We start from the raw sequence: 117,544 nt of genomic DNA, 5'->3' as shown, positions 1-117,544 counted from the left end.
AACTGGGTATACATCAATGGATGGATATAGAAAAGGTGGTGTATATATATACACACAGTTGAGTCTAATTCAGCCAGAAAGAGGAAAAATTCATGTTATTTGCTGGAAAATGTATGAAAATGAAGATCACTGTATTGAACAAAGTAAGTCAGACTCAGAAAGGAAAATGTAGCCAGACATAGTAGTGAAAGTCTTGAATCCTACAATTAAGGAGGCTAAAGCAGTAGGATCAGGAGGTCTTCCTTACATAGTGAGTCCAAGACCAGCCGAGGCTGCCTGAAATCCTTTCCTTTTCACCCCTAAAACAAACATACAAGCAAACAGAAAACCCCCACAAATATAAGCCCAGAATGGTTTTTTATTTTCTAATTCCAGCACTCAGGAGGCTGAGGCATCTGGCTTACTTGTTGTGAGAGCTTGAGTTTGATAAAGTGAGTTCCACACCAGCCTGGGCTACAGAATGAGACTGTCACTTGGCAGTGGTGACACACACCTTTAATCCCACCTTTATGTGGGAGGCAGAGCAGGCAAATCTCTGAGTTCAAGGTCAGCCTAGTCTACAGATCCAGTTCTAGGACAGCCAGGGCTGTTTCACAGAGAAACACTGTCTGACAAAAACAACAAGAAAACAACAAAAGCAGAACATAGAATGAGATGGTCTCAAAACAAGACAAATACAGCATATGCAGAATTTAGATTTTAAAATTATAATTACATGCACACACATATATGACATGGAAATTGGAACTTTTGGGGAAGAGGAAAGGGTCTGGCACGAAGGAACAAGGGAACAAAAAAGGGTAATGGGAGAAGGAATATTCTCAAAGTACAGGATATGGTTGGGTGTGGTAACTCATGCCTGTAAATCCAGGACTATGAGAAGCTAAGGCAGGAAGATGGCCATGAGTTAAAGGCTAGCTCAGGTTACATAGTTCCAGGTTAGCTTGGGATATAATGCAAGGTCCTGTCTCAAAATCATACCCCACCCCAAAAGTATGTGCTAGACATATATGAAAACAGGATAGTGAAACTCATTATTTTATAGGATGAATATATGGCAAGCAAACAAAGAAATAGATGAACTGAAACCTGATTGTGGTAGCAAAATGAAGCCTATGGCCCCACGGCATCTGCACACGTGGCACTGGCCCACATGGTGACAACCTAGACATGAACTGTATCCAGAACTATAGGGCTATTTTCGTCCAGACATCCAATGTGGATAATTATGTGCACGGAGTATATGAGCAAGGTCTGAGAAGCTTTAAGTTATTTGTGCACTGGTGTGCTCACTGCATGTGCAAGACGCATGTCAACTCTGAGAAGAAATGTGATGGAGCTGGTGTACGTGTGTGCGCGCACGCGCACGCGTGCGCGCGACCTTGTATACTAAGACTAAGGATTTGTGCGCACACAATTTGTGTGAACATTATTGTGAACAGTGCACGTGCATGTCCCACACACTTCGTGTGAGCACAGTGGCGCATTTCACACCAGCAAGAGAGTCGATCTGTGGGTGAGAACCCACGAGCCCACTGCACGCGCAAGCCTTCACACGCGCGTGCACGCGCAGGCGCGCGGTGGCGGGCGGTTGGGGGTGGGGATGAGGAGTGACGCACATGCGGGTGCGCTAGGGTCCGCCGCGGCGAGCCCAGGCAGTGTGAGGACAGCGCGCAAGGTGGGAGGCCGCGTGCGCATGCGGACACGCGCGGAGCTGGTGCGGCGCGGCGGGACGGACAGTGCGCCTGTGCAGCCCGCGCATCCCGATGGAGCGCAGTGGTGGGAACGGAGCCGGAGCCCCCTCTGAAGGGCTTGGGAAGGGTTCCTCGCTGCTGCCCGGGAAGTCCACGGAAGCAAGCGCTGGGCGAGCTTCCCAGTCCACCCCTCGGCTGCCAGGTAAGGCCCTGGGAGAGCCTGGGCAGACCGGGGCTGAGGAACCCCGGGGGCGGGGTGGGCAACGACGAGCCTCTGGCCAGGATGCCCTTTCTGAGGCCTAGGTCAACCTGAGGAGGGGGGGCCTCAGGCCACGTCCATCTTTCGGCAGGTGGCGCGGTCCCTCGGGTGAGTGGGCGAGCTTGGGAAGGGAGGGGGTGGAGAGCGAGGAGCAAGTGTCTTTTCCCACAGTTGTTCCTGAGGTAAGGCTCGGGACCCCAGGGGGCTTCTGGGATGCCAGCCCTGCGGGCGCGGGGCCCTGCTGAGGTGTTGGGAGGGGAGGGCTTGGCTGGCCCTCTGACTAGCTAGCTCGCAGGCTCCCTCCCGACTGAAGCGCACAGACCGGGGAATCCAAGGCCAACCCACCAAGGTGGCCCAGCTTTGCGGATTTTTGCCTCAGGGTTGGGAAAACTGTCGTGTCGCACCAGGGCTGCGGCCTCTGCGACGACGACCCCCCTTCCCCCCCCCCGCCCCGAAATCGCTGAGGTAGTGGCTTCGCTACTAAGGCGTCTGGCCTGGTTGCGGCCCCCCATTATGTGGCAGCGTCGTGATTGAGTGTCCAAGCCCACAGGACTGCAGCTGAGAGCTGTAGCCTTGGGGGGGTGGGTGGGTGAGGGGATGCGGGTCCTCATCCTGTCTGCCCAAGAGGGACATCATAAGGACATGCAGAAGAATGTGATGAGCTGCTCTCCCATCTTCTGGTTCTTTCGCTAACCTTCTGTGTGCTTGCAGGTGGTGCGGAGGTATACGCAGCAAGGAAAAGGATCTAATTCTGATTGTCCTGGCGACATTTTTTTAAAGTTAATAATGCGAACTGATTGTCTTTTTCATCTTTCATTGCAAAAAAGAACACAAATCTTTGTATGGCTTAGGAATAATCACATCATGGAGAAACGTGAGGTGGAGGGGGAAGAGGAAAGATATCAAATGAAGTGGCTTTTGGGGTGTTTGTGTCTTTGTTTTGACACTGGGTCTTCCATGTAGTTTATGTTGGTCTAGACTTCAGAGACTCTCCAAGTCACCAGGCCCAGCCTGCAGATGGTCCCTCAGTCACTTGACATATGCTTTTCTTGGGATAGAGGGGAGTATCTTATTGGACTCTCTGTTGCCTCATTCATTGAAGGGAAAGGAAGGGTAAAATTTTTTAGTTTGTGTTATTATGCTTTTAATTAAACGAACAACTTAATAAAACATTATAGGATAGTGATAATAAGTGCCTTTTAAATGGATACTTATTTTTTCATTCTTTTTCTTGAGAAACTAAGGCCATATTTTGTAGAACCCAGGATGCTCACACCAGAGCCAGCTCTCTGGCAAAGGGGACCTCATTCAGTATGACATTAGAAAGGGGATGTTGTTTTGAGTTACATTTTTATTTGGTGGGGAGGTGAAATCGTAGATTATTTAGATGTTTCTTGTAGACAATGGGCTGTATGGTTGGATATCCAGTTTATCTGGGATTTTTACTTGAAGGAATTTAAGGGGACAGCCTCCCCACCCCCCAGTTTCTCTGTTACATTGTGGGCACTAGTTTATTTTGAAATTTCTAAAATAACTCTAGGTTTTAAATACATAGTTTACAATGAACATTTAGGGGTCATTTGTTTTGTTTTTCAATACAGGGTTTTTCTCTGTAAAGTCCTGGCTGTCCAGGAACTTGGTAGACCAGGCTGGCCTTGAACTCACTGAGATCCACCCACCTGCCTCTGCCTCCCAAGTGCTAGGATTGCAGGCCTGTGCCACCACCTGGACCTAGAGGTCATTCTTAATAGCCATGTGAAAGAGAACAAATAGAATTTTTTCACTTTATTTCAATCGGGATGGGATGGAGGGAGACACATGTGGGCAATGCAATATAACCCATGCTGGGGATGAATTCATGTTCCTGTTCCCAATCACCAACATTTCTGACTAAAGCTTGCTTTTTTTCTTTGTGTGTGTGTGTGTGTGTGTGTGTGTGTAAGAGAGAGAGACAGAGAGAGAGACAGAGAGAGAGACAGAGTTTTTGTGGATGTGGGTGTGTGTTTGTGGAGTCCACAGGTCCAACTTAAGTCTCATTCCTCAGGCACTTTCCTCTTATTTCTTTTGAAACTAAGTCTTTGGCCTGGAACTAGGCTGGCCCATCAGGGAGCCCCAAGGACCCACCTGTTTCTAGCTCCCCAATGCTGGACTTATAAGCACATTCTACCACATTGGACCTTTTTTCTGTAGGTTCTGGAGTTGAACTTAGGTCCTCATGCTTGCATGGCAGGTAATTTACTGACTAAACTTTCTCCCCACTTCCATTTAAATTTTTTCAACTTATATTTTTTAATGTACAAAGTAACAGATTCCATTATGGCATTTTCATATATTTCATTGTCTTTTGCTCATGTTCTCCATTACCCCTCCCTTATCACCCTTCTACCTCACTGGCCACCTTTCATTTATATATTCCCACTCTGTTTTCATGTCTTTTACATAGGTATTTTTGAATCTAGGTTCTACATTTGAAGGAAAACTTAATACTCTTCTTCCCCCTAAGGAGGGATTCTTCCCTTTCTGTTTCCCCTGTCCCCATCACCTTCCCTTTCCTTTTTCTTTCTGTATAGCCCAAATTGTCCTTGAACTTACTACATAGCCTAGGCTGGCCTCAGGTTGGTGGTGATAACTACTGCTTCAGTTCCCACAGAGTTAGGATTACAGGGAGGGCACTACACCCAACTTTGGGGGGGGATGATTCTCAATTATACTTATATAACCATTTAATGAATGCTACTGATACTAAAGTTAGTGTTAAGGCTGAGAATATAGCTTAGTAGATAGAGTGCTTACCTGGTATGCTTAAGGCTATTACTGAAAAGATAGAATTTTTAATTGCTGCTCTATTCACAATAGCTAGGATATGAATCATCTTAGATGTTCATTAATGGATTAATGTAGCTAGGCATGGTACATACTTGTAATCTTCATCTTTAAGAGGTAGAGGCAAGAGGTCAGTAGTTCAGGGACAGTCTTGCTGGGTGGTGGTGGCACATGCCTTTGGAAGGCAGAGGTAAGCATATCTCTGAGTTAGAGACCAGCCTGGTCTGCAAAGTGAGTTCCAGGACAGCCAGGGCTACACAGAGAAACCCTGTCTCAAACAAATATGCAAGCAAAGAAAAAAAACCAATAAAAAGATCTTATCTCAAAAAATGGGTCAAATAAGAGGACAAACCTTAGGTGAATAAAGAAAATGTGGTGTATATACACAGTTGCATATTTTTTAGCTGTAAAGAAAAAATGGGTGGGTCTAGAAAGCATTATATTAAGTGAAGTAACCTAAGCTCAGAAGGGCAAGTACCACATTTCTCTAAGATCTGACCTTACATTTAAATTTTTACGTATGTGAATATGGGTAGAGGTCATGAACCTAGGAAAGGGGACCATGAAAGGGGAAAAAAGCTTAGGAAGAGAAGGAACAACAAAGAGGGTAATATATGAGACATGAAAGCAGAATGGGAGCTAATGAGGGAGGGAGAGGAAGAGAACAGGAGGCAGGACCAGTAAAAACAATGTAGGAACTGGGGAGATGGTTCAGAAATTAGGGGCTCATACTGCTCTTGCAAAAGACTGGAGGGCAGCTTGAGTGGTACACAGTTACCTTTAACTCTTTCTCCAGGAGATTGGATACCCTCTTCCGGCCTTACTTGTTCAGAAATCCCTACATATACACATAACTAAATATGCAAATAAAATATTTTTAGCCCACCATTCCCCAAAACTTATGAAAATGCCATAATGAAACCCATTACTTTGTATGCTAATTAGAAAAATAAAATAAATATAAGGTTACCAAAAAGCTATGTTTATTCATTTACAGTGAAAAATAATAGATGTGTGAATTAAATAACTTTAAATGCATCAAGGTTGGTGTGCTAAATTAGAATGTTTGGTGTATGCTGCAGTTATAGGTGATACTAATCTTATTTTTTTATTTTTTATGTTTTGTTTTTTTCAAGACAGGGTTTCTCTGTATTGTTTTGGAGGCTGTCCTGGAACTCGCTCAGTAGACCAGGCTGGCCTCGAACTCACAGAGATCCGCCTGCCTCTGCCTCCCGAGTGCTGGGATTAAAGGCGTGCGCCACCAACGCCCGGCTTAATCTTTTTATTTTTGAGGCTGATGATGAGTCCATGTATTTAATCCTCACACCAGTCTTTAATCCTCACACCAGTCTTTTTTTTTTTGAGGCACCATCTCATGGTCTCATGCTGTTTTGGCTGGCCTCATACTCTCTATGTGTGTGTGTGTGGGGGGGGATTTTAAACATCTGATCTTCCTGCCTCCTTGTGCCAAGTAATGTAATTATAGACATGTGCCACCACACCTGGTTCATGCAGTGCTGGGGATCAAACCCAGAGCTTCAATCATGCTAGGCAAGCATCTTAGCCCCTTAGAAAAATCTTGATTTCTTTTTTGATTGTGGTGAGGATCAAATCTAGAACCTTATGCATGTTATGCCTGTGTTCTACACCAATTTAAATTCCCCACCCCAGATAACTCTTAATTCTTTTTTTTTCCCGAGACAGGATTTCTCTATGTAGTCCTGACTTGTCCTAGAATTCACTCTACACCGGGATGGCCTTGAACTCAGATCTGCCTGCCCCTCCTTCCCAAATGCTGGGATTAAAGTGTATGCCACCGCCACCTGGCTAAATCTTAATTTTTGAATTATAGTTTAAATCCATTATGGGTCTGGGGATATTGTTCAGTTGTTGAATAAGTTGCCTAGCATGCATGAAGCCTTAAGTTCAATACCCAGATTCTAAAATAATCAGATGATAATAATTTATCCTAGCTGCTAGTCTTTCTTGGGCACTCAAGGACTTCTTATGTGGGATCCATTCCTAATGAGGCATACATTGTATTTTTAGAGACCAGCTACTGTTCCTAAGTATTCTTGGAAGTCTGTGGGGACTACAAAGACAGAGTGGTTTGAGATCATTTGAACTGAGACCATATGTCACATTGGCATATTTGGGGGATGTGAATAGTTGAGTGTTTTTCCTGAAGGTATTGTAGGTTATGGCAAGGGAGTGCCTCTGGTTGTTCTCCAAGCAACAGGTTTTTCAACTGTTGAAATCCTGTTTTTACTTACCCACCAGTGATGCATTCTTTAATCATTTTAGTTCTGATAATGAAATTACTCAGTATGCTTTTCTTAATGCTTATGATGTCTACTTAGCGTAGTACCTGTGGTTTCAATCTGCTTAAATACCTTTAATGAGCACATAAATCACAAGCTACTGTCCACTGTCATTTTATGCTACATGATTGTCACATAGGTCCTGTGTTCCTTTCAGCTTAAAGTGCCTCCCTTTTCACTTCAGATACTAATTTCCTTTAGGCTTTTTTCACCCAGAATTAATGAACTTCATTCTTTTCTGAGACAGGTTTCTTTGTGTAGCCCTGGCTGTCCTGGGACTAGTTCTGTAGTCAGGCTGGTCTTGAACTCACAGAGATCTGCCTGCCTCTGCCTCCTGAGTGCTGGGATTAAAGTCATGTGCTATCACTGCGCTGCCTGAACTTAATTCTTTTTTTTTTTTTTTTTGGTTTTTCGAGACAGGGTTTCTCTGTATTGTTTGGAGGCTGTCCTGGAACTGGCTCGGTAGACCAGGCTGGCCTCGAACTCACAGAGATCCGCCTGCCTCTGCCTCCCGAGTGCTTGGATTAAAGGTATGTGCCACCACTGCCCGGCTGAACTTAATTCTTAAAGATTTGTGTGTGCTCAGTGAAAATGTGTGCACAGGTGGGTGCACCTGTATGTATGTCAGATGATAGGAGAAAGCACTGGGTACCGTTTTCTGTCTGCTTACTCCTTTGAGGAAGGGTTTTCCCCCTGAACCTGGGGCTTGTGTTTTTTCAGCAAGAGTAGAAGTCAGCAAGCCCCAATGATCCTCATGTCTCCAGCCCCTCAGAACTGGGTTTATGGTATACTTGGGAGACTCCTGGATTGTGATGTGGGTGTTGGGATCCAAACTATGGTCCTTATGTTGCATAAGAGTAAGTACTCTTAAAGACTGAGCATCTCTCAGTCCTGGATTTCCTTCTGTCTATGCCTCGGGTAATTCTGCCAGTGTTAGAGTGACTTTCCCATTCTCTAAGTCAGTATTGACTCCATGTCCACCGTTGTCAACAAACACAAGAAGATTGAGGTCTACACAATCTTGGGGTATATAATAGATCTCTCCCTCCTTATTCGTCACCTTGTATAAAGTATTCGATATTGCTAAACTTCAGTTTTCTCACTTTTTATTTCATTTGTCAGTAAGGAATAGGATCTTACATTGTAAGCCTAGGCTGGCCTGGAACTCCAAGCAGTTCTCCTGCCTCATCTTCCCAAGTGCTGGTATTACAGACAGCAGTAACAATGTCCATCTTACCTGTCTTTTTTTTTTTAAAAAAAAAACGTTTATTATGTATAGTGTTCCAACTGCTGTATGCATTCTGGCCAGAAGAGGGCACCAGATCTCACTACAGGTTGTTGGAGCCACCATGTAGTTTCTGGAAATTGAACTCAGGACCTCTGGAAGAGCAGCCAGTGCTCTTAACCCCTGAGCCATCTCTCCAGCCCCCTTTCTTACCTTTTTCGTTGTTGTTGCTGTTTGCTTTTGTTTTCTGAAAAACTCTCTTGTATAGGCCAGGCTGGCCTTTAACTCACTACATTAGCTAAAGCTGAACTTGAATTCCTGATCTTCCTGCCTTAACTTCCCAAGTGCTAGGATTACAGGCATAAGTCGTCATGCCTGGTTCTCAGCTTTTTGTTTGTTTTTAAGACTAGGTCTCATTCTGAAGTCCAAGTTCACCTCGAATTTGTGGCAGTCATCCTGTCTTAGCCTTGTGAGCACTGTTATTACCGGTATATGCCATCACCTCTGGTTTATTACCTCAAATTTTAAATATTTTATATGTATGAGAGTTTTGCCTATATGCATATCTGTACACCACATGCATACCTTGTGTTGTAGCCAGTAGAGGGAGTTGGAACTAGAGTTATAGACAGTTGTGATCTGTCTCTCCAGCCCTAGTTATCTCACCTTTGAAATAGACCCATGTGTTAAGAGAAGCTTTTTCTTTGAGAGAGAGAAGCCTTCCCGCCTGCCTGGTTCTAGAGCCACATGAGTCCCAAATAAACACACAGGAGGCTATATTAATTACGAAGCTGTTGGCCTTGCTTGTTTCTTACTGGCTACCTCTGACTTAAGTAATTACCCCATAATTGTTAATCTAAGTATTTCTCTTACTGGAGATTAGTTCCGGGCTTCCTACCCCCATGGCATACATCTTGACTCTCTTGTGTTTCTCCTTCCCAGAGTCCTCCTGGACTCCTAGTCCCTCCTATCTAGATTCCCTATAGGCCAGACAGTGCTTTATTGACAAATGCACAGGACTTCCCCAACACCTATGAACAAACATGAGAGGCAGAACACAATCTTCAGGATGATGCCGTCAATATTCAGAAAGTCCTTGAGGTGAATAGCCATTATTAACTGTGTACATCTTTCTACTAGGTCATTAGCTTAAGAACAAGTCTTGGTTCCTGGTTATAGGTGATTATCAGTGCCACCTAGTGTAGAAGATGGCTGGATGATTAACCTACCCTTCTTTAGGGTGTATGTGTATAGTAGGTCTGTAACTAACATTTGCCAGTTGTAGTAAACAAAAACCAGCTACATTAGGGTGAGTGCTCAGTGAATATTTATTGGATTATAGAAGTGTGTTGCTAGAGAAGTTTGAAATAATGAAACTACAAGTAATGTGGCCTGAAGTCTATTTTGTTTTTTCTGTATTCTCCAGGTAATTATTGTCTAACTAAATTAAATTATTTGTCCATTCTTGGAAAACCAAAACTTATGAAACCAAGTACTCTGAAATAAAAGGGTTTGTTGATCCATTACTAATGGTAACCAAAAAGAAAGGAGTCTCTGGGGCAAGTTCCCTTAAGCCATAAGCAGCAAGACTTGTAAGCAGTTGGGAAAGTGTCTGATAGATCTAAAAAAGCAGAGTAGACCTGGAGAGATTGCTCAACAGTTACAAGCACATGTTGCTCTTATAGAGGACGGTAATTCAGTTCCCAAAACCCATGTCAGGTGGTTCAGAACCACCTGTAACTCCAGCTCCAAGGGATCCAATGCCATCTTCTAGGCTCTGAGGTGTACTCACACAAAAAAGAAGAGAAGAAGGGTATTTTGCAAAGAAAACTTGGGAAAGATGCAAGCTTGAGTCTGTATTGATTGTTGCCTCTATATTGGCTGACACTATAAGCAAAACTGCTGTGACTAAATTTGAGTTAATGTTTTAACATGCATTTAATAATGTAAATTGTTTTTTTTCAGCCTCAGATTTGCAGTTTTGCTGAGGTTGGCTTCCACCTCTCCTGCTTCCACCTCTCAAATTCTGGGATTATGTGTTTTTGCCGTCATGCCTCGATGTAAATTTTTTTTTTATTTTTGACTACCCCATAATTCCTCCTTTATATCCATTGTCCCTTTTGTAATTACATTTAAGATATCTCAGTACTTGCCGGGCAGTGGTGGTGCATGTCTTTAATCCCAGCACTCGGAAGGCAGAGGCAGGTGGATCTCTCGGACCTCTGTGAGTTTGAGGCCAGCCTGGTCTACAGTGCCCAAAGCTACAGAGAAACCCTGTCTCTAAAACAAAACAAAAAGGTATCTCAGAACTTTACAATCTTTTGGGGGATGGGGCAGGGAGAGACTTGCTTATAGGTAAGATAGGGTTTGTTGATGTCTTCTCATCTGCATGTCTTCCATCTCCATCCCTAGAGTAGGAGACTATGGAGATACAAACTGGAAGTTCAGCAAATTCCCTAGGGAGTCTAATAGGATGTTGTTGGGCAGTAAAGGCTGAAAAGTCCACCCCCAAACCAGCCAATTATCTGTTTTTTAAATAGCTTCTAGATTTTTTAAAAATACATTATTTTCAATTATATGTCTCTATATGTAGGCACATGCATGTGAGTGTTGGTGCCCATGAAAGGCAGAGGCATCAGATCCCCCTGAAATTGGAGATACAGACAGTTTCAAGCTGCCTGATGTGAATGCTAGGACTAGAACTCAGGTCCTCTACAAGAGCCATAACCTCTCTTAAACCTCTGAGCCATCTCTCCAGCCCCTGCTCATCCTTTTTCAAAGTTGTATTTATCTGCTTATATTTATAATGTTCTGCAATGACCTCATGGCTTCATCCATGTTAGGCACGCACTGCACTGAGCTATGCTTCCAGGCTTCAAAGTTGCTTAAAACTCAAGGCACACATCTTTAATCCTAGCGCTTAAGAGGCAGAGGCAGATGGAGCTCTGTGAGTTCCAGGCCAACCAAGACCTTATATCAAAAAGAGTTACTTTTATGGTTTTTCTAGGCAAGGTTTCTCTGTGTAGCCCTGGCTGTCCTGGAACTCACTCTGTAGATCAGGCTGGCCCTGAACTTACAAAGATCCATTAGTTGGGTCATGAGGCTTGTGCAGCAAGCACAAACCATTGAGCAATCTCACCAGCCTCAGAATTAGTTTTTTGTTTACCCCTGATTCCACAGATCTAACATGCTCCTTTTTCAAAAGACCTGTGCTTCCCACACCTATATAGATCAGGTTCAGTACCATATAGCCACATCTTAAAAGGTGTCTTTCTCTTGTTTTTGCTTGACACAGAGTCTTATGTAGCCTAGGCTGGCCTTGAACTGTCTGTGTTGCTGAGGATGACTCTGAACTCCTCATCCTCCACAACTTGACCCATTAAGTGCTGGAATTACAGGTATGCACCACCATTGCTGGTTTCTTACAAAATTTTATGAGCCTTTTCATTAGTACAGAGATATTTTCCCCAATGGTGATGAGGATTTCATTTTTAGAATTCTAGAAAAAAATGTTATAATCAAAATGCTTAGAGTGAAAAAATTTCAATTTAATAGAATTTTATATTTTTCTGGGAATTAGCCTTTACCATCTGTATGAACATTTATTGTTGAGGATCTTTGAAGACAACCTTAATTAACTTTTTACCCTTAGAAAGTTTGGATTCTGTGTCACTGAGCATTGAGGCTCCTGCTGTGCCTCTGGGTCATCACTGTACTAGGCGCAAAGAAAATTCTCTGATACTAGTGTATCTCAAACTGACTGTAGTAAATATCTTAGGGTTTCTGTTGCTGTGACAAAACACCAGGACCAAAAAGCAAGTCGGGGAGGAGAGGGTTTATTTGGCTTGCACGTCCACATCTCTGTTCATCACTGAAGGAAGTAAGGGCCGGAACTTAAACTGGGCAGGAACCTGGGAGGGGCACTGCTTATTGGCATGGTCTTCGTGGCTTGCTCAGCCTGCTTTCTTACAGATCCCAGAACCACCAGCCTAGGGATGGCACCACCCATCATGAGCTGGGCCCTCCCCTATCAATCACTACTTGAAAAAATGCCTTACAGCTGGATCCCCTGGAGGTATTTCCTCAGCTGAGGCTCCTTCCTCTGATGACTCTAGCTTGTGTCAAGTTGACACAGAAAACCAGCCAGTACAGTAAAGAACAGTTTTAAAATTTTCTCCCTAATTTCCAATCAATTTTAAACCAGTTGTGTAGTAAAACACAGAAAGGAAGAGGTACTGGAGGAAAAAGGATGAAAACCACATGTTCCATAGTGAAATATTAAATACAAATATACCTGTGGATATGAAGTTACTTTCAGAATGCTGCAAATGTTTTGTAATGTGTGTTTTCTTTCCTTTTTCTTTGTTTGGCTTTTCAAGACAAGGTTTTTCTGTGGCTTTGGAGCCTGTCCTGGAACGTGCTCTGTAGACCAGGCTGGCCTCAGACTCACAGAGATCTGCCTGCTTCTGCCTCCTGATTGCTGGGATTAAAGGTGTGTGCCACCAGCACCTGGCTACAAGTTACGTTTTATTGTGGACCGATAATGAATGAAAAGTAGGGAGACTGGCATTGTTGAGAGGCCATATACCAAACTTTGGGCCAGCAGTTCATAAAAGGTAAGGTATGTAATAGAATTTTACATTCCATGCAGACATGGTTATATTTTCATTTTTGGGTTAATAGTTATGGCTTCTTTAGCTGTATTTTAAAAGTAAAAGTAGTATAACAGATTTATGTATTGTCAGAATGAATAAGAAGTGAAAACAAAAGTCAAAGAAAAGACTAAACAGCAGTGTAGGTCAGTGCCAGAAAATGCAAATAATGTACAGCCACATATGTAACCCTAAATTTTCTAGTAAGTATGTTAGAGACCAACTATATGTAAAATGTAAGTTCAGCATATAAAATTATTGAGACAGCTTATCATGTGACATTGTGTATTTTATGCTCCTGGCACATCTTCATTTGAACTGATCAGGCTTTGCGTGATCACTAGCCAACTGCTCCTATTAGCTACTGTCTTAGGCATCATCATGGCTCTAGACATCTTAGTCATAGCAAGTTAAGTGTTCTAAAATGAGCCTTCTGGGTTCTAAGTATACCATTCTATTGAGTGTGATTACTGTGCTGTTGAGTATTGTTTTTTTGTTTGTTTTTCAAGACAGGGTTTCTTCTGTATTGTTTTGGAGGCTGTCCTGGAACTCGATTTGTAGACCAGACTGGCCTTGAACTCACAGAGATCTGCATGTCTGCCTGCCTCTGCCTCCCAAGTGCTGGAATTAAAGGCGTGCGCCACTAAGACCTGGCTGCTGTTGGGTATTGTTAAAGCTGTAATAGTCCTGTTTGGAAGCCTCCTGCCAATTCTGACAAGCTTATTAGGACAGATGCTTCGAAGTTGGGGACTATACTCTTGACTAGTCCCATTTTGGGTTCTGCTGTCCTTGTTCTGTGACCTAATGGGAGAGTGTTGGCATTAGGCATAGAGGGTCTTAATGAAAAATGTCAGTAATCCAACATTTGTTTCAGAGCCTGTAGGACAAGTCTCTGCCTGACCAAGCTGTCCCAGGAGCAGTTGGTTGGTCTTTAGATCTAAGACTTTAGTGCTGGTTTAATTAACAAGTATGGTATGCCAATTTCAATGGTAGATATATTAACTTCCCGGCTCTGTTAATATGTTCCTAACCCCCTCCACTTCCCATGTTTACTACTGTAATTTATAATCAGCAACTTTAATCCCTTCTGAGAGGGGCTATATAGGAATACCTTAAATTAGTAAATACAGAACAGGAAATTCCCATGTAGCAAGAATCTTTCTTCAGGTACTTAGAGTCCTTTATTCAGCAGTACTTTATCCCTACTTTGAAACAGTATCTTTGAACTAACATTAGAACTTTAAACTAGGTAAAATAGAATACTCCTGCTGTGCTTATTTTTAAAACAATTTGCGCCCCAATGAGATTCCTGTATATTCTCTTCCTTCAGCACCTAGGTATGTGTTTTCAGTATCATACTGACTGGAAAGGGAAACAGCATTGTATTAGGGGTAGTATCTTCTTAAAGTAGTTTTGATGGATTTTGTTTTGTTTTTACCTCATTAATCGTATGTGTTTCAGTTTGCTTGAGCACCAGTCAGGGGTGACAGTTGGTAGTGAAATATTATGACAGACTTCTGTGGAAGTGTTCTTTGCATTTGTGTAATTCTCCACCATTGGAGTCATGTGCTGTGAACAAAATTTAGTGGTGTTCATTTCATTAGCTAGATAACCAACATCATTTAAAAGTTTTAATTCTGACTTCAGAAGGAAAGCAATTTTTAAAAAAGCTAATGCTAATTGTAGTTTTAATCTGCAAAATGTGTTCTTGTTCTTTTTTCCCCTCTTCACCCACTTAAATTTCCATTTCACTTGATTTTATTTTCATTAGCCAAAAGTTTTTTCTAAAGAGCAATTGCTACTTATTAATGGTTCATTGATTCTGCATATCCCTACATAATCTTTGGGTATGAGATTAACCCCTTTTATAGAACAAAGTGAAAGAAGTATACTCCTTCACATTAGTTTCTTAGTTGTCTTTCTGTTGAGGAGTAGTAAATATCCCTTGTGGTACCTAATTTTGTCTTGACTACTGAAAGTTAAAGAATTCTATCCTCTTTGTTAGATTAAAAATGAAGCCGGGCATTGGTGGTGCATGCCTTTAATCCCAGCACTCGGGAGGCAGAGGCAGGTGGATCTCTGAGTTCGAGGCCAGGCTGGACCGACAGCCTCCAAAACAGAGAAACCCTGTCTCGTAAAACCAAAAAAAAAATGATTTCAGAGTGAGTGCCCCCTTACCAGTCCAGCAGGTTAGACCTACAGGGTACAGTGTTTACCAATAGAATTATATATGAAGATGGAGATGTTCTAGATCTAACTGCTCCAAATGGTAGTTACCAACCTCATGTGGCTAATGAGCACGGAGGAACTGAATTTGTGATTGTACGTAACTAAGAAACACATTTCTGTAACTCTGTTTTAATGGTTTCCATATTGGACTGTGCCATAACGGAATGTTGATTCCCTTTGCCTGGTTAGGATCAGGCATGAAGAATGAATGGCATTCCAGATCTCAAACAAGTTGCCTTCAGACCCATCCAGATTTCTCCTGTACAAGCTCTTATTTTTGTTAACTGTCATTTCATCATTTTCAGGAATATAACTTATAATTTCTCTTGTTCATAATCAGGTCTATAAGGTGATGACAATGATAAAAGTAGTAGGTAAAACTTTTTGTCTCCTGATAGATCTGAGATACCAGTAGTCAGGCAGCACCTCTCTAAACTTGTCTCAGCTTATCAAGTTGACATCACTGAAGAGTAAAGACAAAAGCTAAAGTCTTTAAACAACTTGGCAGAGAAAACAATATGCTTAAAAGGTATTTCATAAAACCACTAGAGTTTTGGTGAACTGCGGGGAGAACTTCTCCAGAAAAAGGTTGGCAAGAATAGGTAGTGGGAACCTGGATCATGAGTATAGGTCAGTGAATCCCATGGCTGGACATGAAGTTGGTAAGGGCATTTGGAGCAGCTTAATTAGTTGTGCTCCGTGTTCTATAGGATGCTCATGGTAAAATATGTAAGTCTCAACTCTTGTTCCAGATTGCTTCTCATAAACTGGCCTCAGGGATTGGCCCATATAACTCAGTTTCTCACATGACAGTACTTCAGGCAGTCTTACTGGTGCTTTCCAGCTCTATGATCCTTCATGACCAGCTCTGTAGGCAGAGGGAAAGATGTACCTGATTTTTATTTTTGTTGATGGGCCTACTAGTCACAAAGGTTTGGAGGTCCCCCTCTCCCATAGTAGTCAAGCACACAGAAGTTCTTCTCCCTCATTCTTTATGGCCCCCATGTCTGTGGCCAGTGCCTTTGGTTAGACTTGTCCTTCAGGACCAGATGAGCATTAAACATTATGAGTCCTTGTATCCAAATAATCTTCTTTAAAATGACTCTATCATGTTACTTTCTGACTTTAACCCCCTTTAATGTCAGCTTAGCATTTCCTAGAGAGTACTGTTTAAACTGCTTGCGATAATTTCCAGGCTTGTTGAGACAGAGCTGCACCTACCCTGTAGCCCCTTTCTCTGACTGGTGACCACTAGCCCTTAGTATCAGTACACTTTACACCCATTTAAACGTTACTGACAATTGCATGCTCTTCCCTTTGTCTAGAATTATCTTCTTCTCTGTATCTGTTTTCTTTATTCTTGTCTATCTTGTCCATGTTTCAGTATTTGACTTGCACTTTACCTCCTCCCTAAAGCTTTCTATGACCATACATACTTTTGGTGGTTTCCTTTTTTCTTTGTTTTCCCCCATTTTCCAGTATAGTGTTGGTTATCCTAATATAGTTAAATAATTTGCAAACAAAATTGGGCTTAGCATTTGGAAGGTGAGCTTTATAATTCTTAAGTATATGGTCTAATGAATTTTTATGTGTACACTCATGTAACCAATGCCTAGATTAAGAAACTAAATATTTTCATTCCCCACAAGGCTTCCTACTGCCTCTTTCTTTTTTTGGTTTGGTTTTTCGAGACAGGGTTTGTCTATCTAGCTTTGGAGCCTGTACTGGAACTCGCTTTGTAGACCAGGCTGGCCTCAAACTCACAGAGATCCATCTGGCTCCACCTCCTGAGTGCTGGGACTAAAGGCATGCGCCACCACCACCCAGCCTATTGCTTCTTTCTAATCAGCAACCCACAAAGTTAACAGTGTTTTTACTTTTTCCTATAGATTGTTTTTAGACTTTCTTAAAAATAGTTTGATATAGTATGTATTATTTTTCAAATTACTTTATTGTAAAGAACTTGAAAATAATACATCATGCAGCTATGTTAACGTAGACACACAAAAACTTTCTTAGAACCAAAGTCTAAGCTTTCAGTGAAGTCTGTACAGTTAGAATAGCCACTCTGAAGCCATGGAACTTCATTTTGGACTTTACACAATGACTATGAATTACATTTTCATAATGATAAAACAAAACATCAAATTTCCTGTTTCAGCAAATGCAGTGACATATGCCTGTATAATACCAGCACTTTATAGGTAGAGACAGAAGGATCAGGAGTTTAAGGCCAGCCTGAGCTATAGAATGAATTCAAGGCCAGTCTGGGCTACATGAGACCCTGTTCTACACTCCCATCCCTAAGAAAAAACAAGAATTTTTGTCATTTCAACTATTTTAAGTAAATACTTCAGTAGCATTAAAAACATTTATATCACTGGGCAGTGGTAGCACATGCCTGTAATCCCAACATTTGGGAGGCAGAGACAGATGGATCTCTATGAGTTCAAGACCAGCCTGGTCTATAAGAGCTAGTTCTATGACAGGCTCCAAAGCTACTTAGAGAAACCTTGTGTCGAAAAACAAAAACAAACAAAAAAGACCCCCAAAAAACCATTTATATCTTTGTGTAGTTGTCACCACTATACATCTCCAGAAGGATATACTTTAGAGATTATCTCATTTTTCTTTATACTTAATATATGTGTCTAAGTTAAAGCGGTGCTACATAACTACCAGTGGCTCGTTTCTTTATATTTTTGAGTAGTACATCATGTAAATATAATTTGTTCTGTCCATTTTCTTACAGTTGAATTGATTTATTTATTCACTCCCAGAAGTCACTATGTAAACCAGTCTGTCCTCAACCTTGCAGCAGTCCTCCTGATTCTTCTGAGTGCTGAGATTAGAGGGACATAACACCATATATGAGTCTTTGGTTCTTTTCTTTTGGGTTTTTGGAAATAGGGTTTCTCTGTGACTTTGGAGACTGTCTTGGAACTAGCTCTTGTAGACCAGGCTGGTCTCAAACTCACAGAGATCTGCCTGCCTCTGCCTCCCAAGTGCTGGGATTAAAGGCATGTGCCACCACTGCCTGGCTCTTTGGTTCTTTTTATTTACTTATGTTTGAGTTTTTGAGACATAAGCTCATGTAATCCAGGGTAGCTGTGAACTGACTTTAGCTGAGGATGACGTTGTCTTCTGTTCTGCCTATCTCTGTCTCTTAAGTGCTGGGATTAGAGCTTTGTTTAAACCATAGTCACCTCTTCCTAGTTTCTTATGATTTTTTGAGATATAGCCCTGGCTATCCAGAGCTCTTTAAACTCTCTGTGTAGATCATGCCGACCTCAAACTCACAGAGATCCACTTACCTCACTTCCTGAGGGGTGACATTAAAGGCATGTACCACTACATCCATCCTTCTCATGGGTTTGACTAAAACTGCTATGGACATGATACTTGTATGTATATATTGATACTCATGCAAATATATTTCTATTGGTTATATACCCAGGAGTGAAATTGCTGGGTCATAAAATAGGCATATGTTCAATTTTAGCAGATATTGCCTACTATTTTACAGAGTAGCTTGTATTAATTTTCTTTGCTGCTATTACTATAGATGGTGATTTAAAGCACAGTAAGTTTATTATTTTTTAATTCCATAGGTCAGATGGTCTGAAATCAAGGTGGCAGTAGAGCTTTTCTGAGGGCTCTAGAGAAGAACCTGTTTCCTGTATTCCTTAGTTCCTGAACCCTTCCTCCATTTTCCAGGCCAGCAGCATAGCATCTGTGATTCTGTCTCCAATTTTTGCTGCTTTGCCACATCAGACCACTCTTGACTCCTAACATTCCTAGCTCCCTTGTGGTTAGTTACTTTGGGGCTTAGTTTAATCACATTTTTTGTGTGTTTGTATGTCTGTCTGTCTGTGTTTCTGTGTCTGTGGTTAGGTATTTATGTACTTGATAATGTATCCATGTGTACATTCAGGTTTGTATTCACATGTGTATTTACAAACCAACAAAAATAAAAAAGAACCTGCACATGTGGAGGTCAGAGGTTGATGGTGGCTGTCTTGATCACTCTGTATCTTTATTTTTTTGAAGCAAGTCTCTCAGTGAACCTAAAGTCCATTGATTCAGCAAAACTGGCTGGCCAGTGAGCTTTAGTGGTCCCCCATTGTTTAGGGGTCCCTATTATTTCAGGTGTTAGGGTTACAGGCACATGCCACTGTACCCAACTTTTTTTTCCCACATGGCTTCTTGGGATTCAAACACAGGTTCTCATGTTTGCTCAGCAGATATTTTACTGACTGAGACATCTCTACAGCCTCCTGGGGAGCTCTTCCATTACATAAGGTAACATTCACAGGTTCTGAGGCCTAGAATGTAGATACCAGATGAACAGCATTATTTTGCTAATGTGGCTGAACTGTTCTGTATTCCAATGAGAGTTCTAATTTTTCCACACCTCTGTCAATACAGATGTTCAGTCTTTTTAATTGTAAGCATTCTGGTTGAGATAGAACACATCCAGTGATAGCTTTACTGTAATTTATCTGTGTTGCCTTATGAATATTTGTGTACTTACTTATATCTTTGCCAAATTGAGGCAGCGTATATGCTAGCTGATTTAATAAATGCCCCTCAGATTCCAAAAGCTTGCTCAGAATAGTTTTCAGCAGAGCAGAGAAACAGAGATGAAGATGTAAGGGAAAACCCATACTTACAGTCCTATCTGCCTCAGATCCTGGATCTAAAGTAGGTGGGGTTTCTCCCAAAAATAAAAATAGGGCTAGATCAAAGAGACTTGCCTCTTGTTTTTGCATAGTTAATCTATAAGTGAGTAATGCCCTAGAATGCCTTAACATCCAGGGGCGTTGGTTCGAAATGACTTTACTGTGCATGTAAATGAGAGGAAAATGCAATTCCTGCAAGCTTCTGGGGAACCTCCTGATTTTGGATCCTTTGCAGAGATACAAGTTTTCCTTTTTCTTTTTTTATCATTTAAATTTTTTTGGGTTTGATTCTTTTTTTACCCCTTTTTAAATTTAAGTTAGAAACAAGCTTGTTAAGTTTTTCTTTTTCTAGGACTCCACTCATGTTGAAACATACTCAGTCTCACTTGCTGAGGAAAGATTTGTAGGTAAGTAGTATTTTCTAGATCTGGAGAAATGTTATATGTGCAGATTTAAAACCTGTCTTGGAAACTTGAAGCTGAAATGTTTGAGGAAGTTGAAGCCACAATGGAAATGATTATAGATGTCCCTGGACTCAAGATAGTGGTGGGTGCAATGTCTTGACATTAGAGAAACCTTGAGTTGGAATCAGTAGAAGAAAAAATACTGGCAGGATTGTGGTTTCCTTTGGGAGCATTCTGATGCAAGTAACCACTTTTCTGTTTTACTTCCTAGTCTACTTTGCTGGGTATACACATGGTTTCACAAGAGCTAAAAGGTTGTAGGGCCTTAGTGTTATCTTGCCATGTTGCAAGTGCTGCTTCATTTTGTTGTTACTTTGACCTCTGGGGTGGAGTGTGTGTGTGTGTGTGTGTGTGTGTGTGTGTGTGTGTGTGTGTGTGTGTGTGTCTGTCTGTCTGTCTGTCTGTCTGTCTGTCTGTCTGTCTGTGTAGGACTTCCTTATCCTTCACAGGTAACTAATTTCTACCAAAACATGGCTGTTTTATATTTGGAGCAAAAGGAAGTTGATCTTTGGAGGCAAGTATTATCTCAGACTGTGACAGGCCTGTGCCAGACTTAAAGGTTTCTGTACCACCAGCTTTTGTGATTTAAATTGCATGTGTGATTCACAGACCAATCTGAAGCAAGCCAGTCATGCCAAAATGAAGGTATGCTGTAGCCAGTTGTATGGCCAATATACTTATCAGAAGGACACAGACAGGCAGAACAGGTATGGCCATGTGTTTATGGAGCCTAGGTGACTTCTTATATGTTTATTCTTTGTGCTTTATCTGAGTTATAGAGGTCAAGTAACTGCATTTATGCTCAGAACTCTAGGATTTGAGACAACTCTCTCTTTCCTCTCTATCATCTTGAACCAGAGAATCTGAGACTGGTTTCCCTCTGTGAACTCAGGTCTACAATCACTCTTGAAGGAATGTAGGATGAGTTGTCCTTTTAATCAATTATGAGTTTTTGCCCCTTTCTAGGATAGATAATAGATCTCATATCCTGGGTCAGGAAGTTCTTTATATTACTGCAATTTTCTCCTTGTTTGGTATGACCTTTGGAGACAGAAACAAGCAGTTGACATTATTTTTGATAAACTTCTAGTTTCCACAAACACAACAACTAAGACAGACTCCCCCTTTTTGGATTTTCGAGATAGGGTTTCTCTGTGTAGCTTTGGAGCTTGTCCTGAAACTCACTCTGTAGACCAGGATGGCCTTGAACTCACAGAGATCTGCCTGGCTCTGCCTCCCTAGTGCTGGGATTAAAGGTGTGCACCACCAATGCCCGGCTAATTAGGGTTTCTATTGCTATGTTGAGAGACCATGACCAAAAGCAAGTTAGGAAGGAAAGGATTTATTTGGCTTTCACTCCACATTCCTTCCATCACTGAAGGAAGTCAGGACAGGAACTCAAGCAGGGCTGGAATGTGGAGTCAGGAGCTGATGCAGAGGCCTTGAGAGGATGCTGCTTACTGGCTTCTGGCTTGCTCAGTTTAATTCCTTTCTTTCTTTCTTTCTTTCTTCCTTTCTTTCTTTCTTTCTTTCTTCCTTTCTTTCTTTCTTTCTTTCTTTTTTTTGGTTTTTCGAGACAGGGTTTCTCTGTATTGTTTTGGAGGATGTCCTGGAACTCTCTCTGTAGACCAGGCTGGCCTCGAACTCACAGAGATCTGCCTGCATCTGCCTCCCGAGTGCTGGGATTAAAGGCATGTGCCACTAACGCCTGGCTTCAGTTTGCTTTCTTACAGAACCCAGGACCACTAGCTCAGGGATGCCACCATTCACAATGGGCTGAGCCCTATCCCATCAATCACTAATTAAGAAAATGCTTTCCAGAACAGTCTTGTTGAAGCATTTTTCAACTCAGGTTCTCTCCTTTTAGATAACTGTAGCTTGTGTCAAGTTGACATAAAACTAGCCAGAACAATTGATGACTTGTTAGTTTGATACACAAACGCACCACTATTAGGTCATAACCTTTCTGTTCTTATTCTTATCCAAGGTTATATTAATATCAGCAATGAAATATAAACATTCAAAAATTTAAAGGAATTTTCTTTTACAAAAGGACAGGTTTCCACTTATTTCTGTCTGTGGTTCCTTTAAGTAATCCCTTTAAAATAAGCCAGAGAAGCTAGGTGTGTTGGTGCGTACCTGTAATCCTAGTGCTCAGGAGGTTGAGCACTAAGACCAGTTGATTCCAAGATCAGTGTAGGCTGCATAGTTAGTTAGAGACCAAGTTGTAATACAGGGTGAGAGCTTGCCTTAGAAGCATAATAAACCAAGGGCTAGGGACATGGCATAGTTAAGAGCACTCACTTCTCTTTCAGAAAACTCAGGTTGTTTCTCAGTACTCACATGGTGGCTTAAGAAGTATGTAACTCCAATTCCAGGGGACCCCATGCTCTCTTCTGGCCTCTGTGGGCACCAGGCACTCACATAATACATACATATATCTAGGCAAACACTCATATAGGTAATAAATAAATGCCAAAGAACTCTTTGGGGCTCGCATATTCTGAGATCACACAATATCAAGTGTGGCTTCTTAAAGCTAAGAATCCTAATTTTAAATTGCTTTTTACCATAATAATATAAACTACCATTTTTTCTACATAAGGGTACAGTTCAGTGGTGTTAAGTATATCATCATGTTGTTTAACCAGAACATTTTCAACATTGCCAATAGAAGCTCCATAATCATTATATTCAGCATTAGCACCCCATTTCCCTTCTCTCTGGCCCTTTATAGCCGTTGTTCTATCTTCTGTCTCTCTGTGTTTGCCTATTCTATATACCTCATATCAATGGAGTTAAACCAAAATTTACCCTTTGGTGACTGATTTCTCTCAGCATACCGTCTTCATTATTTAACTATGTCATAGCATGCATTGGAATTTCACTCCTGCATTGGAATTTCACTCCTTTTTAAGCCTGAATAATTCATTGTCTGTTTACCCAGTTTTCAATGGACTCTTGAGTTGCTTTCCCCTTTCTGCTAGCATGAAAAATGATCCTTTGAACATAGGAATGAAAATATCTACTGTGATTTCCTGCTTTCAATTCATCTGATAATATACCAAAGAGTAAAATTCCTGGGTCATATGGTAATTCTGTATAGTTTAGTCCTAAGTATTGAATAGCTACAAATTATTTTATTCATTACTCAGTGATTTATAGCTTTTTAGGAACGCAAAGCAAGAAGAGAATCTTTTCCTTTTTTTCTTCTCTTTTTTTCTTTCGTAAGAAGAGAATCTTGATGGTGGCCTGGGTATCAGAAGGGGAGCATTCAGGATTAGTACAAAAACTCTTTTACAAAAAAGCTATTTGTACCAAAATTTTCGAAATCCATACAATCTCTAGTAAGAATACACTGTCTACCATGAAGCTTTTAGACTTAAAGTTTAGAATGGCTCCCTTGCTACCTGACATATTTTCAGCCACTCTTGAGACTTCCTTTTATGGAACAGGCTGTTGCAAAGAACCTCACAAATGGGTCATAGTCCTTAGCAGTGCTCTGGAGGCCTGGCATAGACTCTCCTTCATATGGTGTTTGCTTTGTCCCATGACTTTATTTGCCCCACCTCTCTCTCTGTGTGCATGCGTGTATATTGCTGTGTTGTACTCTGCCTGCTACTAAGTCATATTCAAACTGCCCCCCACCCCTTCTTGGTTCTGATCCCAAATTCTACAGCTACTTGTATTTTCTGGGTTTTTTTGTTTGCTTTTTCGAGGCAGGGTTTCTCTGTAGGTTTGGAAACTATCCTGGAACTCACTTTGAAGACCAGGGTGGCCTCAACCTCACAGATATCTGCCTGCCTTTGCCTCTAGAGTGCTGGGATTAAAGGCGTGCACCACCACCACCTGTTGCTACTTGTATTTTCAAACATAAAACGGGTTGTTGAAAATAAATGTCTTAAATATTTGATTTTCAAATTCAGTGTTCTGCATTGGAGCAAAGAATAAACCTTGTTTTGTTAAATCTTTCATACAGAAAGAGTACTTTTATTTCTCTATCTTATAGTTCTGGTTTTAATATTTTATGTCTTGATCATTGTTTTATTGTGCTTTTGGTCATTTGTTCTTTTATTTCTTTTTTCATGGTGGGGTAGTGTTGAGATATAGAGTCTTGCTGTGAAGGGTAGCTTGGAACTTGCTGTGTAGACCATGCCAGCTTCAGACGTGTAGCAGTCTTCCTTTTTTTGTCTCCTGAGTGTTGGGATTACATATGTGAGTCCCCATACCTAGATTCGATCTTTTGTTTATGCTGGAGATAGACCCCAGGGCCTTGCACAATTTAGGCAAGCATTCTACCACTGAGTTATATAATACACGTGTCCTCTCTATTTTTTTTTAAAGACACTGCAAAATAACCCATTTAAAGTATAGAATGGTTTTTAGCATATTCAAAGTTCTATAAATACTGTCATAATAAATTCTACAACATTTTATGACCCTCAGAAGAAACTCTGCACTCATCAAGTTTACTTCCCTATCTCCCCTCAGTCTTCAACCCTAGACAGCCTACCACCAGCCTACCCTGTCTTGTTATATTTTTTACCTCCCTGCCTTTCCTGTTTCCTTTCTTCCTTCATTCTCACCTGGCATTATCTGGTTGTCTAAGTCCTTCTTAAATAATTCCTAAATTGGATGAATTAGTGTAGTGTAGCTACAAAAATTCATCCCACCCACACACAGCCCTCCCCCCAGCATGGGGACACCTTTAATCCCAGCACTAGGGAGGCAGAGACAGAACACTGAGTTTGAGGCCAACTTGGTTTAAATGGAGAGTTGCAGGCCAACTAGTGTTACATGTTAAGACCCTGTCTACACAGGGAGGGAGGTAGGGAGGGAAGTAGGAAGGGAGGGAGTGAGAGAGAGAGGGAGAAAGAAAGAAAGAATGAATTCAGTCCCCCAAAATAATGATGAACAACATAGCACAGTTGAACCCTGCTGTCCTTGTAAGTCACCTGCTTTCATTTTGTCACTATGGAGCTGGCTTTTCACTGCCTGGTCTAAAGGGATTACCAGATAGGTCAGTGAAAGTGGAGCCAAAAGTTGTTCTAGGATTGTTCTATGATACGGTCTCATGTAAGTGAGAAAGTGAGCGAGTGAGTTCTGGGACAGAGATTCCCTTTCTTCCAAAAGTAACATCTCCTGGTGTGTAAATTTTGGCACTTTATTCCCATAATAGAACCAATATATAGTAGCAACTACTATATATTAAAAAATCTGCAAATATTAATCTCTAAATAGAGTACTGTTATTGACTGATAAAATATTGTTTCACTATAGCTTTTTGCTTGCTTTTGTAACCAAATTTACTTGGTTTAGGTCCTATTTTTTTCTTTTTTTCTATTTATGTAATCTTGACCCAAATTGCTTCATCTCTATAGAAACTTCTTGTGTCCCTATATGGATGCAAGGAGTAATTAAACTCTGTGAGGTTCTTTTAAGACGTAAATAAGATGATACATGATAAGCACTTAACACAGCACCTGACACAGAGTTAAGTACTCAGTGAATTTTATGTCATTAAAAGGCTGTTGCATTACTTTTCCTGAGGAAATAAACAGAAGAAGCTCCACCCCAGATAGAACAATGACAGAACAAAGAAATGATTCCATCTCTATCCATCTTTGTAGACCAGTTTTATTGGGGTTCTTGCAGGAACATGGGTGACTGGGGAGCTACAGCTTAAAAATTCCCACCCCAGAATGAATTACTGCTCAGAAAGTTTTATGGAGGTGTTAGTTACCTGCAGACTTCATAGGCAGTGCCTGAAAGGGTTTCTTCTCTCCCAGCAATTGTTTACTGCTTATGTACTCCCTAGGAGGGTACCTCCTGATTCTTGCTTCTTATGAGTTTCCTGCTCCTTCCAGGAGGGAATTTTTCAGTCTGTCATTCAGAGTGGGGGTAGGGAGAGAATGGGGGAGAGGGGGAGGGAGAGAGAGAAGGAAGGAGGGAGGAGAGGCATACCTCCTCCAACAAAGCCACACCCAATCCTTCCCAAATAGTTCGACCAACTGGGGACCAATTATTCAAACATATGATCTTGTGGAGAACATTCTTACTGAAACTACCACAAGCACTGACATTTTGCTTGTCTCTTTAGGACTAAATTTTTTGAGCCAGTTGTGACTAGTACACACCTGTAATCCCTGCACTTGGGCACACTTGTAATTTCAGCATTTAGGGGGTACAAGGAGGAGGATCAGAAGTGCAAGGTTAGTCTCAGCTATATAGGGAGTTTGAGGTTATCATGGGCTACATAAGACCCTATCTCAGAAAGCAGAAAAAGAAAAAAGGCAAAAAAAGAAAAATTAAAAAGCTATAAGTGTGTTAAATACTGATATTTAAAACTTCCACAAATGCCAAGCTGATTGTAAATATCAACATGGGAAAGATTTGGTTATGCTCAGGTTCTTATTGAGAATTTTGGCTAGGTAATTTCTTGTGGATAAAAGAAAACATTTTGTCCTTTTTTTGGCGGTGTGTGTGTGTGGCAGGTGTTGTTTTTTGAGACAGGGTTTCTCTGTGTAGTTTTGGAGCCTGTCCTAGAACTCATTCTGTAGGCCAGGCTGGCCTCAAACTCACCAACATCCAAGAGATCTGCCTGCCTCTGCCTCCTGAGTGCCAGTATTAAAGGCATGAGCCACCACCACCCAGCCATTTTGTGATTTGTTATCACTGGTAGCTATCAATCAAGGCAAACCATTTTGCAGAAAAAATGATCTTGAAAAAAGAAGATTGTTATGGTCCTAGTAATGAGTCTTCTAATTGTTTAGTGTTAAAAAAACAGCAGTGTATCTTCCTGATTGATACATCCACATATATACATGTACATGCACACACAGACACACACATACACATGCCTGCACATCTTCCATTGTAATTCCTTACTGATGGGAATACAACAAATACAAACAGGTTCTTGCTGTAGAATTTTCAGAGCAACGTGAGAAAAACAGTGTGCTCTTAAAGCAAGATCCATCCTGCCTTTTTGTGGTTAAGTGAAATAGACTAAGTTGTGTGTGTGTGTGTGTTTTGTATGCAAGTTTCTATACTTGTATGTGTGTGGCTGTACAAACATAACATGTATGTTTAGAGGTAAGAGAGTCACTGTATCACTAGAAGCTCACTCCACTAATTTGGAGTTCACTGATTCTTCTAGACAAGACAACAAGCCCCCAGAATCCTGTCTGTCCCTCAAGTGCTGGAATTACATACAAAAAATTCTCAGTGTTTAAAATGATACATGCATGTATGCGTATGTGTGAATGTGGAGGCCTAAGGACAACTTCAGGTGCCATCTTTAGGAAAGCTGTCAACCTCCTTTTAAACAGGATCTCTTATTGACCTGAAACTTACCAATTAGACTAGACTTTGTGGTCAGCCAGTACTGGGAATCTTCCTTTCTCCACTTCCTGAGCTCTAGGATTACAAGCACATGCCAACATGCCTGACATTTTAACATTAGTACTATGGCTCAAACTCATTTTCTTATACTTGTAAAGGAAGTGCTTTACTGACTGAGCAACCCACCCCCAGCTTTTCATGATTAAAAAAAACTACTTTATTTGAATGATAAACAGTAAATATTTTTAAATTGATTTTATTTTATGTATATTAGTGTTTTGCCTGAAGTTATATAAGTGTACTCTATATGTGTGCCTAGTGCCCATGGAGGCCGGAAAAGGGCACCAGATCCTTCCATAAATAGAGTTACTGTTAGTTGTGAGCTGCCACATAAGTACTGATAATTGAGCTGAGGTTCTCTGGAAGAGCAGAACATATTCTTAATCACTGATCATTTTATTTTATGTGTATAGTATTTGCCTGCATATATCTGTGTACCATGTGCATGCAGTGCCTGCAGAGGCCAGAAGAGGACATCAGATCCTCTAGGCCAGTGGTTCTCAACCTTCCTAATGCTACAACCTTTTAATACAGTTCCTCATGAAATAAATTACTTCATTGCTACTTCATAACTGTAATTTTGTTACTGTTATGAACCATAATGTAAATATCTGATAATGGAACCCCTGTGGGGCTTGCATCTCACAGGTTGAGAACCACTGCCCTAGGTTGATTGTTAGCTGCCTTACAGGTGGTGGGAATCAAACTGGCATATCTACTCCTCTTCCCCTTTTCAGCTTCCCACAGACACCCCAACATATGCCCTCCTACCTTAATGTTTTCTGTTCTTAAAATAATATATAACCAGAAAAGCATTTAAAGGTAGATTCTTGGACATCTGTATATGTGAATATTTTTCTTCTTCCCACACCTCTCTGTCTCTTTGTCTCTCTTTTGATGAGACAGGGTCTTGATATATTGCACTGGCTGGCCTACTGCTTTCAAACTTGTGCCACAGCCTTCCCAGTGCTGGCATTATAGGTATGTGTCCTTATGTCCTTGTTTACATTTTTATGGTGTCTTTAAAAATATATATTTGTGTTTATGTATGTGTGCGTATATGCACCCATGTGTATTGATGTGCATGCCTTTGTGTGTGCTCAAAGGTCAGCGCAGGGAGTTGTGTTTTCTGTCACTCCATCTCTTCCTTTGAGGCTGCGTCTTTTCCTGAACCTGAGACTCTCATTTTCTTGGTTAGGCTGAAAATCATCAATTCCTTGAGATACTTGTGTTTCTGCTTCCCTTCAAGCTGAAGTTGCAGACATCAGGGTGACACACAGTTTGTTACATAGATGATGGAATCTGAACTGTGGTCTTCATGTTTGTTCAGCAAGTACTCTTAACCACAGAGCCAACTTTTCCAGCTCCTATTAGTATCTTTAGAAGAGCAGACAATATTTTGAGGAGGTCTGGGGAGATGACTCAGTGGTTAGGAGTGCTTGCTGCTCTTCCAGAGGGCTCCTGATTGGTTCCCAGAACCAGTGTTGAGCAGTTCACAAAAACCTGTAACAGTTCTGGGGGATCTGATTCACTCTTCTGGCTTCCATGAGCAATCACCCACAGGTACATATACATGTATACTTGAATAATATTTTTAAAAATCTTAGAAAGAAATTTTGATTAATTGTGACTAATGTTTTTATAGAAGTTTGAGCTTTCTATGTTTTTTGTGTGTTTGTTTGGTTTTTGGTTTTTCCAGACAGAGTTTGTATTGTTTTGGAGGCTGTCCTGCAACTTGCTCCGTAGACCAAGCTGGCCTCGAACTCACAGAGATCTGCCTGCCTCTGCCTCCCGAGTGCTGGGATTGAAGGTGTGTGTCACCAACGCCGAGCTGAGCTTTCTATGTTTTAAGACATCCTTGGATATAAGCACAAAAATATTTTCTTCATTTTTTTTTACTTTTGTTTTTCTAGAAGTTTTAGAATTTTATGTTTTACATTAAGGTCCATTTTCAGTTAAATTTTATACATTACAAAAGGTTTGAGTCAAGTTCCATTTTTTGTATCTTTAATTTAAAATTTTATTCTTTGAAAAATTCACACACACACATATACATTGTATTTTGATCATATGTGCTCTTTATTCCTCCTGGATCCCACCCCCTAGAACCCTCCCAATTTTATGTCCCTTTCTTTCTTTTTTTCTGTTTTTTACAACCCCTTGAGTCCAGTTAGCACTGCCCCCACATACAAGGGTGTAGGGCCATCACTGGAACATGACAAACTACCAGGGGGTCACACTGTGAAGAAACTGACTGTCCTAACCCACCACCATCAACTGCCAGTAGTTCCTCAGTTAGGGGTGGGGCCTAGTGACCCCCTTTTCCTCTATGGTGGGCAGTTGATTGGCTTGCTGTTGTACAGGCAGCTATAGCCAGTTGATGGGAGTTCATAGGTATAACTGCTCTGTCTTATCCAGATGATACTATTTTGCAGTAGTCTTTCCTGTCCTCTGACTCATACAGTTTTGCTTTCTGTTTTAAAGATTTATTCATTTTTATTTTTGTAAATAAAGGTATTTTGCCTGCATGTATGTCTACATTCCAAGTGTGTATCTGTTGCCAGCAAAGGCCAAAAGAGACTGTTGGATCCCCTGAGACTAGAGTTACAGACTTGTGAGGCACCATCTAGGTACTAGCAATTGAATCTGGGTCCTCTGGAAAGGTAGTCAGTGCTCTTAATCTCTTAGTCATACTTTCCATCCCCTCTTACAATCTTTCTGCTGCCTCTTCTGCAGTGCTCTCCTAGGCCTTGGGTGAGTATGATACAGATGTCTCATTTAGGGCTGAGCACTCCACAGTCACTTATTTTCTGCACTTTGACCAGTTTTAAGTCTCTGTGGGTGTGGGGAACTAAAATCGGGTCTGTTGCAAGAGAACCAAGAGCTCTTAACCTCTCTTGCCACCATATTAAAGATTTAATTGGAGGTACCCTAAACAGTGGATAAGGACTCTTCCAGAAGCCATAGTTTATTTAAAAAAAAAGCCTCAGTACCAGAAGTGGGATAAACCTTTCTTGGAGTTGAAGATTCATTCTTTTACATATGTCTGTTCAGTTTGTTAAAACAATATCTGCTGAAAAAGAAAATATGTTGTTTTTATATTGAATCCTTAATGTTGTTACCAAGTATCCAATTTCTCATATTTGCATGTGTTTATTTCTGGATTCTCCATCTTGTTCTTTGGATCTACTTATTATTATGTCAGGACCATAGTGTCTTAATTATAGGAATACATTTGCATCTGTACATAATGGTGCTAGGGATAGAGCCCAGAGCCAGGCAAGAGTTGTACTATTGAGTTAAACTCCTAGAACTTAAATTGTTTTTGGTTTTGCAGTTCAGGGCATTGTACTCAGGACTTTTCACACACTATGCAAATGCTTTATCACTGAGCTAAATCCTCAGCTCTCTTTTCATTATTTTGTCTTCATTATTATTTTCTAAAAACAATCTTATTTCATGTACCAATCCCAGTTCCCTCTCCTGCCTGATCTCCTGCTTCCCCCACCTTCTCCTCACCCAACATTCCCTCCACTCCTCAGAGGGGGTAAGCCTTCCCATGGGGAATGAACAAAGCCTGTCACATCATTTTAGTGGGACCAAGGCCCTCCTGCCTGTATGTAAGCTGAGCAAGGTATGCCTCCAAAGAGAATGGGGATCCAAAAAGTCAGTTCTTGCACTAGGGATAAATACTGATTCACTTTCTCTCTTCACTGTTCATTTTGAGACAGGTTCTCCTTAATTTGCTCAGGCTGTTCTTGGACTCACTCTGTACCCAAGGCAGGCTTTGAATTGGTAATTCTACCTCAGCCTCCCAAGTAGCTGAGCTGAATACCAGCACCATCAGACCCAGCTTGGCCTTGTATTTTTTTTTTTGGTTTTTCGAGACAGGGTTTCTCTGTATTGTCTTGGAAGCTGTCCTGGAACTCGCTTTGTAGACCAGGCTGGCCTCGAACTCACGGAGATCCACCCGTCTCTGCCTCCGGAGTGCTGGGATTAAAGGCGTGCGCCACCAACACCCAGCATGGCCTTGTATTTTTAAAAATAAGTATTTATAAAGTTTCTCATGGTCATACCCTTTTAGGAAACAGTGAATTAGATTTTTTTCTGAGAAATTTTCCAACAGTGCCAATCTTTTGTTTGTTTGTTTGTTTTGAGACGTGGTTTCTGTGTAGCTCTGGCTCTCCTGAAACTCACCAACTCACAGAGATCAGCCTGCTTCTGCCTCCAAAATCCTGGGATTAAAGGCATGTGTCACCATGCCCAGCTTCAACAATGCCAATCTTAAGTGTATATTCTCAAGAGCTTAACTTAAATTTGTGCCCTAGTTCCTTTTCATAATAAGATTCCCCTGTAACAGGATTATTATCATTACTTGGAGAATTGTTGAAAGATTCGGACTCTCAGAATCTTTCTCTAACCCACTGAATAGATTGCGCATCATTCATGATAAGATTCCTAGGAGATTCTCATCACGTTTGTAAATCATTGCCTTTCATTCATCTAAAGCATGAACTCTCCAATTCTTTGGATCATTAATTTATTTCTCAACAATTAGAAATAATATTACAATGTATATACCTGCATAGCTGAAACAGGTTTACATTGTTTTGTTTTCTTTTTAGTTTTGTGTGGGGGTGTTTTGTGTGTTTATCTGTGTACCACATGTGTTTAGTGCCTGCAGGGGCTAGAAGAGGGCATAAGATCCCCTGGAATTACAGGTGGTTATAGCCTACCATGTGGGTGCTGGGAACCAAATACTTGTCCTTTGGAAAGGCAGTCAGTGCCCTTAACCCCTGAGCCATCTCTTTAGCTTCTGAAACAGGCTTTTATAAAATTGTACCTAGCTTCCCTGTCTCTGTACTTGCTTTTGTATTCATTTTTCTTTCTAGTCTCCTCATTCTTGCCTTTCTCCCTTTCTTGAGGTGTAATTTATGTACTTTTGTTTATTCAGTTTCAGTGAACACTCTGACACTTTATGCAGTCACACAGTTGTTACTTCTGTGGTCAAGTTTTAGAACATTTCCATCATTGTAGAAGAAAACATTCCCTTTGTCCTGTTAGTGTAAATCTCCACCATTTACAGCACTGGGGATAACCTACTGTTTGCATAGTCTCAGATGGAACTGGCCATAGAAATGCTCATACTCTGCTAAAAGCAACTCCTTTGTTAGGCCAATATCCTATTTGATACAAGTTATTATGATATTTCATATAACAGTATTATGTACTTACAGAAGCTTTAACATGTAGAAATTCATTGTTGAATTTGTAAGTTAAAAGAATCTTCATCTTAAACTCTCAAGTTGATTGAATTTTTTAGTTGAAAAGGCTTTTTTCCCATTGTAATACTGTGATACCACTGTCAAATAATTGTTCATGTGTGTGTTTGTGTGTTTGTTTCTGGACTCTCCATTCTGTTCTTTGGATGTATTCTTATTCCACAACATGGTGTCTTGATTACAGAAACACATATGCATGCATGTAAATACACACACACACACACATACACACACACTGCTGTGTTCTTTCGTTAAGACTTAAATTATGACATTTCAGAGAAATAATTATTTTGATTATTTTTGTTCACTGATAGCTACATGTATATGAAATAATGCAGTTTGAGAATATGTTGTGGATTTTTGTAAATATGGAATTCATTTATCTTTTCAACCCATGGTACTAAAGTAAGACCTTAACTTTCATCTCTAGGCAGTTTCTCTCTCCCAGTCTGTTATTCTGGAGTCAGGCTGCCTGAACTTAAATCTTAACAATTGCCATTTATGAGTTACATGTACTCAGAAAAATTTCCCCACCCAAGAAATAGGGACAAAGATAGCACTTGCTTAGGTCGTAGATTTGTTGGTAAAAATAAAATGAATTTAAAGATGCAAATAATTTAGGATGAATATTGGCACAGTAGTTGTTAGTTGTCATCATTATTATCTGAATTGGTTATTCGTAAGGTCTCCCATTAAGCTGTTTTCGAAGCTTCTCAAACTCCTTAACAAATAAATCTAACTCATCACCCTCTCTCAGTGTCTCCTGAGGCTACTTCTTGTTTCCACAAGGCCAGATGTAAAACCTCAGCTGGCCTTTGACACTCTGTTCCCTCCTCCATTCAGTCACCTATTTGTGTAGCACCTACCTCTCCATGCTAGCATTCATCCTTTCCTTCACATTCATACAAACTATTGATTATTGAAACCCTGTGTTGCCGAGTCCTCTGGCAGGTAGAGTGGGGGAAAGGCTGGTCCAGTCCAACCGGTCTCTTTCCAGGATTGAGCACTGGTTGGTGAGTGTTGACAGCTCAGACCCTCCCCCCATTAGTTATGGGGGGGATACATACTGAGTCAGGAGTCTGTCAAAACAGGATCTTGATTTATTCCAACAGGCAGGAACTTATATAGGACTGAGGTAGGGGATTGGAATCCTAGGATGGGGTAAAAGTAAGGGCCAATAATATTCCACCAAGCTGGCAGGTAGCTAGGCAGGGGGCAGTCTTACATCAGGTCTGGCTGAGTCACCCCCACGTGGAGGTTACAGGTCAGAGACAGGTCACAAAACTCTAGCCAGGCTCAGGAGGTTACACTGGGCCTCACATGCGAGCCCTAAACTCAAGTCAGGCTCAGGAGCTTACACTGGGCCTCGCATCCAAGCCTTTCTTAGGCCCAACATCTCCCCCTTTTGTTTTTGTAAGAACAGCAGAAATCATGGCCTCTGTCTTAGGTGGTACCCCATTGGGAACTTTACCCATCATTATTACCATGTATCCAGATCGTTGAAAGACCACTCCATGACCTGTCTTAGGACATCCCAGCCTGCCTGAGAAGTTGCCTGTCACTGGTCAGGTGGAAGGTGCTGGTGGGAGGAGATGCTCATATGAGGACTGATAAGGAGCCTGACTCCTGAGTATGGAGCCTATAATAATGAACTTTGACCTGATGAGGTTTTACTGCCTCTAGCTGTTGGCGAATAAATTGCATGACCTTATTAATGATGCAGGGCCCAATAGTGTGGAGAAGGAGGAGGAGGAAGAGAGGCCCAAGCAGGGGGAGGAGACAGGGTAAGAAGCCATTTAAGCCAGTCCACAGCAGGTTGCCCTGGAGGTCCTGCTGTCTCCTCTCCAAGTCCTCCTGAAGCCTTTTGATCTTGTCCTGAATGATTCCTGATCTATTGGCATAAAACCAGCACTTTTCCTGTAAAAATAAGCATATGCCTCCCTTTTCGGCTGTTAATAAGTCTAATCCCCTTCAGTTCTGTAAGACTATATTAGCCAGGGAATCAAGCTGCTTTTTGAGGTCAAGGATAGTACTAGACATGGCCTTTATATCACTAACCAATTAGACAGAGAGCTGTCTGTGGAGTTCACATGCCGTGCCTAGCCCTGCAACCCCAGTGGCCATACCTGCAGATATTCCCAACCCAGCAAGTAAAGGAATCATCTGTATAGCTCTCTTGGGTCTCCCTCCAATATAATCAAAAGAGTGCACAGGAAGAGCCTCATCCCCGGGAATAATATTCACATCAGGAATCAAGGTGGCTGGGGCACAAAGGCCTGTCCACTTGGCTGGCAGGAAGTCATATTCCATCCCACCTCCACAGACAAAGACCGTTCCAGAAGGTGGGCAGTATTGAGCATTAGATTGGTTGTATTTGAATTACAGAAAGAAGGATCAATGTGGCCCACATCTATACTGGATTTATCAGGAGCAAGCGGGGGCCCAATTGCAAGCCCCAGAAAGTGACATTGGGAGGAGCTGGACATGGATGGGAAATGTGGCCGGGCAATCTTTTATAGTAGCAGGGGCATCTGTGATTGTATCATTAGAGACCACTGCAAGCAGCCAAGGAGGTCCAGATTGGAGGCAAAGCCAGCAATCCTCTGCAAGTCATTTGATTTAGAAAGGCAAAGACCATTTGTAGAAGGGACTCAGTATGGGGGTTGAGGGCTAGCTCACTCCAATTTTTAGGGAGAGCAACAGGGTGATATTTGAGCTCTGGATACTGGGCCAAAACAAGTTGTTCTATCTTTTTATGAATTTCTTGTTCTTTAACCTGATCTTGAACTCCCTCACCATCTGAATAACCATTATGGGGAGTAAGTTCCCAGCAGACAGTTTCACCTGGTGCTCCAAAGCAAGGGGCGGAGGCATGCCTTCCATCTCTTACAATACAACTACTATCACTTCTGGAGAGTACTCTATTTCAGATCCCTGTCCAGTAAGTCTTTTTAGTGGAACTACTGGTGCACATTTGGGCAGTGTCAGCAGGCCAAATGCATAGTTTGATACAAAGCAGTGCAAGGACAGGGTCCTGGTTTCCCACCAACCTGGGGGATAGTCTTGGGCTTCTTTATGTATATCCACTTATTGGAATTTTAAAATGGGATCCTAATGTGTCAATCATATTGACTGCTGTCTTGGTACCACAGTCTACCTGATGTATGACCCATCCACTAAAGGGAGATACTGAGTGTGTTCCACCCTGGCAGTCATAGGGTTTCCCCATCCAGTCAGTCAGGATATCTCTGGCATTGTGTGAGTTTCCAAATCCTCCATCACTGGGCAGGATGAGCATCAATGATACCAGGAAGAGCAGCATCACCCACATCTTCATTTGTTCCTGGGGGGGGGGGAGACAGAGACACAGTTCTCAGGGGTGGAGCACTCCCTGGAGAAGTGATGGTCATTGTCCCCTTGATGGGACAAATATTTTAGGTCTCTTGCTGGTACCCAAATGGGTCTTTTTTCATTTTGAGGGAAGACACATCCAAATCCTCTCTCTGCTGAGAGGAGGGGGTCTGGTCCTCTCCAGACTCCCATCAATGGGTCCCTCCATCTGACCCAAATAGAACTGTAGGTAACCGATGTTTTTGAAATGGAAACAGGTATTTATCTTCTTTAGAAAAATTTAAAATATTTAGGGTTAATAACACCCTTTTTAATTGGTTATGTGGGGTTATAGATTCCCCTTTTTGTTTTTGTAATTGGGATTTGAGAACTTGATTATATCTTTCCACAACTGCTTGGCCCTGAGGGTTGTATGGGATGCCTGTGGAGTGTGAGATGCTCCAAGTCTTAAGGAAGTCCATAAAGGCCCTGCTTACAAAGCATGGGCCATTATCTGTCTTAATCTGATCAGGCAATCCAAGGGTGGCAAAGCATTGAAGCATATGACTAATAGCATGTTTAGCTTTTTCCCCCAGCGCAATGTCCAGCAGGCACGGGAAAAGGTATCAACCAAGAGAAAAATATACTTTAACTTTCCAAATGGAGAATAATGAGTAACATCAATTTGCCAAAGATTATTAGGATGAAGCCCTCGAGGGTTGCTTCCACTAGTTTCGAGGTAGGGGGTATCTGAAGGAAAGGAAGGCTGGCAGGACTTACAAGTTTGAACAGTCTTTTTAAGGTCCTTGACTGGCACATGTGGATACTTGTGTTTAAGACCCCTCCAATTAACATGGGTCTATAGGTAGAAGCGTGTAGCTTCTGTAACAGTATTACATTGAGGCATAGAAGCCAGTTTATCGGCCAAATTATTTCCTTCAGAAAGAAATCCTGGAAAATTTTTTATAACTCCTGAAATGTTGAAGAAAAATGGGGTTTATTCTTTGTTTGAGTAGGGAGCAGGCTTGAATCATTAGAGGTGATATAGGATTGGAGTCCAGATTAATATGGGCCTCAACTAGGTTGGGTAAAAATTAACAACATAAAGGCTGTCAGAGAATAAGTTAAACGACTCTTGAATAGTGTCTAATGTAAGAACGACAGTGAACAATTCCTTAAATTGTGCTGACCCCTCAACTTTATGGGGACTGACTTTATGGGCACTGGCTCTTTACTGAGTTCTAAGGGAGGGTAAATGACTAAAGAAACCCCCAGGCATCCCCCCATCAGTAAACACGGTAAGAAAACCAGGGTTGGGTTGAGGTAAAAATGTCTGGGGGGCCTCCATTCCAACCTAGAGAAGGAGCTCATCCACTTGTGAGAACCATAGTGACAATCAACTTTACCCAGAAACCCCTCAAGAGCCATAGCAAGCCTAGTATTGTTTCTCTGAAGCCAGGTGAAATCTGTTGTCTTAAAGGGAATTACAATAAGATGAGGTTCTGTGCCAAACAGCCGGACAGAGGTATCCCTGCCCTTAACAATGCAATCAGCAGTCTGACTGGTTATTGAATAAACTCTGGGGGTACCACCAATCGAGAGGTGAATCCAGTGTATGGGCTCACCCTCTTGTGCTAATGAGGCAGTACATAACGTTTCCCGGAAAAAAACATAAAGGGTGAGGGACAAAAGAGGATCATACCACCTTAAGGTTGCTGTGTCTATGTCCTGTTGAACTTAAAATCCGTAAATGATCAGCAGATAGGATTATCTGTGAGGAGAGATCATGACCTTTTAGGAGGTCAGACAAAGTCAATTCCTCAAAAGTTATGGAAATCTAGGGTCTCATCCAATTAATTTCCCCCAATGTCTTTTGGAGTTGGGGCAAAGTATAAGAATCCTGAATGTGAAGTTGGGGTTTAATAGGAGAGACAGTATCAAGAAATAACATGGAACCCAAAGTCTTAAAAGGAGGATTGGTCTGAACCTTTTCAGGAGCCTCCTTAAAATCGTTGGCCTCTAATATGGCAAGGCATTTGGTAGTAAGATCTTGGAGGTCAGATGGCTTGGGACAACCCAAAATAATATCATCCATATAAATATAGAATAATATATTAGGATGACTAATCAAGGAAGAAAAGATATATAACATATAATACTGACAAATAGGAGGGCTATTGGCCATTCCCTGGGGTAGGACGGTCCATTCAAATCTTAGATCTGGCCTGCAAAAATTTGTTGAAGGTACAGAAAATGCAAATTTTTCTACATCATCCGGATGTAATGGGATAGAGAAAAAATAATCCTTAATATCAATAATAGTTAAATAATGGGTGTTGGGAATGGCTGGAATCCAGGGGAGTTCTCTTTGGGAGTTCCCAAATGGTATCATCCTCTCATTTATTTTCCTCAAATCATGTAAAAACCTCCAAGAGCCATTGGACTTTTTTTTATATATATAACAAAAACTAGGGAATTCCAGGGGATTGTTGAAGGCCACACATGCCCCAAGGCTAATTGTTGCTCAACTAATATATGAAGTTGTTGTAATTTATGAGTAAATGTAGGTCACTGCTCAACCTAGACAGGATTCCCAGGCACCCATTGAGTTTTTGGTGCCAGGGGGTGAGCAGTGACCCTTAGGATTGAGGGTGAACCCAGAAAATGTTTTTGTCTGATTTTTTCAAAATAAGGATCATCTCTATAGTTAGGGTGACTGACCCGTCCTTGTTTAAACTGTTGTCTATATTCTTTTTGGTCTAGTATCTCCTCATAGAGGCCCTTATTATTATTATCATGGTCAGTAGTGATACAAGCCTCAGCTTCTCCAATTATATCCTGACCCCGGAGGTTGGCCGTTAAGCCTGACACCACTAGAGGGCGTACCTCCCCACAATTATCATCAGGATCAGTCCAAGCCTGGCGTTTGACTGTCTGCCCACACTGAATGAGGGTGGGCCGAGGGACCAACTGCCAGGAGGGGGTACTTCCTCCTTTATTATCACTGTACCATCAGCCGCAGTGTCTATGAGAAATCTGAAGGTTCTTTCACCAACCGTTAGGGTGATTTTTGGTCTTAAACCAGGAATTAAAGGAGTCCAGTGTGTTCTGACCGCCTTCTTCCCCTTGTTTAACAGGGCTGGGGATGGCCCCTGGAGGAGTTTAAAGGCTCACCTTGAAGGCTGAACGTGGATCTGCATTCCCTTGCCCAGTAAAACCCTTTCTTACATCGGGGACAAGGTGTATGAGGCACGTTAGAGGCTATAGGGGCTGTTGGGGTATCTTTTGTTTGATTGGGACACTCCCTTTTAAAATGACCCTCTTTGCTGCACCCAAAACATATCTGCCCTTTCCCCACTGAGACCTGTTGGAGGGCATTAATTAGGGTGGCCATTTCCTCCTGGCGGGCAGCCTGTAGGGCAGATGCCATTGCTCTGGTCTGATGGGTACTGGACCCCACATCCTTAGAGGCCACAATCCACTTACCCAAGGACTGGTAACTCAGCCCGACACAGGCTAACTTGTAATCAGTTGTCATTCCATCCCAGACTAATATCCTAATGAACTTATCAAACAGTTCTCCAGGAGGAAACTTTCTCTGTAGACTTCTGTACCCTTTATATAAAGGAGGCTAGGACCTCCACAGCCTTTTGGGTGACTCCTGAAATAGGGGACTCTGTCAGGCCCTCCTCTAGCCTTTTCCAAGCTGCAAGCCCCAGGGCTTGGACCTGGTCCTGATAAGGATCAGGGATGGCCACCTGTTGAAGGCCTGTTGAAAAGTGGTCAGAGGTTCCCGAAAGCATGCCAAAAGTAATTGGGACCACAGGGTGTGCTTTCTGTTCAGTTCGGCCTGGATGCAACATTCATCCTGAAAAAATATGCTCCACTTCAGAAACATGGATCCGGAGCCAGGTGGTGGTGGCCCATGCCTTTAATTCCAGCACTCGGGAGGCAGAGGCAGGCGGATCTCTGTGAGTTCAAGGCCAGGCAGGACCGACAGCCTCCAAAACAATACAGAGAAACGCTGTCTTGTAAAACCAAAAAAAAAAAGAAAGAAAGAAAGAAAGAAACATGGATCCGGGAAGCATACTGCCCTAGCAAGGTCCTTCCAATCCTGAGTGGTACATTGATGGTGGGCTAAGCCCTGGAGGATAGTCTCTGCCCAGGGGGAGTTAGGTCCGTCCTCTGAGACAGCCTTTTTTGAGTTCCTTTAAATCATTTGCTTCCCAGGGGTGCCAGGTAGCCAGGCGGTTGCCACCGGAGTTAGCATCGACAGAGAAAAGATTGGTCATTTCTCCCCCAGAAGCATCCTCCCCACAGTAAGACAGAGGTGCAGGGGAGTTCTGGAAAGGATTAGAGGGGGGACCTGGAAGTGTCATACCCTTAGACGGCCAAGGAGCACTTTCAAAAGGGTCTAAGGATGGATATAGGGGAGCAGGGTGGTGCAAGGGATTAGGATTTGACTTTGGTTCTTCCTGAGTTTCTTTATCTCCTGTTGTGCCTTCCTGGATCAGTACCCCACTCTTCTCTCTAAGGGATTGAGGGGGGAAGCAACCCTTTAAGGCAGACACTGTTGGGAGGGTTCCCAGAGGGAACTTTCCTAATTAGGGTTTCAACCCTAGCCCAAGTATCCCAATCAAAATGGTTACTCTCAGGCAGCCCGGGAGCAATCTTGAGCAAACAGCCCCAGGCCTGAAGAGCCTGATTATCAGAAAGATTAAGGCCTCTACTTTTAAGTAGGACCCAGAAAGATTCTAGGGTAGGGTTAGATTTGGATGAAGACTGCCCCATAATTTATGGAGGTACACTCACCTGCAGACTGATTGGCCCATCAGCGTTCTTTGAAGAGTGGTACCGATTGGCCTATCAGCATTCTTCCTTTGAAGAGTCATTCCTCACTTGGGGCACCAGTCTCAGTCTGCCAGGTCCTCAGGCAGGTAGAGTGGGGGAAAGGCTGGTCTAGTCCAACCGGTCTCTTTCCAGGATTGAGCACTGGTTGGTGAGTGTTGACAGCTCAGACCCTCCCCCCATTAGTTATGGGGGGGATACATACTGAGTCAGGAGTCTGTCAAAACAGGATCTTGATTTATTCCAACAGGCAGGAACTTATATAGGACTGAGGTAGGGGATTGGAATCCTAGGATGGGGTAAAAGTAAGGGCCAATAATATTCCACCAAGCTGGCAGGTAGCTAGGCAGGGGGCAGTCTTACATCAGGTCTGGCTGAGTCACCCCCACGTGGAGGTTACAGGTCAGAGACAGGTCGCAAAACTCTAGCCAGGCTCAGGAGGTTACATTGGGCCTCACATCCCAGCCTTTTTTAGGCCCAACACTGTGTAGCTAAAATGGGCTGGGTTTTGTGTGACTCACAGAAGGTCAATATTTGGTGTAGGGTAGATTCCAGATGTGTAAAAGGCAGGATAAGGAAAGAACAATGGGGAAAGGGCTCTGAGAGGGACCAGGACACATGGTAACTCCCCTCCCATATTCCAGAAATGTCTTCAATTTTTATATAAATTCCATTTGGCTATCTTTCTGTATAGAACTAAGGTCTTAAAAATTAATGCAACTGTGTATCTTATTACTGGATTGATAGTTACCTACAGAAAACCTTGAGCAACTATTTCACCCATATACCTGATCTTTTATCTTTGTGACCATTTTTTCTATTCATGGTATGTGTAGAACCATCAAACCATAGCCTTAGCAGAGAACTGCAGTTTTTGTGTATTAGATTGACAGTATGCAGGGTTGGAGAGATAGATCCACAGTTAAGAGTACTGTCTGCTTTTCCAGAGGACCTGGGTTCAATTCCCAACATCTACATAGCAGCTTACAGCTATCTGTAACTACAGTTCCAAAGGATCCAACACCCTCACACAGATAATATGCTCTTTGGAAGCCCCCATGTTGTATTTATGAGTAAAACCTTATGTTACCCTGGGAACACAGATTAAATTCCTGTTTTTATAAAAAGGTTACAATTGTGAGATAACCTACATTTTAACCAGTTCTTTATTTTAAAAATGTCCAAAGGGGCCAGGCGTTGGTGGCACACACCTTTATCCCAACACTTAGAAGACAGAGGCAGGCAGCTTTCTGTGAGTTCAAGGCCAGCCTGGTCTACAGAGCAAGTTCCAGGACAGGCTCCAAAGCAATACAGAGAAATCCTGTCTAAAAAAAACAAAAAAACAAAAAAAAAGATGCCCAAAGGGAAATACTGTGGTGAAATAACTTTAAATATATAAGATTCCCTTTTAGTATTGTTCAAGTCAAGTAAATACAATAGTTAAGAGCTTTGTAGATATTTACAGGAACAGGAATGAAAGAAGTTTCCATCTGCCTCTCTTTTTTCTTTTTTCCTGTGCTCACACTCTGTGGCTATGTGTTGTAAGACATGGTATGAATTGTTTTCATCTTCAGATATCGTGGTCTGGGACATAATTTGTACTAATGAATTTATGAAGGGGATTCCTTGCTTAATAGGGCCTATGAAAACTGCATGAATATAGATGAATATGTTTGATTCCCTGGGTTATTTGTTTAGTAAGCCATCTCAGTCCAGATCCACTGAAAAATACTATTATGGTTTTTACTGTAGTGCCATCCAGGAAAGGGGCCAACCAAGAAAGTTTCTTCCATAATGAAATATGATATAAAAGTATAGTATAAAACCCTTTGCATTGTTATTACTGCATTTAACGATAGTCATGAGTTGGGGCAAATTATGCCCACTGATGTTATCAGACAAGTTTATAGATCATGTCTCTTTGAAGAAATTATAAAATGATGGATATTGCTACACATTGCTACAGGTTTTTAAAAGTACTCAAATGGGTATTATGTTAATTCTGTTCATAATTTCAGACTCTTTTGTTTAGTACTTCACATGTTATTACATGTACCAATGTATATACACTGTAAAGAAGCCTTTTCTATTTTTAAAAACATCTTTAAAGATTTTTTTGCCTTTTCTATTTTTTATACTCATATGCTTACTACAGCTGACTTTCTGTTTAAGGATTTGTTTTTGTCTTGTTTTGTTTCTTCAGCCAGGGATCTTGTTATGCAGTTTGGTTCACATGATTCTCCATGTCTCAGTTTTTCAAGTTGTTGGAACTACAGGGAATACATTCTACACCAGAATTTCAAATAGTGATGGTGCTTTTTAAAAAAATATTTATTTATTAATTATGAAACAGTGTTCTGTCTGCATGTGTCCCTGCAGGCCAGAAGGGGCCACCACATCTCATTACAGATGGTTGTAAGCCACCATGTGGCTGGGATTTGAACTCAAGACCTCTGGAAGAGCAGGTAGTGCTCTTAATCTCCGAGCCATCTCTCCAGCCTGTAAGGGTGCTTTTCAATAGTATATGTGTGTTTTGTAGTACTGGGAATCACCTTGTGCATACTAGTTCAGTACTATATCCCCAGCACGTACAGCAATCTTTCTCACATTAGTACTACTGACTATGGGAGATGGATGATCTCCCTATTTGTTGAGGGTGTCATTATGTGTGTTGTAGGATATTTACTAGCATCTACTGCCTCTAGCATCTACTCCCTCTAACCACTGGATTCCAGTAGCACTACCCTTTCCAGTTTTGACAATCCAAAGTGTCCTTAGCTATTGCCAAACTCAGAATGTTGAAATGTAGCTACCTGTAGCTGATAACCACTGTATTAGATTATAAGGATTGTACATATACTATTTTAAAGGCACTGGCCATTTTAAAAACCCTGGTTTTTGGTTAGTTGAAAATAGAAGTGTATGAGTAACCTGTTATTATGTCAGTTCAATTTTAAAGTAATGTAGCAAATCTAAATTCCACTTACTGTGATAGGCTAGCATGCTTAAATAACAACAGAATATGGTCCTTTGAAGACAGTTTTAGTAGATAAAAATGGTATAATTTGAAATGAATGGGACTAGAAAGATGGCTCAGTGGTTAAGAGTACTGGCTGCTCTTCCAGAGTTAAAAGTTTAATTCCCAGTGGTTCATAACCATCTGTAATGGGGTCTGATACCCTCTTCTGGACTGCAGGCATACATTCAGACAGCACTCATATATAAAATACATATTGTTTTAAAGAAAATACATGCATCATTAGTTTTTACCTTCTGTAATAAAAACAAGGAAAGAAATACTGACAGCTATAATCAGTCCTTAAGGCGCCTATGCTTATGCATAATTGCACTGCACAAGGATGTTTTTCTCATGTGTTGTTTTGAATGACAAGGCCTTTCTGGTAGAGCACTCAAAAGAGAATGTTTATGCATGTTTTTAAACCTTGAGACTTTACCTCTGAAGGGCTCATTGTTTTATTTTTGAGAATTTTTTCCCACAAATGCACACTAGGGTTCACATTTGTCTTTGTCTTGTCAGAATCATAATCTGTAGTCACTATTTTGAAATAAAATGGCTACTGGCAATAGTAAATAAAACTTTAAGATTCATGCTTCTTTTTATTTTTCCAAAGAGGAATTTAGTGAGGAAAGTATGGCATACTAGAGGTAAAGGAGTAGAAAATTTTATCAACAAGCTGCACTGCTGTTTAAAATACCAGCTGTATTGTCCTGGATGACATTGAGGAGGACACACATTGTGCACTGTTCTTGTATTTTTTTTTAAAGAAAACATGTTTGTGTAAAGAATCTGTTTCTACCTTAGGACCTCCAAGTACCCTTGAATTACATTATGGCTGTGCTGAGGATGCCCGATAAATAGATCTGTAGGCTTGAAGTGGCACTAATACAGCTGGCCATGCTAGTAAGAGAGAAATGGACCAGGGGTTGTGACTCTCAAAATTATTCTTAACATGTTTTCAAATTGTTTACAATTTCAGAAATGTGTTTGAATGGATGCTGTGGCTCAAACTCAGGTCATCAGGCTTGCACAGCAAGTACTGTTACCTACTGTACTATCTTGCTTATGCCCCCTGTATATTTTATTTAACAACTAAAGGTTCTTCTTGGAACAGGAGCCAGGAAGAAGCAGACCTGAGCACCACACTGACGACTTAGGTTATATTTCAGTAGCCTAGTCAGTGTTCCCTTTTCTCTATAGAATAACCAGGGCCATCTCAATATAGGACTGCCATTGCTGTTAGCCAGAGGACTAGGCAGGTTCAAATGGATAGGTATTTTATATAGGATGTTCTAAGTTATTCAGCAGAGCATTGAATTCACATCTCATGCCTAGTGAGGTTGCAAAGGAAGAGTCAACATAATAATACAATAAGGCTGTCATCAAGGAAGGAGCCTGAAAGTGTCTGGTAACCCTGTAACAAGCAAGGATGGGGAGGTACTGGGAGCAACTGGTAGCTTGTCATTGTGCAGAAACACTAGGGACAGGAAGTTCTTTGATTTCTCAGTTCATCTGACTATTGGGAATTGGGATCTTAGGAGCAACTGGTCCAGGAGTGCCATGTAGATTTGCCAGAAGGGTCTCTATTGATCTTCTGGGATCCTTTATACATTGTGTTAGTTAAGGTCTATTTCTGTGATGGAACACCGTGATCAAAAGTAACTTAGGGGGAAATGATTTTGTTTCACTTCCATTTCCACATTACAGTCTATCTTCAAAGGAAGTCAGAGCAGGAACCTGGAGACAGGTTCTGAAGCATGTGCTGTGGGGGATTATTTTTATTGGATTTTTCAGTCTGTTTTTTTAAACATCCAGGATTACCTGCCAGGGGTGATACCACCCAAAATGGGCTAGGCTCTCCTACATCAACCACTTGCCTATAGGCCAGTCTTATGAAGGCATTTTCTCAATTGTGATTTCTTCTCAAATATGTCTAGGTTTGTGTCAAGTTGAAAAAAACCAACTAGCACACACATCTTTCACTAATGTAATTGTTACAGGCATGCTACCCTAAAGAGAAATCAAACAACAGTACTTATAATTGGAATGCCATGAGCCATTGCTCTATCAACTTTAACATGCTGGAACATGCTCATAATTTCAAAGAGATGTTTATAAATTTCTTGTGCTTTGTTTCTGAAAAAAACAAGGACTTACCCACCCTTCATCACAATGTCTAGCCCACTTTCTAGAAGTGTAAGGCTTCTGTGAGTCACATCTAAGAATGTTTAGTTAGGAGCTTACATATTTACATGATACAGCCCTCATATGAGCACCCAATTCTCCTGGTATGTAAACCCAGAAATAGCCTGTATTCACTATTGAAGGAAAACACCAACTCTTTGTATCTCTTTGCCTCTCCCTTTTTTCCTTCCCCCCTTCTCTTTCTGCCAATTAATGTCCTTAATGATCTCATGAGTGGTGTGTGATCTCCCTGATACAGGAACCACTATCTACTGGTTTAAAGTCCCTATTCCCAGGTGGTATCCCCAACTTTTTTTTCTGTTCAATTACTGGTGGTAGGGTGGATGCCTCATTCTGTCTGTATGATTGGAGCTCTGTATCACGTGAGAGTCTAGGTAGTGAAATCAAGGCTTCATGTGTCAGAGCTTCTCTTACTTCCAAAGCATCAGAATCCAAATGCAGACAAAGAACCCTGTGCATTTTGTCCATGATAGAAACCTCTATACTTGCTGTGCTGTCCATGTTCACTTATACAGTACTAGTATCATTTACCTGCTTTTGTGTGTATGATTACTTCCCAGTAGGCGAGGTAGAATATGAATTCTTTTTGTTTTGATACTGAAAGGATCGGCTTTTAGTCTCTTTGCCCATTGTCTTACCAAGTGATATCTTCCTCATATGCTTCCATTTTGTGATGCCAGATGCCAATAGATTATATGAATGGGGCAGTTTGATTTTGCATTTTTAGCCTTCCAAATCTGAAAACCCAATAAGACTATTTTCACTATGAAAGGACCCACAATCAGAGATTTTGTTATAGCAACAGAAAATGGGCTAATGTGCCTGTATTCCTTTCTTTATTTATTTTTAGTATTCACTAAAATACAATTGATACCTTTAATCTCCTGTTCTTGTCCTATGGACTTGACTCTGTTGCAGGCACCGGATCTCTGCTACGCTACTGAGCTATCTCTTATATTTCTTCTTTGGGTAAAGGACAGATGGTGGGTATCCCCAGACTATAGTGAGTTGAAAAAGGTTAGATAGCTTGGTAGTCTGGGAACACCAGCCAATAACTCAACAGAGTATCTCACCAACTGGAAGGCTTGCCTGGCTACAAGAGATGGCTCGTTCAAACTCTGTATCCTCCATTACTAGGAGTCCTCAATCTAGGGGGTCACTCATAGATTCCAGGAAGTTTCCACTGGAGTAGGCTTCCAAGAGTCTGAAATCTTATGGGTGAGCAACATGAACCCTCACTAGATTGATTCCAGCTGTGAGGTACGTGGTCAAGGGCCAGTGTCCATGAGCATGTAGGGCTAAACAGTGCAGGGTACTACAGTAGATAAGCAGTAGATGCTTGGGAAGTGCTGCTTGTTTCCTTACAATATACCATTTGACTAGCCTTTTGCTTCTACTACTGTGTAATAGAATGTCTCAGAACTGAGCAGTGTTTGTGATGTTGCTTTCTGTCTCATTTTCTAGGCATACTGGCTAGTTTTATGTGAAGCCGACACAAGCTAGTCATCTGAGAGGAGGGAACCTAGATTCTGTAAGATTTAGCTGTAGGGAATTTTAATGATTGATGGAGAAGGACCCAGCCTATTGTGGGTGGTACCAGCCCTGGGCTGGTGGTCCTGCATTATATAAGAAAGTAGGCTGAGCAAGTCAGTAAGCAGCACCCTTTCATGGTCTCTGCATCAGCTCCTGCCTCCAGGATCCTGCCAGGCTTGAGTTCTTATCCTGATTTCTTTCAATGATGAACAGTGTTATTGAAGTATAAACAGAATAAACCTTTCATTCTTGACTTGTTTTTTGATCATGGTGTTTTATCACAGCAGTAGAAACCCTAACTAACACACTGGGCTTAGCTTGGTTGTTTTCCTCAATTGGAATTTCTCCTGAGAGGGCAACAGTGATAGGGCTGGGGTAGTAGGTAGTAGCTGTTTACTCTAACTTTCAGCAAGACCTGTGGATTGACCTTTTCACAATGATAAGGGAGTTCTTAAGAAGGTATTCATTGATTTTAGCCATTCTGACAAGAGCAAGATGGTATCTCAGAGTTGTTTTGAGTTGCATTTTCCTGATGGCTAAGGGTGTTGAACACTTTCTTAAGTGCCTTTCAGCCATTATAGATTCCTCTGTACCCTACTTTTTTCTTCTTTTTTTTGGTTTTTACGAGACAGGGTTTCTCTGTATTGTTTCGGAGGCTATCGGTCCAGCCCGGCCTCAAACTCACAGAGATCCGCCTGCCTCTGCCTCCCGAGTGCTGGTGTACCCCACTTTTTAATTGGATTGTTTGGTGATTTGGTGGCCAGCTTCTTGGGTTCTTTGTACATTTTGGAAATCAGCCCTCTGTCAGATGTGGGGTTGGTGAAGATCTTTTCCCATTCTGTGGGCTTCCATTTTTGTCTTGTTGACTGTGCCCTTTGCCTTACAGAAGCTTCACAGTTTCAGAAAGTCCCATTTATTAATTGTCTATCTCAGTGTCTGTGCTACTGGTATTATGTTCAGGAAGGGGTCTCCTGTACCAAGTCATTCAAGGGCACCTCCCACTTTCTCTTCTAAGAGGTTCAGTGTGGTTGGATTTATGTTGAGGTCTTTGATCCATTTGGACTTAAGTTTGGTGCATGGTGATAGACATGGATCTATCCACATTCTTCTACATGACAGCATCCAGTTTATGCCAGCACCATTTGTTGAAGATGCTTTCTTTTTTCCATTGTATAACTTTAGCTTCTTTGTTAAAAATCAGGTGTTCATAGGTGTGTGGGCTAATACCAGGGTTTTCAATTTGATTCCATTGGTCTACCTGTCTATTTTTGTGCCAATACCAAGCTGTTTTCAGGACTACAGCTCTATAATAGAGCTTGAAGTCAGGGATGGTGATGCCTCCAGATGTTGCTTTGTTGAATAAGGTTGTTTTGCCTATCCTGGGTTTTTTTGTTTTTCCATTTAAAGTTGAGAATTGTTCTTTCAAGGTCTCTGAAGAATTGGGCTGTGATTTTGATGGGGATTGCACTGAATCTGTAGATTGTTTTTGGCAAGATTGCCATATTTATTATGTTGATCCTACATATCCAAGAGCATGGGAGATCTTTCCATTCTCTGGTATCTTCTTTAATTTCTTTCTTTTTTGGTTTTTACAAGACAGGGTAATTTCTTTCTTTAAAGACTCAGAGTTCTTGTTATACAGGTCTTTCACTTGTTTGTTTAGAGTTACACCAAGATATTTTATGTTGTTTGTAGCTATTGTAAAGGGTGATATTTTTCTGATTTCTTTCTCAGCCCATTTGTTGTCTATATATAGTAGGGCTGCTGATTTTTAAAGTTAATCTTGTATCCTGCCACTTTGCTGAAGGTGTTTATCTCCTATAGGAGTTCCCTGGTAGAGTTTTTAGGGTCACTTATGTAAACTATCCTATCATATGCAAATAGTAAAAGTTTGACCTCTTCCTTTTCAGTCTGTATCCCCTTGATCTCCTTTTGTTGTTTATTGCTGTAGCTAGAACTTCAAGTACAATAGTGAAGCGATATGGAGAGATTGGACAGCCTTGTCTTGTTCCTGATTCGATTTGCCAGTATTTTATTGAGTATTTTTGCATTAATGTTCATGTGGGAGATTGGTCTTTAGTTTTCTTTCTTAGTTGTGTCTTTGGCTTGGGTACCAAGGTAATTGTAGCCTAAACCCAGGTGAAAAGAGTTTGGCAATGTCCCTTCTGCTTCTATTGTGTGGAACGTTTTGAGGAGTACTGGTATTAGCTCTTTGAATTTCTGGTAGAATTCTGCCCTGAAACCATCTGACCTGAGCATTATTTGGTTGGGAGACTTTTGATGACTGCCATTTTCTTTAGGGGTTTTGATAAATTTCTCTTTCATTAGGGGTTACAGGTCTACTTAAATTACGTATCTGTTCTTGATTTAATTTTGGTAAGTGATATCTATCCAGAAAATTGTCCATTTCCTTTAAGTGTTTGAATTTTGTGGAGTACAAGTTTTCAAAGAATGGCCTGATTATTCTCTGGATTTCCTCTGTCTCTGTTGTTATTGTCTCTTTTTCATTTCTGATTGTTAATTAGCATACTCTCTCTCTGCCTTTTGGTTAGTTTGGATAAAGATTTGTCTATTTTGTTGCTTTTCTCAAAGAACCAACTCTTTGTTTCATTGATTCTTTGTATTGTTTTCTTTGTTTCTACTTTTTTATTTCAGCCCTCAATTTGATTATTTCCTGACGTCTACTCCTCCGAGGTGATTTTGCTTCTTTTTGTTCTAGAGCTTTCAGTTGTGCTGTTAATTCTCTAGTGTGACTATTCTCCAATTTCTTCTTGTGGGCACTTAGTGCTATGAAATTTCCTCTTAGCACTGCCTGGCATGGAGGCATTTTCTTCTTTTTTTTTTAAGTTACCAAATGCCTTTAATGATGATTGATCACTTTGTTAGATTTTTTTTTTAGTTTTTTTCCTCAATATATGTTTTTATTTAAATTAGAAACATGAATACTTCACATGTCAATCCCAGTTCCCTCTCCCACCCCTCCTCCCTTGTCCCTCCACCAACCTCCCCAGGCCCCGCCCCATCCCCACATCATTCCCCAAGGAGGGCCTCCAAAGTCTGTCATTTCATCCAGGGCAGGACCTAGGCCCTTCCCTATGCATCCAGGCTGAGAGAGCATCCCTCTATTTAGAATGGGCTCCCAAAGATCATTCATACACCATGGTAAACACTGATCTACTACCCAAGGCCCCAGTGATTTCTGTGGCCTCCTCACTGGCACTACATTCATGGAGTCTCGATCAGTCCCATCTTGGCCTCTCAGCCATCAGTCTGGGATTCAAGAGCTCCCCCTTATCTGGTCAGCTGTCTTTGTGGGTTTCACCATCATAGTCTTGACCCCTTTGCTTCATCACTCCTCCATCTCTGTCACTGGGTTCCAGGAGTTCAGTTCAGTGTTTAGCTGTGGGTATCTATCTGTCTCTCTTCCATCAGTCACTGGATGAAGGTTCTAGGATGGCATATAGGGTAATCATCAACCTTATCATCAAGGAGGGGCTATTACTGTAGTCTCTCCACTATTGCTTAGTTTGCCAGTTGGTGTCATGCTTGTAGATCTCTGGAGATCTCACTAGTGTCAGCTCTCTCCTCAAGCTTATAATGACTCCATCTGTTGTGGTATCTCTCATCCTGCTCTGCTCTATTCTTAACTCGACTCAACCTTCCTGCTCCCCCAGGAGGCATTTTCTTAATGGAGTTTCCCTCCTCACAAACGACTGTAGCCTGTGTCAGTCAAGTTGACAGAACGATCCAGCCGGGCGTTGGTGATTCTATTGTGTGGCTAAAGCTGGGAAACAGTGGTTTGTTTTCTATGTATTTAAAACAAAGTCACAGTATAAACCAGAACCACTGTTAAGTCAGTACCCATGTAGCTACCAAGCCAGAGTTTACCTGACCCTTTCATGAAGGACTCTTCACAGCAAGTGACGGCTTTCACTGTACTTCCTCTTCTATAAGCTATATTCTTTTCCCCCAGGCATTGAAGTTTCATTGCATACACTGAGTGTAATTTAAGGTTATTTTAAAATACCCTTGTTCAGGCACAGATGTGGTAATACATATGCCTGTAATTCCAGTAACCTCAAGGCTCAAGTAGGAGGAATGCCATGATTTTGACTGAGGCCAGTTTTGGCTACATAGCAAAATCCTTTCTCAAAAAGCCAAATAATAAAATTATCTTGGTCAATTATGTTTTTAAAACAAAGCAGATGGCTTCCCTTAGAAAGTTTGAATTTCAATAATAGTTCTTACTAATATCATGAATAATTGACTACAATTAACTCATTAATATTCTAGTAGAGTGCTTCCGGCTAATAAAGTTAATTTCAAAATGCATTTTTAAGAATGTGTTGCTGCTTATTTGTAATAGCCAGAACTTGGAAGCAACCTAGATGCCCCTCAACCGAAGAGTAGATAGAGAAAATGTGGTACATTTACACAATGGAGTACTATTCAGCAGAAAAAAACAATGGAATCCTGAAATTTGCAGGCAAATGGATGGCACTAGAAGAAACCATCCTGAGCGAGGTAACCCAGTCACAAAAAGAGAAACATGGCATGTACTCTCTCATATATGGATTTTAGACCTAGATCTGGGGAGTGCCAGCCTACAATCCCATGGCCAGATTGTCTGGGAAACAGAACCTTCATTCAGTGGCTGATGGAAGCAGAGGCAGACTCCCACAGCTAAGCACTGAGCTGAACTCAAGAAATTCAGTGACAGAGAGGGAGGACTGATGACCAAAGGGATTAAGACTGGGCTGGTTTGACCCCCAGAAACAGCTGACCTGACAAGGGTTAGCTCTTGAATCCCAGACTGATGGCTGGGAATCCAACATAGGACTGATCAAGACCCCCTGAATGTGGGTGTCAGTGAGGAGGCCTAGGTAATCTATTGAGCCTTGGGTAGTAGATCAGTATTTATCCCGGGTATACAAATGGACTTTGGACTCGCATCCAACAATGAGAGATGCACTCTCACCCTGGACTATTGGGGGAGGGTCTAGGCCCTGCCCTGGATGAAATGACAGACTATGGACACCCCCATGGAGGGCCTCACCCTGCCTGGAGAAATGAAGGGATTTGGGGGGGTTGGTGGGAGGGCATGGGAGGAGGGGAGGGAAAGGGAGAGGGGGACCTGGAATTGACATGTGAAGCAACCTTGTTTCAAATTTAAATTTAAATTAAAAATATATATGTATGTATATATACATATATATATAAAAGAATGTGTTGCTGTAGCTCAAAGATAACAGGAAGCTATTCCACCTAATAGTATATCAGGGAAGTATAGGATTATACTCTTAAGTTTGTTTGCTCAGATCACTCTTTTAATTTTTATTTTGTATTGATAAGTTGTGTTTGAGAGTCACACAGTTATCAGAATGCAGTTGACTTGGCAAGTGTCACTTCATCTAAGGTATCCTGCTCTACCTCTTTGGGTTAGGTCCATCTCAGCTTTGTCCTTGAGCCAGATTTGTTTTCTTCATAGTTAAATGTCTCTATTTTGATGTCATGGTTCATTTACATGCAGTTATGGGAAATATTACTGAGAGATCTCCAAAGTATAGTATGATGGCACAACCATCATATTAGTTGATACTAATGCAGTCAAAATAGAAAACCTTTCTAAAATGCCAAGGACCCTCTTCCCCATTCCCATTATAGCTGTCTGCTTCCTATTACCCCTGCCCTCATAATCCCTGATGAGCACAGTTCTGTTAGCCATCTGTTCTCATGGGGGCTTACAGGATAAAATTGTGCCTCTGTTTTTTTTATAAAGAGAGAAAATAAATATCCACATGTAAAGCACAGTAGGATAAAGTATGCTTGAGTACGAAAACAAACTTTAGGGTTTTAGGTGACTCAGAAAGACTTACTTTTGGAATTAAATCCTTGAATTTATCATTTCTTTCTTTTTTGTTTTTTTTTTTGAGACAGGGGTTTCTCTGTGACTTTGGAGTCTGTCCTGGAACTAGCTCTTGTAGACAGGCTGGCCTCAAAATCACAGAGATCCACCTGCCTCTGCCTCCCAAGTGCTGAGATTAAAGGCATGCACCACTATCACCTGGCATATCATTTCTTTAGAAAGCATTTCCTGATATTTTTGTTCGTGATAGTTTCCCATGACTCCTCTGGCTTAAATTTAACTGTTTTGTTATTAGTAGTATCTATCTGATCAAGTCCATGGACATTTCATTTGGTTTCTGTCCCTCCTTATCTTGGGATGCATCTAGAGGTCTCTTGTCAGCCTCTGGAGGTTTGTCAGTAGTCAAAAGGTAGAAGCTGGACATGAGTTATTTAACTTTTAAATGGGTTTTTCTTGAAATGTTTGTACCATTAAATAGGGTTAGAACAATAGGTGTCTTGCCCAGTGTCATAGTTACTGTTCTGTTGCTGTGAACCATGACCAATTGGGAACTTGCTTACAGTTTCAGAGGGTTAGTGCATGATCATGGTGGGAAGCAGTCAAGCATGACACTGGAGCAGTGCTTGAGAGCGTTATATCTGGATCCACAGGCAGCAGGGAGGGAGGGAGGGAGGGAGGGAGGGAAAGAGAGACAGACAGTCAAACAGACAGACAGACAGACACTGTGACTAGTATGGGATTTTGAAATCTCAAAGCCCACTCCTAGTGGCAAACCTCCAGCAAGGCCACACCTCCTTCAACAAGGCCACATCTTCTAATCCTTCCCAAACAGTTCCACGAACTGGAACCAAACATTCAAATATATCAGCCTATGGGGGCCATTCTCACTCCAATCACCACATCCAGTAAAACTTCAATCCTGATTGAACTTACATATTCTTTTCTTCATCTGACCCAGAGTCACTAAACTTAAGGGAAGGGAATCACCGGAGTGAGCTGCCAGGCCCCTCCACCATTCCTGTGCAATAGAGTCACAATCTAATATGCCCGTGGAATGCCTGATGTGTGCTATGTGACCTAGGAACTGAACTCAAATTTGTTTCGTTTGGGTATCAGAGACTGAACTCAGGACCTTGCACATACTAGACAATCATTTTACCAATGAGTTACGCCCACAACCTAAACTTGTATTTAATTTTGGATTACTTTACATTTAAATAGTTATGTGTAGTTCATGGCTGCCAAACGGATAGCAACAGAGATTCCAGGTTACCCATGTTAGGCTGTTTGTTACCAGTGAGGCAAAGCTGAATTGTTTGCTTAAGCCAGCAGGAACCTAAATTGTTCCCAGAGTCCTATGGCTTTCATCCATTCTCCACCCAGCATCAGTTTCTAAGATATTTCCAAACCATCTGTATGAGAAAGAAGTAATTAATACTCATGCCTTTACTTCTTAAGGACTGAGGTTAAAGGCATTTGCTACCACTATGCCTGGTTGCAGTTCATCCATAGTAACTGCTTGATTGCCACCTCTATTATGATGAAGCTGCTGATGGTGATTATGACCCTGACCATAAACATTTTCTGGAAGAGAAATTTATGTCTCTTACATATGCCCACAAGAGGGCAGCTTGAAACCTTTCATGTCCTTGGAAAAGCCTTGTAAAGCCTCAAGACCTTGTGGGCAGTTTCATCATTTTGACCCTATATTTCTTTCCAGTTTTTCTTTCTTTTACTTTTTTAATTGAAGAACATTTTGATCGATCCCCAGACTTTCCTCAGATGTAAAGCAGACCTGCTACCATCAAGATTGTGGTGTAGTGTACCAATCAAGGCTTGGATCCAGCTTAGGTAGGCACATTGGTATGGGTGCTACAGGCCGCATCTGACCATCTGTATTTTTATATCTTCTCAGACAGAACAAATTCATACCAGTGGAACTTGAGGTAGACACTAAAACCTAAAAGTATTTTAAGATAAGAAAGATCTCATGTTTTCTTCTTACTCCTCTAACACTAACTTCATGGGTTCCTTACAGGACTGTGTATGTATGTTTTATAGACACTGAGAAAGAGGTGGTAGTTGGAACTGGACAAACCTAGAGCTATAGTTATATGCATATCTGAAGGCTGCCAGGGAGGCTAAGTTACAGAGATATGTACAGGAAAGGATGAAGTAAGGGGCTTCACCAATTGTATGGGAGCATGTGGCATCATGGATCTTGGAGTCTTAATAGTGGGTGAGGTTAAAAAGATGGCAGTGTTGGCTGTGGTAGAAGAAGACACAGACAATGAAAGCTGGAAGATGTGAGGGGTGGTTATGACGTCAAATTGGAAAGAGTTGTGGGGAGCCTGGAATGAGTTGGAGTTGGGTCTTTGAATCCATGATGATACTCAAATTGTTGGCAGTCTCATAATAAAGAACTGACTAAAAAAACATGGATAATGTCACTTATAGTCAAGGCTTATATTTTTCTAATACTTGTCTCTTGAACTTTAATATCCCTAATGCATAATTTATACCACAAAACCAAACATATGTTGGAAATCATGACAATTCAATTTGTCATGTCATTCCCCATCTGTATCTCCAGTACTTACACTGTAGGTCTAGCTTCTCCGACCCTGTCTTGGACAGCAAATAGAAGATTCACTATCCTGCTTAAGCTGTATATAGCTAATTTTCATGACCAACCAATAGTAACCAATTAGAACAAATTATTCTAAACTTAAATGTTCTTATTTATTTAATCTTGAGTTTAGAAAGCATTTTAGGGTCTTGTAGGAAATGGGATGGGGATATAGAGATGCAGAGATATTTCCGGGACATTTTTTGGGTAGCTGTTATTTATTTCATTTTATTTGTTACAGATATTTGCATGGTAAATACATAGCATATTATATTCATTTTTTAAGCTCTGAGATGCTAATATTGACATCAAAGCAAACTTGGAAGCACTAAAATTAAACTTGAGGGTTACATTTTATAATATTCCCTGAGGTGCTTATGTGTATTCACCACAATTAATTTATTTCAGAAAATTAAATCTTTTTCTATTTGCATAATAATCTAAAATCATGTCCATCATTTGGTTTTTCATCTCCCCTAAATTATTCTGCCCTGGACCTACAAGCCAGGTTAGAGTAGGACTGGTGAGCTTCTCTGCACACTGCTGGCTTTCTGTTTCACTTAATTGCATTTCTGACCTCTCCAGGGTCAGGTTTGGGGACAAGAATTAACTAAATGGCTGTTGTCCGCACTACTACATCACTCATTGGCAAACACACGTGGAAGCCATGACTGCTGCCTCTGAGTTGTTGGGACTGGCTGAGAATGTGTGATGGGAAGTGAGTTCTTTGAAATGAGTTGGTGGCAGTGGATAATACGTGTGTATGTCCATGCCCAGGCGCATATACACAACCATCTTTAGCACTCAGTATATATGAATAAAACACTGAAAATCATGTTTTCTATCTTATAGGCATGGATGGATTTTTAAAATCAGATGAGAGACAAAGATTAGCCAAAGAGAGACGAGAAGAAAGAGAAAAATGTCTGGGTAAGTTGTTTACTTGGACGTTCAAGTCTGAGAAAGTAGAAATGAGGAAGTGTCATTTCTAAGGTCATTAGAAATCTGTGAATGAAGGGGAAGAGAACCACGACTTGGTAAACAAGTCTAGAGAACTGAGGGTGGACTCACACAGTGACTGGCAATGATCACAAACACTGTATAATTCTCTGAACAGTTCATTTACTCACCAAATATGAGACCTCCACTATGTCCTCGGCAGTATTCTTGGAGCTATGGACAACCATTGCTTCCACTGGGGCTGGAGAGATGGCTCAGTGGTTAAAAGCACTGACTGCTTTTCCAGAGAACACAGGCTTGATTCCCAGGGCACACATGTCAGCTCACAACTATCTATAACTTCAGTCCTGGGGTACCAATGCCCTCTTCTGGTCTTGTTGGCACTGCATACACATAGTGCACATTCATACATGCAGGCAAAACACCCATACACACCTCCTCCAGGGAACAGTTCCATAGCCCGACTAAGTAAAGGTAAGGGCTTCTTAGTAAATGGCTTGATGGGAAACCAGGCTTTGTTATCTTAATGCTTTGCCCAGATCACTGTGCATACTCATTTAACATGTTTTTGATTGAATGTACCCTTAAACTATCATTACTATAGCCACTGTAGGACTTAGCTGTTGTATACAAGTTTGGTTTAATGATAGCAATAATAGCCATAACTCCTATGTGTGGAAAAATTACTTTGTGTTTTACATGCATTGTATCATTTTCTACACCAAATTGTTATTACTGTCTCTGTAAGAAAACCAAGGCAAAGAGATAACATGGTTGACATGTCCCACACCAATTAACTAGTGGCAGAGATGACAGAACACTTCATCTCAATCACTCCATCCTAGACTTTTACCAGATTATTGTTTCTGTGTTCATGGTCTTAATCCAGCTTGGATAAGGAACTCTTGGAATGACACTTATGCTTCTATTCCACAGCTGCCCGGGAGCAGCAGATCTTAGAGAAACAGAAAAGAGCCAAGCTTCAGTATGAAAAACAAATTGAGGAGCGAGGGAGAAAACTTGAGGAACAGCGTCAGCGGGAGGATCAGAAGAGGGCTGCAGTGGAAGAGAAGAGGAAGCAGAAGCTCCGAGAGGAAGAGGTGAGGTCCTGGAAGCCTCCTACCCCAGGTAGCTCAGCCACCCCCATAGGGCAAAAGTGTTCAGAGCATTCGGTGTACTACCCAAGTATGGGCTATGAGAAAGCCCTACTCCCAAATCTTGCATGATGCCTTAACATGATACCTTTCAGCACCACAATACAATGAATGAGTGGATGTAGCACTGGCAGAGTTGCAAAGAGACTTAGCCATTCAATTCAGGCTTGTTGTATAACCCAGGGCAAAATGCTTTCTTTCTCTGGGCTCTGGTTTTCTTGTCTCTGCTGTGAGGGGTTGGATTTGATGGTTTTCAAGGCTTCTTTTTTTTTTGGTTTTACAAGACAGGGTTTCTCTGTATTGTTTTGAAGGCTGTCGGTCCAGCCCGGCCTCGAACTCACAGAGATCCGCCTGCCTCTGCCTCCTGAGTGCTGGGACTAAAGGCATGCGCCACCAACGCCCGGCTTCAAGGCTTCTTTTAAGCATAAGCTTTTCTGACTAAATTAAGACACAGGGGCTTGTTGTGGTTTAGGTTTGAGGGATAGAAAACTGTGTGGTACAACCAGGAGGAGGTCTATGCTTCCAGAACAGACCAAGGCCAACACATAATAAGATGATCCCGTTATTTACTTCTTGAAAAGGATTCTGTTTGAATACAAAGATGCTAGTGTATTTAAATTTTAATGTAGCTCCTTACTTTAATCATCCTTTCCAGTTACCTTTTAAAAAAGAAATGGAATGCAGTTATCCCTATGGAGTCCATTATTACTAAACTTTGGAAGTATATTTAGGAAACATATTTGGGTTATAGATTTTCTTAACAAGTATATTTTAAAGATATAATTATATCCTTCTATCAGGTGATCATCATGTTTTATTCATAAGGTGTAATGACTCATCTTTTAGTATGAACAATGTAGCAGTTTGCCAATTTCCAATACTATAGAATACATAAACTTTTTATTATAAATTTAGTGTCTTTAAGTCTCTGAATGCTTATTACTATATATCCACTTCTCTTTTATAATACAATATAAGATAAAATAAAAACAAATACATCAGAGTTGGACAAGACAAGCAAACAGAAGGAAAAGAGCCCAAGAGAAAGCACAAGAATCAAGAGACCCACTGATTTGAACACCCAGGAATTCCATAAAAACACTAAACTGGAAGTCATATTATATATACAGTGGATCTGGTTCAGAACTGTTCAGGGCCTGTGCTTGCTGCTTCAGTCTCTATGAGTTCATATGAACTTAGATCTTGTTGATTTAGAGGGCCTTGTTTTATTGGTGTCTGCCATCATCTCTGGCTCTTACACTTTCTACCTCCTCTTCTCTGGGGTTCCCTAAGCCCTGAGGTGGGGAGGACTTGATGGAGACAACTCATTTAGGGTTAAATATTCCAAGGTCTCTCACTCTCTGCATAATGTTTGGCTGTAGTCTGTATATTTCTTCCCATCTGCTGTAGGAGGAAGCTTCTCTGATGATGGCTGAGTAAGGCACTGATCTATGGGTATAGCAGCTTGGCATCAGGTGTAATTTTATTGCTACATTTTTGTTTTGTTTTTAGAATAGTATTATTTGGTTTTTCCGTAGGTACCTAGACTGTCTAGTCTCAGGTTCTTGGTCACCCAAGGAGTATGGGTTCTGTCTTGTAGAATGGGCTGTAAATCAAATCAGGTACTGGTTAGTTATCCCACAAGTTCTGTGTCACCATTGCCCTAGTATATTTTGCAAGCAAGACACCCTTGTAGGTGTCAAAGGGTTTGTGGCTAGCTTGGTGTTGAAGTTTCTCTTTTGGTAGCATGCAAAGTATCTTTCTGTACCAAGAACTTAGTGGTAAAGGCTCTTATGTAGGTACCAGCTCAACTTCTCTATGTTCACTGATTTGTATATCTTCAGCAATGGGACTTGCTGTCAGTTTGTGGATAGCAACCTATAGTCTTGGCAAAAGACTTGTAAAGTGATGCCCATGGCACTATTTTGGCCAACAGCTCAATTAGATGTAACCCAATTCTAGTATTGGAAGCTTCATTTGGTGACCATAGTTGTTTAGTTGGGATTCTTGTCTACTCCATTATTTGGCAATTTCATTTAAATCACCTTCATATATGCATGTTAGCAAGCTCCTACTGTATTAGGTTTCCTTATGACCCTCAAATGCCCCTTAATTTTAGCTGTTTCTCCCCATATTCCCTTTCTCATCCCCTTCTCCCCTCCTGCTCCCTACTTGATTCTCCTATTCCTGCCTATCCATCCATAATTATCTAATCTATTTCCCTTTCCTAAGGAGATTTATATGTGTCCCCTAGTCATTTGCTCTGTACCTGACCTCTGGGTTCTATGGATTGTAGTTGGTTATCATTGATATAATGGCTATTATCTACATATAAGTGAATATGTACCCTATTTGTGTTTCTGGGTCTGGGATACCTCACTCGGGATGATTTTTTTCTAGTTCTATACATTTACCTGTGAATTTCATGATTTCATTTTTGAACTGCTGAGTAATACTCCATTGTGTAAATGTACCACATTTTCTTTATTTATTCTTCTTTTGAGTGACATCTAGGTTACTTCCAGTTTCTGGCTATTACAAATAGAGCAACAGTGGACATGGTTGAGCAAGTATCCTTATGGTAGGATGAAGCATTCTTTGGGAATATGCCTAGGAGTGGTATAGCTGGATCTTGATGAAGATCAATTCCCAACTTTCTGAGGAACCACCATATTGGTTTCTATGGTGACTGTACAAGTTTGCACTCCTACCATCAATGGAGGAGTATTCTCCTTGCTCCATCCTTTCTAGCATGAGCCGTCACTTGTTTTATTGATCTTAGCTATTCTGATGGATGTAAGATGGAATCTCAAGTAGTTTTGGTTTACATTTTCCGATGGCTAAGTATGTTAAACATTTCTTTAAGTGTTTTTCAACCATTTGAGTTTACTCTTTTGAAAATTCTCTTTTTAGATATGCACTTCATTTTTTAAAATTTGGATTAATTGTCTTCTTGATATCTAGTTTTTTGAGTTCTTTTTATATTTTGGATATGATCTTTCTATCAGATTTGTAGTTGGTAAAAATAGTTTCCCATTCTGTAGGCTGCTACTTTGAATGACAGTGTTATTTGCTGTGCAGAAGCTTTTCAGTTTTATGAAGTCCATTTATTTATTTATATATTTAGCCAAACCACGGTTTCCCCTACTTTCTCTCCTCCCAAGTCCCTACACCTGCCCCAACCCATCCACGTTTCCTTTGTTTTTCTTCAGAAAAGGGCAAACCTCCCATGGATATCAACCAGACATGGTATTTCAAGTTGCAGTGAGACTAGGAACCTCATACTGTATAAAGGCTAGATGAGGCAGCCCAATAGGTGGAAAGGATCCCAAAAGCAGGCAGCAGAGTCAGAGACAACCCCTGTTCCCACTGTTAGGAGTCCCATAAGAACACCAAGTTACATAATTGTAAAATATATGGCAGAAGGCCTAGTTCAATCCCATGCAGGCTCCCTGATTGTTGGTTCCATCTATGTTCCCTGGTTAGTTGATTCTGTGGGCTTTCTTGTGGTGTCCTTGACCCCTCTCACTACTACAGATTTTCCTCCCTCTCTTCTGCAAAATTCCCTGAGCTCTGCCTAATGTTTGGCTGTTTCCATCAATTTCTGGGTGAAGCCTTTCTGATGACAGCTGGGCTAGGCACCAATCTATGAGTATAGCAGAGTATCATTAGGAATTACTTAATTGACATTTTTGTTTTTGGTTTGGGTCTATTCTAGGTGCTTTGTTCTATCCTAGGTATCTGGGCTATCCAGTCTCAGTGTTCTGGCCCTCCAGACAGTGTCTGGGGTGAGCTCGCTCATGGTATGGGTCTCAAGCTGGAACAGTCATTGGTTCACCTCTTTTACAATTGAAGGTTTTGTGGCGGGGTTGGTGTCCCCATTCTTCCATTGGAAGTCCTGCCTGGTTCCAGGAGATGGCTATTTCAGGCTCTTTATTCCACCATTGCTAGGAGTCCTAGCTAGTGTTACCCTCATAGATCCCTGAGAGTTTTCATTGTACTAGGTTTCTAGTTCTTTGCAGAGATACCCCCAGATTCCAGTTGTCTCTCCTAGTATTCTCTCCCTCCATCTTTCCCTCATCTGGTCCCTCTGTTGTCATCCCCACCACACCATCCAGACCCCTTGATGGCCTTGGTGCCTGCACTCTTGATGTTCTGTTCAGAAAGTTCTCTCCTGTGCCAATGTATTCAAGGCTGTTCCTCACTTTCTCTTCTATCAGGTTCAATGTATCTGATTTTATACTGAGGTTGTTGATCCACCTGGACTTGTGTTTTGTACAGGGGAATAAGTATGGATCTATTTTCATTCTTCTACATTCAGACATCCAGTTTTACCACCACCATTTGTTTAAGATGCTGTCTCTTTTCAAATGTGTTTCTAGCTTCTTTATAAAAAATCAGGTGTTCATGGGTGTGTGGATTTATGTCTGGGTCTTTAATTCCATTGATCAACATGTCTATTTTTGTGCCAATACCATTGTGTTTTTATTACTATACCCCTGTAGTACAACTTGAAGGGGATAGAGATACCCTCCCACAGTTGTTTTATTATTCAGGATCATTTTAGTTATCGTGAATTTTTTATGTTTCCATGTGAAGTTACAAAAAATGTCCTTTCAAGATCTTTATGAGTTGAGATGGGGATTTAATTGCTTTTGGTAGTATGGCTGTTTTTTTACTATATTAATCCTACTGATCCATGAGCATGGGAGATCTTTCCATCTTCTGATATATTCAGTTCCTTTTTTCAGTGACTTGAAGTCACTATTACAAATAAGTCTTTCACTTGTATAATACAAGATTTGAGGCTATTGTGAAAGGTGTTTTCCTGGTGTCTGTTTACCATTTGTATATAGGAGGGCTACTTTTTTTTTCAGTTAATTTTGTATCCAGCTACTTTGCTGAAAGTGTTTATCAGCTGTAGGAGTTTCGTGGTGGAATTTTTAGGTTATACTATTATATCATCTTCAAATAAAGATACTTTGACTTCTTCCTTTCTAATTTGTATATCTCTGATCTCCTTAAGTTGTCTTATTCCTGTAGTTAATACTTCAGGTACTATACTGAATAGCTATGGAGAGAATGGACAGCCTTGTCTTGTTCCTGATTTTAATGGAATTGCTTTGAGTTTCTCTCCATTTAGTTTGATGTTCGTTGTTGGGTTATTGTATATTCCATTTGTTATGTCTAGGTATGTTCCTTGTGTTCCTGATAGCTCCAAGACTTTTATCATGAAGAGGTGTTGGATTTTTTTCCAAGCCCTTTTCAGCATCAAATGAGATGATATTGTGGTTTTTTGTCTTTCAGTTTGTTTATATGGTGAATTACATTTGTAGATTTATGTATATTGAACCATCCCTTTATCTCTTAGATGAAGTCTGCTTGATCATGGTGGATGATCTTTTGAATGTGTTCTTGGATTCACTTTGCAAGTATGTTATTGGGAAATTTTGCATCTTATAAAGAAAATTGGTCTGTAATTCTTTCTTTGTTGGGTCTTTGGGTCTTTATGTGGTTGGGTATCAGGGTAACTGTGACATCATAAAACAAATTTGGCAGTGTTCCTCCTGTTTCTATTTTGTGGAATAATTTGAGGAGTATTGACATTAACTCTTTTTTGAAAGTCTGGTAGCATTCTGTGCTAAATCCATCTGGCCCTGGGCTTTCTTTTTTCTTTTCTTTCTTTTTTTTTTGGTGGGGAGACTTAATTATGCTTTTATTTCACTAGGGTTTATAGGCCTATTTAAATTGCTTATCTGATCTTTTCTTAAAATTTTATGTCTTTAAAAATTATTTATTCTATGTGTCTTTTACATCATGTATCTTGATCCCATTCATTTCTCTGTCTCTTCTCATCTGTCCCTGCATACTCCACCAATTAAAACAAAATTTAAGAAAAAAAATAGAAAAACTTAAAATCTCATCATGGAAGCTATGGTGTGACACAATGAGTCACATTGTAAACCCATTTGTTCATATATCTTTATTTGCAGGTGTTCATTGCAAAGAGTCACTGGTCTGGTTCAAGGCCTCTGGTTTCTACTACACTATTGATGCTGGACCCTAACTAGGGCTCCTCCTGGATATCCCATTGTTGCCCTGTGTTGTGGAGATCCTGCAGCTTTGGGTCTGTGGGACAGGTCCCTTCACGTGCTCTAGCAGATCATAGATGGGGTGGATGAGGGGACAGGCCAAGTTATAACCCTGGGTTTGGGTCACTTCTTAAGAGTCTATAGCACATGTGTCCTGCACCTTCTGGGTTTAAGAGTCCTCATTGAGAAGTCAGGTGAAATTCTAATAGGTTTGCCTTTATATGTTACTTGGTCTTTTTTCCCTGAAGCTTTTAATATTTTTTTCTGTACATTTAGTGTTTTGATTGTTATGTGCTAAGGGGACTTTCTTTTCTGGTCCATTTCTATTTGGTATTCTATATGCTTCTTGTACTTTTCCCCCTCAATATATGTTTTTATTTAAATTAGAAACATGCATGCTTCACATGTCAATCCCAGCTCCCTCTCCTACTCCTCCTCCCTTGTCCCTCCATCAGTCCCTCCAGCCCCCTACCTAATCCCCACATTCCCCAGTGAGGGTAAGGCCTTCTTGGAGGAAGTCTCCAGAATCTATTATTTCATCTAGGGCAGGGCCTGGGCCCTTCCCCATGTGTCCAGGCTGAGAGAGCATTCCTCCATGTGGAATGGGCTCCCAGAGTTCATTTGTATGCCATGGTAAACACTAATATACTACCCAAGGACCCAGAGATTTCTGAGGCTTCCTCACTGACACTACATTCATGGAGTCTGGATCAGTCCCCTGTTGGCCTCTCAGCCATCAGTCTGGGGTTCAAGAGCTCCTCCATGTCCGGGCAGCTGTCTTTGTGGGTTTCACAAGCACGTTCTTGACCCCTTTGCTCATCACGCCTCCATATCTGTCACTGGGTTCCAGGAGTTCAGTTCAGTGTTTAGCTGTGGGTATCTGCCTCTGCTTCCATCAGTCACTGGATGAAGGTTCTAGGATGGCATATAGGGTAGTCATCAACCTTATCATCAGGGAGGGACTATTAATGTAGTCTCTCTGCTATTGCTTAGTTTGCCAGTTGGTGTTATCCCTGTAGATCTCTGGAAATCTCACTATTGTCAGCTCTCTCCTCAAACCTATAATGACTCCATCTATTATGGTCTCTCTCATCCTGCTCTCCTCTATTCTTACCTCAACTCAACCTTCCTGATCCCCCATGCCTTCTTCTCCCCTCCTCTTCTCCCCCTCTCTTTTTCCTGGTTCCCTCTCCCCTGCCCCGATGTTCCCAATCTGCTCAGGAGATCTTGCCTCATTCTACTTCTCTGGGGGTATCATGCATCTCTCTTGGGAACCTCCCTGTTTCCCAGACTCACTGACACTGGGATTGCAGGCTGACACTCCCGTGATCCATGTCTAAAATCCATATATGAGTGAGTACATACCATGTTTGTCTTTTTGTGACTGGGTTACCTCACTCAGGATGGTTTCTTCTAGTGCGATCCCTTTGCCTGCAAATCTCAACATTCCATTGTTTTTTTTTCTGCTGAGTAGTAATCCATTGTGTAAATGTACCACATTTTCTCTATCCACTGTTCAGTTTTTGGGGCATCTAGGTTGCTTCCAGTATCTAGCTATTACATATAATGCTGCTATGAACATAGTGGAACATACAACCTTGATGTGTGACTGGGCATCTTTTGGGTATATGCCTAAGAGTGGAATTGCTGGATCTTGTGGTAGACTGAGTCCCATTTTCCCTTAGAAATCTCCATACTTCCAAAGTGGCTGTACAAGTTGGCACTCCCACCAGCAATGGACAAGTGTTCCCCTTTCTCCACATCTTCTCCATCATAAACTGTCATTGGCGTTTTTGATTTTAGCCATTCTGACATGAATAAGATGATATCTCAGAGTTGTTTTGATTTGCATTTCCCTAATGGCTAAGGATGTTGAGCACTTTCTTAAGTGTCTCTCAGCCATTTTAGACTCCTCTATTGAGAATTCTCTATTTAGTTCAATCCCCCACTTTTTAATTGGATCCTTTGGTGTTTTGGAGACTTCTTGAGTTTTTGTAAATTTTGGAGATCAGCTCTCTGTCAGATGTGGGGTTCGTGAATATCTTTTCCCAATCTGTGGGGTGCCTTTTTGTCTTGCTGACTGTGTCCTTTGCCTTACAGAAGCTTCTCAGTTTCAGGAGGTCCCATTTATTAATTGTTGATCTCATTGTTTGTTCTACTGGTGTTATATTCAGGAAGCAGTCTCCTGTACCAATTCGTTCAAGGTACCTCCCACTTTCTCTTCTAAGAGGTTCAGTGTGGCTGGATTTATGTTGAGGTCTTTGATCCATTTGGACTTAAGTTTTGTACATGGCGATAGACATGGATCTCTCTGCAGTCTTCTACATACCAATATCCAGTTATGCCAGCACCATTTGTTGAAGATGCTATCTTTTTTCCATTGTATAATTTTAGCTTCATTGTCAAAAATCAGGTGTTCTTAGGTTTGTGGATTAATCTCAGGGTGTTCAATCAGATTCCATTGGTCTACCTGTCAATTTTTGTGCCAATTCCTAAGCTGTTTTCAGGACTATAGCTCTATAATAGAGCTTGAAGTCAGGGATGGTGATGCCTCCAGACGCTGCTTTGTTGAGCAGGGTTGTCTTGGCTATCCTAGGTTTTTTTCTGGTTTTCCATATAAATTGAGAATTGTTCTTTCAAGGTCTGTGAAGAATTGTGCTGGGATTTTGATGGGGATTGCATTGAGTCTGTAGATTACTTTTGGCAGGATTTCCATTTTTTACTACATTGATCCTACCTATCCAAAAGCATAGGAGATCTTTCCATTTTCTGGTGTCTTCTTTAATTTCTTTCTTTAAAGACTCAAAGTTCTTGCAATACAGGTCTTTCACTTGTTTGGTTAGCGTTATCCCAAGGTATTTTATGTTGTGTGTGGCAATTGTAAAAGGTGATGTTTCTCTGATTTCTTTCTCAGCCCTCTTATTGTCTGTATATAGTAGGGCTACTGATTTTCTTGAGTTGATCTTGTTATCCTGCCACTTTGCTCAATGTGTTTATTAGCTGTAATAGTTCCCTGGTAGAGTTTCTTGGGTCACTTATGTAAACTACTATATCATCTGCAAATAGACAAAGTTTGACCTCTTCCTTTCCAACTTGTATTCTCCTTTTTTTTTTTTTTTTGGTTTTATGAGACAGAGTTTCTCTGTATTATTTTGGAGGCTGTTGGTCCAGCCTGGCCTCGAACTCACAGAGATCCTCCTGCTTCTGCCTCCCGAGTGCTGGGATTAAAGGTGTGCGCCACCACCACCCGGCTCAACTTGTATTCTCTTGATCTCCTTTTGTTGTCTTACTGCTCTAGCTAGAACTTCGAGTACAATATTGAAGAGGTATGGGAATAGAGAACAGCCTTGTCTTGTTCCTGATTTTAGAGGAATTGCCTTGAGTTTCTCCCCATTCAGTTTGATGTTGGCTGTTGGTTTACTGTATATAGCTTTTATTATGTTTAAGTATGTCCCTGTTATCCCAGATCTCTCCAAGACCTTTATCATGAATAAATGTTGGATTTTGTCAAAGGCTTTTTCAGCATCTAGTGAGATGAGCATGTGATTTTTGTTTCTCAGCTTGTTTATATGGTGGATTACATCGATGGATTTTCATATGTGGAACCATCCCTGCATCCATGGAGTGAAGCCTACTTGATCATGGTGTATGATTTTTCTGATGTGTTCTTGGATTCAATTTGCCAGTATTTTATTGAGTATTTTTGCATCAGTGTTCATGAGGGATATTGGTCTGAAGTTCTCTTTCTTAGTTGTGTCTTTGTGTGGCTTGGGTATCAATGTTATTGAAGCCTCGTAAAAAGAGTTTGGCAAAGACCCTTCTGCTTCTATTGCATGGAATACTTTGAGGAGAATTGGTATAACCTGTTCTTTGAATTTCTGGTAAAATTCTGTGCGGAAGCCATCTGGCCCTGGGCTTTTTTTTGGTTGGGTGACTTTTGATGCCTGCTTATATTTCCTTAGGTGTTATATAAGTCTATTTTAAATTGATTATCTGTTCTTGATTTAATTTTGGTAAGTGATATCTATCCAGAAAATTGTCCATTTCCTTTAAGTGTTTGAATTTTGTAGAGTATAGCTTTTCAAAATATGACGTGATGATTCTCTGGATTTCCTCACTATCCGTTGTTATGTCCCCCTTTTCATTTCTGATTTTGTTAATTTGCATGTTCATACTCTGCCATTTGGTAAGTTTGGATAAAGGTTTGTCTATCTTGTTGATTTTCTCAAAGAACCAACTCTTTGTTACATTGATTCTTTGTATCATTTTCCTAGTTTCTACTTTATTGATTTCAGGCCTCAATTCAATTATTTCCTGGCATCTGCTCCTCTGGGGTGGGTTTGCTTCCTTTTGTTCTAGAGCTTTTAGTTGTGCTGTTAATTCTCTAGTGTGACTATTCTCCAGTTTCTTCATGTGGGCACTTAGTGCTATGAACTTTCCCCTTAGAACTGCTTTTAAAGTGTCCCATAAATTTGGTTATGTTGTGTCTTCATTCTCATTGAATTCTAGGAAGTCTTTAATTTCTTTTTTTATTTCTTCTTTGACCCAGGAGTGATGCAATTGTGCATTATTCAATTTCCATGAGTTTGTAGGATTTCTGTGATTTGTGTTGTTGTTGAATTCTAACTTTAAAACATGGTGGTCTGATAAGATGCATGGAGTTATTCCAAATTTTTTGTACCTGTTGAGGTTTGCTATGTTGCCAAGTATGTGGTAGATTTTTGAGAAGGTTCCGTGTAGCACCGAAAAGAAGATATATTCTTTTGTGTTTGGATGGAGTGTTCTAAAGATGTCTGTTAAACCCAATTGGGTCATAACTTCTATTAGATCTTTCATATCCTTGTTAAGTTTCTGTCTTGTGGTCTTGTCTAGTGGGGAGAGTGGGGTGTTGAATTATCCCACTACAAGTGTGTGAGGTTTTATATGTGCTTTGAGTTTTAGTAATGTTTCTTTTATAAACATGGATGGCTTTGTATTTGGGGCATAGATGTTCAGAATTGAGACTTCATCTTGGTGGATTTCTCCTGCGATGAGTATGAAGTGACCTTCTTCATCTCTTTTGATTGATTTTATTTTAAAGTCTAATTTGTTAGATATTAGGATTGCTACACCTGCTTGCTTCTTCCGTCCATTTGATTGGAAAATATTTTCCCAACCCTTCGCCTTGAGGTAAAGTTTGTCTTTGAAATTGAGGTGTGTTTCTTGTATGTTGCAGAGAATGGGTTCTGCCTTCATATCTATTCTGTTAGTCCGAGTCTTTTTGTAGGTGAGTTAAGATCATTGATATTCAGGGATAATAATGGCCATCGATTGTTGGTTCTTGTTTGCTTTGGATCCGTTTTTGGTGGTGATTTTATGTGTGAGTTTTTCCCTTATTTCTGACTTCTGGTGAAGAAGGTTATCTATTGCCCATGTTATTTTGAGTGTAGTTAACTTCCTTGGGTTGGAGTTCTCCTTCTAGAACTTTCTGTAGGGCTGGATTTGTGGATATGTATCGTGTAAATCTGATTTTGTCACGGAATATCTTGTTTTGTCTATCTATAGTGATTGAGAGTTTTGCTGGGAATAATAGTCTGGGCTGACATCTGTGGTCTCTTAGTGTTTGTAGAACATCTATCCAGGATTTTTTGACTTTCAGAGTTTCCATGGAGAAGTGGGGTGTAATTCCGATAGGTTTACCTTTATATGTTACTTGGCCTTTTTCCTTTGCTGCTCTTAATGTTCTTTGTTTATTCTGTGTGTTTGTTGTTTTTATTATTATGTGGCAAAGGAACTTTTTTTTGGGTTCAGTCTATTTGGTGTCCAGTAAGATTTTTTGTAGTTTCATAGGCATCTCCTTCTTCAGGTTGGGAAAGTTTTCTTCCATGATTTTGTTGAATATATTTTCTGCACCATTGAGCTGGGCTTCTTCGTCTTCTTCCATACCTATTATTCTTAGGTTTGGTCTTTTCACGGTGTCCCATATTTCCTGGATATTTTGTGTTAAGGATTTCTTAGATTTAAGACTTTCTTTTATCGATGAATCTATTTCCTCTAGTTTATCTTCAGCACCTGAGATTCTGTCTTCCATCTCTTGTATTCTGTTTGTTATGCTTGCATCTGTAGTTCCTGATTGTTCAGGTTTTCTCTTGCCAGCATTACCTCAGTTTTTGTTTAATTGTCTCCATTTCAGTTTTCAGGTCTTGAACTGTTTGAATTATTTCCTTCATCTGTTTGATTTTTTTCTTGGCTTTCCTTGCTTTCTTTAAGAGATTTGTTGATTCCTTGCATTTTTTGGGGTTGTTTTTCCTTCCATTTTTTAAGGGATTTCCTCATATCCTCTTTGCGGGCCTCTATCACTTTCATGATTTTGTTTTGAAGGTCATTTTTTTCTGTTTCATCTGTGTTGTGATGTCCAGGTCTTGCTGGTGTAGAGTCTCTAGACTCTGGTGGTGTCATACTGGTTCTTCTGTTGTTGGCTGTGTTTTTATATTGCTGTCTTCCCATCCTTTTTTTCAGTGGGAGCTCATGGGGTCTCTTCCTCTCCTGGTGGGTTTGGGTCTAAGGATCTCTTCTAGTGCGTTCAAGCAGGTCCAATACTCTGATGGGTTTCACGATGGGTGCAGGTGAGTCTGAGACGCTCTCAAGCACAGGGCAGAGACCTGAGGGGACTGAATACTCAAGCTCAGGGAGGGCGCCAGAGGGGACTGAAGACTGAGGTGTGGCCAGACTCAGGGTGGTTCTTTCTCATGGGGCGGGTTCAGTCTAGGTGCAGAGCACACCCAGGGAGATGGAAGCAGGGGGATGTCAGGAGTTGGGGCCCAGACCAGAGCCCCCACTCACTTCAAGCACAGGGCAGGGGCCAGAGGGGACTAAAGACTGAGCCTCTCGATTGTTTGTGTTTTTATAGATTTCTTTAAGTGATCTATTCATTTCCTCTTTAAGGATCTCTGACATATTCATACAGGTTGTTTTGAAGACCTTGTCTTATGCTATATTGTATTTCTTTTTTTGTTTGTTTGTTTTATGAGACAGGGTTTCTCTGTATTGTTTTGGAGGCTATCGGTCCAGCCCAGCCTCGAATTCACAGAGATACGCCTACCTCTGCCTCCCGAGTGCTGGGATTAAAGGCATGCGCCACCACCGCCTGGCGCTATATTCCATTTCTTAGGGTCTCCTGCGATAGGGTTGCTGGGCTCTAGTGGAGACATACTATCCTGGCTGATAATGATTGTGTTTTTATGCTGCTGTCTAGACATTTAGAATTGAGATGATTGTAACTCTAGGTGTTGATATTTGGTCTTGTCTTTCTTTATTGGGTGGTTATTGTGTGCCTGGTTTCTGTTGCCCTTTCTGGTTCTTAGGATAGAGTTGTGGCTATGTGTTGCCTGGTAGGAAATTCTTCTGGGATCTTTATATTTGTGACCTCTGGGAGTTTTAAGTTAAAATGTATTCCTGAGTATCGGGAGCTCACACTTAGGAATAGGCATGGTGGGACCTATAGGGGCCTACAGAAGGGAGGAAAATTGTGTTTCACAAGGACCTGCTAAATTCACTGGGAATGGGGGCAGAGAGTGAGGAAAGACCACAGCAGAATGTCTGCTGCAGAGCTAAGGATGAGACTTGGGGATTGGACTTGGAAGAATGGAGGAAGAAGTGAAGATCTGAAGTTAGCCTACTTGTTTACCTGGTGAGAGTGGCTTGTCAGTTCCCAGGGAGTGCATGCTGGAAGTGGGGGCTGGGATTAAAAACAATGAGTAGGAGGAGGGAGATTAGGAAGGGAAGATCTTTGTGGTCCACTGGATATGGGGATGAAACTGGATGATTGGATTTGGAAGATCAAATGGATTGGTGATAATCTCTAGTCAGCCTACCTGCTTCCCTAGCCAGAGTCCACTTTCTCTTTTATTTAATTTTAAAGAGGACATATGAACATTGACCATGAACTGAACCACACATACTGAGATCCATCTTTGCCTGTAAAGTGGCGCCTATTTATGGTGATTTATTTGTTTTTTTAGCAGGTGAATGTCTAAGCAAGGCTACTCCCTGTAGTTCACTGTTGCTGGCTTCAGTCTGTTTGCTGTGACTTTTTCTGCTCTCATTTTATACCTCATTCCTATCACTAAGCAACTGGCAACTAGAGCAAGTCATATAACCTTCTCCCAACTCTGTTTCCTCAGACCCAAACAAAGGTACAGGGACTGAAGAAGGTGACTTGTAAAAGTACCCAGCAAGCACCTAGTACAGAGTAATCACTAGAAATGTGAGACTCTCCAGTTATTTCAGCTGATTTTGGTGGAGGCAAGGTCAAGATAGAACTCCAGAATACATGAAACACTCTATATACTATTTAAAAAGTAAGCCACATGAAAATAGAGACTGAAGGTTCAAAATTGCAAGTTTACCCTTGGTTTCATAAACAGTTTGAGACTCACCCAGGCTATATAAGACCATATTTTAATAAAACATTTTTTAAATTCAGGATAAAAATCCAGAAAAACAAAACCAAACAAAACTCACATAGGCCTGATGGTACAGGTCTGTAACCTAGCTTTTTAGGAGTCTAGAACAGGAGGATCAAAAGTTTTCATAGGATGTCTTAGTTATGAGCAATTTATCTCAATTTATTTCAGTGTAGATAGTTTAAAAAGTGGGCTGAGGGTACAACTCAGTGATATAGCACTTTCCTAACAAATATGTATCCCTAGGTTCAATCCTCAATATTGGCAAGGGGAGCCAGTGTATGAGAAGCTGTTTGGGTAACCTAAGATAGACTGACTTATTCATTCTTAGCCTGTGTGTTTTTCATGAGTCACTGGAGTTGCCCATTTTCTTCCTTTCCCATCCTCCATTCCTTGATTACTTAGAATTTGTTCTCTTTCTCCCTGACCTTCCTATTTTAATTCTTGACATCCTTCTGGATTGCTGATTCAAGAGAAAGCTTGTAACTAATTCTTCCAGAAAGGAACACTATGAAATGTCACATTAGATGCTTCTTGTGCTTCAGCACATCCTGCAGTGTCATGGGGGTCCACTTTGGAGGCAATTCCTGTGCATGATTTTCCTTTATAGAACATCCCTTAATGTAGTCAGTCAGTCTCATATTCCTTGTTGATTAGGGGGTATTATGTTAGATGGTTGGTCCTGATATAGCTTAACTTTTAATAGGTTAACTTCTGGATGTTTTCCAGTTCTGTAATTTATTTTTATCCACAATGTAATAGAGGATATAATCTGACCTCTTGTCAGCATGAACACACCCTGAAATTACTTTTCTCTTCTTCTTAGTATTTATGTGGCACAGCTTTAGCAGGTCATGTCTGTGATGAGAACTGGGCTTTGTAAGGTTGGGTAGCGACCCAAGAAAGCAGAAGCTTGTCACCTGCTCCCACCCTCAGGGCCTCAGGAGACCCAGAGGTAGCTTAGGAACTTTCCACACATAGGCTAACCAGTTAACCACACCAGGGTTAGTATACTGCTGATACAAAAAGTTCGTGTTTTTATGAGTGATCTTTAGGGCAGTGGGATTGCTCTGCACTGTGAAAGTTCTCAAAAGGAAACCTTCTGTGATCAACTCTGTGGTTCTTAGAGATCTCAGTGAGAGCTGTTAAATATTCAACACCTGGCTCCAGAATCTTAATTTTTCCCTCAGTACAGAATTTAAGTTCTTTCAGTCATGTTCTGTCTCTGTCAACCAAAAAAAACCACTTCAGTGGAAAGATTATCTATCTGATATAGGCCATTTTGCTTCTGCTGCCTATTGGAAAGTTTTGCAGGAATCTTACCTCTCTGGGTCTGATATTCAGAAGATCATGTCTGTCAGCTCCTCTTTTCCATGCAGCCCTTCCCTGATTCATATTCCTGTGATGGCCATGATGTTGTTCAAACCTTATGTGTCGCCATGCAAAAGTGGGTGATCTCAGTATCTCTTAGTACCACATAACCAAATTTCAGAAATTATCCTAAAGTGAAGCCACTAATGATTCAGATACATCAAGACCAGATCATCTGGCATGATATTCCATTTTCTATAAGGCAAAACCAATACCCTGACTCTTGGAGGTTTTGTGAATTAGCAAGAGTGTGGCAGTGACAGCAGTTGTCCTATGGAGGGTGCCATGTCCAGTATCCATTTGAGAACCTGTCCTTGAACAAACTAATATGCTTGGTAGAAGTCACCTTCACTTCCTGTAGCATCCCATATGCCACATGCCTTCATAACTGAGCTGCTAGAACAAGTTCTTGTCATCTTAAGTGTTAGTGGACAATTTGATTTGTTCACCTAATCTTCATTCAATGTACCTTCTTGACTAATTGCCCTGGAAGGTGGGATTTATAGAAAGAACAACTCTATTCCTTGTTTGTGTGAAACAAATAACTAAGAAAATCTTCTTTCAAAGAGTAGCTTCAAGTTAGGTGGACACATCTAAACTCACACTCGCATTGCTTAGTAGCTAATATAGAAAATCTGTTTGTAGAAAGGAGCCCTCCTGTGAAGCCTGTGGTGGAACACTGGGTGATTGTCTTTACAGTGTCACTCATGAATACATACAGTAAAAGCAGTAGGAAAGGTATAGCACTTGCTCTCTGTCTCTCTCCCCTCCCTTCCCTCCTCCTCCTCCTCCTTCTCCTTCTCCTCCTTCTCCTCCTTCCCCCCCCCCTCACTTGACCACCAGGCAACAGTGTCTAGATCATTCTGTATTAGAGGACTTTTCTTGACATTTTTCACTAATTTTAGTTTTAGTTAACACAGAACTTATGGGTTTCATTTTCACTCTACATATATACATATATTTGCCTATTTATATAATTGTGTCTTGGTCATATTTATTTCCTTAATATCTTTCCCTACTCCTTCTTACCCCAATAGACCTTTTTCTGATTTCATGTTCTATATGTGTGTGTGTGTGTGTAATTTAATACAAATTCCACATCTGAAAAAGTGTGATATTTTGTATTAATTTTCCCACATTTCCTCTCTTGTTCCCCCACCTTTTTATAATTCTTCTTTGCCCTCATTATTCCTCTACTTTTATGTCATGTATATTTATGTATATATATGTATTTATATTTAAATCTACTTTACATGTATGAGAAAAATGTGTCTTTCTGAGTCTGGCTTGTTTTGCTTATCATGATCTTTTGTTCTAGCAATTTTCCTACAAGTGACATAATTTCATTCTTCATTATGGCTAAATAAAACTCCATTTTGGGGGCTGGAAAGATTGCTCAGTGGTTAAGAACACTGGCTGCTCTTGAAGAGGACTCAGATTAGATTCCTAGCACCTATATGGTGGTTCTCAACCATATGTTACTCTAGTTCAATGGAATCTGGCTCCCTTTTCTGAACTCCATGGGCATTAGACACACATACAGTACTCTTATGTACCTTTAGGAAAAATATTTACACATATAAAATAAAAATAAATCTTTGAAAAATCCATTGTATATAAATATCACATTTGCTTTTGTAATCACTTACCTTTTAATTCACCATTAGTTATTATTATTACATTATTATTTAAGTTGTATATAAATTAATGGATTTCATTATGGCACATTATAAAAATATTTTGTTTTGATTTTTATTTATGTGTATGTGGGGAGTAGTACATACATCTGACCTGTGGAGACCAGAAAAGGTTTCATGTACTCCTGGAGCTGGAGTTATAGGCAGTTTTGAGCCACCTGACATAGGCACTCTAAAACATTGAGCCATCTCTCCAGATGCATTATGGCACTTTCTTGCTCTAGTCCCTTTCTTTCTCCCAATTGCCATATTATCTTGATCCATTCATCACTAATAGATTAATGGATCAAGATAATATGGCAATTGGGGGAAAGAAAATATCTAGGGTGGTTGACTATCTTGGCTATTGTAAATATTGCAACTGTAAACATGGATATGCAAGTATCCCTGTGTTATGCTAACTAGAGTCCTCCAGGTATGTGTGCACTTCAGGTATGTGATAAAACTGGGTCATTCATGTAGTTGATGCATTTTTTGAGGAATCTTCATTCTAACTTCCATAGTGGCTATACTCATTTTCATTTCTGGTAACAGTATAAAAGGGGATCCTTTCCCTAACATCCTTGACAGTATTTGTTGTAATTTTGTTTTGTTTTGTTTTGTTTTTCAAGACAGGGTTTCTCTGTGTAGCTTTGGAGCCTGTTCTGGAACTCACTTGTAGGCCAGGTTGTACTTGAACTCACAGAGATTAGCCTGCCTCTTTAATCCTAAATGCTGGGATTAAAGGTGTGCACCATCACTGCCTGGTGTAATTGGTTCTCTTAATGATAGCCAATCCTTCTATGGTAAGATAGAATTACAATGAAGATTTAGTTGACATTTCTCTAATGGCTAGGGATATTGAATATTTTACAAATATTTATTGGCCATTCTGTTTTTTCATTTTTTTTTTACGAGACAGGGTTTCTCTGTATTGTTTTGGAGGCTGTCGGACCAGCCTGGCCTCGAACTCACAGAGATCTGCCTGCCTCTGCCTCCTGAGTGCTGGGATTAAAGGCGTGCGCCACCACCGCCCGGCCTGTTTTTTCTTTTTGAGAATTGTCTGTTTAATCCATTTGCCTGCTAATTAATTGGATAATTGGGGTGATGGGATGTTTAAGTTTAGTAGTTCTTTATATATTCTTGATATTAAGCCTCCATGAGCTGTATAGTTTGTGATGTCTCTCATTTTGTAAGCAGTCTCTTCACTCTGATAATTGTTTCCTTTGTTGTGAAGAAAGTTTTCAGTTTGATAAGATATCATTTATCATTTCTTGGGATGGTTTAATGAGCCCCTGGAGTCCTTTCTGGAAAATCCTTGCCTATTCCTAGATCTTGAAGTAGTTTCATTAGGTTTTTCTGTAGAAGTTTCAGTTTTGGGTTTTAAATTGAGATCTTTGATCCATTTTTAACATTTTGTGTGGAGTGAAAGATAGGACCTAGTTTCATTCTTCTATGTGTGAATGTCCAATTTTCCCAAATGCTATAGTGAATTTTTTATACAGCTTGGCCAGCTCAATAATCACTATTGGTCACAGTTTTCCAGATTGGTCTAGTCATTTAGTCAACCAGAACTAAAGAGGTCAAGGGTTAAGATTCCCTTCTTCCACTCCTTTCTTCTCATAAGCCCACACTGTAGAACATACTGAAGCAACAGGAATATGCCTTGCCCTTCACCAACCTCTGTTGGTTACCAGTGATACCCAGGAGAACTGCAGCTTAGTAAGCACTATGCAGTTCTAGTATTTATGAATACTGTTCTTTTCTAGTGTGAGTAAATTTTATTTCCCTTGCTTTCTTGTGCTCAACCTTTAATCTGTAAATAGTGGTTCTAACAGTGAGGTCCTACTAGTAGAAGCAGCTGAAAACTAGTTATAATTGTAAATTATTGGGTTAGCTGTAATTCATTGGTTGCTTAGCATGTACAAGGTCTTGAGTTCTAATCCTCAGTACTGCCAAAATAAATATAAGAAGGTACTACCCTCAGATTACTGAGAAATCCTAGGAATAAATCTCAAATCCTTCATGGGGTTCTGATACATCCACGCTGAAATTTGAAAGCAGCTGTTCTAAGTTGTCTTATTAGTCTTCTTAGACATTCAGATTCACTTAGCAGTGATTAAAGATTTAACCACCTCAGGTACTAGAGATAGCCATTAACCTTGTATGAAATGGTGATGGAAGTAGTATCATCTTCATTTTATTGGTGAGGAAATTGAAGCCCAGAAATGTAAAATGGTTAAAGGGGTGAAGTGTGAATCACAAATCTACTCAAAGTCCAAAAGAATAAGCTTCCAGTGTTGTAATCTGGAGTAGCTCAAGAAATTGAGGATGGTCAGCATTAATAGATTATCTAAAGGTTTTTTTTACCTAAGTTTTCCAGCGATATGTCTGGCTTTAGAAGAGCAAGTAGTACTTTATAATTCTTCCTCTTAAATAGCTGTTCATTGACAAGGCTGGCTTTAGAGGTCTTTGTTCTGACTGTGTCTCTTAATAGATTAATGACTGTCTTATGAGGTCCTTCTGACATTTAGAAAGAAAATCTACCAAAACTCATCCTGAACTAAATTTATTCTAGGGTAAAGTGTTTAAAACAAATTATATTGCTTGTTAAATTCATATAATGACATACTATTTAGTTTCAGTCCCAGGTGCAGCCATATTTCACTCATCAGGTGGTAAAGTTCTGTTCCCTCCAAGTTCCAGTTTTTCTCTGGAAGAACACTAGTGTTCGTCATCAGAACTTAATGGCCCAAGCTCATCAGGATAGGACATCCAAGAAATGCACACTCACGATTGGAGAATGCCTGATCTCAAACTAGAACACTGATGTTTAAGTCATGATTACTCAGTTTTTTATGTCCTACATAAATTAATTTTTTTTCTTGTTTTTATTAAGTAGCAAAATTCCTACCTATGCATTTGGAGTCTAATAGAGGGTTAGTCTAGTCCAAGAGAACTGTAATGTAATGACCAGCCTTACCTCAGGCTTCTCTGGTAGAGGCTAGGAGAAGAGCTGGTATTTGCATTGTCATCGAGCTAGTGGGGGTGTAGAATTAAAACACCTTTGCTTCACTGTCAAGAACAAGTTTATGAAAGTAACACTTTGGTTAGTATGGGTAATTTGATAAGTCGTCCTTTAAGAGAGAAGCCTGGTAACTTTTTATTTTCTAGTTAAAAATTACTTAGTACCTGCCACCACCTCACCTATAGACATATACCTAACTGTGGCAAGGCATTGGGTAGTTGTGTAGTCAGAAGTTTCTGTGCCCTTGTCAAATCTTGGACTGTGGAGTATTATCTTAAGAGTAGTATGAGAAGAAAAGTATTACAGTGTAGAAAAGGAGCTCAAGGATGGAAATGGAGCTTAATAAAATATGTTTCAAAGCAAATGCTCTCCTCAAAAGCTATATACAAGGTTGAAAATTGAAATTATACTTCAACTTAAATTTTCTCATGTTTCCAATTAGAAAGGCTATATTTGGTACTGAAACCAAATTTCAGTTCTCTTAATCAGATTTGAAACAGGCTTGAAAGAGTTAATGCTTATTGAGCATTATTCATAAACAAATCAAGAGCTGGCATAGCAACAGCTTCTCCCCAGGGAGGAGAGGGTAGAGGACAGGACAGAACACAGTGTTCACAGTCTGTGGTTGGAGCAGCCAGCAGTAGCCCAGCTGTATTGTTTACTCTCCACCCACCTAAAGGCACCGGTGTAGTGAAGAGAGCACATGTGCCTGGGTTTGGGATGCTGAGCACAGAAAGCCCCATTTAGTGACTCATTCAGAGCACTAAGGCATTAGTGCAGTACAGCTAAGTGGTTGATACTGTTTTCTGTTAATATTCTATGCTATTTGCTTTTTGGGATTTGGGCAGGAACGCCTGGAAGCAATGATGCGCCGGTCCCTGGAGCGCACACAGCAGCTAGAGCTGAAAAAGAAGTGCTCATGGGCAGGATCACCGGCTTCAGGGCCTGGAGGACGTGATGGTGAGTCTAATGCTATCTCTGCATTGCAGGGCCCCTATAGGGAGATCACGGACATGACTGGATGTCTGCAGGATTTGGAAGATGCTGTGCACAGCTTTACAGGCACCTTTTCAGATGCTTAAACTGTAATGCTTCCTGTGTGTGTATGCATTTCTCATAAAGGGAGCTGTCATTCTTCTTGCTATCAGATAGCTGAAGCATGCATACTGGGCTTTGGGAAAGAGCAAAAGAAAAGCAAAGAAAACAAATGCAGAGCCGGATAGCTGGACTAAGCATGCAGATCCAAAAATAATCTCATTTCAGGTGAGGTAAATGGCAGGAGGCACAGTCACAACCCTAGATGTGACTTGAAAAGGCACAGCAATTACTCTCTAAGAAGGGCTGGGCATTTTCCTTCTTCATTATGATTTTTTGTTGCTCTTTTGATTTCATTTTAAAGCAACTTATTTACTTCATTATCCAATTCATAATCATCTTTAAATTTTCTAATGCCTAAATGTATGGATTATTACTAGTATCAGGATGACTTTTTCTCTTTTTGCTATCATAGTATGTTTCAGTGATCTCAGTATTCTGTGACGCAGGAGTTGTGTAATAAGTCTTTCTGAGAGCAGATGTTTAAATTACCATCTCTTGACTTTGCCATCTTGTTCTATTAATCATTTGGCAGTGAATACGCCTTTTCTTTTTTGAGAGGGCAATAACTAATTTATTACTTTTCAAATTTCTTTATTAAAAACTAAAGTGCAACAAAAATTGGAACTTTTTCTTTTACCTCTCTTTGCTCTGATTTTTTCTGTGTAGGTGAATCAGAAAATACCCCACCCCTTCCTCTAACTTTAGCAGCCAGCACCCTCCCTTCGGACACAGGGACCACTACAGCTGCTGCCGAGTCCACCAACGGTATACCCGAGCATCACCATACCATAGTGTTTTGTGATAACTGTTCTGATCACCCTCCTCCATCGCTGTGTCTGTCTCCAGTACTTTCACAATTGATTTATTAGTCTGACCTGTCATGAATTTTTCTCTAGAGCTGTGAACGACATGCTCACATGTTTTTGTTCTTAGAGCTGCATGCCTTATATCTTAGTGTCCTGGAGACATTTCATCCTCAGTTCACTAACTTCTGCCTTAAATAAAATCTCATCAGTATTGGACTTTAGTGCATTTAGACATTTAACAGTCTCATTGGTCATCTTGTTTTAGGTGTCAAGTAGCAAGGCACTTTCATTACTTTGGTGAAAAACCAGAAAACACACAAAATTCTAAGTAGAATACTTGAGCTTGGTTAATGTGATGGATTTCTGGAGAAGTGTTTGAGAGGTAGTGGTAGGGAATTTATAAGTACTAACATGAAGAATCCACATAATTAGACAATTTGGCTTTGTGCCTAACTCTGTCGCTGTCTAAAAAGCTCCCTGTTTTAGATACAAACATGAAAAAATTTTATGGTCTAGATTAAGAGCAAAACGTAGTTTGCATTTAGAAATATACATTTGGATGATAAACTGAAAATGAGAAATAGAAGGGGTGTGATATTTATCAGCAATATAGAGAGGCATAGTATTTATAGGAATAAATGTCTTTGTTTTTTGGCTTTTCTCTGACACAGAATAACCTTATTAGTAGTGTTAAGTATCACAGATTTTGCTTTATGCGTTGAGATTTGTTCTCCACCCCCCAAAGGAGAGAATAAAGTATTACTACCTAAGGCTAGTAACAAGGTGAGGTGAGTGATTCAGACATAAAAATATGGGAATGACAAAAAATATCAAGATGAGATAATATTTTAATGCTGTATTTTAAAAAGTTAAACAAGAGAACAATCCATGTTAAACAAAATAACGAATTGCCTCCCACTTCCCCTCTCTTCCTCTCCCCTACTTTCCTGGGGAACCCCTGGTGTAACCTATACTAAGCAAGCACACCAACACTGAGCATCATCTCTGACCAAATTATTGAATTTCTAGACATTGTGCTAAACCATATCAAAGCCTGAGGCAAAGAGAGAAAAGTGTACACTTATATACATGGTTTTATAATTTCTAGTGGTTGCTTATTTTTCCAGAAATGTAAAGTAATTAAAATCAAACAGTGAGTGTTAAAATGTAAAATATTATTTCAAGTATTTTATGTATCCTCAATTATAATATTTCATATTTTGATTTTAGCTTAATTAAAATTATTTAAAATTGCCACTTGGTCAGCATAAATTGCCATGTACAAGGCATTGTCTCATTTGAAAACATAAGTTACATTTTGGAAATATTAGGAGTTAGCTTTCTCATCAGTAACGCATACATAATTTTACTTTTGCCTTGTGTTCTGGCATAGCTTCACAGGCACTGTCTTTTCTTTTCTGTTGATTGTAATGATTTAACAATGACTGGAACATGAGAACAAATCTAGGGTCAGATGTTTAAATCCTTACTATATTGTTAAAGCATTTGCAGAAGAGCCATTTTGATGATATATCTTAAAAATAGGAAAATCAGTAACTGCTGAAGTTAGTGCTACTTTAAACACAACTCCTTGCATTACAAATTACATTATTTTTCCAACCTGAGCCTCAAATAACCTCCAGGAAAAGTTCTGTTTAAGCTCATGTAGTTTTAGTCAAGGTGTTAGATATTTCTAGGAACAGTTATCCCTGGATCTGGCTAGGTTAGTTTTGTTTTGTTTGATGCAGATATATTTAAAAGTCAGGACACCAGAAAGCACTAGGTGGAATTAATATCATTTTAGCTGAGTATCTGAGTGAGTTTGAACATTTAAAGAGAAAAGCACAGTGAAGAAATTGCAAACTAGTGGCTGTTGTAGCCTGGACGTTTCCACATTAAGATAATGGAAGCAGAGTGCTGTGCTCCAGTGGATGAGGACAGGAAGGACACTTTGAGATTTGTATTCACAGGCTACAGCGATATGGAAACCAATGTCTTTAATACATTTCTCTGCAGCATGTGACAAACTGTCAACATCAACCATGAATTTGCCAAAGCAGACGGAGCCTCCTATGAGTAAACGCCTGTCTTCATCCACCGTGGCAATATCTTATTCCCCAGACCGAGGCAAGTGAATGGGTAGACCTTGTCTCTCCAGTTTGCTTCTTTCTGGTGTGAATGTCTCAACAGTGCCCTTTTTGAAAGCCTCCTCTCAAGCCTTCTGCAAATAATACCACTGTCCTAACCTCTAGGGTCTTGCTAACAAGACTTTGGAAAATTGTATTGTTCCATAAAGAAAGGTCATTATTGATTGATAGGAATTGATAGTCTGCCAATATGCAAAAATCTATTCCACAGGGCATGGAGGAAGGTTGTTTTGTTTTGTTTTTAAAGCACTTTCTGGGTCAGTGATGTAATATAATTGATTAGCCAGAAAGAGCAGAATTGATTAGAGTTATCAGGGGGACTTGATATTATGGGAAAAAATAGGACTCTGAAGTCATTCATGGTTTGTAGGCCTAGCTATTTTATAAATGAAAACAGAAGTGCAGAAATAATATGAGAACTTTTTATTTATTTTACATACCAGCCAGTTTCCCCTCCCTTCTCTCTTCCTGCTCACTCCCCCCACCTCCTGTCTACCCTGCCTATCATTCCTCCTTTGTTCAGAAAGGGGCAGGCCTCCCCTGGTTGTCAACAAAGCTTGGCATATCAAGTTGAGGCAGGGCCAAACTCCTCTCCTTGCATCAAGACTGGTGAGGCATTCCAGCATGGGGAATATGTTCCCAAAAGCTAGCTCATACACCAGGGACAGGTCCTGATCCCACTGCTAGTGTCTCTACAATCAGACAAAGCTACACAACTGTCACCCACATGCAGAAGGCCTAGGTCAGTCCCATGCAGGCTCCCTAACTGTTGGTACATGGTCCATGTGCTCCCAAGAGCTCAGGTAAACTGTGTCTGTGGGTTCCCCTGTCACGACCTTGCCTGACCTCATACAATCCCTCCTCCCTTTCTTTAACTGGACTCCCAGAGCTCGGCCCAGTACTTAGCTATGTATATCTGCATTCGCTTCCATCAGATACTGAATGAAGGCTCTCTGATGACAATTATGGTAGTTACCAATCTGATTACAGGGGAAAGCCAGTTCAGGCACCCCCTCTACTATTGCTAGGAGTCTTAGGTGGGGTCATCCTTGTGAATTCCTGGGAATTTTCCTGGTACCAGTTTTCTCCCTAACCCCAAAATGGCCTTCTCTATCAAGATATCTCTTTCATTGTTCTCTCCCTCAGTTCTGCCCCCAACTCAACCAAGCTGATCCCTCATGTTCCCATCCACCCATCCCCTGCCTTCCACCACCTCCCTGCTCCCAGTTTACCCAGGATATCTCATCTATTTCTCCTTCTCAAGGAAATCCATGCAGAGGACCCCTTTTTAAAAAGGGAAAAGCATGAATGACCTTTTTAGGTAGCATTTTGATTTGGGAGACAGAATATATAGAGAGACAAATAACCATTTTTAGAACCTGAGTAGATGTAACAGCATCTGCGTTCTAATGGAGGCTCAGAAGAGTCATTGGAAGCCTGAATTTTTGCCTTTTATTGTGCATAGGTTAAGAGAAAGCTTTTCTTATGTAACATGCATATCCTAAAGCACTGAAGAAAGAAAGTCAGGTACTGGAAAACTAACAAGGTTGTCAGATGATCCAGAGGAGTTTTATGACTTGGAAGAGGATGGTGGACCTTCCTCATTGTCATTCACAGGCATTGACTTTATTTCTCCATTCCAGAGGCATGATGTGTGTAGCAGAGTCCCCATAAGTGTCATGATGCTTCTGACTTTTGATGCCTATTCATGGTAACCACTAGAAACATGGAAGGAAGGAAGGAAGGAAGGAAGGAAGGAAGGAAGGAAGGAAGGAAGGAAGGAAGGGTTTGAAGAGAATACCTAACATTTTTACATCTATGGCTATTCCTCTAGTGAACATATTCCATATTTTCTCAAATTCACTAATTCACATTGATGAACATGCAAACATAAACATGCTGTATCATGGTTCACAAATAAATCATCCGCTTGTGTATCCTAAATTGAAAATTTTCAATCTTCATACCATTTACTAAATAGATATCCATACAGTATCCATTGTCATATATCATATCCCCAAATCAAAACATTTTAGTTGATAGATTTTATTTTTCCTTTTCCTTTTTTGAGTTTTTTGTTGTTTTGGGGTACATTTTCAGGCATGATCTCATTCTATACTCCAGACTGGCCTTGAATTCTTGATATTACTACCTCCCAAATGGCTAGATATAAATCATCACATCCAGTGGTCATTGAATTTTGAATCATGAATATTACCTACTGTCTTCCATTAAAGCTGATAATTGTTTAGCTATTATTTTTGTGCTGTTTGTATTATTTTACCCTTAAAAATTTTAAAGATAGGAAAGTATTTATTTTTGGTCTGTTACAGGATGACACTTTTCATTTTAAAAATTAGTGTTTTAAAACATTTATTTATATATTTTAATTTTTTATTGAAAATAGATTCTTCTCTCATACAACACATCCTGACCACAGTTTCTGATCCTTCCACTCCTCTAAGCTCCCTCTGACCTCCCCTCTCTCTGAGATCCACTCCCCCTCTGTTTCTTCTTCAGAAAAGAGCAGGTCTCCAAGAAAGTCTAAAATGAGATTTTTGTTGTCTTTCTTTTATGTAGATGTAACCTTTCCTTTTCTAGTATTAGATATACTTAATGAGTAAGTGAGTCCATATAACTTTTGGAAGGGTGTTAACTCTCTTAACTAATAGAGGTCACCGTGCTTGTTTTTTTGTCTTGCTTTATTTTGTTTTTGAAATAGATCTTTACTGTGTGTCTCAGGCTAGCATGAAACTTAGGATTCTCATGCTTCAGTCCCCAAATGCTGTGATTATAGGTGTGTACCATTACATATAGCTCACGTCACTGTACTAGTGTGTTAAATTAATTCTGATGCCACAAGAGAAAGAATGAACTCTCCTAAACTCTCAAGTGATGTCTTACTTGTTTAATTTTACTAGGAAAAACTCAAAAGGCATCTTTTGTTAGAATTATTTTTGTTTCCACATTTGTTCTGCCATCATGTTAAATGCCACCATGAACTATCTTGTTTAAACATTTTCTTTTACTTCAATTTTGCTTTTTAAAATTTTAATTTAATTCTGCCCCTCAGCTCATTGCATGCACCTTAGTTACATGGAAACCTTCTTGTTTCAATGCCACCCACACAGGCTTCTTTAGCCAGAAGCAGAAGTACATGCATGCTGTCTGAGCAGGCCAGTGATTCAGGTAAAAGAGGCCAAGGTGTAAAGTCAAAATGCCTGAAACCGTTTTGATCAGCCTTGGATTCATCCTTGAATTTTTGCATTTTGCTTCTCATTTGCTGGCTTTGTGAAATGCATTCAATGGTTAATAGCATTTTCTGCTTGACAATGTTTTGCTATTGCTGTTTGTTTTAAAGCTGAATAATTCATAGGTGAGTAAATTATGACTGGTGACATGTGAACCAGGTATAAACTCAATCTGATGGGCTATAGAAGTTAGTAGACTTTTCTTAGGAGATCATTTAGAAAAGTAGCATATAGATCTTATGGCTGGCTCTACCACTCATTATTGCTCATATATAAAAATGGGAGTTTTTGTTTTTTATTTATTGTAATAAAAGCTAAGTATGGTGGTGAATGCTTGTAATGCCAGCTACTTAGGAGACCAAAGTAGGAAGATCATAAGTTTAAGGCCAGTCTGGGTAACATAGCAAGGCCATGTTTCAAAAATTTAATTTTAAATTATCATGAGGATTAAATGAGATCATAGTATAAATAAGATAATGTACTGATTGGCACAGAGTTAAGAGCCTAAAAAATGTCTAGAGCCTTGCTACTTAAAACATGATCCATAGATCAGCAATGGGAACTTTGTAGAAAGGCCAGCTCTGAGAGCCTCCCTAACTTGCACATTAAAGTCTGACAAACACTGGCTTTCCTTTACAAAATACGATTAAATCATGATGTCAAGATTTAGGGCAAGCATTTTCTTCATTTGCAGATGAGCAGGACAATGTCCACATAAGGTTGATCCTGGTCTTCATTCCCAAGATGGTGTATTTGGTGAAAATTACATCAACGTATACAGGGTCTATTCTTATTGCTTGTCTCTTTGAAATGGGGACAAAAATTTCATGTAGTCCAAGCTGATCTCAAACATGTTATATAACTGAAACTTGCCTTGAACTCCTGATACCTTCTGCCTCCATCTCCCAAGTGTTGAGATTGCCTGTATATGTCACTATGTCTGGCTATAAAACCTCTTAATTAGTTAGGATATGTTTTATAAGGACTAGGGAAGGGAAGAAAGGTTAGTGACTGCTTAATGGGTAAAAGGTCATTTGGGAGCCTTAAAATTATTTGGAGTTATAGTTATGATTGTGAATATACTAAAAAACACTGAACTAGACATTTAAAGGGGGAATTATATGGTATGTCAATTCTACCTCAACAACATCCCCCAAGTTCTTAGCAAGTATGAAGTACCCTCATTTTGAGAAGGAGAAATGTTTCAGGGGTCCCTAAGACTAAGTCCAGGTTTAATGATTTGCTCAGAAGATTCAGCATACATATATAGTCACCTCTTTTACTTATTATGTTGAAAGGATATACATAAAAATCCACAAAGGGGAAAACAACTAGGGACAAAGTCTAGGAAGGACAAGGCACAAACTTCCAGAGTCTCTCAGGATGTGTTTCCTGGAGTTAAAACAATGATTAACTGCCAACCAGGGAAGCTTGGGTTTTTTAAAGTTTATTTATTTATTATACAGTGTTCTGCCTGTGTGTATGCCTGCAGGCCAGAAGAGGGCAACAGAGCTTATTATAGATGGTTGTGAGCCAACATGTGGGTGCTGGGAACTGAACTCAGGACCTCTGGAAGTGCAACCAGTACTCTTAACCTCTGAGACACCTCTCCATCCCCTATGGAAGCTTGTTGATGCTGATTTTTATAGGGTTCTGGCCATGTGAATGCCTTGCCCAGTATGTATAAAAATTTTATACTCTTGAGGTGAAAGTAGATATTTGGATTGTTTTTTTTACATACAGTTAAGGCATAATAAATCATCCACTAACCAGCTAATGGTGGGAACCTTGACCAAGTGTTAAATTCCCAGGTATTATTGTTCAGATACCCACTTTAGGAGTTGGTCTTTCCAAGAACAGCAGTCTAATCTGAACACTGTCTTCTGAATTGTCTATACCCTCTACTCATTCCAATGGTGTCTCTAACCAGTAGGATCCATACGGCAGATGAGGCAGGCTTGTTGCATTGATCTTACTTGTAACCTTTTTAGGTAACCTGGGCTTAGAAATATAATCAAATCCTATTAACCTTAGAGCTATGTCTTAGCCAGATTGCTTCCTTGTTCCTTCTGAATCTTTTTCATTTGGCCCCAGCACAGCTCTGGCCAGTAAGTTGAAGCTTAGCTGACCACCTTCGAGGTCTGAGGCAATGTTATGACATTAAGGGCACATACTAGAAGTGACATTCTTGAGGGCTCATGAGTTCCTATGGAAAACAAGAAGCTAAGAACTCCAGGGCACTTGAAGCAAAAGATTCATTATCAAGAGACACCCGCAATGTGACCTCCCACTTTTGTACCTCTCACCTTGCCCTAGAGTACTTAGTACAGTAGGAGTAATTAATTTCATTCTGTGATTCCAGAGGGACTGCCTGAGGCTACCAGTCCCAAAGCCCCCTTCTGCTAGTGGTACTGGCTCATCATTAATGTGCTCTATTGGAATTATATCAAAATTGTCCCACCAAAACTTCCTCAGTCATGCTGTTATGTGCAGTCCAGACCCAGAAATCCATGCTCATAGCAGCTTACATGGGCATTATGGGAAGTTTCTTCTGGAACAAAGAACTTCCACGAGCAATTCTGGAAAACAGATTGTAGATATCTTTGTGATCGTGTTCTCCATGCCCCTCAAGCTGGGTTTTGTTTGTAGTCTATCCTGCAGTCAAAACTTGATTTTTCAATTATTTCCTATACTTGCACAAACCTCTTTAAAAAAAAGATAGAACATTTTTATGAGTGGGAGAGGAAGAGGAGAAGAAAATAAAGAAATATTTAATTCAGCTTAATCAGAATGACACCATGTTTAGGGATTATTCAAAGTAAAACACTAAATTTTCAAAAGAACTTAAAAGTAGCTTTATGTGACTTCCTATTTTTTTAGCTTAGTCATTTATCCAGTGATCAGTGTAAAAACAATCATTCTTTTTTCTTGGGACAGCTACCTAGAAGAAAGTTTATCATAGGTGTGTGTACTAGGAAAAGTAAGTCCATTAAGCCCTAAGTCCATTGTTATAAACCCCAGTTACTTTTTAAAAAACTGAAGAGAAAACAACAATGATGCATTTTGACAACCATTCCCAGACTGTAGCTTTTACAAGAATGTACTCAGGCTCTGCATCAGAATTATAGCTCTGAAGAACAACTTGGATTTTTTTGGTTGGTGCCATCAGGGACCTGTCCCATGGACATTTATATATAACTGAGGTGATCCAGCAATATTCAGAATGTTTCATTTCACAGTTTAGAGACAAAAGGAGGGATGTGTTTACAGTAGTCTCTAAGTATCTCTCTTCTGGAAGTTGATTCTTTTCAATCTCTGTTCTTAGACGAAAATCATAGTAAAAAAACATTAGTTTGAAACTTGTTCTGGTTTCAGTACTCGGTTCCAAACCACCTACTGATGACAAAACCAAGAAAAGGTTGTCTTTTTCCCATTTCCATTGAAGGGGAAAACTAAAACCACTCTCTGACTGTGATTCTTAATCTCAGTTTAGATAGCTTGGCCAAAAGTAGCGAAGGAATCCCCTGAGGTAGCACTCTTGGAGTTTTAGTAGTTATCGTCAAATTCTGTAGGTAATTTTCACCTCTCACAACATCTTGCTGTTTCATAGCCAACAACTCCATAGATATGTAAGTACTACAGGTTCACTCCTCCCCCCTTCCCAAACATTATTTTTACTTTATTTTTGTGAATTGGAGTCATTGTAGAAATTCTACCTCTGTTGAAACTGTTTCTAACCCCCTCTCAACACAAAGGTTTTGTAATTCATTAGTAGAACTCAGAGAATTCATAGCTCATGGATATGATTTATTATAGTAGCAAGATATACAGCCAAGTTAATAAAGGGAAGAATGTATGAGAAGTACAGAGGAAAACAGGTATACGTTTCCAAGGATCTCCTACAACAGTCATACAGGATATGCTTCATATAACAGTGCATATAAATTGTTGCCTACTGAGGAAGCACTCTAAAGATTCAGTGCCTTGGACTTTTACTAGGAACTAGTCATGTAGGCACCCTTTACTAAGCAAATACCCAAACCTCACATACATAGAATGTATTATTTGTACAAACAGATTTTTAGCACTCACCAGTGAATGACACAAACCATCCTAAAATCTAAGCTCCTAGATGCTAGCCAAAGAGCAATCTGGTAAGCAAAACCGCAAAGACAGTAGTCAGTTCTTCTGTGTTCTTCCTGTGTAAGGAAACTGAGTCTTAGAGACAGTAAGTACCCTGCCCAAGTTAATCCAGCTATTAGATGGCAGGGAAGTCTGCTTAACTCCAAAGTGCACTTTAACCCCTTCAAATGAACTTGACTCTTGAATCTTGGGAGTCTTATTTAAGATGAAATATATTCTGTATACAGTAGAAAAAGCATATTTCAAAAATGTGGATTACACATTACATTTTTTATAGAAACATGTTCTTTCCATCCTCTGATTCTCCTGTCCTTTCCATCTGTGTTTCCTGTATTTCCTGGCTATTATGCTGTAACTCTCTAGTATTCCTTGCCTGTCCTTGTGTAGCTCTCGGCAGCCCTCTCAAATCTTCATACAAGTCCTCTCCAACCCGGACCACAGAGAGAAAGAAGGGTACACCTACATCTGGCATGGGAGATGCTGGGAAGGGAGTTGTGGCAGGAGCAGAGTCTTTTCAGGTAGGTTTAAATGCTCTCTCTCACTCTTTCTGTACTCTAATTTGTCTGACAGTGTGATTGTTTCTACCATTGACCTGGGGTCTCAGTTTCTGTCAGTCTCCAGGGACTATTCAAATGATATATTTGGTTTAAGTTTTTATCAAACTTTGGAAAATTATCAAACATTTGCATTCCCCTGAATCTTAATGTCTTGTATCAGATTACTAATAATACTGTTTTGATAATACAGCCTTTCTTTCAGAGGACACGAGTCAGAAGGAGTGTTTCAGGGATCTTCTCTGCTTCCTCAAGGCTCTGGTTCTAGGAGTCTTGCCTCTGGATATAACTAAAATTGAAGTTCTAGGTCAACATTCACTCACAACAGCCTTTGAATGTATTTTTTTATGTCATATGGACACTGTCGGTAAAATGGCTGTTAAGCAGATACCCTCAATTCTATGTATTTATTTAGAAATTATATATGCTATACTCATTTGTGTTACCGTTTGCTACATAGCAAACTACCCTAAACTTGGCAGCTTGAATAAAAATAAATATGTCTTCACTCATAGGTTCCTTAGGTCTGAAACTGAGGGTAGCTGAATTGAGAACTTGGTGGTTTTAGTACAGGGTCTTTCATGAGGATTTAGTCAGAATTCTGACTGGGCCTCTTGTAAGACATTCATTACAGGGATGCTGAAGGACAGGCCACCTCAGTTCCTCACTATAAACCTCTCCACAAACCTACTTGTGAGTCCAATATGGCTGACTTCTCACAGAACAAACAATCCAAGAGACAGATTGTAAAATGGAAGCTGCAATGCCTTTAATCCCCAACTCGTGAGTTAAGCCTTATACAGGTCATTAAAAGCAAGTCACTAAGATTCAATAGAAAGAGAATTGAGTTCCACCCATTGAAGGAAGGAGGGCTATTAATTGCATTGATTATGTATCAGTTGTTGATACATATTAATTTATGTTAAAACTACTATATTACTATTGAACATTTTTAGATTTTTTTATTATTTGTAGTCTTGGATAGCAAGTCCAGGAATTTATGTGTTACGACGTAGTCCACCATTTATCTTACATCCTTAGCTCTGTTGAATAATTTGTAATAGCATATATTCTTTTCAAATTCATGGTTGCCCTGAGATAATTAAAAATAGGAGCTAGTGTTTATGACTCTTAGATTTGCTGTAAAATGGATTATTTGTGGAATAAGGTTGCCATTTGTGGGACTAAATGAGGACTTGTTACAGACAAGTGTAGTAAGGAAAGAGGGTAAAGCTCTTTCTACAGGCCAGTCCGTAATGCCCATTCCCTTCTGCTTAAAGAGGTCAGGGGAAAAATAGAGAGAAGTTTGTGTTTTGCACTCTACATTATACCATGTATGCCTAAGAGATTACAACTAGGCATTATGGATATTAAAATCACTTTCTTCTGGTAAAGGTTTTGTAATAAGTGTGTATTTTATATTTATTTGAATTTAATGTTTTCAATTATTTTATTTTTTGAGATTATAATAGCATAATTTCCACCTTCCCTTTCCTCCCTCCAAGCCATCCCTTATACTTCCCCTTGCTCTCTTTCAAATTCATGGCCTCTTTTTTCATTAGTTGTTACACACATATATGTATATTTATGTGTGAGCATGTATGAATGTATATATACATGTATATTCATATTCCTAAATATATAACCAAACAAGAAATGTCCTCTTTTGAATTGTTAATCAGGGTTGTCCAAGAGACTCCCAAAACATTATAGACCATTGCTGTTGCCCCTGGTTCTCCCCCATAGGTGGATGGTAAGTCCCTATTGCTGAAAATACCATGCTCTTCAGACTTATGGCTCAGAGACCTCTGATCTAAGAGTTTTTGTACCCTTTCCAATTTCTAAATGTTTAGGGCCATAATATGGTTATGCTGTTACCTCTTGGTAAGATAACAAAGTATTGGGCAGAGGATCTCCATATTGAAACAAAAACATTTTGTCCCAACTTGATGACCTAAATGCAATGATCTCCTGGTATCACAAATTTCTACCAAGATTCATGTCACATAAAGCATTAGACCTTTACGTTGATCCCTCTGAAAGAAAACTATATCACTTCCATCTGATGTGGTTTTTAAACTTATAGAAGTAGTACTGTCATAGGCTGTGACTATCATATTCTTTGTCCCCTACAGATTGAGAAAGTAAAGAAGGGACGAGTGACAACTTCTGTCTCCACTGGGGGTCTTGGGTCCCCACTGAGAAGATATGAGCCTCTTGAAGCCATTCCTAAGAGGTCATCTTCTCCTGTGAAATCCAAGTAAGCATATATTCCCTTGCCAAAACTCTGATTGTTGACAGTTGATTTAGTTTGATTTGGTTTCATCCAGCATTGTGGCTTCTGCTCTGCCTAAAGCATGACAAACAAGAAGGGGTGATCAGGACAAATGCCTGTCTTTGAGGTATGTGTCTACACACTTATGTATCTTCTGGCTAAATGATGGACCATTTATAAGTTTGTTGCTTGGTAACATATATAGGACTCATATTTGCCAAGATTATATCAGCGTTTTCTCTTTAGGTCCTTTAGTTCCATTTTTGTCATCTTTATTTCCCCTGGCATTATCCTTTTTCTTTTGATTGTACCATGTCTAGTTCTGGATTGAAGTGACTGCATTGTATATAGGCACCTGTTTACCATCTCCTTTCCTCCTAATCTTACTGCCTCACTGTTTGTCTCTTTAACAGATAACTGGTGGTTAACAATTCTGTTGTGGAGACAGAGTCTCTTATAACCAAGCATGTCTTTGAACCTCTGCTTCTACAATGTTGGGATAATAGGTATAGGTTACCACACACAGCCCAACATTTTGAAACAAAATATGTAAGTTTTATTAGGGATGGATAAACTCAACAAGGACAATATAAATGAAAATCAAATTTATGATCACTGTCCTAAGTTACTAAAAGATTTTATATAAGATTTCTATGCAGGGTTATATAAATAGTAATTAACAAAAGTGATTCAGCAAAGGGTCAGTGAGATGGTTTAGTTGCTAAAGGTGCTTGCCAGAAAAGCCTGGCCACCTGAGTTTGATTCTTGCAACACACCTAAAAGTGGAAGAAGAAAACCAACACAACAGACTTGTCCTCTGACCACTACACATGTACCATTGCACACATCCCCCCATCATGCACAGACACAGTAATAATAAATAAAAAGAGTAATTTAGTAACAATCCAGAAATATAGTGGAAAGATAAAAGTAGTATTAAGAGACGAGGAACAATGTGGTTTTAATTTGGAAAAAATAGGGACTTTTTTTGTCCTTGGGAGATTTTTTTGTTGTTGGTTGAGACAAAATATTTTTAAGCCCAGAAGGACCTTGATTCATAATTCTCCTGCCTCAGAATCTTCAGTGGCTGAGATTACAGGTATCTGCTTAGTTTACCCAGATGTTTTTCTATCCAGGGTTACATAAGATCATATTCATGAAAGTATATAATGTGTTTGAAGATATGCCCTTCAATGTAACATCTGAGTGGACACCTGTATGAAGTGAGGGGGCAGGCCTTAGTTAGAGCCTTGTTAAACTGAAGCTCATTTACATTGTATCATCATTTAATGTTCAGTTAGTGTTCTTCTGCAAAACTGCTTTGAGGATGGGAATTGTCTTTATTTCTTGTACAGCAGGTGCTCATTATGGGTCTGTCTTAGTTCATTAAGACTGCTTGGAACAATGGATGCTTCACATTTCAATTACTTAGGCTTGGGAAAGCTTGCATAAACTTCATTGGTTAAGCATCCCTGATTTGACCACTTGAAGTCTGTAACTTTCTGAGTAGTAGTTACTAGTATGATGCTCAAAAAGATTTGAAACATGGAACATTTTAGATTTCAGAATTCCTATTAAGAATGATTAACCTACAAATAGGCAAAGAAAATGAAACAGAAAAAAAGATAGAAGAGAATGTTTAACTTTTGTGAAGGAGTTGAGAGTCTAAACTGAGAGTCTAAATAGAGGAGGAGTGGATGAGGGGGAATAGATGGGAGGGGGGAGTGAATGGGAAGAGAGTAAGGAGGGGAAACTGTGGTTGGTATGTAAAATAAATGAGAAAATTAGTAACAAGGTATTTCTTAATTTTACCTTTTTTTTTAGTTTTTCAAGACAGGGTTTCTCTGTGGCTTTGGAGGCTGTCCTAGAACTAGCTCTTGTAGACCAGGCTGGTCTCTAACTCACAGAGATCCTCCTGCCTCTGCCTCTTGAGTGCTAGAATTAAAGGCATGCACCACCACCACCCAGCTACCTTAACATTTTTATAAACTTTACTTTATATATTAAATATTCAAAAAACACATGAAAAAGAAATTTGGTATTAAACCTGTCACACATAAGTAAACTCCCTTTATTTTTGACATTTTATTTGTGCAGACTACCGTTTTTTAATTGAATTATTTGATGTTTTGATAACTAGCTTCTTGAGTTCTTTGTATATTTTGGAAATCAGCCCTCTGTCAGATGTGGGGTTGTTGAATATTTTTCCTACTCTGTGGGCTGCTGGTTTTGTTCTGTTAACTGTGTCCTTTGCCTTACAGAAGCTTCTCAGTTTCAGGAGGTTCCATTTATTAATTGTCTATCTCAGTGTCTGTGCTACTGGTGTTATGTTCAAGAAGCAGTCTCCTGTACCTATTCGTTCGAGGGTACCACCCACTTTCTTTTCTAAGAGGTTCAGTGTGGCTGGATTTATGTTGAGGTCTTTGATCCATTTGGACTTAAGTTTTGTGCATGGTGATAGACATGGATCTCTCTGCAGTCTTCTACATGCCAGCATCCAGTTATGCCAGCACCATTTGTTGAAGATGATTTCTTTATTCCATTGAATAATTTTAGCTTCTTTGTCAAAAATCAGGTGTTCGTAGGTGTGTGGGTCCATATCAGGGTTTTCTATTCGATTCCATTGGTCTACCTGTCAATTTTTGTGCTACTTCCATGCTGTTTTCAGGACTATAGCTCTATAATAGAGCTTGAAATCAGAGATGGTGATGCCTCCAGAAGTTCCCTCTTATCAGATGACCTTATCTTGTGCCAGGTTGATGTAAAACTAGCCAGCACAAGTTTATCATCCCAGTTTTGGTTCATATTACTTTTTTATTTTTGGTTTTACAAGACAGGGTTTCTCTGTATTGTTTTGGAGGCTATCGGTCCAGCCCAGCCTCGAACTCACAGAGATCCTCCTGCCTCTGCCTCCCGAGTGCTGGGATTAAAGGCATGCGCCACCACTGCCCAGCTTGAAGTCAGAGATGGTGATGCCTCTGGAAGTTCCCTCTTATCAGATGACCTTATCTTGTGCCAGGTTGACGTAAAACTAGCCAGCACAAGTTTATCATCCCGATTTTGGTTCATACTACTATTTTTGGGGCAGCATCATCTCAAAAATTCTCCTGCCTCATCCTCCTGAATGTTGGGATTTGCCACGGACTACCCCAGCTGGGTGTGGGAGTCCCTGGGATTAGGGTCCTCAAAGACTAGATAGGTAAGGTTTCAGCAGTGACAAACAGAAACAAACACAGAGGCAGTTTGAATCTGAGTGTATTTTTCAGTTCTCAAACAAGGCTTTTTTATAGAGATATTTTCTTGAGATGTTTTGTTAAGCAAACCCAAACATATGACATTATTGGTTAGTTGGCACAGTAATGCAGAAATCCAAAATATAAAATCATCCAAGGTTAACAACATATTTCTTAAATCAAATTAATAAATTTTTATGGTCTGTTATTGTTTGACATCTATTACCTAGTTTTTGTGAGTTGTTGAAATATTGAGCTATTTTACTCTTTCTTATTAAAAACTTTATTTACCAGACACTTAAGCCCACTCCTGATGACACATGTACAGCCATATGAAATTTTATTGTTGGGAAAGTTTTTACTATTTGTACTTATGTGAATGACGTGAATGATTTTGAAAGTGCTGGCTTTTCTGGAGATGAGGTCATGGCTAGTGGCCCCATCTCAGGGGATGGTTTCTTATCTATTTCTTTTGTTTAAAATGTCAGCATAGGCTTTCAGGAACATTTCATTAATGTGAAAAAGGAATAGAAGAACAAACAGAAATTTCCATGAGAATCACAGCCCAATATTTTTCTCTGGCTGAGAGTTTCACAGCAGTTCCAGGAGACCTCTTTCTTACGAAGTTATCATCTTCGTCTGTGGAACTTGTCACACAGAATCTACTGGATTTGATGTGACAGAGATTTCCAAAACATACAACCACATTTTACCCTGGTTCATTCTTATCTAAGAGGATCATTTAGATTTTTATTTTGTTATTTGTTAAAATATCACCAATATCCAGTAATCATTGAGTGTTTACTTTTTGATAAATCTAAAGAGAACATACTAGGATCTTAGTGAGATCTCTCAGTGGGTAAAGGTGATGTTCACCAAAGCTGAAAACCTGAGTTTGATCCCTGGAACCCACATTTTGGAAGACGAGAACTGACTGACTCCTGCAAGAAGTTCTGTCACACACACACATACACACACACACACACAGAGAGAGAGAGAGAGAGAGAGAGAGAGAGAGAGAGAGAGAGAGAGAGAGAGAGAGAGAGAGAGAGAGAGAGAGATTTTAAAAAGCATCTAGGATTGAGCCAGGCATAGTGGAGCATGCATGTAATTCTAGTATTGGGAAGTAGATGTGGGAAGAATGAGAGTTCAAGGTCATCCTTAGCTACACAGTGATTTTGAGGCCCCGAGACTACATTGAGACCCTCTCTCAAAACAATGAAACAAAACAAAAAAAGAACAAGGAACATGAAAGAATTGTGCTCACTTAAATAAGCCATACACAAAAGGACAAATGCATGATTCCACTCATGAGTAAGATGCCTGAAATAAGCAAGTTCACAGAAACAGAAAGTAGAATAGAATAATGATTACCAAGAACTGAGAGAATGGGTGGCTGTTTGATGGAAATGGATGGCAGCAATTGTTAAATAGCAGTATGGATGTACCTGTTGTTATTCAGCTGTACCTTTAGATATGGTTATGATGGGCTCACAGTTGTAATCCTAGTACTTGGGAAGCCAAGGTAGGAGAATCCAAAGTTCAAGGCCACGGTGCTATACATAGTAAGTTGAGGGCCAGCCTGGGCTATGTGCTACATTTTATAATGTCATGTCATATGTCTTTTCACCGTTTTAATACATGGATCCATCTCCACAGCTTCTGTTCCAAATGGTTGTTCTAACTGTATAGAAGCTAATTAAGTTATATAGTCTTTTGGTCTGGTTAATTATGGTATGTGTTTTTTCTGATAATAGAGCTTAAAATAAACAAACAAACAAATAAATAAAATGAAGCAAGCTTGTCTGTTGCTATATGTTGAAACTGAATCCAACTCTAGTGTTTACCTAAAAAGATGTATAGGGAAATGCCTAACAATCCATCTTACCTTGTTTTGTAGTATAATAACAAAATACTTAAATCTTGGTGTTTCATAAAAGAGATTTGTTTTGGATCATAATTTTTGGAGGCATAGTAGTTGAAGAGCATAGTACCTGCATTTTTTGGATTCTAGTGAGGTGCTCATTCTGCATGATAGAAAAAAGAAAAGTGTGAGAGAGGAAAGGCTGGTCCACATTCTAACCTATCCTTATAATAAATAATCCAGACCCAGAAAGTGTAGCTTGAGTCCTGTGGGGTGATTCATTGCATAAAAGCATTTGTGACACAAGTCTGGAAACTGGAGTTTGATGCCAGGAGCTCACATAAAGATAGAAGAGTGAACTGACTCAACAAAATTGTCCTCTGACCTCACATGTGCAGTATGGCATGGACACGCATGCGCGCGCACACACACACACACACACACACACACACACCTCCTTACTTGACTAATCATATCCATACCACACAATCATCTTAAACATCGTCACAAACATAAATGAATTTATTACATATTATTACCAGCTGAGTTTCTTACAGTATATCTCTTTCTTCCAGGATCATCTTACAGACACCATATATTTTGCGGGGGATGTCTTTGGGGAGTATATACTAAGCCCTATATTTGTTTCTATAGAAGAATGAAGTTATTCAGTTTCTTGGAACAAGATTTCTTTTTTTTTTTTTTTTTGGTTTTACGAGACAGGGTTTCTCTGTTTTGTTTTGGAGGCTGTCGGTCCAGCCCAGCCTAGAACTCGCAGAGATCCGCCTGCCTCTGCCTCCCGAGTGCTGGGATTAAAGGCGTGGGCCACCACCGCCCGGCTAGAACAAGATTTCTTACAAAGAGTTTTATGGTCAAGTTCAGTATCTTTTAAGCCTTATTTTGGTTTTCCAGGACAACTTCAAAAGCATATCCGCAGTCTCCAAAGACAGTGAAACCCCCATATATAGGGTCTCCTGTGAAGTATCGCTTTCCTCCCATTCCCAGTGAAGAAACACTCAAGAAGAAGGCAGAGAAGGAGAAGAGCAATAAGGAAAAAGAAGGTGTCATTGGTCAGCAGGCCACTGACCTACCCAGAGAAGAAACCCTAGAGAAGCACATAGTTGACAAGTATGCCACTGAGAAGCATGTAGTTGACAAACATGCCACTGAGAAGTATGTAGCTGATAAGCATGCCACTGAGAAGCATTCTGCCACAGGAGTGAAGGCTGAGCACAGTGCAGGTAAACCTTCTCTGTCAATGTTACCGGTTAGCCTAGGCCTTCCCTTCATAGTTCTTCCTCTGTCCTGATCCATATGTCATTCTCTCATGTTTTCGGGGAGAGGGTGTTTCCCCCTAGGACAACTTCATCCCCTTGTACTGTTTCCTCTGGTTTGCTCATCATCTTTTAATCCTCCTTTCTTTCTGAGGAGACCTAGGCCTTGACTCTGCTTATGACTGTGGAACCTCATAGGAGTGCAAAAATGGGCCACATATAGCCTATATGCACACTCCTGCACAATGGAGCACTAGCTTTAGTCCTCAAAGTCTCTGACATGTAGTGTTGTGGAACTTTCCTGTAGCTCTGTTCTCAACTGTTTCCTGCCCCTTCTGAGATATAAACACACCCAGGTTCACAGGTAGCCCATTGTAACTTCTTCTGCTTAGTGACTAATTGTAACACTGTTTTGCAGTGTTTGTCATCACTAACACTGAGTTAAATACTTCTATATGAGTGGAATCATTGGGTTCATTCCCCCTGATTTTTTTCTTTTACTACTACTTGTCTGTCTGCCTCAGGAAAACCCACAGCAGGCACCACTGATGCAGGGGAGGCTGCAAAGATTCTATCTGAAAAGAGACGTCAGGCTCGGCTACAGAAGGAACAAGAGGAGCATGAACGACTGGAGAAGGAAGAACAAGAGAGGTATATAGGAACTCAGACCTGTTTGATCCATTCTAAAGGTGTGGTTGCAAAGATTGGCTTGTCTTTCTTTAAAAAATTTTTTGTGTTACCAAATTCTGGCCAGAAGTATAGGAATCTAAATTGCATGGACTTCACAGAAGCTATATGTCATTAACAGTGACAGAACTTTGCTCTTTTCTAAGGACCTAGAAATTCATATTTCCAGGATCTAAATGTTATAGGTACTTTCCTTTCCTTTCTTGGATAAAAAGACAACTTTATAGGTAACTCTAGTGGAGCTATGAGGAGATTTTGAACTTGATGATAGATTGGGTCTCCCTGGAAAGACAGAAGATTGTGGATATAAAGATCTTGACTCTGCTTTCTAGATGATCCTAACTCATGCTTTAAAGTCAGTGAGGGAAGAGACTTTGTCAGAGTCTCATAGATAAGAAACTAGAGAGAACACCCAACCCCCCTATCCCATGAGAATGAGGCATGTGGAAACCTGCCCTAGAGCAAGACAAAGGGTATCACTGCAGTGGTTTCTAAATGTTGGAGCGTATCTAACAGAAGTGTTTAGGGAACATAGTGAAAATATACTGGCCCTAATCTCATTCTACTTTAGCAATTCATCAATGTTTGAAAGCCACTGTGGCAGTAATACCAGGACACTTTGATGTGATACAGGCAGTCCTGATTCTTCTGATCTTTGTGTTCAGAAAGGAAACAAGCACATGGTTAAAGGACAAGGTCAATTTTATCACTACAAGGAGAAAAGATGCTCTTGGGATGATTACAGAGTACTATCTGGTACCATTTAAGGAATGAGACAGGAAGCACTTGAATACCAGCACTGAATTTTTTTTCTTGGTTTTTCGAGACAGGATTTCTCTGTATTGATTTGAAGGCTGTCCTGGCACTTGCGCTGTTAGTTCAGTCTGGCCTCGAACTCACAGAGATCCACCTGCCTCTGCCTCCCTAGTGCTGGGATTAAAGGTGTGAGCCACCAACGCCTGGTGCCAGCACTGAATTTAAAATAACATATAAGATAGTCTTTAGTAATCTTGTAAAATCTTTGTGGTTTCTTTTTTTTTATTTTCTTTCAAGACAGGGTTTCTCTGTATAGCCTAACTGTCCTGGAACTCACTGAGTAGACCAGGCTGGCCTTGAGCTCAGAGATCCACCTCTGCCTCCTGAGTGCTGTGATTAAAGGTGTACACCACCACTGGCTGGAGTGTAGTTTCTGATTAAATTTTTTATTGTTTTTTTTTTGTTTGTTGCTTGTTTTGTTTTCACAGTTGGGGGCTAGGTACCTTCAAATTCTGAACATCTCTGATTATTTTCTTACTCCAGCTTTTTGATCAATATCTACATGTTTTGTTATTGTTGGATGGTGTATTCAGGATGGTTTAGGTGGCCTGAAAGTTATGTGAAGAGAAAGTAATAGGTAATGGGATTTCAAATAATAGACTTTGTAAAGGTAGCCACAGAAATATAACACCCCCTGAGCCAGGTGAGTGATGTGATTGTTGGTGTGTACCTAAAAAAGGAAAGTTGTTTACCTTCCAGGTATTTTGTTCTCTCTCATTTCCTTCACAGTCCAGCTGCAGAAAGAATTGATTACCTTCCTGTCTTTATTTTCCCAACTCACACTGTTCACACTTCCACACACCCTCCATCCTTTCATTACCGGATTCTTAATTTGATGCATGGTTCCCTTTGTCCATGTGGAGCTTGTCCTTGCTTTTCTTGTCTCTCCTACATCCTACCTGTTTAATCCCCTTAAATATTGTCTGGACTCCAAGCCCTTAGTCCTTGACCAGTTTTTTGTTTGACAAGTCTTCCCTGGACACAGTGTTGCTGGCTATTGTTCCTGTCATACTTCCAGTTTCCTCTGGCTTCAGAATATTTATGGATGACAGTTCATACAGCAGTGTGTTAAGTGAACTTGTTCTCATCTTCCTGACTTCATTTTCCATTTACCTTGTTTATCATCTGTGTTTGTAGCTAAGTGTAGCTTTGTTTGTAAATCTTCTGTACTTTCTGGAACATACTGAAGACTCCTGAATCTGTGCCCATGCCCTCAATTTAATCTAAAGCTGCATTGTCTTATACCATAGTGCCTACATATATGTAAATGTAGATTGAGGAAAATTCATTTCCTTAGCCTTATTAGACACATACCATTGTTTATAGCCACACATGGCTAGTAGTTACCAGAATAAACAACATAGTTATATAAATCATTTCCTTATCTAAGAAAGTTCTGTTAGCTAGCATTTTTCTATGAGGCAGAACCTGTATTTCTAATTATATATTTTTAATGTGTCCCATATTTACCTCAAATTCAGCATCTTGAAGATATAAATAGTATACATCACTCAAATTTCTCGTTCATTTTATGTACTCCATACTATCCCAAAATTAGACATCTCAGAGATACTTTCAACATTTCCATTGCCCTTCACATTATATCAGTTGTTAAGTAAGTCTTCATTGTCTCTCATATTAGCATTTCTATTCTCCCCATGCTCCACCAGCACCAGATAGGTGAGCTAGACTGTGTCTGTGGAATCTTAACTGAGTTCCCCAGATCTCCCAGAGCTTGTCCACTGTTTGTGCTGTTTCCAGAGTGAGTTTACTTAAGTAAAAGTAGATGTCCTTGCTAATGAGTCTTGATTATAGGATTTATCCAAACCTGCCAACAAATCTTCCATGGACTGGCCACTCCCTGCTCCTCTGTCTTTTCTCTCTCTTTAGGCCAGCCTGCATCCCTCTGCATGTACTCTAATATGCAGCTCCACACCACAAAAGCCTTGCGTGTGCTATGCCTCCACATGAACTCATGCACCTTGCCATATGATGTATCTTTCTTTCTCAAGTTGCAGGTTAACTCACTTCTGTGACCTTTCTGGACCTGTACTAGGGAAGGAGCTAATCTCCTACCCCTTTGAACTTGATTTATAGCTGACTAATGTAGCTTTATTTGTCCACAGGCTGTCTCTCTTTTCTAGTTAATACTTAAAAGTCTAAAGAACAGTTGTGGATCACTGTTCCTTGGTACTCAGTGAAGAGGAAGAAGCTCAATTAAAAGGTCATCAGTGACAGCAGTGGGTTAAGAGGACTCAAGGGCTAAAATTTCATGGGGAAGGCAAAAGAAAAGGGAGTATACAGACTTACACAAGTAAAAAGAAAGGGACAGATTTGGAAGGGGTGTTAAAGTTTGATTTAAAGTATTTAAGAGGATGGCATACCCAATAAGAGAGCATAGAAAGGCAAAAAAATCAGTCTGAAAAGCTAAAAATTAACCATGTGATTTTAGATAAACACAGTTGCCTACAGAACACACAGGTAGTTGAAAATAAAACAGAAGCCTGTGGCCTAGGTGAAACTGAAATAAATACACTTAACCCCAAATCAGTTTTCCTCTCTCTTGCCAGAAGTGAAGCTTTTATAGTGCCACGTGTGAGGTGAGAAAGGAAAGCACCAGACAGTCTGGGGCTGGAACACAGCAGACATCTCTTGGAATAGGATCATCCTCACATCTTTTTTGTTTAGTTTCAATAGTTAAAGTTGCAGAAATGTGATTACCAGCTGAGAGAATGTAGCAAAAATAAAGATATTTGTGCTAAACTCTGAAAAGCCCATTATTGTCACCAGCTATTGAGGGAAACACTGTCCAAATCATGGATCTGGGAGACTTCCTTTAAAGACTAGGTGTTTTGTCAACTAGGCCCTAAGAGAGAAAAAAGCTGGTCCAGTTCCAGATGGCTGTGATATCAGAGCTCTCAGAATCCCACATAGCAATCCCAGCCTCTGGGCTTGGGGATGACCCAAGATATACAATGAGTTGGGGCAAGCAACCTGATACCCTAGATCCAGTCTGGGGAAGATACTTACAGAGCCTAGCAAACAGGAGAACTTCCTGGGATTACAAAATAGATTATATGGCTGGTAGGGGCCCATATCAAAGAATATTCAAGGAATGACCAGGCCACATAGCCAACCTGAAGTAACTGTCCAAATAAGAGCACAGGCCTGAAACTACATGCAGAGGTCTACAGTGCTGTTCATACCTGGCTTCTGGCTGGCTAAGTCTCTAGGTGGCAGGTGGTTTGGGTGCAAGCTAGGGCAGACACTGGCCTTCAAATATGTAGCAGCAAGGTAAGGTAGAGGTAGGAGGGAGACAGGACAGCATCGCCTCAAGTGGACAGATGCTGTAAGAAGGCCTCACGGGAAGAAAATTCAGTGTTGTCAGGCTATTGCAAAATATATTGAGGTTTAGGAAAGACTATATTTGACTCCAGATTTTTGGAGATAAATTATTGAGAAGATGGGCATAAAGACATGAGCATCCTAAAAGAGGAAAGAGGGTAGTCATAAGCAGAAGGCAGGTGGGAGAGAATTTAAGAGGATACATTGGGATGCCTGAGACCTGAGTATTTTTGCAGTCCATGAAAAATTGTATATAGAAGGGCAAAGCTGGCACAGGGAGGAATGGAAACTATCAAAAGAAGTAAAAGCAATGGGAAGGGTTTGGAATTAATTGCACACGTAGTAGTAGCAGTTACAGTCCTTTACATATTAGTCAGGACAAGTAGGGAACTTTCTGTTATAAAACAGTGAATGAATAAGTGAAGTTTAGGAAACAAGATGAAGTGGCCCCAGTTTTCTCTGTCAACTAGAATGGTAATAAAGGTTGACAAAAAGTAATATCCATATAGAATCCAAAGAAAGACTAAAAACATCAGTTGAGTCTAAGGAACACAAGATCAATCAGTTTGTTTGTACCTTTCTCTAGTCAGTCTGGGAAGCCAGGGAAAGGCCATGAGTGATCCTAAGGACCACCCAGGCTGGGAATCGGTAAAACAGCAGCATCTGTCATCACAGGAATGCTCAGGTAGGGACCAGAGGCATCAGGGGAGATCCTGAGGCAAAGAAGAAGGTAGAAGTTGTTTGCACAGTGCTCACCAGGGAAGCTCACTAACGAGGAAGAAGTATGGGTTAAGATCAGACCAAAAATTGATAATAAAGATGAAGCTTTTTAAATGAAAACTTAAAATACATAGGAATAATGAACAGTGAAGCCCATATATTCATCCACAAGACTAAAAAATTTTAAACCTAGCACATCACTGGTGTGGGCAAACTATGACAATGAGGGAATTAAGAGAGAGTATGAAGTGTTAGAGATTGAGAGAAGAGATGGAGACCATTATATGAAGATTCTCACCCAGTTGCCAATGACCAAGTCAAGGGATATCCATTAACAACTGAATGATAACACTTTCTGTTTGGTAAGGAAGGAGGACCTGGCTTGAATGGGTAGGATAACAAGGATCAAGAGGATGACAGAACTGCTCACAGGTTTGGTGAACTCTAAGATTAGTAAAAGGCAAAGTATTTCTACTATGCAAAGAGAAACTAGTATGTAGAAGTACTTAGTGACAGTGACAAATGTGGTATGTTTGGGTGGCCTATGGTAGAGGGCTGGTGGGAAAGGATGAAATTATTTTTAAAGGGAGAAGGTTCATACTTGAAAATTGTGAAATACTAATTTCACACGGGAAGCCAGGCTTTTTGTGTTAGATTTAACTACTTTCAAGGGAAGTGAAGTTTATGTAAGAGGGATGGAGTTTCCATGGACTCACTGAGGATAGGATAAGCAGAAGTTGGTAGGTATGTGAGGTATGTGGGAAGGAATTTATGTTTTTAGTGATAATGAAGTTTAAGGAGAGTTAGAATCATAAAGATGTTACTATAACACTCTCAGTCTCTCTCGCTCGCTTGTTTTTGTGCTCTCTCTCTCTCTGTGTCGTGTGTGTGTGTGTGTGTGTGTGTGTGTGTGTGTGTGATTGAGCTTTACCTGCCATGGTTAGCACATGGTCTGTTGGCACTTTGCCTTTGGAGTGTGTCATCCCATAACAGTGTTTTTGTTCGCAAAAGGCTGGAAAAAGAGGAATTGAAAAGAAAGGCAGAAGAGGAAAAGCTGCGCCTAGAGGAAGCCCGTAAGCAAGAAGAGGAAAAGAAGCAACAGGAAGAAGAGAAAAGAAAGGCAGAAGAGAAGGCAAAACAGAAAGCTGAGGAGGAGCTGCTGTCCAAAGAGAAGCAAGAAAAGGAAAACCAAGAAAAAGCCATGACTGAAAAGCAGGTACAGCCTGAGGTCTCAGACTTTTCCTTGTTTTTCAATGGCTTTAGTTACCATTGGACAAAATTTGTTCAATTTGAATGACACATAATATTAACTTGAAGTTTTTTTCCCAAACATCCTGTTCTGGTTATTAAATATAACTTATGTGGAATAAGGTGAAGCTGTTAATGTGTGTCATGTGAGCTTGGATTTCTCTACTAGGGGTAGATATTAGAATAAGAATGTGGGGGCCACTGGAGAAAAATCCCACGAATCTGGTTTGCTAATAAAGTCAGTATAAGTACATTAATGAATATGGCTCAATGCCTTTTTGACCTCTGAGGCTAAAGTTCATGACTTAGAATTTTCTCCCTGAGGAGTGAGGAAACTGGACAATTCACTTACTAACACTACTCTTTATTGTGGAATACTGCTCCTTGAGGGAATTAAGTTCTGGAATTATCTGCCTATGTGCACATTTCCAGGCCTGCCCACAAACAGGAACCTTCATCATGTGTGAAAACTATCTGTTTGTTTCTTTCTTTCAGAAAGAAGCAGCAGAAGCAAAGGCACAGGAGGCAGCTAAACAGATGCGTTTAGAAAGAGAACAGATCATGCTGCAGATTGAACAAGAACGACTGGAGAGGAAGAAAGTAAGAGTTGAGGGATCGGGAATGTAAGGAACAGGAAGCAAATCCAATCTATATCTTTATTGTTTTTTGTCATCATGTTCTACTGGTTACTGAGAAAGTAGTGATTAGAAACCTTCATTAGCCAGGCATTGGTAGCGCTCGCCTTTAGTCTCCCAGCACTCGGGAGGCAGAGGCATGTAGATCTCTGTGAGTTCGAGGCCAGCCTGGTCTACTGAGCGAGTTCCAGGACAGTCTCCAAAACAATACAGAGAAACCCTATCTCAAAAAAATAAAAAAAGAAAGGTTCATTAATGTGCTGGGGATATAGCCCAATGGTAAGAGTGCTTGTTTATCACATATAAGTTCGTTTGTTCAACCCTTGGCCCTGAAAACAATAGAGTTCTTTTTGTGATTTTGAATTTTTCCATCTTGCCTTTCATTTCTGTCAGTTTTGTTACACACACACACACACACACAATGTTATTTGAATATACATATCAGATAGTATATCATATACATATCATTTTCCTTTTGAATTGACAATTTGATCATGAAATTCCCTTTTTAGTTCTCTTTTGTTTGTTTGCTTTGGAGACGATGTTTCTCTTTGTAGTGCTGGCTGTCCTCCTGGAACTGGCTCTATAGATCATGCTAGCCTCAAACTCAGAAATCTGCTTGTCTCTGCCTCCTGAGTATTGGGACTAAAGGCATGTGCCAACACACCCAGATTTAGTTCTAATAATATTCCTTAAAACTTTCTTTGGCAACCTTTTTATGATTCATGTCTTGATGGTAAATCTTTTTCCATATCTTCCTTTGAACCTGTATGTTTTTATGATTATCCTTTGTAAACAACATATAGTCAGGACTTGCTATGTGAATCTAATTTAACAGTGTTTGTCTTTCAATTGAACAATTTATTACTTTTAAACTTAATGTACTTACATATCAAGTTGAGTTTAAGGAGACTAACTATGAAGACCTGTTTTTGTGCTGTCCTAGGCCCAGTGTGGGCTTTGTATTGCTGTAGGTCTAGGAGTTAAGAGATCTGTGACACTTCCTGAGCTACTACTGTTCAAATTAACTTTCTGTAGCAGTCCTTTTGAATGGCAAATGGTAATTTGTTGATTCAAAGAGAAGGAGAAAGCTGGTGTACAAACTATATGTTAATTCTAGATCTGTATTGGTGCACTCTTTTGACCTTGTGTTTAGCAGTGGAAGACTTCTGCAGAACCACTGAGAAACTTTTTTATGATACTTTTCATGTGCTGACATTTATCCTTTACATGTTTTCTGAGAAATATGAAATTGCATAAGAAGCCAGCTTTTTTACAAACGTCATTCTTAATTTACTTAATTCTTAACACTATTGGTGGAGAGACTACACTAATAGCCCCTCCTTGATGATAGGGTTGATGACTACCCTATATGCCATCCTAGAACCTTCATCCAGGGACTGATGGAAGCAGAGACAGATACCCACAGCTAAACACTGAACTGAACTCCTGGAACCTAGTGACAGAGATGGAGGAGTGATGAGCAAAGGGGTCAAGACCATGATGGTGAAACCCACAAAGACAGCTGAGCGCATAAGGGGGGAGCTCTTGAATCCCAGACTGATGGCTAAGAGGCCAACAGGGGACTGATCGAGACTCCATGAATGTAGTCTCAGTGAGGAGGCCACAGAAATCACTGTGTTTACCATAGTTTATGAATGAGCTTTGGGAGCCTATTCCAAATAGAGGGATGTTCTCTCAGCCTGGACACATGGGGAAGGACATAGGTTCTGCCCTGGATGAAATGACAGACTTTAGAGATTCCCCCCCAAGGAGGGCCTCACCCTCCCTGGGGAACAATATGGAGATTGGGTGGGGGGCTGGGGAGGCTGGTGGAGGGACAAGGGAGGAGGGGTGGGAGAGGGAGCTGGAATTGGCATGTGAAACATTCACGTTTTGTAATTTAAATAAAAACATATATTGAGAAAATTCTTACACTATTATTATTCTCTTATGCCCCCCACACAGAGAATAGATGAAATCATGAAGAGAACAAGGAAGAGTGATGTGTCTCTAGAAGTGAAGGTAGGAATTCAGATAACCATTATGTCATGGGTGGAGAAGAACAGCAGAGTGCATTTAGTGACATTGAAGGTTTGAGACAAATGTCTAGAAAAAGTAGACTTTTCCTGGCTGTTCAGGGCAAGGCTCAGGAAGGAATTGAGACCTTAAAGGAAAGAGAAATTTCAGAGATGAAGGAAGTAAAAGATTCCCTCAGAGCAGTGGGGTGGTAATACAAGGAAAGACACAGTAGTTTGAAGTGACACAATAATTAAGAGAAACATAGAGCATCAAATAACACTTCCTGCTGTGTTCCAGAAGGGCTCTGGTGCTTTTTTAAAAAGGTGTTTTTCTTTATAATGTCAATCTTTCAACCTTCATCACCTTCCTAATTTCTTCTCCAGTCACTGCCATTGACTTTTTAAAAAACTTTTATTTCTTTTTTATAGTTATTTTTTATTGGATACTTTTTTGTTTTTTCTCCCTTCCACACTCTTTCCTATTGATTCACCTTCTGTTTATTTCTAGAAGGAAGACCCCAAAGTGGAGTTTGAGCCTCTGGCAGATATAGAAAATAAGACAAAACCAGTTGTTCCCAGCAAAATAGGTGAGTGTGAGGTCTGGTGTTTGCTTCCTTTAGGTGATGAGGACTAGTGAACCTTCCTGCTGGGGCTGGAGGTCAGGGTAGTGCAGCTAGGTCCCAAGGCAGTGGCTGCTAGCAGTTTTGTTTCCTGAGACATCTCTCCAGTATAAATGCTATTGGCTCCATTTGGGAAGCCACAGCCTTCCTCACCTGCTTTAATAACTGATGCAGCTAGGTGGTGGTGGCTCACGCCTTTAATCCCAGCACTCGGGAGGCAGAGGCAGGCAGAACTCTCTGAGTTCGAGACCAACCTGGTCTGCAGAGCTAGCTCCAGGACAGCCTCCAAAGCCACAGAAAAACCCTGTCTTGAAAAACCAAAAAAATAAATACTATTGATGCATTGGTCCAGGATGCTTTCCAGGGACCTTGACTGTATATCAAGTACTACTGAGACCTGGATTATCTCTTAAGGTGAGGTACTGCAGACACTGATAATGAGATTATATTCTCTTTTCCTTTGTGAAGCTGATTGAATGGAGTTATTGATTCTCCTTTTCACAAACAAAGCAAAGCAAAACAAAAAAAAACCCATTGTATTACTGGTGAAAGGAAGGATGAAAAATAATTACCTTGTTATATGTTCCATGCCACATTATCAAATTTGAAAATATTGATTCATCTGAAGACTTTGTGTTCTTGTTCAGAAATCAATGGACTGAACATCTGCCAGGAAGTAAATAGCTCAGAGCATGCTGCTCCAGAAAACTTTCCCCAAGACATTTTCTCTAATGGCCTTAAACCGGTTGGGGCACGTGTTCATCTGGAGGGCCTTGATGGGAAATCAAACAGTCTTGATGATTCAACTGAAGAAGTTCAATCTATGGATGTGAGGTATGTTCATTTATTTTGCGTTTAATTTTGACCTCTTTGCCAGTCACTGGCAATTGCTCCATCTTTTCCCATCCTTTTAATTTCTTTTAGTTGTTTTCTTTTAACAGTATACCTCTTCTTATTTTATCCCTTCACTCATCTTCCCTGTCCATAATGAAATCACCACAAAAGCCTATTTTGTTGATACAGGAAAGCTGTTACTGGTGTAATATAAGTGACTTGAGTTTGGCATCCTAGAAGCAGAATGGTTTTGTGGCATATGATTTACAGGACCACAGCTGTGGAGGGAGGGAAGGCACTAAGCAAGAATGTCTTCTCAATCTCCTGAAAGACTTGGAGGCTGGTTTTCCACCAGGGCATCATTTTTATCACTTTATATAGTGTTACATATTGGTCATTCAGTGTAGACAAGGCACTGCAGATAGATGATGCAGGAGTAACTGTGGCTGTAGTGGCTCCTGTCAGTTAGAAGAAATTGTCGAAAGAAAGGTTAGCAGCACTAGCAAGCCCTCTGAAGCTGAGAAGTAGGTTCACCTGCAAGTAAAGGAGGTATAGCCTAACCACAAACAGGGTCTCTCTGTATCCACAAAGTCTCACATTTAAGTAAACTTTGAATTTAATGCTGAGAATGGTGGCAGATGCTTGTAATCCAAGCACTCTGAAGGCAAAGACAGGAGAACCAAGAGATTAACGGCAGCCTGGGCTGCATAGCAAGGCTCTGCCACAGAGCGATGATGGGGGAAAAGTTTGTTGTTAAAGACCCAATAAAAGAACTAATTTGTTCTCAGTTACTAAAACCTAAGATCTTTTTTTTTTTTTTGGTTTTATGAGACAGGGTTTCTCTGTATTGTTTTGGAGGCTGTCGGTCCAGCCCAGCCTCGAACTCACAGAGATCCTGCCTCTGCCTCCTGAGTGCTAGGATTAAAGGCGTGCACCATCACTGCCCGGCTAACCTAAGATCTTCTTAAATGGTATGTTTGCCAATGACATCATGTGGCAAATTAATCTGAAATGAATGAGATAATTTTCTTGTGGTTGAGGTAGTGGTGTTTGAGTAAAGGGTAGCTCTCCAAGTCAGGAGAATATAACAGTTTTTATAGAAGCTCTACCAGAACTCCCACCTGTTAAGAGCTTATCCTTTTTCATCAGCCATGAACCCTCTGCTTCATTTGAGCAGATATAAGCAGCTGTGACACACAGTGATAATTAATATCCCATTCATCCACATTGGGTTTTAACCAAATGCATGGAAATCTAAGCTCCAACAGCCTTATCACCAGCAAAGAAAACCCTGTATAGACTGATAGTGGGGCTCCCCACCAACCCTCAGCTGGATCCCCATGCCCTCAACACCACCTCACAGCCTTTCCCTGACTGGTGCCACTCTGTTCCCAACAGAGGAAAACTGAGGCAATCATAATGGTTAACACCCATATGAAACCAAGTGACCTTTATTTTATGTTTTGGCATTTTCAGGGGGTAAGACATGGCACCACTAGCCAGGATTCATAAAAGAGAGAAGTGTCTAGTGGAGCCACATGTAAGCTTATGGTGGCAATCTCTTACTCATGCTCTTTATTATTGTTGATGGTGGTAGCAGTGGGATTTGAGACAGTTTCATGTAGCTCAGGCTGGCCTCACACTCACGGTTTACCTCACACTGACCTTCAACTTTTAATTATCCTAAGTAATGATATTATGTGCATGTGCCACCATGCACAGATTTCCTCTGTGTTCTTGAGGAAATGAGGGGAATGATGGGGAAAGGTGTAGGTGGGGCTAGATGTTTCTACTTAATAAGGCAGCTTGCCCAGATTCTCAAAGCTGTTGGGTCAGTTACTGTTCCTCAGCTTGGCTCAGATGTGAGGGAAGTGGATCCTTTGAGCTTCTACAAATATACTTGTTTTTCTAGATTCTTCTCTAAGATTTCGTGAAGGAAGAAGAACCTGGCATCAGCCTTGCTTTAGATGTTAAGAATCTTTCTGAGATATGCCCTTAATTCCTAACCTACTAGTCTTCTGGACCTGGATCCTTTGCTAGACCTACAGCAGACAGCAGCAGTGAAACTCCTCTCATCTCTAGGAAATGGACATAACAAAGCAAGCCTCACCTGGGTACCTCTAGATATATCAGGGTGAATTGGAAGACTAGTTTTTGAAAAAAGACAGTGGGTAATATTGGGTCTGAAGCTGTCTAGGGTAACAATGGGTTCCATGTTCCCATTCCCCAACCTTAAGTAAGCACATACTTTATGTGGCCCTGCATCAACTCTTCTCAGCATAGTTACTTCACATCTCAAAGGAGTGGTAGGAGGAAATAACTCTTCTTTCCATTTTACAGGGGCATGAAACTGAGGCCAGGAACAGGAAAAGTAGCTCACCATAGATAGCACTGCTGGAAGGGCAGCACCAGGAGGCCCCAGTGCATATTAGGGCCCTTTTCAGCTCACTTAGAACTTTTGGCCCATACTTGCTCTTGGAGTTTCCCGGCCTAAAAGCTCTGGGAGGAGGGCATTGCTTCTCTGTAGTAATGTGGTGGTACCTGTAGGCTTTTTTCCTTTCAACCCTCAGATACTGAGCTCTCTATTTTTCACTGCCCTGCTGGTCTGCTTCCCTTGTTCTCATCTATAGGGAACTTGTGTCTACCAGCTTCCCAGATGTGAACTCACTTGTTTTCTTAACCACCTTTTCCATAAGAGCAGTATAGCAAAACCACACAAAAAGAGGAAGTACATTAACACATCATGTTTCATTCTCTTGTTCTCTCTCCTCTCTGTCTCCCTCATTTCTTCTAGCCCTGTTTCCAAAGAAGAGCTTATCTCCATCCCAGAATTTTCACCAGTGAGTGAAATGATTCCTGGGATGTCTCTGGACCAAAATGGAACTGGAAATGCCCGGGCACTTCAGGATATTTTAGATTTTACTGGGCCCCCCATGTTCCCCAAGAAATCCAGTGAAAATCTCAGCCTTGACGACTGTAACAAAAACCTCATCGAAGGATTTAACAGTCCTGGGCAAGAAACTACTCTGAACACCTTCTGTTGACAAAGACAGCATTGCTTTAATAAAAGGTACAGTCTTTTAATGATACTCTAAATCTATAATTTCCCAACTGAGATTTGTAAACATTGGATGAATACCACCCAGCCTCTTGGACAACTGATTTTATTTGAAAAGTACAACCATGAATATTTATTGAAGCACACACAAATTGAGGATTCTAAGTAATTCCTTTATATTCTAAGTGAGTCTCTAATGTAGTATACTACTCATGTTCTACTTATTGAGAAGGTTTAATGGGCAGTCTATTTCAGGGAGCATCTTTTTCCGAGGCCAGGAGTGAGTGCTGAGGGTAGTTCTACCAAAGTGAACCTCTCCTCTTAGTTTTCTTCAGTGACTTCCTATACTCTACCTATAATCACTCATACAGACTGAGTGATGAGCCAAATGGTCAGCTGTTCTGTTGACCTATTCTGGATTCTTCCCAAGCAGACATCTGTTTTTGGATCATAGCTGAGGTGGGAAAGAGCTTTATTTTTGTGTCCTGAAGGTTTTCCCCCACCACTGAGCTCTTTTGTGGTTCACCAAAGAGCTTTTGTTCTCACTGGCATTCTGATGCTCACTCTTGCTTGATTGCTCAGTCTCTATCTTTTTTGGCCTCTGAAGTTTTTCGTTTTCTCCCTTCCTCCCTCTGCCTGCTGTATTTTACATGCTAAGCTCATATTCTACTACTGAACAACATCAGTCACTCTCATAATTAAGATTTATAATCAAATCCTTGGAGAAGTTTGTAATTCCTATTGCTCCTGCCATTTTAATTTTTTGTGTGTATGGTGCCTGCTTGTGTGTGCACAGGTGTCCCCACCTTATTCCTCTGAGACAGTGTCTGTCACTAAACCTGCAGCTCACCCCCCTTTTTTGGTTAGGCTATCTGAACAATAATCTGCAGCAATCCTCCTGCTCCACCCCTACCCCACTCTGTGATTACAGATGCCCATAGCCATGTACATCTTCTATGTGTGTGCTGGGCATATGTACTCATACTGATGTCAGCACAACAAGCACTTTTACCTACTAAGTCTTCTTCCCTGCCCTCCCGCCATTGTAGACTCTTAAAAAGAGTTTTTAGGGTCTCAGAATTCCATCACTTTATTTTTATGGTGTTGAATTCTAACAGAAATTTGATGCCTAAACCGGTTTAGTCTAATTAAAAAAAAATAAAATACAGTACTAGAGTGGGAAGGCCACAAAGTTAGATTCTGTGTGCTTCTTTCTACCTGACCTCAGTCCTTGCCTGTACAGTCTACAGTATAGACAGTGAGCTCTAGAACTTCCTTCAGTCAGTTCTCTGCAAAGTCCCTGGAGCCCTTTGATACAGGAGAGGAAATACATGACAAGCCACTTTTAATATTTTGAGAGAGGATCTCACATAGACTAGACTGAACTCACTATGTATACTAGAATGATCTTGAACTTCTGAAAGAGTGGCTGCTTTCTTGAACACTGAAAACATGAATTCACCTGAGAATTCTGTCTCCTTGACTTAATATTCACTAAGAGGTTTCTTTTGTTGTTAGTATACCTTGATTTAATTAGCTTTCATCCAATTCACTTACCTTGCTGTCCAATAAACGCATTATGCACAGCACATTCAAGGCTTCTAATATTTTTCCCACATCATAGCTAAAAGAAATGGCCAAAAGAAAAAAAACAATCCTGACTGAATCACTTCATTCACTTTGCTTATGTATTCTAATGAGCTTTAACTAGTTCCCAAATCCTTCTTAACCAAAGGCGGCTTATTGCTTGCCACAGCACTTGAGACATTAAACACCTTAAGGTTTGGATGTAAGGATAATCTTGATGGCTTAGAGTATATCCCATTCTTTCCTACCTCATCCTTCCTGAAACTGTACACTAGCCCTACTTCCTCAGTGAAGAACTGTTCTTCGCTCAAGGGCAGACAATCTCAAAACATCTCCCACATGAGGAACATTTGACCACACTAAAAGAATGATTCTGTAAAAACTGCTACTCTTATTTCTATTGAGTAATACTGTATTAGCCAAGGAAGAGTGTAAAATACTTGATTTCTGCCTTAATCTTACCTGGTTTTGCTTTTGAATTGACACAGGTGATGTTTGGATTACCCATGAAGCTGTCGTTGTTAAATCTGAGCTGCTACCCACCTGAAGAAGCTTCTTTCGCCCTTAACCGCTGGATTCCAAATTACTAGATCAGAATGTAACTGTATTCCTATGTAGTTTGGCAAATACTGGCCTCTCTTGGTAGAAACCTTGAGATTTTTGCCTTGTTGGGCTTTAGCAAAGTTTCATTTTATGGTTCTATTTATGAGCTTCAGCTGCTGCTAAAGCACTTCCTTGTCCTTCTCTAATATCATAACCTTTGTGATGCTGGCTGGGAACCTCACTTTAGGACACTTGCATTCCCAGAGTTGGAACACATAAACATTTAGATGTCTCTTCCTATAAAAATCTATTTATCCACACTCTGGTTAAACATGTATTCAACCTGGGATGCTTATATCCCTGTCTTTTTTGGTGGGAGAGAAATCTAGCCATTTTCTCTCCCTCTTGAGTTTCTGCTATTTTATTTTTATTACTAAGCTTCATCACTGCAGAGCATTGTCCCACATTACTTGTTTAGGTATTAAAGAAATAAATTTGATTGAATAAATAATTTATTAGTGGCAGTTATTTCTTTCCCGTGTTGCATATTCTCATTATGCAACTGAATCTAGCAAGGACCCTTTCATATCATACCTTTAAAATCTCCAAATTGTCACGCCAAAACCATCTAATGGCTTGTCAGCTGAACGACTCAAGTCTCCTGCAGGTGGTTGTTTTCATGGTTTTGCTATTGTTTTTCTATTGGATCTTGCAAGTTTCCTTTTGTTTGGTCCTCTGTTTAACTGTAATAAAAGAATTATAGTGCTTTGAAAGGAGACCCCAAATTGGTCTCAGTATGTCACTTTAATAGACTTTAACATTAAAAAGTCTAAACAAAGAAAAATGACACTAGAATGTATAACTCCATACAGTTTATGCCATATTTAAGATATTCATTTCTTGTGGTGAAATGTAGCTTTACTATTAAATGACCTTTTCTTTGGAATTTTTGTTTTGACTTGTACCTTATACCATTTGAAAAGATGCTTAATTTTGAGGTTTATAACCAAGATATATAAACAAATCTCAGTAGTGATCTTGTTCTGTACTTTTAAAGTTGGTACAGTTTAAGAATGTATTAGTCTCAAAAGCTATGTATGTTTATGTGATATAGTCTAAATAAAATGCATACCTCTAAGAATATTGTGCCATTGACATTGATGAATATCAAAGGAGATATATCTTTTATGACAAGCACACAGATGATAGCATGGTCTGACATCTAAAAAATAGCTAGCCTTTTTTCTTAAAGCTTTATTTTGCTAAGTGTCTGTTTCATTGAGCTCCATTGTACCTCACAGCACCATTGTAATCACATGATGTCTCATTTGCATGATGTGCACATTCTGTTTAATGTTAAATACATTTTCAGTGAAGAGCCTGATGACTTGCTGGTGTTTTGTTTTTGTACATTCAGTAAAGAAACTCTCTGAAACCAACTCAGATTTTTAAAACCTGAAACCAGGTAGAGAAAAAAAGACCAATTGATTTCTACGTAGGTGTTCTTTCTCTGTGAAATTCATTAAAAATTCCTCAGTTGTCAGTGCCAAGTGGAGCCAGCTGTGGTTTTGGTGGTGGCCTGTCCCTAGAACATG

The 117,544-nt window shown here is 40.2% G+C and overlaps 1 protein-coding gene across 5 annotated transcripts; it reads left to right on the top strand.

The window, feature by feature from the left end:
• Positions 1–1,651: 1,651 nt before the first annotated feature.
• Map7d2 (MAP7 domain containing 2) lies at positions 1,652–117,333 on the top strand. Of its 5 annotated transcripts, none has more exons than XM_040744141.1 (17): positions 1,652–1,896; positions 57,318–57,395; positions 58,362–58,525; positions 80,039–80,150; positions 80,955–81,053; positions 83,111–83,221; positions 91,023–91,153; positions 93,325–93,449; positions 99,474–99,802; positions 100,360–100,486; positions 106,415–106,619; positions 107,147–107,251; positions 109,255–109,311; positions 109,816–109,894; positions 110,575–110,761; positions 113,556–113,831; positions 115,895–117,333. In XM_040744141.1, exons 1-16 carry the CDS (start codon positions 1,767–1,769, stop codon positions 113,803–113,805), a joined length of 2,289 nt encoding a protein of 762 aa, XP_040600075.1. In that variant the 5' UTR covers positions 1,652–1,766; the 3' UTR covers positions 113,806–113,831; positions 115,895–117,333. The 5 variants fall into 5 exon arrangements, with proteins under 5 accessions (XP_040600075.1, XP_040600076.1, XP_040600077.1 ...); XM_040744144.1 differs by lacking the exon at positions 1,652–1,896 and adding an exon at positions 55,608–55,687; XM_040744142.1 differs by lacking the exon at positions 80,955–81,053.
• Positions 117,334–117,544: the final 211 nt, after the last annotated feature.

This window comes from Mesocricetus auratus, unplaced genomic scaffold (assembly GCF_017639785.1).
Source record: "Mesocricetus auratus isolate SY011 unplaced genomic scaffold, BCM_Maur_2.0 Super-Scaffold_100003, whole genome shotgun sequence".
Classification (NCBI taxonomy): domain Eukaryota; kingdom Metazoa; phylum Chordata; class Mammalia; order Rodentia; family Cricetidae; genus Mesocricetus; species Mesocricetus auratus.
This window is presented reverse-complemented; position numbering and strand designations above follow the sequence as displayed.

Bases quoted from the DNA above. Each gene is read 5' to 3' on its own strand.
- Map7d2 (XM_040744141.1), top strand. From the start codon at position 1,767: ATGGAGCGCAGTGGTGGGAACGGAGCCGGAGCCCCCTCTGAAGGGCTT. The intron at 57,396-58,361 runs GTAAGTTGTTTA...TCTATTCCACAG, and splicing joins AGAAAGAGAAAAATGTCTGG to CTGCCCGGGAGCAGCAGATC. The intron at 107,252-109,254 runs GTAAGAGTTGAG...CCCCCCACACAG, and splicing joins AACGACTGGAGAGGAAGAAA to AGAATAGATGAAATCATGAA.